General features: G+C 44.4%; 1 protein-coding gene across 1 annotated transcript; it reads left to right on the forward strand.

Annotated features, from left to right (window-relative positions):
- Positions 1–7,938: 7,938 nt before the first annotated feature.
- LOC130298098 (oocyte zinc finger protein XlCOF7.1-like) lies at positions 7,939–99,066 on the forward strand. Its single transcript, XM_056550989.1, has 9 exons — positions 7,939–8,280; positions 8,364–8,428; positions 8,596–9,622; positions 13,757–14,775; positions 90,738–90,911; positions 92,478–92,604; positions 92,688–92,752; positions 92,905–93,385; positions 97,800–99,066. The coding sequence occupies exons 1-9, from the start codon at positions 8,097–8,099 to the stop codon at positions 98,996–98,998; spliced, it is 4,341 nt and encodes a 1,446-aa protein (XP_056406964.1). The 5' UTR covers positions 7,939–8,096; the 3' UTR covers positions 98,999–99,066.
- The last annotated feature ends 17,121 nt before the right edge of the window (positions 99,067–116,187 follow it).

Here is a 116,187-nt window from a genome sequence, read left to right on the forward strand (position 1 = left end):
GAATAGAGGGATTCAATATGACATTGTCCAATGAAGAATAGTGAAATGTGTCCACTAGGGGGCACAATATACATCACAATTACATCAGGATTTTATGTGAATTGTGATATGTCCCCCCGGAAGAACCTGCTATTACCTGCAGCAGAGGCCGAGCATCATATACCGTTACACACGCAGGGTCTGGGCCACCACCGGAGTCAGTGTTTCCCAAGCAGGGTGCCTCCAGCTGTTACAGCAGTTGGCTGTCAGGGCATGCTGGGAGTTGTAGTTTCACAACAGCCGGAGGCACACTGGTTTGGAAACTCTTAAGTAATAATAGGGGCGCAGGAGAAACTTAAAAAACCTGATGCTTACATAGTCCTGTATGGAAGAAGTGGCTGATACCCGGAGAAAAGAGACTGACCAGGTGACAGGATGGGCAGGTAAGTGACCTGATACCTTCACCATCCAGACATCCCCTGGGGGGCAGTATAGGCAGGAAATCAGGAAACAACTGCTGGTCGGCACGGCGCTCCCTAGAGAAACAACCGCACAGCGCCATGTCTAAGCCACGCCCACCTACATTATTTTATTACAAAAATGGGATATAAACCTATTAGGGGAGGGGCTTCTATTACAAACCCTTAATAACGCTCTGCCATAGTGATCAGTGTTATCGGTGCTCGGCTTATACAGGCTGTGGAGGTGTCTGTATACTTAGAGCACCGATCTGAGCACAGAGCACGGTAAGGGGCCCTCCGGCCGTCATCTCAGCTGATCTAGACTCCGCCCCCCAACAACTGCATTTTACTAATTTTAGATCCTGCAATCGACTTTGATAATGGAATCTAAAGGGTTAATGGCGATGAGCGTCATTAGTGGTGAGTCCTGGCTGCTTATAGCTCCTGAGCTCCCCTCAAAGTCCCATATGGGGCACAGAATGTAAATATACATCGTGTCCTTAAGGGTTAATAATAAACATCCCCAATAATCCTGATCTGATGGTGACCACACACACATACCTGTATCTGTAGAGGAGCCGTGTGCTTACAGGACCTGCGATGATGTCACCGTCATGTGATCAGTCACATGGAGGAGGAGTCACAAGATCAGGGGCTGCTGCTCTGAGAGATCTCCACACACAACACAACAGTAGTGACTGCCCCACCAGGAGCTGCTCTTTCCCTTACGTCCTAACCAGTAGCACAGATGGGGTATTCTACCCCCCGCGAACTGGTAGGACAGATGGAATTTTTATTGATTAATAAACTAATTAGCAAACCACACCCACAATACCCTGTATAAAGGAGGGGTCACCCTCTGTCCCCTTGTGTTTTTTTCTGTCCTCCCGGACAGTGGGACAGATGGTGACCCTCCGTGCTTAGGAGGTGTTCTCTCTGCCAGTTACTGGCTCCCCTTGAACAGCCTTCTGCGGCTGTGGGGAATAAATCTATAGTTAGCTCTGCTCACCTTCGGGCAGGCTCTCTCCTTGGCTATCCCTCTGATGCCGACCTGGCTCTGAGGTTCCGCCCACCGGCCCGGCTCTCTATGTGCGGCTAAGCCCCGCATCTCGGGCCGGCGGAAGTGACGTCAGCGGCGTCTTACGTCACTTCCCCTCCTTTTTTTTTCAAAAAAAAAAAAAAAAGAAAAGAAAGGGGGGCATGAGAGAAAAGAACAACTTTTCCTATGTAGAGATTGTTTCCCCAGGCGGGGGGTTTTCTCTCTTCCAGTCACTTTTTTTAGATAATTACATTTTCTTATTAGAATAAACTATTTTCAGGTTGCTCCGCCCTAGTGGGCGGAGCTTCCTTTAGGCGCCAATTTTGAAGGGTATTTAATCCCTTCCAGAGTGCAGCTCAGTCTCTTTGAGTCCAGATGCTTTGGCTTGTCCACGTATCTGTCTTTGAGATTGTGACCTTAGGCCTGTACTGTCCCTGCGGAAAGTACTGTGACTTATTTTTCACTCGCGCTTTTGCTGCTTTTCGGTAGTCTTCTTTGCTTTAGATTTTATGAGTCTTTTTTTCTCTGAGCTTGCTTAATAGTAATATCAATATCTTCCTCAGATTATGTCTACGGAAGGCTCCGCTGACCGTGAAGGTCCTGGAAAAAGGACCTCCAAGCGGAAACACCTCGCTTGCCATGATTGTAGTGTTCCGCTAGAAGATTCTTATGAATTTTCTAGATGTCCACCTTGTAGGGCCAAGACTCTACCCTCCCATCTGGCGGAACCTACTGTGCAAGATATGTATGTGTGGGTTTCCACGAATATGTCTGCTATGCATGCATCCATTGAGGAATTAAAGCAAGCTGTTGCTCAGAAACGTCCCAGACCAGCCTCTCCTCCTAGAATGGATGTATCTATGGGACCGGATAAAGAAGATCCTACATCATCCTCTTCCGATGAGGAAGAGACCATCCCTTATTTTTTTCCGCTGGAAAGAACCCAGCGACTTTTGAGATCCATCAGGTCGGGGGACCAGGATGTTGATCCCGGGGAAGCTTCCTCCTCCGCCTCTAAGGGGCCTAGGGCCTTTAAAGCGGACGAGACCCTATTGTCTGTACTTAAGACAGAATGGAAAAAGCCTGAAAAAGGCCCGGTCTTGTCCAAACGTTTCAAGACCATGTTTCCCATTAGGGAAGATCAGCTGGCCTCATGGGGCTCTGTTCCCAAAGTGGACATTGCTGTTGCTAAAATGTCCAAGAGAACCTTGGTTCCTTCAGAGGATGGGTCTTCCCTCCAGGATCCAATGGACAGAAAAGCTGATTGCGCTTTTAGGCGCTCGTACTCGACAGCAGCTGCCTCAGCTTCAGTCTCTATTGCCAGTTCAGAAGTGGCAAACTTCCTGAAGACTCGCCTCTCCTCCATTCAGGCGGATTTAGACCAGGGGGTCCCTAGAGACGAAATTTTGGCCTCCTTCAAAACGGCCAATCTGGCCATGGATTTTCTTTGCGATGCTGCTATACAGCAGCTAAAACTGGCTTCTAAAACTATGGTGTTGTCTTCCGCCGGACGTCGTCCTCTCTGGTTAAAGCCGTGGAAGGCTGACAACTCCTCCAAGCATACTCTTTGTAGTATGCCCTATGAACCCGGCATTTTGTTTGGTAAAGAGTTGGACCGCATAATGGAGGGCCTGTCTGACAAAAAGGGAAAGTCCCTTCCTCAGCAGTCCTTTCGCGGTCGGGGCAGGCGTTTTGGGGACAGATCAACTGCCCAACCTAGACCCCAGAAGGAGTGGGGTAATCAACGCTGGGGCGGTAAGCGCTCCCGTGGTCCCAAGGAGAGAAGACTCTGACTATGGGCTTCTAGGAAGCTCTGGGTTCCCTGCCGGGTTGACCTCTCCAGTTTCCCATCCTGCCCCCCATATTCCTGTAGGCGGCCGCCTACATCATTTTTTAGATGCTTGGACTCTACTTATTCAGGATCCTTGGGTCCTGAGAATAATTTCAGTTGGTTATTCAATAGATCTTGTATCAATTCCTCCTTCCCGGTATGTGCAAACAAGAGTTCTTCCCCCAGTCAAGCAGTTGGTTCTAGAGTCTTACATTCTGGAGTATATCCAGAAAGGTGCCCTGGAGGAAGTTCCTACACCGGATTTGGGGGCAGGGATCTATTCCCCAGTCTTCCTTGTTCCCAAGCTAACGGGAGACTGGCGGATGATTATAGATCTAAGATTTTTCAATCAGTTTGTAAAGCACAAACGCTTTCGCATGGAAACCATTCAGTCTGGGGTCAACCTTATCTCGCCAGGAGATTACCTGGCCACCCTGGACTTAAAGGATGCTTACCTCCATATCCCTATTCATCCTGCATCCAGGAAGTATTTAAGGATCGCTGTTCAGGTAGGGGGAGTTCTAAAACACCTCCAGTTTGTAGCCCTCCCGTTTGGGATCTCTTCTGCCCCTCACACATTTACCAAGGTTGTGGTGGCTGTGGTAGCTGCTTTAAGGCTCCAGGGGCTCAGCATTGTTCCCTACCTAGACGATTGGCTCCTCAGAGCTCCATCTCAAACGATCCTGTCCCAACATCTCCAGCTAGCCGTATCCTTCCTTCATCAGTTGGGTTGGATAGTCAATTGGGCCAAGTCCAATTTCCTCCCGACAACATCAGTGAGGTTCCTTGGTTTCATAGTCGATACAATCTCAATGACACTCTACCTCACTCCCGAGAGAAAACTCCGGGTTCAAGAATCGGCTCAACATCTTTTAATATCCCGGAAAGTGTCTATTCGCACTCTCATGCGGATGTTGGGACTTATGTCCGCTACCGCAGACGCGGTACCTTGGGCTCTTTGGCATCTTCGCCCTCTCCAAGCAGAGGTTCTTGCCATTTGGAATCACCGGCCATCCGGTCTGAACAGGTGTCTCTCCCTGTCTTGCGCAACCCGTTCTTCTCTGAGGTGGTGGTCTCACCTAGAGGACGGCCGGTCCCTGATCCAACCCTCTTGGATCATACTTACTACCGACGCATCCCTTGTGGGTTGGGGAGCGCATCTTCAGGATCTGACAGTGCAAGGTGCATGGTCTCCTCAGGACAAACTATTAACCTCCAATCTCCTGGAGATTCGTGCAATCAGGCTAGCATTGCTGCACTTTGCTTCTGTCCTCCAAGGGAAAGCTGTCAAGATCCAATCCGACAGCATGACGGCTGTGATGTACATCAACAAGCAGGGAGGCACTCGGTCACAAAACCTCCTCAGAGAGGTGGGTCTGATCTTGGATTGGGCAGAAAGGAACCTCACCCACCTGTCCGCGGTTCATATTCGAGGTTCCCTCAATATGATAGCCGACCGCCTGAGCAGAGGACTCCTAACCGCAGAATGGTCTCTCCACCCAGTCATATTCAGAGAGATAACGCTCAGGTGGGGTGTGCCAGAGATAGACCTCATGGCAACGAGGTTCAACTCCAAGTTGGAGAGGTTCTGTTCCCTTTACAGGGAAGACAACCCGGTGGCAATAGATGCTTTCTCAATCCCGTGGAGGTTCAGGCTGGCCTACATCTACCCTCCAATTTCCTTGATCCCAAGGGTATTGATGAAGATCAGGCAAGACCAAGCATCCGTCATAGCCATAATCCCATTTTGGCCCAAGAGAGCTTGGTTCACCCAACTCTTTCAGATGAGTCGGGGACAATTTTGGAGGCTTCCCCCAGAGCAAGCATTAGTGTCGGGGGACACGCACAGCTGCTCGAATCTTCAGATGTTCAACCTGACAGCCTGGAGGTTGATCAGTCCCTTCCACATTTAGAAGGGCTTTCCAGTGCGGTCTTGAAAACACTCTCACACTCCAGAGCGGAGTCAACCAATAAGACATACAAAAGAATCTGGACAATTTTCCAATCTTGGTGCTCCAAGAAGCAAGTTGGAAGAGATATAGCTGCTCCTACCATTCTCAGCTTTCTCCAGGATGGACTAGACAAGAATTTGTCTCCTTCTACTCTCAAGGTCCAAGTTTCGGCCATTTCGGCTTACATTAATAAGCCTTTATTTCAAGACCCACTGATCAAAACATTCTTGAGAGGGGCCTCAAGGTTGAAACCTACAATTATACAACCAGTTCCCACTTGGGATTTATCAGTCGTACTCAAGGGACTGTCATCTCCTCCCTTTGAGCCTATGGAGGACGTGGACATAAAGTTTGTTACCATTAAAACAACATTTTTACTGGCTATAACATCTGCCAAGAGAATTGGTGAATTACAAGCGCTCTCTGCGTTTGAACCCTATACAAGATTCTTGCCAGATAGGGTACTATTGAGATTTATTCCATCTTTTATCCCTAAAGTACCATCCTTCCAGAACATAAATCAAATAATTTCTCTTCCAGTCCTAGCTCCACGTCCATCCACTGACGAAGAAAGAGGCCTGCATTGCCTCGATATTTCTAGATGTCTCCGGATCTACTTAGAAAGATCTAAGCTGTTTAGGAAGGATGAAAATCTACTAATCCTTTTTGCAGGGGCCCGGAAGGGTCACAAAGCCTCTAAACCTTCCATCAGTAGATGGGTAAAAAATGCCATTTGTGAAGCAATGGTATCTCAGAACATGGAGCCTCCTGAGTTCGTAAGAGCTCATTCTACCAGGTCTGTATCTACTTCCTTTGCGGAAAGGAATTTAGTTACCTTGGAACACATATGCAAGGCTGCATCCTGGAGTTCACTCTCCACCTTTATCACCCACTACAGGCTTGATAGTAGAGTTGCCGATTACTCTTCCTTTGGACGGTCAGTATTATCTGCCGCCAGGCATGGGAGCCCTCCCTCATAGGGTATTCTGCTTGCCATATCCCCATCTGTGCTACTGGTTAGGACGTAAGGGAATCGTTAATTTCTAACGATAATTTGTTTTCCCTTAGTCCTAACAGTAGCACAACTTTCCCTCCCTAGTATTATTATTATTATTATTATTATTATTATTTCTTCTTGTTACAACACAAGGGGACAGAGGGTGACCCCTCCTTTATACAGGGTATTGTGGGTGTGGTTTGCTAATTAGTTTATTAATCAATAAAAATTCCATCTGTCCTACCAGTTCGCGGGGGGTAGAATACCCCATCTGTGCTACTGTTAGGACTAAGGGAAAACAAATTATCGTTAGAAATTAACGAGTATCTGCTACATGCTGGAGGTGTAGGACCTGTGATGATGTCACAATCATGTGACCAGTACATTTAGGGGCAAAGTTTAGCAGTAGAGATGTGACTGTGGATGAAGGACCTGTGGGAGGATCATGTGACAGGAGTGGGCGGAGCTCAGCAGTGCAGGATAGAGGAGATTGTGATTGAAGGACCTGTGACAATGGTCATGTGACAGCAGAGTCCTGCATACACTGAGCAGATGAGCCTAAAGCAGCGGCCCCTGATCACGTGACTCCTCCTCCAAGTGATCACATGACGGTGACATCATCACAGGTCCTGTAAGCACACTGCTCCTGTACAGTCTGCAGGTGGAGGTATGTGTGTGGTCACATATGGAGTACTGTCAGATGTTTTTTGTATTATTAACCCCTTCAGGACCCGGCAGTTTTGAGTTTTAACCCATTAACGACACAGCGATTTCTCATTTTTGTGTTATTTTAACTTTTTTCCTCCTCGCCTTCTAACAGCCTATTATGCTTGTAATTTCCTCTTTACAAACCCATATGAGTCTTGTTGTTGTTGTTGATGTTTTTTTTGCACCACTGATTTGTACTTTAAAATTACATCAATCATTTTAATGTAAAACCTACAACAAGGGCCCAAAAAAATATCATTTGTTGGGTGAAAAAAAAAAGCAATTTTTAAAATTTGGGGTCTTCTGTTTGGATGCAGTGCACATTACGGTAATAATTCTCTTTATTCTGTAGGTCCAAACGATTACAATGATAAATGATTTATATAGGTTTTATTTTAACACTTTTAAAATATAAAAAAATTCTAACTTTCTGTACAATAATGAGTCTGTATCAGATCGTCCTACCTTGTCCCCTATAACTCTCTTATTATTCCGTATACGGGGATGTATGAAAGTCATTTTTTGCGCCGTGATCTGTAATTTTTATCGGAACCACTTTAGTTTTGATGAGACTTTATCGCTTTTATGAATTTTTTTCTGATCGATGAAGTTTACGCCATTGACCATGCAGTTCCACATATGTTTAGAATTTTTTTTGTTTACATTATTATAAAAAAATAATTGGTAAATGGAGAAGATTCAATCGTTTATTAGGGAAGGGGCTTATTCACATTAAGTTAATGTTCTTTTTACCTTATTCACAGTTTTTTAGTCCCTGTAGTAGACTATTACATGGAATCTATAGATTACATACACTGATCAATGCTGTGATGCTGAGGCTGCCTGCAGGATTGGAGCTTCGTTCATACAGCGTGGAGCGAGGATAGGGACCTCCACACGTTCTCTCAGCTGACCAGGACCCCGCTGTTTCACTGTGGGTGTCCTTATCAGCTCCTTACACTCCATGGGACGGGTACTTTGGGTATAATGACCTGAACTGACAGCTGGATCATCAGACTTGCGGTCAGTTGGGGACATGTGACCATAATATAGAGGATCTGCCCCGACAAGTATTCACCTCATCATCCGAGAGCAAGAAGATAAATCATGTGCAGGAATATCCCCTCAAATGTCTCCATATAACATCCTGGAATTGTATAGAATTAAATGTTTATTCACAATACAGGTTCCTATAAGGTGTCAGGACGTGGCGGTCTATTTCTCCATGGAGGAGTGGGAGTATGTAGAAGGACACAAGGATCAGTACAAGGATCAGGTCATGATGGAGGATCAGCAGCCCCTCACATCACCAGGTAATAGACATGACTATATACACACGTCCTCTCATTATTTGTATGTAAAGAATGAATTCAGTCTCTGTATATGTTCCCTACAGTCAGATCCAGTAAGAGAACAGCACCAGAGAGGTGTCCCCGTCCTCTTCTTCCACAGGATGATCAGGTAGATTGAGATATTCCCTATGATCTGTAGAAGGGCTGTGAAGCTCTTGTGGTCAGTCCCCTCACCCTCCATGACTCCTCATCTCCTGCTCATCTATAACATCCCATGTGACTTCTCCTTACTGTCTGATGACTTTTACAATATTTCTTTCACATCTTATGAATCAGGGTGAAGATCTGAACAATATTAAAACTACAGAGACAGATGTGAGCGGTGATAAGCAGTTTAAGGAGAACTTTCCTACAGAGAAAGATCTGATCTATGTTAATGCTACAGACATAAAGGAAGAAGAAGAGACAGATGTGAGCGGTGTTGTGCAGTATAAGGAGGACATTCCTACAGGGGAAGTTCTTATCTATATTAATGCTCCAGAGACAAAAGTGAGCCGTAATAAGCAGTATAAGGAAAACATTCCTACAGGGAAAGATCTGATCTATATTAACGCTACAGACATAAAGGAAGAAGAGGCAGATGTGAGCAGTAATGAGCAGTATAAGGAGGACATACCTATAGGGAAAGATCTGATCTATGTTAATACTACAGACATAAAGGAAGAACAAGAGACAGATTTGAACTGTTATGAGCAGTATAAGGAGGACATTCCTACAGGGAAAGATCTGATCTATATTAATGCTACAGACATAAAGAAAAAAGAAGAGACAGATGTAAGCGGTGATGAACAGTATAAAGAGGACATTCCTACACGGAAAGATCGGATCTATATTAATGCTACAGACATAAAGAAAGAAGAAGAGACAGATTTGAGCAGTGATGAGCAGTATAAGGAGGACATTCCTACAGGGAAACATCTGATTTATATTAATGCTACAGACATAAAGAAAGAAGAGTCAGATGGGAGTGGTAATGAGCAGTATAAGGAGGACAGCCCTACAGGGAAAGATCTGATCTATATTAATGCTACAGACATAAAGGAAGAACAAGAGACAGATGTGAGCAGTGATGATCAGTATAAGGAGGACATTCCTACAGGGAAACATCTGAGCTCTATTAATGCTACAGACATAAAGGACCAACAAGAGACAGATGTAAACAGTGATAAGCAGTATAAGGAGGGCATTTCTACAGGGAGAGATATGATCTATATTAATGCTACAGACATAAAGAAAGAAGAAGAGACAGAGATGAGCAGCGATGAGCAGTATAAGGAGGACATTTCTGCAGGTAACTGCCCAGGTGAGTAGTAACCACTAAATACAGAGAACAGTCACAGAATCTACTCAGCCACTGACTGCAGTAATCACAGAAAATATAATCCTCATATATGTTACTCACTAGGTCATCCAGATACTATACAGATCTGTTTTATTTGTCTTCTGTATTTGGCTCACAAATCCCTCTGTTCTGCTGCTCACCTATTCTGGCATCCACTGTTCAGGAAGGGGAGTGTCTGAGGCAAGCACTGAGCCCGCCCTCACTCACCATTCATTCACTTCCTCCCTGGGTCTGCTGTGCCGGGTTTCTTTATCCAATCACAACAGGCTGCTCTGTAACCCCCTCCTCTCTGCTTTCATGCTGCAGTCTGATAGGACAGGAGTGAGCACAGAGGAGTACTAGTCCTGCCAGGTCTGTGCTTCAGCTGGGACAGAGATGATGCTGCAGCCGGACAGGATTTTGTTTTAGATCAGTGGTTTCAAAGTGTGGCCTTTACTGATACTTAGCATGCATTTATCATTAACCCCTTAAGGACCATGTCCATTTTGGCCTTAAGGACCAGGCCAATTTTATTTTTGCGTTTTAATTTTTTCGTCCTCACCTTCTAATATCCATAACTCTTTTAACCCCTTAAGTCCGCTCCCGTTCTATAACGCTGTGGCCCTGCGTCATAGCGGCTAGGGCCCGGCCGTTGTTTATAGCGGGTCGGGCCCGGCCGTGGCTTATAGCGTGCAGCACTGATCGCGGTTCCGCGCGCTATTAACCCTTTAGCCACAGAGTTAAAAGTTGACTGCCGCGTCTAAAGTGAAAGTAAACTACCCCTGGCTAGCTCAGCGGGCTGTTTGGGATCGCAGCGATTTCACCGCAGCATCCCGAACAGCTGTAGGACAGCAGGAGGGTCCCTTACCTGTCTCCTGGTGTCCGATCGCCAAATGGCTGCTCAGTGCCTGAGATCCAGACATGAGCAGTCAAGCGGAAGAATCATCGATCCTATGAGAAACCATTGATCAGTATAAGAGATCAGTGTGTGCAGTCTTATAGTCTCCTATGGGATAACAATGATCAGTGTAAAAGATCAGTGTGTGCAGTGTTATAATCTCCTATGGGATAACAATGATCAGTGTAATGTCAGTGTGTCCAGTATTATAGTCTCCTATGGGATAACAGTGATCAGTATAAGAGATCAGTGTGTGCAGTGTTATAGTCTCCTATGGGATAACAATGATCAGTGTCGGAGATCAGTGTGTGCAGTATTATAGTCTCCTATGGGATTACAATCATAAGTGTGGGGGCTCACTGTGCATGGGGTAAACGTGGTTACCTGAGTGCTCTGTATTCAGAAAAAATGCATCCAATAGAAAAAAGGGTGTAACACACGTTTCAATTGATGCTTAAGTTTTCTTTATATATATATATATATATATATTCAGAAGATATACAATTTTTCAACATTAGAATATTCACCCATGTGCACAAAGTAATAAATCAGCAGTGTCCAGCAGGAGATATGTATCAGCTCATCAAGTTGTCTTTAGTTGTATAACCTGTATACGGCCATCTCCTACACCAGCAGGTGTGTAAGTCCATGCAACGTTTTGAAGGAAACACCTTCTTTGTCCAGCATAATGTGAAAAACGCCCATCATCAAGTTAAATACGTTTACATTCTCGCGAGATCTTAATTCTACAGCGGAAATACAAAAGTTACAAAAACGTATCAAAAGGAATTAAAATCACATAAAAAACCACATGAAAACAACAGTACAGTTACAGTATACGCTTAGTTATAAAAATACATTGAAATTGCAGATCTCATTAATCCCGTCCGGTTTTAAAGTACCCAGTTTTTGTATCCAGCGCACCTCGTTCCTCAATAGTTTCATTTTTACTTGTTCCTTATTCTCGCCCTCTATGTTTTCAAGTACCTGCCATCTAAGTTCGTTCACATTGTGTCTGTATTCTGAAAAATGCCGAGCTACGCTGGTTTCCGATTTTTCTTTATTTGCCGCATTACCTTCACTCTTGTTCACATTGTCCTGTTCTTTTTTGTACATTCTAGTCTCCTATGGGATAATAATGATCAGTATAAGAGATTAGTGTGTGCAGTGTTATAGTCTCCTATGGGATAACAATGATCAGTGTAAGAGATCAGTGTGTGCAGTGTTATAGTCCCCTATGGGATAACAATGATCAGGATAAGAGATCAGTGTGTGCAGTGTTATAGCCTCCTATGGGATAACAATGATCAGTGTAAGAGATCAGTGTGTACAGTGTTATAGTCTCCTATGGGATAACAATGATCAATGTAAAAGATCAGTGTGTGCAGTGTTATAGCCTCCTATGGGATAACAATGATCAGTGTAAGAGATCAGTGTGTACAGTGTTATAGTCTCCTATGGGATAACAATGATCAATGTAAAAGATCAGTGTGTGCAGTGTTATAGCCTCCTATGGGACCTATAACACTGCAAAAAATAGTTTAAAAATTGTGAATAAAGATCATTTAACCCCTTCCCTAATAAAAGTTTGAATCACCCCCCTTTTCCCATAAAATAAAAAAAAACTGTGTAAATAAAAATAAACATGTGATATCGCCGTGTGCGGAAATGTAAAAATTATAAAGATATATTGTTAATTAAACCGCACGGACAATGGCGTACGCGCAAAAAAAATTCCAAAGTCCAAAATATCGTATTTTTGGTCACTTTTTATATAATGAAAAAATGAATAAAAAGCGATTAAAAAGTCCGATCAATACAAAAAATGGTACCGCTAAAAACTTCAGAACACGGCGCAAAAAAATGAGCATTCATACCGCCCCTTACTTTTGGAAGCCTCCAAAAGTTACAAAATGGCGTTTTTTCTTCAATTTTGTCGCACAATGATTTTTATTTCTATTTCGCCGTAGGTTTTTGGGTAAAATGACTGATGTCATTACAAAGTAGGATTGGTGGTGCAAAAAATAAGCCATAATATGGATTTTTAGGTGCAAAATTGAAAGAGTTATGATTTTTTAAAGGTAAGGAGGAAAAAACAAAAGTGGAAAAATGCTCAGTCCTTAAGGGGTTAAATTTCCATCCACAGACCCATATGAGGACTTGTTTTTTGCGGGACCAATTGTCCTTTGTAATGACATCACTCATTTTACCATAAAGTGTACAGCGAACCCAAATTATTATTTTTTGTGAGGAAATTTTAATGAAAACGCTGCTGGACACTTTACGGTAAAAATGACGTTTTCTTTATTCTGTTGGTCAATGATTAAAATTCTCCCCATGATTACATATTTTTATTTTATTGTCCTGCTTTTTAAAAAATCACAAACCTTTTTTTTTATTTTTTACAAAATCAGTCTCCCTACTTGGACCACCTATAACTTTTTCATTTTTCCGTATACCGGGCGGTATGAGGGCTCATTTTTTGCATCATGACCTGTATTTTTTTTTTATTTCACTTTTGTGTATTTGTGACTTTTTAGTCGCTTTTTTATAAAAAAAAATTAATTTTGAATGTGATGTGACCAAAAAGCAGCAATTTTTTTGTACTTTTTTACGTTTACGCTGTTCACCGCACGGGATCATTAACATTATTTGATCGGATATTTATTCAGGCAGCAACACCAAATATGTTTATATTATCATTTTTTGATGCTTTTTTGAGTAAAATAGGGGAAAATAGTGATTAAAATTTTTATTAGGGTGGGTTTTTCAATTTTTTTAACTTTTATTTTTAACTCCTTATGTCCCCATAGGTGACTATCTATTGCAATCATTAGATTACCAATGCTGTTCAGTGCTATACATAGGCATAGCACTGATCAGTATCATCAGCGATCTTCTGCTCTGGTCTGCTGGAAGGCAGATCAGTGCAGAAGACCCCGGGAGAGCGGTGGAGGCAGGTGAGGGGACCTCTGTGCCACCTACAATCAGATCAGCGATTACAAGCGCCGCACTGCCACAGGTGCCGTGATCTGTATTGATCTACGGGATCTAAGGGGTTAATGGTGGACATCAGCGATATCGCTGATGTCCGCCATTACTGGTGGTTCCCTTGTTGAAAAGGTTCCATGATGTCACATGCTGCACTTACAATGTTGTACTAAAAAGACTATAAATATGGGCGCAATTATTAATATAATCTGTGTTATTCTCTGCAGATTCTTGTAGCAGGAGATCAGAGGAGAATCTTATATCTTCAGATTATAAAGCAGATGATGATATCACACAAGATACATATGAAGAACATTCCATTATCCCAGATACACCCTCAGCCCTTCACAGCCAAGATCTGTCATCTCATCCTTATATACAGGTCCTGTCTTCTCAGTCATCACAGGATATTCAGAAAAATAAGAGTCACAGAAGGAATGATGGACACCAACAAGCTCATACAGGAAAGAAAACATATTCATGTTCAGAATGTGGGAAATGTTTTACTTCTAAATCAGATCTTGTTGTACATCAGAGAACTCACACAGGAGAGAAGCCCTTTTCATGTTCACAATGTGGAAAATGTTTCACTCAGAAATCGCATCTTGTTGGACATCAGAGAACTCACACAGGAGAGAAGCCATTTTCATGTTCAGAATGTGGAAAATATTTTACTTCTAAAACGTGGCTTGTTCAGCATCAGAGAACTCACTCAGGGGAAAAACTGTTTTCATGTTCAGAATGTGGGAAATGTTTTACTTCTAAATCACGGCTTGTTGAACATCACAGAACTCACACAGGTGAGAAGCCATTTCCATGTTCAGAATGTGGGAAATGTTTTACTAAGAAATCAAATCTTGTTGAACATCAAACAGCTCACACAGGAGGGAAGCCATTTTCATGTTCAGAATGTGTAAAATGTTTTACTTCTAAATCACGGCTTGTTAGACATATGAGAATTCACACAGGGGAGAACCCATTTTCATGTTCAGAATGTGGGAAATGTTTTACTTCTAAATCAAATATTATTGAACATCAGAGAACTCACACAGGGGAGAAGCCATTTTCATGTTTAGAATGTGGAAAATGTTTTACTAAGAAATCAAATCTTGTTGAACATCAAATAACTCACACAGGTGAGAAGCCATTTCCATGTTCAGAATGTGGGAAATGTTTTACTCGGAAAGCACATCTTGTTGTACACCTACAGAAATGTCTGTTATACAAAATGCAAACAGAATCCAAATAACACATCTGTATATACGTCACCTGGTACTAGAATATTATACATTAAACCTTGTTACAAATGTTTAATACTGTAATTTCTATTCCAGCGATATTATTCACCTTTTTTTTTCTCCTCACAATTTCAAAAGCCTTTTGTGCTGCTTTGAAAATATGTGAACATAAATTTTTGTGCCACTTTTGTTTTTCTTTGTGGCAAAAAATTTTTTTCTTGTTGCAGCCATATTGGATTTTTTTTTGCGCCAAAATTGGCAATTTTGGAACCAAAATTGCTGATTTTTGCACCAAATTTTATATCCCAGAAAATTCTGTCAGAAACATCTCACAAGAGAACAATAAGGTCCGGCACTAGAGTGGTTGCAGGTAAAGACTGTTTGTTGTTTTATTGAAGATATCGCAGTCTAGACTTCCAGCTTTGTACTGCGATATCTTCAATAAAGCAACAAACAGTCTTTACCTGCAATCACTCTAGTGCCGGACCTTATTGTTCTGTTCGTACAAGCACTTAGCCGGAGGTGGTACCGGTCGGCCCGGGGCACAGGTGGGGAGGTGAGAGCGCTATCGGTGAGCGGCTCACAGTTCAGCTTTTGATATATATATGGTTTTTTTTTTATTACATTTTTCAATAATAATTATTTCTTTTTTTTAATAATTACCTAAATAACACCTTTTCCCAAAAAACTAAGAAAAAAAAACAATAAACCTACAACCAATTCTGTGATATCAAAAAGCTGGAGTGAAATTTTGGATGTAAACTGGACTCTCACCCCAAATATCATGTAAAGCAGACAATATACAGGGACACGCCCACTTTTACAAAACTGACGTGAACAGTGTAAGCCGCAGCACAAAGCACTTTGAAAATGTGGTCGATACTTTTCATGGCAAAATTTTGGCAGAAATTGTTTTTTTTTGCGTAAAATTCTTTGAGAATCTCCCCCAGAGTTCCTTATCGATCTCATGCCTCTGCTTGCGGTACTAGGAGACCATGCGGACTGCATTGCCATCCCCATAGACAGCAATGCATTTCTGATCAGATCTTTCGGCAGATCCGCTTACTCTGTGCGGTCCTAGCGACGCCCGCGGAGATTCTGCAGTGTGAACCCGGCCGTACAGAAGTGAGTTATCTTCTATGTCTGCACCACACGATCACATGGGGGAATAATGATGTGTATGGAAAATGTTCTGATTCTAGAACTTTCATCACTTTCATGCTGCCTGAAACAGGAAGGGGGGGGGGGGTCCTCACAGTTACTCCGCCCCCACCAGCCATGATTGACAGATCGCTCTTTATTCACATATGTTACATATTATGTAATGGGATATTTCTCAATACATGTTCTCATTATCAAGGTTACAGGTTATCACTGAGATACAATGTACAGTGCTGGATGTATATATATAGAATCTAATGACATAGTACAATACTATTTCAGTACAGTGGGAGGATATACCATATATACACATGAAGTATCCAATAAGAAAACACCCACCACCTAATGTATACCATGCCGGCCCACAAGGGAGGAGGATTGGACTCGTAATGAACCAGATATATATATATTAGGATAAACCCCCCTCATGGGGCAGCACTCAGTGGTTTGCACTGTTACCTTGCAGCACAGAAGACAACATCTGCAAAGAGTTTGTATGCTCTTCCATGTTTGTGTGGGTTTCCTCCGGTTTCCTCCCACACTTCAATAACATGTGACCCCAATGGGGACAGGGAGCAATATGAGTGTACAGCGCTGCGGAATCTGTGTGCACTATATAAACCCCCCCCATTTATAATAGACACCCCCCATTTATAATAGACACACTGGCCATTTATAATAAACACACCCTCATTTTTAAATAAGACCCCTTGAATTATAATAGACACACCCTCAATTATAATAGACACACCCACATTTATAATAGACACACCCTCATTTATAAAGGAGACACCTTGAATTATAATAGACACACCCTCAATCATAGACACACCCACATTTATAATAGACACACCCTCATTTATAAAGGAGACACCTTGAATTATAATAGACACACCCTCAATTATAATAGACGCACCCTAAATTATAATAGACACACCCTCAATCATAGGCACACCCACATTTATAATAGACACACCCTCATTTATAAAGGAGACACCTTGAATTATAATAGACACACCCTCAATTATAATAGACGCACCCTAAATTATAATAGACACACCCTCAATCATAGGCACACCCACATTTATAATAGACACCCTCATTTATAAAGGAGACACCTTGAATTATAATAGACACACCCTCAATTATAATAGACGCACCTTCATTTATAAAGGAGACAACCTAAATTATAATAGACACACCCTCCATTATAATAGACACACACTCAATTATAATAGACCCCCCCAATTATAATAGACACACCCTCCATTATAATAGACACACCCATGACTATTACTATAAACTCACACGAGTTCATTATAGAGGAGGGACACGGACGGACAGGAAGGAGAAGAATGGAGGCTGTGAGAAGCTGAGACAGAGGCGGCCATCTTGGAAGGATGAAATCCACCATTTTGGATGAGGTAACCGGCCCTTTGGGAAGAAAGTCCAAGAGGGTGAGATGAGACTAAAGACATTGAAGCCCATATGACTCTTCCTATATGAATAACCTATACTAAGGACGGCCATTATATGGAGATTTATTGTTTATGTAGTGTCGGCCATGTTGTCAGGAAGATTATAATAAAGAGCTCGGAAATCCTCCATGGTGACACCTGAGGACACTTACCTATATGAGGTTTATAACAGGGTATAGTAAGGAATCTATTAACTCCTTCAGGACACTGGCCATAAATGAAGCTGAGCACGCTTCATACCTGGTGGGTCCCGGTTGTTATCAGCAGCCAGGACCCACAACTAATGACGGACATCACTGATTGGTCACATTTCTGACACTAACCTTTTAGATCCTGCAATCATCACGACAAAATTGCAGGGTCCCGATCAGCTGAGAGGACAGGCGGAGGGTCCCTACCGTCTTCCAGCTCATCCGATCAGCGCTCCCTTACAGTAGACAGCCTCAGCAGCCTGTAGTAATAGAGCGCCGATAACACTGTTCTATATGATGGCATTGATCAGTGTCTGCAATCTAGGGATTGACCGATTATCAGTTTTTCCCGATATTATCGGCCGATATTCACGATTTTGGACGTTATCGGTATCGGCAATTACCTTGCCGATAATGCACTGCCCCCTGCACCACGCCGCACCCCCCACCACCGCCCCGGCCAGAGACCGCCGCCGCCCCATTGCCTCCCCCATCCCCGGTTACCTGTTCGCGGAGTCCGCGCTACTTCTGGCTCCTGCGGCATCCTGTGTTACGCTGCGCAATGACGAGTGACGTCCTCAACGCAACGTCACAGTCAGTGCGCACAGTGACAGCTCAGGAGGACGCTGCCGGAGCCAGAAGTAGCGTGGACCCCGGTAATTATAAAATCGGGAATGGGGGAGGCAATGGGGCAGCGGCGGCGGTCTCTGGCCGGGGTAGTGCGGTGGGGGGTGCGGTGGTGGTGGGGCGGTGATAGGACTCAGAAGGACCCCAGGACAGGTAGGGGGAGAGAAGCGGTAGACAGCGGCGGTCTCTAGCACCGCAAAAGCCGCTGCAGTTCATTGATTTAAAGCGCCCGCTTTAAATCAATGATCTGCAGTGGTGTTGCCGGGGTGGGGGGGAGATAAATAACTGATAACTTATACCGATATTCCGGTATAAATTATCGGCTATCGGCCCTAACCTCCACAGATTATCGGTATCGGCCCTAAAAAATCGATATCGGTTGATCCTTACTGTAATCTAAGGTTCACATGCAATAGTTTCCTAAAGGGACTAAACAATCTGAAAAATATACTAAAAAAAAGTGTTAATAAATGTGAATAAGCCCCTCCCCTAGTAAAGTTTGAACCACTTTTCCCATTTTTCAATAAAATAATGTAAACAAAAATAAATAAATATTTTCGGTTGCTTCATATACCAGGAAAAAATTTATAAAAAATGATCTAAATTGTCATCGAAACAAAATGATATAAATAGAAACTACAGATTATGGCACAAAAAAATGACCCTTATATAGTCCTGTATACTGGAATATAAAAGAGTTATAGGGGTCATAAGAGGACAACTTTAACTCTTTAAGGATTCAGGGTTTTTCCATTTTTGCACTTTCATTTTTTCCTCCTCACCTTCTAAAAATCAGAACGCTTTTAGTTTTCCACCTACAGACCCATATGAGGCTTGTTTTATACGCCAACAATTTTACTTTGTAATAACAGCAATTATTTCACCACCACATCTATATCGAAACCAAAAATAAACGTAAACGTACATCACAGTGCGCTACGTACCAGGATACCATGACATTTTCCCCTGTGGATATGGTATTTGGTAAGACATTTCTGGAGTTTGTTCACTTGCCCTCGCTGTCCTCCGATCACCGAGATGCTTTTAATGGGGACTTCACTGAAGACAAAGTTCGGCGGAACATTAAAGGTCTCCATAATGCGAAAGGGCCGGGCCCTGATGGTTTCTCCGGTGAATTTTATAAGGTCTTGATTCATGAAGTGATGCCCCCATTAACATCTTACTTTAACCATCTCCTGCATTCTGGCTCTTGGCCTTTGCACTCAAACACAGCCGTCATTAAGTTCCTTCTAAAGCCCGGCAAGGATCACCTCCTGCCCCAATCCTACCATCCCATATCCCTTATTAACCAAGACCTTAAGCCAGTGTCTAAAATACTTGCTGATCGCTTAAGTGTGTTTCTGCTCTCGTTGATAGGTCCTTCCCAAGTGGGCTTTCGGTCATCAGTGACTAATATCTGCAAATTGTTAACTGTCCTGGATAGGATGCAGCACCGTCCTGAGCCTGGGGAATAACCACTGTAACTGGCACTTGACGCCGAAAAGGCATACGATAATGTCAGGTGGGACTGGCTTGGGATGGTGTTGGACAAGGTAGGCATTACTGGTCATTTCCATACATTTTTAGGGGGTCTCTATGCTTCCCCCCCAGGCACAATTTCACACAGGCATATTGTCTCCCTCCTTTCCTCTTTTTAAAGGGATGTGACAGGGATGTCCCCTGTCCCCTCTCTTATTCAATCTGGAACCTTTAGCCCGTCACCTGGAGGACTCTGATATGTATCAGGGCATTGCAATCCAGCGCAAAACAGTCAAATTAACTCTTTTCGTGGATGATGTTTTGATCTTCCAAGCCAATCTGAGTGCCCATTACACCCCCCTGATGTCCACTTTAGCTCATTTTGGTACCTTCTCTGGGTATAAAATCAATCAACTAAAAAGTGAACTACTCCCGCGGGGACCCTCTTGGTCTTCCTCTTACTGGAATACCCTGGGAATACCCGGGGATCTTGTCAAGCCCCATATCACTTACTTAGGTATAAAAATTGGTAGAGACCCCTCTTCCCTCTACACCTTGAATTATCCCCCTTTGTTCGAGCAGATCCAGGATGAGCTTCGTCGCTGGCATCAATTACCAATCTCCTTCCAAGGCAAATGTCATTTGAAAACGATCAGCTTTCCTCAACTCTTATACCAGTTACAAACCCTGCCTGTTTTATTGAAACATAAGGCTGTGACTACTCTAAACTCAGCCTTCACACACTTTATATGGGCGGGTAAGCGCCCGCGAATTGCCTTACAAAAACTGATGCTTAGCAGGGCTGATGGCGGTGTGGGTTTTCTCAACCTCCGTGGCTATAACCTCTCATGCCTCTCTAGACATGTCATGGACTGGGTCCATGAGTCTAGCTTTCATTCCAACAATTTTTTGGAGGAAGAGCTCACTTCTCCTTAGAATTTGGTTTCCTGCCTCCATACCCGCATCCCATGCCTTCCCACCCATATAATGCGTTCATTAGTAATTAGGGACACTATCTTAACGTGGAAAGCTGTTCATAGGGCCTATGGTCTACCTTTTCTGCTATCTGGGCGTCTTAATCTCTGGGGTCATCTAGAATTTCTCCAGGGCAGAGAGAACAGTTTGTTTGAGGTAGGAAGGGGATAAAAGTGGCAAGACAGTTGATGGATGCCGAGGAAAGACTGTGGCTCCGCCCGCAGGAAATTACTAACTTCTCTCTGCCGCCTTCTCATTTTCTCCAAGTGTCCCAACTTCTCTGTTTTTGCACATCCCGGCTCAGGAACTGTCCTCTGAATTGTCTTCCTCCTCTTTTGAAGACAAGGTAGGTCCACAAACTAGGAAGGCGTCTATTTCGGGTTTGTATAGATACTTTAATGACCGTCTTTTAAAGGTTTCCAAACATACACTTTTTGCTAAATAGGAGTCAATTCTTCAGGATCCTGACGTACGCGAGCGGATAATGTCATCAATGAGCGCTGGCGCAAAACATTTTTTAAGCTTATGCACTTTGGCTACTTGGGCTTTAATATCCCGGCTACCTCTGCATTCCCAGACAGACATACTGCCTGTCCGAAATGCAATACTCCCGACACAGAGTTTTATCATGGCATTTGGTCCTGTTCCAAGTCGCAGAGCTTTTGGGGGGACGTTGTAGACTATATCACTAGGTATTGGACCGTTCGGGTTCCATTGACTCCTCAGGCACTTCTGTTCCAGTCTGTTGATCTTTCTGTTGCAGAGGTGGGTCTACGATTTATTCCAAAATTCCTCCACGTTATTCTCCTGGTGGCCGCGCGCATAATTATGTGTGACTGGATAAAGACTCCCATGCCGGTCATAGCCCATGTGGTAGAAATTAAGACTTTCTTTTAGGTGGACAGACTGGACACAGAAAGACACAGAGAACACAATGCGAGGAAATTCTTTGCAAAGTGGTGTACTTTCCTGTCCGCTCACTATACCACAACCCAATTGATGCCATAGTGTTACCTCTCCGTCACACTGAATGGTACTCCCTGGCGTCCCTTACTAATACCCTTGGTCCTCTTCGTCTTTCAGCTGGTCTGGAGTGAGCTTCCTGGGGTTTCACATGTGTCTGCAGGTCTTCTATCTTTTCCTTTTCTTTGTCTTTCGTGGCCCCCTCCCCTCTTCCCCCTTTTCGTGTGTTGTATTGTTATATTTTGTTCTGCTTGTCTGTTTGTTTGTGTGTCAGCTAATTGGTCTTGTGTTGTCGGTGCACATGGGTGGTTGTATGCTCTGTCCTATTTATGCCGGTATTTGATGCTAGTGGAGAGGTTGATATCAAAGTAATTTATGACCTTGCTATTATGACCTGTTTATTGTGTTTTACAGCATCTTATGTTCAGAAGAGACGATCTTCAAGGGAGACGCGCGGATCCTGTCTGATGCCTTGAATTAAAGTCTCTATAATCATAATGAGAAGGGGGCGGGGACAACACTGACGCGTTACATTCCCTATATACAACGTCAGGGACAATATTACATTTATTATAAGTCCAGTGTGCGGAGATGAATATAAGAATAATAAATCATATAAGAAAGAAAACTTTTCTTAACAATTGGTAACAAGTTTGGAGATGCAGTATATGATATATGTATAAATGTCAGATATCCTATGTACATGGTTAATATATAGATGTGTTATCTGCATCATTTATTGCTCTGAATTGGCTTCTCTCCTGTGTGAATTCTTAGATGTCTAACAAGACTTGATTTATCAGTAAAACATTTCCCACATTCTGAACATGAAAATGGCTTCACGCCTGTGTGAGTTCTTTGATGTTTAACAACATCTGATTGCTGAGCAAAACATTTCCCACACTCTGCACATGAAAATGGCTTTTCCCCTGTGTGAGTTCTTTGATGTTTAACAAGATTTGATTGCTGAGTAAAACATTTCCCACACTCTGCACATGAAAATGGCTTTTCCCCTGTGTGAGTTCTTTCATGTTTAACAAGAGCTGATTGCTGAGTAAAACATTTCCCACATTCTGCACATGAAAATGGCTTCTCCCCTGTATGAGTTCTTCCATGTGTAACAAGATGTGATTGCTGAGTAAAACATTTTCTACATTCTGAGCATGAAAATGGCTTCTCCCCTGTGTGTATTCTCTGATGTTTAACAAGATTTGATTTAGATGTAACACATTTCCCACATTCTGAGCATGAATATGGTTTCTTTCCTGTATGAGCTCGTTGATGTCCAACACCCCTTCTGTGACTTTTATTTTGCTGAACATCCTGTGATGACTGAGAAGACAGGACCTGTATATAAGGATGAGATGACAGATCTTGGCTGTGAAGGGCTGAGGGTGTATCTGGGATAATGGAATGTTCTTCATATGTATCTTGTGTGATATCATCATCTGCTTTATAATCTGAAGATATAAGATTCTCCTCTGATCTCCTGCTACAAGAATCTGCAGAGAATAACACAACCCAGGAAATGTAAGCTTTTGTGTTTTCTTTTTTCCTCCTCTCCTCATAGCCATAACTATTTAAATTTTTCCATCTACATTGCATTTGAGAGCTTGTTTTTTGTGGGACTGATCTTACAGTAAATTCGATTCGTCACAAACTTCTCGGCTCGGCAGTTGATGACTTTTCCTGCATAAATTAGTTCAGCTTTCAGGTGCTCCGATGGGCTGGAAAAGGTGGATACATTCCTAGGAAAGAGTCGCCTAGGACTGTATCCACCTTTTCCAGCCCACCAGAGTACCTGAAAGCTGAACTCATTTGTGCAGGATAAGTCATCAACTGCCGAGCCGAGAAGTTTGTGACGAATCGAATTTACTGTAAGTTCTCTCATCTCTACTTATATCAACAAGCATTAAAATATAAGTCAGGTACATACAATCACAGCGATATCTAATTTGTATAGTTTTGTTATGCTTTACTACACAAAAAACAATTCAAATAAAAATAGCTTTACATTTTTACAACAAAAATGTTAAAAGATTATTGAAGGGGTTCATTTACATTTTTAAAAACATATTTTACACTTTTTGGTCCCTCTATTAGGACTTGTATGAGCAGTCATTGGATTGCTCATACAGATCAGTACATATTTACTGCATTGATCCATTAGAGCCGACCATAGACAGGCTGTATCAATAGCAGAGTCCCGGCAGTGACAGAGTCCTAGCAAGGGCCTCAGGCTGCCATGACGATGGATGCGCCCCCAATGTTCGCTTCGTGAGGAGCCAATCCTTACCACTGCACCCCAATGATTCTCACTAAGGCTGTATAAATGCTGATGTCAGCTTTGACTTTAGCATCTAAGTGGTTAATATCCAGAGCCATAGATTGCTCAGTGTCAACTATTAGCAGCGGCCCATAGCTGAAGAATGCGGCCAAGATCCACCAGGTATAGAGGGGGCCCGAGTCCCGGACCCTCCCCATACACCCTTAATGGCCCCATGAGGTAAATAAACATAATGGGTCACTGAAGGGTTAAACTTTTCATATATTCATAGTTATATCTTGTCCAGAATATTACACAATGGAACAATCTCCTCATCCTACCTTGTGTTCAGTCTCAAACCCAATGATCACTGTGTAGAGGTCAGAACACGGGGCCACCAGAATTTTCACAACAGGGCCCATAATAACTGATTTCTCCTGAGGTGTCCGGCTGCTTTGGAATCATGGTGCACACAGAACAGAGGTAGCCTGAGTATTTTAGGCATAAAACACCTATCACTAGGCTTCTCGGGAGGAGCAGAGCTTAGAGCGGTGAGAATGGGGCCCCCAACAGGCAGGTGACAGTACTACATATAGTGGCTATAATACGGTCAGCAGGTATGACTGGTATGAGACAGGGCATCACCTTTAGGTTATGTTCACACCGCAGAATGTCTGCACGGAATTCAGCAGGAATATTCCACACAGATTTTAGTATATGTGCTGTCGAGGCGACTTCTATAAGATTCTGCTGCACTGTGCACACGACGGAAAGTCCAGATAGACTTGTCTATTCTTCCTGCAGATTCCGATAGGAAATGTATAACAGTCTATGAGACGCAGCATTTCTGAGCCGTCCTATCGGCCATCGGATCATTTAAATCTGCGGAATGTCGCCGGTGTTTTCTGGGTGTTCATTCCGCACATTTTCAGCCATTTGAACCCGGCCTTAGTGTTCTTAGTGCCAAGAAGAAAGGAGACACATAATAAAATGGGGAGAAGAAGAAGAGAGCCCACCTAGCCTGTCCTAGAGATAAACATTTGGCCGCAGGGAGGTAAATGAAGTGTTTGTGATCCATAAGAATTAGAATAGGTCCGGTAGTACCCACAGACAAGTGCGGCCACTCCTTGAGGGACAAATGATGGCCACTGAGGAAAGATTTCTGGTAATAAAGCTATAAGGATAAAATGGTCTCTCTGGGGTAGGAAGGTGAGACACCTATTCTGTCTCAGACGCATCGTATGAACGGGAAAGCTGGGTTGTGGTGACCCAGGATGGGAGCTGTGGTGACGGCAGCTTTCAGGGTGGAAAACGTTTGTGACCTTCGTGGAATTCACATTTCTCCAGTTTGTAATACAGAACAATCTCTCGCAACGTAGCAATGCAGCTAAAGATTACAGCGCCGGAACTCTGCATATACTACACGGGTGTGAGTAAGTGACCCCTCTTTGTAAAGCTGTTTACCCCACTATAACCCCGTATATTGGCTTTAGTGTGGAGAACAAGGGGTCAGATTCTCTATAAGTTACTTTGGATAAGACTGTAATGTGATTGAGGCCCCTGCGATTGATACAGGGCCTCAACTCACCAATCCCAGGGGCCTCAACTCACCAATCCCAGGGGCCTCAACTCACCAATCCCAGGGGCCTCAACTAACCAATCCCAGGGGCCTCAACTCACCAATCCCAGGGGCCTCAACTCACCAATCCCAGGGGCCCCAACTCACCAATCCCAGGGGCCTCAACTCACCAATCCCAGGGGCCTCAACTCACCAATCCCAGGGGCCTCAACTCACCAATCCCAGGGGCCCCAACTCACCAATCCCAGGGGCCCCAACTCCCCAATCCCAGGGGCCTCAACTCCCCAATCCCAGGGGCCTCAACTCCCCAATCCCAGGGGCCTCAACTCCCCAATCCCAGGGGCCTCAACTCACCAATCCCAGGGGCCTCAACTCACCAATCCCAGGTGCCTCAACTCACCAATCCCAGGGGCCTCAACTCACCAATCCCAGGGGCCTCAACTCACCAATCCCAGGGGCCTCAACTCACCAATCCCAGGGGCCTCAACTCACCAATCCCAGGGGCCTCAACTCACCAATCCCAGGGGCCTCAACTCACCAATCCCAGGGGCCTCAACTCACCAATCCCAGGGGCCTCAACTAGATTTATTTATGAACCCCTGGGACAGTCCATCTGTAACATACTCCTCTATGGTTTGGTTCTCTGCCACAAACAGAGGGTAGACTCGGCCCTTTGGGGGTATAGCACCTGGTTGAGGCTCAATGGTACAATCATGGGGTTCTGTGGGGAGGTAGTGCCCCCCGCCTACATCTTATCAAACACATTGCGGTACTCCTGGTATACTTTAGGAAGGAAGATCTTTGTCGTGTACAATTATCCGACAGACCGAGGAGATACAAACCAACCAAACCGATCTATATATACAGGTAGAAGCCAACTGAGGGGACCAAGACAAACCTCAGCTGTGACCCAGTCCAAACGGGGATTATGTCTCTGGAAACAAAGAGAACCGAGCACAACAGGATAATGCCGAGAGATAATCACCTGGAACTAGAGGGTCTCCTGGTAAAGTGCCCCCAACACCACAGACAAGGGAACTGTCTCATGGATAAGGTGAGGGGGCTGTAAGGGTCTTCTATAAATCACTTCCATGGCCAGTGGACCCAGAGCTGGAGTGGGATAGAGTTTTTGGCTACAAACACATCATCAAAATAACCATCAGCACTGGAGACCACGAGGACCTGCGTGACCACAGAGGAAATATACCATGATAGGATAATCCTAATCATAGCTTTGTCTTTGTGGAACTCTGGGGATGAAGAAAGCCCACCCAATATCTGTCCCTAGCAGGACCCCAAGTGTTTCCTCACCAGGTTTGGCATGATCTGAGCAAAGGGCCACAATAAAGACACATCCCCTCCCCCTAATATATTCCTTCTCCTCCACGGAAAGGGGGGTGGTCCTGAGCTGCATTGGTTTCACCATTTCAGATGATCCAGGAGGCCACAATCTCATCTTGTATAATATCGGAGAGTCCACGAGAGAACGTGTCCACCAGCGCTTCCTTATCCCAGCACACTTCTGCTGCTAGAATACAGAACTCTATTGAATTCTTGGCCACAGTTCTCGTCCCCTGTTACATGGACATGAGCTGCTCTGCCGCAGAGGGAGAACGGACAGGGAGATGAAATGTCTCTGTAGTCGTAGATAATACGTTTATCAGTCTCCAAAGAGGATTCACCCGGGATAGAGCGTTATCAGTAAGGAGGGAGATCAGGAATCCTTGTATTCCAACTGAATAAAGGAATATACAGCAGAAAAGACTGACAGGACACAGGGCTTAAAGGGGTACTCTTTTTAACCCCTTAATGACGCAGGACGTATATTTACGTCCTGCGCCGGCTCCCGCGATATGAAGCGGGATCGCGCCGCGATACCGCATCATATCGCGTCGGTCCCGGCGCTCCTCAACGGCCGGGACCCGTGGCTAATACCACACATCGCCGATCGCGGCGATGTGCGGTATTAACCCTTTAGAACGGCGGTCAAAGCTGACCGCCGCTTCTAAAGTGAAAGTGAAAGTGACCCGGCTGCTCAGTCGGGCTGTTCGGGACCGCCGTGGTCAAATCGCGGCGTCCCGAACAGCTGACAGGACACCGGGAGGGCCCTTACCTGCCTCCCCGGTGTCCGATCGGTGAATGACTGCTCCGTGCCCGAGATCCAGGCAGGAGCAGTCAAGCGCCGATAACACTGATCACAGGCGTGTTAATACACGCCTGTGATCTGTGTAGAAGATCAGTGTGAGCAGTGTTATAGGTCCCTATGGGATAACAATGATCAGTGTGTGCAGTGTTATAGGTCCCTATGGGACCTATAACAGTGCAAAAAAAACTTTAAAAAAAAGTGTTAATAAAGGTCATTTAACCCCTTCCCTAATAAAAGTTTGAATCACCCCCCTTTTCCCATAAAAAAAATAAAACAGTGTAAAAATTAAATAAAAATAAACATATGTGGTATCGCCGCGTGCGTAAATGTCTGAACTATAAAAATATATCATTAATTAAACCGCACGGTCAATGGCGTACGCGCAAAAAAATTTCCAAACTCCAAAAAAGCGTATTTTGGTCACTTTTTATACCATTAAAAAATGAATAAAAAGTGATCAAAAAGTCAGATCAAAACAAAAATCATACCAATCAAAATTTCAGATCACGGCGCAAAAAATGAGCCCTCATACCGCCCTGTACGTGGAAAAATAAAAACGTTATAGGGGTCATAAGATGACATTTTTAAACGTATAAATTTTCCTGCATGTAGTGATGATTTTTTCCAGAAGTGCGACAAAATCAAACCTATATAAGTAGGGGATCATTATAATCGTATGGACCTACAGAATACATATCAGGTGTCATTTTTACCGAAATATGTACTGCGTAGAAACAGAAGCCCCCAAAAGTTACAAAATGGCGTTTTTTCTTCGATTTTGTCGCACAATGATTTTTTTTTCCGTTTCGCCGTATATTTTTGGGTAAAATGACTGATGTCACTGCAAAGTAGAATTGGCGACGCAAAAAAATAAGCCATAATATGGATTTTTAGGTGGAAAATTGAAAGGGTTATGATTTTTAAAAGGTAAGGAGGAAAAAACGAAAGTGCAAAAACGGAAAATCCCTGAGCCCTTAAAGAAGATATCCCATGCAGCAAAGAAAAAAATAAATACCAAGCCATTCCATAGTATATTCACCTACCACCTCTCTGACATGTTTGTGATTTTTTTTCCGCCCCCCATTCACCGGCTATTCAGCTCATAAATTCCAGTTACTTCCTGGTTATGGTGGCTCTGCCTGTGATCTCAAAGACTACATTTCCCTGCATGCACTGCTCACATTTCCTGCTCTCAGCTGCCTGAGCAGAGAGCTTGTTACCACCCCTAACTCAGTGCTGCTCAGCCAATCACTGCAGAACAGAGGGAGGACAGTGTGAATATTCATCAGATGGGAGGGGCTAAGGCCGAGCACAGGGAGCTCTCTGCAGCACAGGGGTTTTCTGGGTAATTGTCACGTCACGGCCCCTGGATGCTGCTGATAACAGCCTGAATAGGGGGTCGCAAGTCATGAAAACTTGGAACAGCTGAATTTCCTGTCAGACAGAAGAATGCAGATAAAGCTGGTTTCTAAGCAGCATTGGTAATGGAAGTGATTTACAAACCTATATAACTTTACCTTCAGCACTAAAAGCTGAACAATTGTTCACTGTGAGACTTGTCCTTTAAGGGGTTAAGCAAATGATGCTAGAAAGTTATTCAGAATTGTAAACTACTTCTATTTAAAAATCTTAATCCTTCCAGTACTTATCAGCTGCTGTATGCTCCTGAGGAAGTTGTGTAGTTCTTTTGTGTCTGACCACAGTGCTCTCTGCTGAAACCTCTGTCCATGTCAGGAACTGTCCAGAGTAGGAAAAAAATCTCCATAGCGAACCTATCCTACTCTGGACAGGTTCTGACATGAACAGAGGTGGCAGCAGAGAGCAGTGTGGTCAGACTGAAAAGAACTACACAACTTTCTCTGCAGCATACAGCAGCTGATTAGTATCGGAAGTAGGGATCGACCGATTATCGGTATGGCCGATATTATCGGCCGATAATCACGATTTTGGGCATTATCGGTATCGGCATTTACCTTGCCGATAATGCCACACCCCCACCGCGACCGCCCCCCCGAACCGCAGCACCGCACCGCGTCGCACCCCCCACCGCACCGCCCCCATTGCCTCCCCCATCCCCGGTTTTATAATTACCTGTTCCCGGAGCCCACGCTACTTCTTGCTCCTGCTGCGTCCTGCGTTACGCTATGCGCAATGACGAGTGATGTGACTCAGTGTGCACAGTGACAGTTCAGGAGGACGCCATCGGAGCCAGATGTGGAGTGGACCCAGGTAATTATAAAACTGGAGATTGGGGAGGCAATGGTGTCGGTGCGGTGCGGGGGGTTGGTCGCGGTGCGGCGGGTGAGGGGGGGGGGTGGCGGGTGTGGTGCGGTGGAGGCGGTCGCGGTGGTGGGGGGAGCGGTGGCGGTGATAGGTCTCAGGACCCCCGGACAGGCAGGGGGAGAGAAGCGGGTGGCGGCGGCGGTCTGTGGCACCGCAAAAGCCACTGCAGTGCATTGATTTAAAGCGCCCGCTTTAAATCAATGATCTACAGAGGAGTTGCGGGGGGATAAATAGCCGATAACTTATACCGGAATATCGGTATAAGTTATCGGCTATCGGCCCTAACCTCCACCGATTATCGGTATCGGCCCTAATAAAAACGATATCGGTCGATCCCTAATCGGAAGGCTAAAGATTTTAAAATAGAAGTAATTTAACTTTCTAGCATCAGTTGCTTAAAAAAAATAGTTTTCCATCGGAATACCCCTTTAAAAAAATTCCATTAAAAACTATTAAAGTCGGTGACTAAGCAGAATCTGTGACTGTTCTCTGCATTTCATGGTTATTACTCACCTGGGCGGTTACCTGTAGGAATGTCCTCCATATACTGCTCATCACCGCTCACATCTGTCTCTTTTTTTTCCCTTAAATCTCTAATATTATTATAGATCAGATCGTTCCCTATAGGAATGTCCTCCTTACACTGCTCACTGCTGCTTATATCTGTCTTTTCTTCTTCCTTCATGTCTGTACCGTTAATATAGATGAGATCTTTCTCTGTAGGAATGTTCTCCTTATACTGCTCATCACCGCTCATATCTGTCTCTGGAGCATTAATATTGTTCGGATCTTCACCCTGTTTCATAAGATGTGGAAGAAATTTTGTAAAAGTCATCAGACAGTAGGAGAAGTCACATGGGATGTTATAGATGAGCAGGAGATGAGGAGTCATGGAGGGTGAGGGGACTGACCACAAGAGCTTCACAGCCCTTCTACAGATTATAGGGAATATCTCCATCTACCTGATCATCCTGTGGAAGAAGAGGACGGGGACACCTCTCTGGTGCTGTTCTCTTACTGGATCTGACTGTAGGGAACACATACAGAGACTGAATTCATTCTTTACATACAAATAATGAGAGGACGTGTGTATATAGTCATGTCTATTACCTGGTGATGTGAGGGGCTGCTGATCCTCCATCATGACCTGATCCTTGTACTGATCCTTGTGTCCTTCTACATACTCCCACTCCTCCATGGAGAAATAGACCGCCACGTCCTGACACCTTATAGGAACCTGACACATAATGATACAGTCATCACCCCGACCCCTCCAGTGGTGTTACTGTATAATGTCCCAGCATTCCCAGCAGTGTCACCTCTCCAGTCATCACCAGGCCCCTCCATTACTGTATAATGTCCCAGCATTCCCAGCAGTGTCACCTCTCCAGTCATCACCAGGCCCCTCCATTACTGTATAATGTCCCAGCAGTGTCACCTCTCCAGTCATCACCAGACCCCTCCATTACTGTATAATGTCCCAGCAGTGTCACCTCTCCAGTCATCACCAGACCCCTCCATTACTGTATAATGTCCCAGCAGTGTCACCTCTCCAGTCATCACCAGACCCCTCCATTACTGTATAATGTCCCAGCAGTGTCACCTCTCCAGTCATCACCAGACCCCTCCATTACTGTATAATGTCCCAGCATTCCCAGCAGTGTCACCTCTCCAGTCATCACCAGGCCCCTCCATTACTGTATAATGTCCCAGCAGTGTCACCTCTCCAGTCATCACCAGACCCCTCCATTACTGTATAATGTCCCAGCAGTGTCACCTCTCCAGTCATCACCAGACCCCTCCATTACTGTATAATGTCCCAGCATTCCCAGCAGTGTCACCTCTCCAGTCATCACCAGACCCCTCCATTACTGTATAATGTCCCAGCATTCCCAGCAGTGTCACCTCTCCAGTCATCACCAGACCCCTCCATTACTATATAATGTCCCAGCAGTGTCACCTCTCCAGTCATCACCAGACCCCTCCATTACTGTATAATGTCCCAGCAGTGTCACCTCTCCAGTCATCACCAGACCCCTCCATTACTGTATAATGTCCCAGCAGTGTCACCTCTCCAGTCATCACCAGACCCCTCCATTACTGTATAATGTCCCAGCAGTGTCACCTCTCCAGTCATCACCAGACCCCTCCATTACTGTATAATGTCCCAGCAGTGTCACCTCCCCAGTCATCACCAGACCCCTCCATTACTGTATAATGTCCCAGCAGTGTCACCTCCCCAGTCATCACCAGACCCCTCCATTACTGTATAATGTCCCAGCAGTGTCACCTCTCCAGTCATCACCAGACCCCTCCATTACTATATAATGTCCCAGCAGTGTCACCTCTCCAGTCATCACCAGACCCCTCCATTACTGTATAATGTCCCAGCAGGGTCACCTCTCCAGTCATCACCAGACCCCTCCATTACTGTATAATGTCCCAGCAGTGTCACCTCTCCAGTCATCACCAGACCCCTCCATTACTGTATAATGTCCCAGCAGTGTCACCTCTCCAGTCATCACCAGACCCCTCCATTACTGTATAATGTCCCAGCGGTGTCACCTCTCCAGTCATCACCAGACCCCTCCATTACTGTATAATGTCCCAGCATTCGCAGCAGTGTCACCTCTCCAGTCATCACCAGACCCCTCCATTACTGTATAATGTTCCAGCAGTGTCACCTCTCCAGTCATCACCAGACCCCTCCATTACTGTATAATGTCCCAGCATTCCTAGCAGTGTCACCTCTCCAGTCATCACCAGATCTCTCCATTACTGTATAATGTCCCAGCAGTGTCACCTCTCCAGTCATCACCAGATCCCTCCATTACTGTATAATGTCCCAGCAGTGTCACCTCTCCAGTCATCACCAGACCCCTCCATTACTGTATAATGTCCCAGCAGTGTCACCTCTCCAGTCATCACCAGACCCCTCCATTACTGTATAATATCCCAGCAGTGTCACCTCTCCTGTCATTACCAGACCCCTCCATTACTGTATAATGTCCCAGCAGTGTCACCTCTCCAGTCATCACCAGACCCCTCCATTACTGTATAATGTCCCAGCAGTGTCACCTCTCCAGTCATCACCAGACCCCTCCATTACTGTATAATATCCCAGCAGTGTCACCTCTCCAGTCATCACCAGACCCCTCCATTACTGTATAATGTCCCAGCAGTGTCACCTCTCCAGTCATCACCAGACCCCTCCATTACTGTATAATGTCCCAGCAGTGTCACCTCTCCAGTCATCACCAGACCCCTCCATTACTGTATAATGTCCCAGCAGGGTCACCTCTCCTGTCATTACCAGACCCCTCCATTACTGTATAATGTCCCAGCAGTGTCACCTCTCCAGTCATCACCGGACCCCTCCATTACTGTATAATGTCCCAGCAGTGTCACCTATCCAGTCATCACCGGACCCCTCCATTACTGTATAATGTCCCAGCAGTGTCACCTCTCCAGTCATCACCAGACCCCTCCATTACTGTATAATGTCCCAGCAGTGTCACCTCTCCAGTCATCACCAGACCCCTCCATTACTGTATAATGTCCCAGCAGTGTCACCTCTCCAGTCATCACCAGACCCCTCCATTACTGTATAATGTCCCAGCAGTGTCACCTCTCCAGTCATCACCAGACCCCTCCATTACTGTATAATGTCCCAGCAGTGTCACCTCTCCAGTCATCACCAGACCCCTCCATTACTGTATAATGTCCCAGCATTCCCAGCAGTGTCACCTCTCCAGTCATCACCAGACCCCTCCATTACTGTATAATGTCCCAGCAGTGTCACCTCTCCAGTCATCACCAGACCCCTCCATTACTGTATAATGTCCCAGCAGTGTCACCTCTCCAGTCATCACCAGACCCCTCCATTACTATATAATGTCCCAGCAGGGTCACCTCTCCAGTCATCACCGGACCCCTCCATTACTGTATAATGTCCCAGCAGTGTCACCTATCCAGTCATCACCGGACCCCTCCATTACTGTATAATGTCCCAGCAGTGTCACCTCTCCAGTCATCACCAGACCCCTCCATTACTGTATAATGTCCCAGCAGGGTCACCTCTCCAGTCATCACCAGACCCCTCCATTACTGTATAATGTCCCAGCAGTGTCACCTCTCCAGTCATCACCAGACCACCCCTCCATTACTGTATAATGTCCCAGCAGTGTCACCTCTCCAGTCATCACCAGACCCCTCCATTACTGTATAATGTCCCAGCATTCCCAGCAGTGTCACCTCTCCAGTCATCACCAGACCCCTCCATTACTGTATAATGTCCCAGCATTCCCAGCAGTGTCACCTCTCCAGTCATCACCAGACCCCTCCATTACTGTATAATGTCCCAGCAGTGTCACCTCTCCAGTCATCACCAGACCCCTCCATTACTGTATAATGTCCCAGCAGTGTCACCTCTCCAGTCATCACCAGACCCCTCCATTACTGTATAATGTCCCAGCAGTGTCACCTCTCCAGTCATCACCAGACCCCTCCATTACTGTATAATGTCCCAGCAGGGTCACCTCTCCAGTCATCACCAGACCCCTCCATTACTGTATAATGTCCCAGCAGTGTCACCTCTCCAGTCATCACCAGACCCCTCCATTACTGTATAATGTCCCAGCAGTGTCACCTCTCCAGTCATCTCCAGACCCCTCCATTACTGTAAAATGTCCCAGCAGTGTCACCTCTCCAGTCATCACCAGACCCCTCCATTACTGTATAATGTCCCAGCATTCCCAGCAGTGTCACCTCTCCAGTCATCACCAGACCCCTCCATTACTGTATAATGTCCCAGCAGTGTCACCTCTCCAGTCATCACCAGACCCCTCCATTACTGTATAATGTCCCAGCAGGGTCACCTCTCCAGTCATCACCAGACCCCTCCATTACTGTATAATGTCCCAGCAGTGTCACCTCTCCAGTCATCACCAGACCCCTCCATTACTGTATAATGTCCCAGCAGTGTCACCTCTCCAGTCATCACCAGACCCCTCCATTACTGTATAATGTCCCAGCAGTGTCACCTCTCCAGTCATCACCAGACCCCTCCATTACTGTATAATGTCCCAGCATTCCCAGCAGTGTCACCTCTCCAGTCATCACCAGACCCCTCCATTACTGTATAATGTCCCAGCAGGGTCACCTCTCCAGTCAGCAGCTCCATCATCTTGTTGATGAGTTCTAGGATCTTCTGTTCATCCATTTCCTCATATATCAGGGAGTGAGGTGGGGGCCCCGGGATTGGGCTCAGGGTTCTTCCCCATCCTTCACACACAGGGGCCCGACAGCGCCCACTAGAGGACTTCTTCACTACTGTGTAATCCTGTGTATGGAGAGATACATTAATATCACTACATACATTCCCAGAATCCCTCACCTCTCCAGTCATATCCATCTGTTATTACATAGATAAGAATGAGGTCATGTGACATCACTCCCAGAATCCCTCACCTCTCCGGTCATATCCATCTGTTATTATCGATAAGAATGAGTTCATGTGACATCACTCCCAGAATCCCTCACCTCTCCAGTCATATCCATCTGTTATTACATAGATAAGAATGATGTCATGTGACATCACTCCCAGAATCCCTCACCTCTCCAGTCATATCCATCTGTTATTACATAGATAAGAATGAGGTCATGTGACATCACTCCCAGAATCCCTCACCTCTCCAGTCATATCCATCTGTTGTTACATAGATAAGAATGAGGTCATGTGACATCACTCCCAGAATCCCTCACCTCTCCAGTCATATCCATCTGTTATTACATAGATAAGAATGAGGTCGTGTGACATCACTCCCAGAATCCCTCACCTCTCCAGTCATATCCATCTGTTATTACATCAATAAGAATGAGGTCATGTGACATCACTCCCAGAATCCCTCACCTCTCCAGTCATATCCATCTGTTATTCCATAGATAAGAATGAGGTCATGTGACATCACTCCCAGAATCCCTCACCTCTCCAGTCATATCCATCTGTTATTACATAGATAAGAATGAGCTCATGTGACATCACTTCCAGAATCCCTCACCTCTCCAGTCATATCCATCTGTTATTACATAGATAAGAATGAGCTCATGTGACGTCACTCCCAGAATCCCTCACCTCTCCAGTCATATCCATCTGTGATTACATAGATAAGAATGAGGTCATGTGACATCACTCCCAGAATCCCTCACCTCTCCAGTCATATCCATCTGATATTACATAGATAAGAATGAGGTCATGTGACATCACTCCCAGAATCCTTCACCTCTCCAGTCATATCCATCTGTTATTACATAGATAAGAATGAGGTCATGTGACATCACTCCCAGAATCCCTCACCTCTCCAGTCATATCCATCTGTTATTACATAGATAAGAATGAGGTCATGTGACATCACTCCCAGAATCCCTCACCTCTCCAGTCATATCCATCTGTTATTACATAGATAAGAATGAGCTCATGTGACATCACTTCCAGAATCCCTCACCTCTCCAGTCATATCCATCTGTTATTACATAGATAAGAATGAGGTCATGTGACATCACTCCCAGAATCCCTCACCTCTCCAGTCATATCCATCTGTTATTACATAGATAAGAATGAGGTCATGTGACGTCACTCCCAGAATCCCTCACCTCTCCAGTCATATCCATCTGTGATTACATAGATAAGAATGAGGTCATGTGACATCACTCCCAGAATCCCTCACCTCTCCAGTCATATCCATCTGATATTACATAGATAAGAATGAGGTCATGTGACATCACTCCCAGAATCCTTCACCTCTCCAGTCATATCCATCTGTTATTACATAGATAAGAATGAGGTCATGTGACATCACTCCCAGAATCCCTCACCTCTCCAGTTAGCTGGAAGAGTATCTGTAGGGTGAGGTTTATGATCCTGTCGGCCATCTTGTTCCTGTCTCTCTCCATGGTTGATGGGTCATCCAGGAGAATTCTCTTATATAGAAGATATCAGCAGAGGATCCTGGATTGGAGAAACCTGAAGGGAAGAAGAGGAGACGATGATAAACCGCACCAGATTCTATGGAGAAATAAAATCCATTTCCTGGAGATAATCTGGGGAAACATCTGAGGAGACATTATAGTCACAATGATTTCGGATGAGTTCTCCTCTATGATGACGTCCTCGGAAATTTACCAGAAAATCTTTCAGAATCTTTGGCAGCAAAGAATCAAATACAGAAGAACAAACACCGAGAACATGAAAAGAAAGACAAGAAGGTAAACGTAAAGAAAAGAGAAGGAAAAGGGAGGATAGAGGGTGAAGGGAAACAAGGGGGGGAGGAGCATAAGGCGGGAATGGACGACCAATCACATGACCCAGCAATATAGCAGAGAACACGCTGGAGGACACAACAGGACGGCGACTCCACAGGATCCTGGAATCACATCCACGGGGGCCACGTCTGGTAGAATCTATCATGAGACTCATGGATGGCGACTAATCTATCACCTTGGACACCAGAGCCGGAGGAGATGGGAAGATTTATAGGATGTGGGAGATGAAGGGTTAATGTATCATTTTACTATATTTTATCTATAGATCAATGTCTGTCCCCTCCCCCAGAGAGAGGAGAAGATGTCTGGGGGCGGAATCACCTTTATAGGGGTTCATTGTGTCACATCACAGTCACGCCCCCTCGTGATGTCACAGCCACACACCCTCGTGATGTCACAGCCACACCCCCTAAATGTCACAGCCACACCCCCTCATGATGTCACAGCCACACACCCTCATGATGTCACAGCCACACCCCCTAAATGTCACAGCCACACCCCCTCATGATGTCACAGCCACACCCCCTCATGATGTCACAGCCACACACCCTCATGATGTCACAGCCACACCCCCTCATGATGTCACAGCCACACCCCCTTGTGATGTCACAGCCACACCCCTCGTGACATCACAGCCACACCCCCTCATGACATCACAGCCACAACCCCTCATGACGTCACAGCCACACACCCTCGTGACGTCACAGACACACATCCTCGTGATGTCACAGCAACACCCCTTCGTGATGTCACAGCCACACACCCCTCATGATGTCACAGCCACACACCCCTCATGATGTCACAGCCACACCCCCTTGTGATGTCACAGCCACACCCCCTTCATTCATGTCTATGGGAGGGGGCGTGTCGGCAGAGCCTGGATCCACAGAGGAGTCGGACCAGTTCTCCATAAACCTCCTTCTACAAGATGGCGGCGGCCGGGGAGACATGTGGACACCGCGGGGAGAAAACCAGAAGGAGAAGAAGAACCTGACATATTAGAGGTAAAGACATAACAGGAATAGGGCCACAAGGACAGGAGGGCGGGGCTTCTAGCTGGGGGCCAACTGGGCGGAGATATAGGAAATGAGTAAAGATGGCGGAATAACACAAACAGCAGCAGAAACAAGACAATATATTAACCCTTCTCTCTCCAGGAGCAAAGATAAAATAATATTATAGTAAAAAACACAAAAATACATAAAAATAATCCCCAAAGGAGAAATCACAGGATGAGGGGATCGGCCTCTATATAGGGGAGGGGGTGCGATTAACCCTTGTAAGGTTTTATTGTCAGTACAATGCATGGGTCATACCAGTGTGCGGGGGGAGGAATATACCATCTGTGCTGCTGGAGGGACGTAAGAGAATCCTGACAGGGAGAGAACACACCTACCTGTATCTGTAGAGGAGCCGTGTGCTTACAGGACCTGCGATGTCACCGTCATGTGATCAGTCACATGGAGGAGGAGTCACATGATCAGGGGCTGCTGCTCTAGGCTCATCTGCTCAGTGTATGCAGGACTCTACTGTCACATGACCGTCATCACAGGTCCTTTACCCTCAATCTCTTCTATCCTGCACTGCTGAGCTCCGCCCACTCATGTCACATGATTCTTCCCACAGGTCCTTTAGCCACAGTCACATCTATACTGCTTACTTTGCCCCCAAATGTACTGGTCACATGATTGTGACATCATCACAGGTCCTACACCTCCTGCATGTAGCAGATACAGAGCAGGTCCTGGTGGGGCAATCACTGCTGTTGTGTTGTGTGTGGAGATTTCTCAGAGCAGCAGCCCCTGATCATGTGACTCCTCCTCCATGTGAAAGATCACATGACGGTGACATCATCGCAGGTCCTGTAAGCACACGGCTCCTCTACAGATACAGGTATGTGTGTGCGGTCACCATCAGATCAGGATTATTGGGGATGTTTATTATTAACCCTTAAGGAGACGATGTATATTTACATTCTGTGCCCCATATGGGACTTTGAAGTGAGCTCAGGAGCTATAAGCAGCCAGGACTCACCAGTAATGACGCTCATCGCCATTAACCCTTTAGATTCCATGATCAAAGTCGATTGCAGGATCTAAAATGAGTAAAATTCAGTTGTTGGGGGGCGGAGTCTAGATCAGCTGAGATGACGGCCGGAGGGCGCCTTACCATGCTCTGTGCTCAGATCGGTGCTCTAAGTATACAGACACCTCCACAGCCTGTATAAGCCGAGCACCGATAACACTGATCACTATGGCAGAGCGTTATTCAGGGTTTGTAATAGAAGCCCCTCCCCTAATAAGTTTATATCCCATTTATGTAATAAAATAATGTAGGTGGGCGTGGCTTAGACATGGCGCTGTGCGGTTGTTTCTCTAGGGAGCGCCGTGCTGACCAGCGGTTGTTTGCCTGATTTCCTGCCTATACTGCCCCCCAGGGGATGTCTGGATGGTGAAGGTATCAGGTCACTTACCCGCTCATCCTGTCACCTGGTCAGTCTCTTTTCTCCGGGTATCAGCCACTTCTTCCATACAGGACTATGTAACCATCAGGTTTTTTAAGTTTCTCCCGCGCCCCTATGATTACTATAGACAGTGTTTCCAAACCAGCGTGCCTCCAGCTGTTGTGAAACTACAACTCCCAGCATCCCCTGACAGCCAAATGCTGTAACAGCTGGAGGCACCCTGCTTGGGAAACACTGACTCCGGTGGTGGCCCAGACCCTGCGTGTGTAACGGTATATGATGCTCGGCCTCTGCTGCAGGTAATAGCAGGTTCTTCCGGGGGGACATATCACAATTCACATAAAATCCTGATGTAATTGTGATGTATATTGTGCCCCCTAGTGGACACATTTCAGTATTCTTCATTGGACAATGTCATATTGAATCCCTCTATTCTTCTACCTGCTCTGATGAAGACGTTCTGAATACACCGCAGCCTCAGAAATTAGGAGAAATGGATTCACAACGTCTTCAGCAGAGCAGGGAGAGCGACCTCAGAAGACCTGGAGGACCAGAGCGCCACCACTGGACGGGAGAGGGGAGTGCACTCTAGTCTCTTATTTTACAGCCCTCGGACAATGGATTTTGTTTTATAGAGAAATCTGAAAACTTCTATAATGTCTCCTCAGATGTTTCCCCAGATTATCTCCAGGAAATGGATTTTATTTCTCCATAGAATCTGGTGCGGTTTATGATCGTCTCCTCTTCTTCCCTTCAGGTTTCTCCAATCCAGGATCCTCTGCTGATATCTTCTATATAAGAGAATTCTCCTGGATGACCCATCAACCATGGAGAGACACAGGAACAAGATGGCCGACAGGATCATAAACCTCACCCTACAGATACTCTTCCAGCTAACTGGAGAGGTGAGGGATTCTGGGAGTGATGTCACATGACCTCATTCTTATCTATGTAATAACAGATGATATGACTGGAGAGGTGAGGGATTCTGGGAGTGATGTCACATGACCTCATTCTTATCTATGTAATAACAGATGGATATGACTGGAGAGGTGAGGGATTCTGGGAGTGATGTCACATGACCTCATTCTTATCTATGGAATAACAGATGAATATGACTGGAGAGGTGAGGGATTCTGGGAATGTATTTAGTGATATTAATGTGTCTCTCCATACACAGGATTACACAGTAGTGAAGAAGTCCTCTAGTGGAAGAACCCTGAGCCCAATCCCGGGGCCCCCACCTCACTCCCTGATACATGAGGAAATGGATGAACAGAAGATCCTAGAACTCATCAACAAGATGATGGAGCTGCTGACTGGAGAGGTGACCCTGCTGGACATTATACAGTAATGGAGGGGTCTGGTGATGACTGGAGAGGTGACACTGCTGGGACATTATACAGTAATGGAGGGGTCTGGTGATGACTGGAGAGGTGACACTGCTGGGACATTATACAGTAATGGAGGGGTCTGGTGATGACTGGAGAGGTGACACTGCTGGGACATTATACAGTAATGGAGGGGTCTGGTGATGAATGGAGAGGTGACACTGCTGGGACATTATACAGTAATGGAGGGGTCTGGTAATGACTGGAGAGGTGACACTGCTGGGAATGCTGGGACATTATACAGTAATGGAGGGGTCTGGTGATGACTGGAGAGGTGACACTGCTGGGACATTATACAGTAATGGAGGGGTCTGGTGATGACTGGAGAGGTGACACTGCTGGGAATGCTGGGACATTATTCAGTAATGGAGGGGTCTGGTGATGACTGGAGAGGTGACACTGCTGGGAATGCTGGGACATTATACAATAATGGAGGGGTCTGGTGATGACTGGAGAGGTGACACTGCTGGGGCATTATACAGTAATGGAGGGGTCTGGTGATGACTGGAGAGGTGACACTGCTGGGACATTATACAGTAATGGGGGGGGTCTGGTGATGACTGGAGAGGTGACACTGCTGGGAATGCTGGGACATTATACAGTAATGGAGGGGTCTGGTGATGACTGGAGAGGTGACACTGCTGGGACATTATACAGTAATGGAGGGGTCTGGTGATGACTGGAGAGGTGACACTGCTGGGACATTATACAGTAATGGGGGGGGTCTGGTGATGACTGGAGAGGTGACACTGCTGGGAATGCTGGGACATTATACAGTAATGGAGGGGTCTGGTGATGACTGGAGAGGTGACACTGCTGGGACATTATATAGTAATGGAGGGGTCTGGTGATGATTGGAGAGGTGACACTGCTGGGAATGCTGGGACATTATACAGTAATGGAGGGGTCTGGTGATGACTGGAGAGGTGACACTGCTGGGACATTATACAGTAATGGAGGGGTCTGGTGATGACTGGAGAGGTGACACTGCTGGGACATTATACAGTAATGGTGGGGTCTGGTGATGACTGGAGAGGTGACACTGCTGGGACATTGTACAGTAATGGAGGGGTCTGGTGATGACTGGAAAGGTGACACTGCTGGGACATTATACAGTAATGGAGGAGTCTGGTGATGACTGGAGAGGTGACCCTGCTGGGACATTATACAGTAATGGAGGGGTCTGGTGATGACTGGAGAGGTGACACTGCTGGGACATTATACAGTAATGGAGGGGTCTGGTGATGACTGGAGAGGTGACACTGCTGGGACATTATACAGTAATGGAGGGGTCTGGTGAAGACTGGAGAGGTGACCCTGCTGGGACATTATACAGTAATGGAGAGGTCTGGTGATGACTGGAGAGGTGACACTGCTGGGAATGCTGGGACATTATATAGTAATGGAGGGGTCTGGTGATGACTGGAGAGGTGACACTGCTGGGAATGCTGGGACATTATATAGTAATGGAGGGGTCTGGTGATGACTGGAGAGGTGACACTGCTGGGACATTATACAGTAATGAAGGGGTCTGGTGATGACTGGAGAGGTGACACTGCTGGGACATTATACAGTAATGGAGGGGTCTGGTGATGACTGGAGAGGTGACACTGCTGGGACATTATACAGTAATGGAGGGGTCTGGTGATGACTGGAGAGGTGACACTGCTGGGACATTATACAGTAATGGAGGGGTCTGGTGATGACTGGAGAGGTGACACTGCTGGGACATTATACAGTAATGGAGGGGTCTGGTGATGACTGGAGAGGTGACACTGCTGGGACATTATACAGTAATGAAGGGGTCTGGTGATGACTGGAGAGGTGACACTGCTGGGACATTATACAGTAATGGAGGGGTCTGGTGATGACTGGAGAGGTGACACTGCTGGGACATTATACAGTAATGGAGGGGTCTGGTGATGACTGGAGAGGTGACCCTGCTGGGACATTATACAGTAATGGAGGGGTCTGGTGATGACTGTAGAGGTGACACTGCTGGGAATGCTGGGACATTATACAGTAATGGAGGGGTCTGGTGATGACTGGAGAGGTGACACTGCTGGGACATTATGCAGTAATGGAGGGGTCTGGTGATGACTGGAGAGGTGACACTGCTGGGACATTATACAGTAATGGAGGGGTCTGGTGATGACTGGAGAGGTGACACTGCTGGGACATTATACAGTAATGGAGGGGTCTGGTGATGACTGGAGAGGTGACACTGCTGGGAATGCTGGGACATTATACAGTAATGGAGGGGTCTGGTGATGACTGGAGAGATGACACTGCTGGGACATTATACAGTAATGGAGGGGTCTGGTGATGACTGGAGAGGTGACACTGCTGGGACATTATATAGTAATGGAGGGGTCTGGTGATGACTAGAGAGGTGACACTGCTGGGACATTATACAGTAATGAAGGGGTCTGGTGATGACTGGAGAGGTGACACTGCGGGGACATTATACAGTAATGGAGGGGTCTGGTGATGACTGGAGAGGTGACACTGCTGGGACATTATACAGTAATGAAGGGGTCTGGTGATGACTGGAGAGGTGACACTGCTGGGACATTATACAGTAATGGAGGGGTCTGGTGATGACTGGAGAGGTGACCCTGCTGGGACATTATATAGTAATGGAGGGGTCTGGTGATGACTGGAGAGGTGACACTGCTGGGACATTATACAGTAATGGAGGGGTCTGGTGATGACTGGAGAGGTGACACTGCTGGGACATTATACAGTAATGGAGGGGTCTGGTGATGACTGGAGAGGTGACACTGCGGGGACATTATACAGTAATGGAGGGGTCTGGTGATGATTGGAGAGGTGACACTGCTGGACATACTGGGACATTATACAGTAATGGAGGGGTCTGGTGATGACTGGAGAGGTGACACTGCTGTGAATGCTGGGACATTATACAGTAATGGAGGGGTCTGGTGATGACTGGAGAGGTGACCCTGCTGGGACATTATACATTAATGGAGGGGTCTGGTGATGACTGGAGAGGTGACACTGCTGGGACATTATACAGTAATGGAGGGGTCTGGTGATGTCTGGAGAGGTGACACTGCTGGGACATTATACAGTAATGGAGAGGTCTGGTGATGACTGGAGAGGTGACACTGCTGGGAATGCTGGGACATTATATAGTAATGGAGGGGTCTGGTGATGACTGGAGAGGTGACACTGCTGGGAATGCTGGGACATTATATAGTAATGGAGGGGTCTGGTGATGACTGGAGAGGTGACACTGCTGGGACATTATACAGTAATGAAGGGGTCTGGTGATGACTGGAGAGGTGACACTGCTGGGACATTATACAGTAATGGAGGGGTCTGGTGATGACTGGAGAGGTGACACTGCTGGGACATTATACAGTAATGGAGGGGTCTGGTGATGACTGGAGAGGTGACACTGCTGGGACATTATACAGTAATGGAGGGGTCTGGTGATGACTGGAGAGGTGACACTGCTGGGACATTATACAGTAATGGAGGGGTCTGGTGATGACTGGAGAGGTGACACTGCTGGGACATTATACAGTAATGAAGGGGTCTGGTGATGACTGGAGAGGTGACACTGCTGGGACATTATACAGTAATGGAGGGGTCTGGTGATGACTGGAGAGGTGACACTGCTGGGACATTATACAGTAATGGAGGGGTCTGGTGATGACTGGAGAGGTGACCCTGCTGGGACATTATACAGTAATGGAGGGGTCTGGTGATGACTGTAGAGGTGACACTGCTGGGAATGCTGGGACATTATACAGTAATGGAGGGGTCTGGTGATGACTGGAGAGGTGACACTGCTGGGACATTATGCAGTAATGGAGGGGTCTGGTGATGACTGGAGAGGTGACACTGCTGGGACATTATACAGTAATGGAGGGGTCTGGTGATGACTGGAGAGGTGACACTGCTGGGACATTATACAGTAATGGAGGGGTCTGGTGATGACTGGAGAGGTGACACTGCTGGGAATGCTGGGACATTATACAGTAATGGAGGGGTCTGGTGATGACTGGAGAGATGACACTGCTGGGACATTATACAGTAATGGAGGGGTCTGGTGATGACTGGAGAGGTGACACTGCTGGGACATTATATAGTAATGGAGGGGTCTGGTGATGACTAGAGAGGTGACACTGCTGGGACATTATACAGTAATGAAGGGGTCTGGTGATGACTGGAGAGGTGACACTGCGGGGACATTATACAGTAATGGAGGGGTCTGGTGATGACTGGAGAGGTGACACTGCTGGGACATTATACAGTAATGAAGGGGTCTGGTGATGACTGGAGAGGTGACACTGCTGGGACATTATACAGTAATGGAGGGGTCTGGTGATGACTGGAGAGGTGACCCTGCTGGGACATTATATAGTAATGGAGGGGTCTGGTGATGACTGGAGAGGTGACACTGCTGGGACATTATACAGTAATGGAGGGGTCTGGTGATGACTGGAGAGGTGACACTGCTGGGACATTATACAGTAATGGAGGGGTCTTGTGATGACTGGAGAGGTGACACTGCGGGGACATTATACAGTAATGGAGGGGTCTGGTGATGATTGGAGAGGTGACACTGCTGGACATACTGGGACATTATACAGTAATGGAGGGGTCTGGTGATGACTGGAGAGGTGACACTGCTGTGAATGCTGGGACATTATACAGTAATGGAGGGGTCTGGTGATGACTGGAGAGGTGACCCTGCTGGGACATTATACATTAATGGAGGGGTCTGGTGATGACTGGAGAGGTGACACTGCTGGGACATTATACAGTAATGGAGGGGTCTGGTGATGTCTGGAGAGGTGACACTGCTGGGACATTATACAGTAATGGAGGGGTCTGGAGATGACTGAAGAGGTGACACTGCTGGGACATTATACAGTAATGGAGGGGTCTGGTGATGACTGCAGAGGTGACACTGCTGGGACATCATACAGTAATGGAGGGGTCTGGTGATGACTGGATAGGTGACACTGCTGGGACATTATACAGTAATGAAGGGGTCTGGTGATGACTGGAGAGGTGACACTGCTGGGACATTATACAGTAATGGAGGGGTCTGGTGATGACTGGAGAGGTGACACTGCTGGGACATTATACAGTAATATAAGGGGTCTGGTGATGACTGGAGAGGTGACACTGCGGGGACATTATACAGTAATGGAGGGGTCTGGTGATGATTAGAGAGGTGACACTGCTGGGACATTATACAGTAATGGAGGGGTCTGGTGATGACTGGAGAGGTGACACTGCTGGGACATTATACAGTAATGGAGGGGTCTGGTGATGACTGGATAGGTGACACTGCTGGGACATTATACAGTAATGAAGGGGTCTGGTGATGACTGGAGAGGTGACACTGCTGGGACATTATACAGTAATGGAGGGATCTGGTGATGACTGGAGAGGTGACACTGCTGGGAATGCTGGGACATTATACAGTAATGGAGGGTCTGGTGATGACTGGAGAGGTGACACTGCTGGGACATTATACAGTAATGGAGGGGTCTGGTGATGACTGGAGAGGTGACCCTGCTGGGACATTATACAGTAATGGAGGGGTCTGGTGATGACTGGAGAGGTGACACTGCTGGGAATGCTGGGACATTATACAGTAATGGAGAGGTCTGGTGATGACTGGAGAGGTGACACTGCTGGGAATGCTTGGACATTATACAGTAATGGAGGGTCTGGTGATGACTGGAGAGGTGACACTGCTGGGACATTATACAGTAATGGAGGGGTCTGGTGATGACTGGAGAGGTGACACTGCTGGGACATTATACAGTAATGAAGGGGTCTGGTGATGACTGGAGAGGTGACACTGCTGGGACATTATACAGTAATGGAGGGGTCTGGTGATGACTAGAGAGGTGACACTGCTGGGACATTATACAGTAATGGAGGGGTCTGGTGATGACTGGAGAGGTGACACTGCTGGGACATTATACAGTAATGGAGGGGTCTGGTGATGACTGGAGAGGTGACACTGCTGGGACATTATACAGTAATGGAGGGGTCTGGTGATGACTGGAGAGGTGACACTGCTGGGACATTATACAGTAATGGAGGGGTCTGGTGATGACTGGAGAGGTGACACTGCTGGGACATTATACAGTAATGGAGGGGTCTGGTGATGACTGGAGAGGTGACACTGCTGGGACATTATACAGTAATGGAGGGGTCTGGTGATGACTGGAGAGGTGACACTGCTGGGACATTATACAGTAATGGAGGGGTCTGGTGATGACTGGAGAGGTGACACTGCTGGGACATTATACAGTAATGGAGGGGTCTGGTGATGACTGGAGAGGTGACACTGCTGGGACATTATACAGTAATGGAGGGGTCTGGTGATGACTGGAGAGGTGACACTGCTGGGACATTATACAGTAATGGAGGGGTCTGGTGATGACTGGAGAGGTGACACTGCTGGGATATTATACAGTAATGGAGGGGTCTGGTGATGACTGGAGAGGTGACCCTGCTGGGACATTATATAGTAATGGAGGGGTCTGGTGATGACTGGAGAGGTGACACTGCTGGGAATGCTGGGACATTATACAGTAATGGAGGGGTCTGGTGATGACTGGAGAGGTGACTCTGCTGGGAATGCTGGGACATTATACAGTAATGGAGGGGTCTGGTGATGACTGGAGAGGTGACACTGCTGGGACATTATACAGTAATGGAGGGGTCTGGTGATGACTGGAGAGGTGACACTGCTGGGAATGCTGGGACATTATACAGTAATGGAGGGGTCTGGTGATGACTGGAGAGGTGACTCTGCTGGGAATGCTGGGACATTATACAGTAATGGAGGGGTCTGGTGATGACTGGAGAGGTGACACTGCTGGGAATGCTGGGACATTATACAGTAACACCATGGAGGGGTCGGGGTGATGACTGTATCATTATGTGTCAGGTTCCTATAAGGTGTCAGGACGTGGCGGTCTATTTCTCCATGGAGGAGTGGGAGTATGTAGAAGGACACAAGGATCAGTACAAGGATCAGGTCATGATGGAGGATCAGCAGCCCCTCACATCACCAGGTAATAGACATGACTATATACACACGTCCTCTCATTATTTGTATGTGAAGAATGAATTCAGTCTCTGTATTTGTTCCCTACAGTCAGATCCAGTAAGAGAACAGCACCAGAGAGGTGTCCCCGTCCTCTTCTTCCACAGGATGATCAGGTAGATGGAGATATTCCCTATGATCTGTAGAAGGGCTGTGAAGCTCTTGTGGTCAGTCCCCTCACCCTCCATGACTCCTCATCTATAACATCCCACGTGACTTCTCCTACTGTCTGATGACTTTTACAATATTTCTTCCACATCTTATGAATCAGGGAGAAGATCTGAACAATATTAATGCTCCAGAGACAGATATGGGTGGTGATCAGCAGTATAAGGATAACATTGCTACAGTGAAAGATCTGAACAATATTAATGCTACAGACATAAAGGAAGAAGAAGAGACAGATGTGAGCGGCGATGAGCAGTATAAGGAGAACATTCCTACAGGGAAAGAACTGATCTATATTAATGCTACAGACATAAAGGAAGAAGAAGAGACAGATGTGAGCGGCTATGAGCAGTATAAGGAGAACACTCCTACAGGGAAAGATCTGATCTATATTAATGCTACAGACATAAAAAAAGAAGAAGAGACAGATGTGAGCGGTGATGGGCAGTATAAAGATGACATTCCTACAAGTAACCTCTCAGGTGAGTATTACCTACTAAATGCAGAGAAGAGTCACGACCGGGTGCACAAAGTACCAGTGTGGGGGAGAGGGTGATTGGACCTCTAAACACCAGAAATGCCCAGCAAAACAGTTTAAGTCCTGCGGTCATTAGTAAATGCGGCATTTAAACATTTAAATGAAAACCAGCACCGGAGTGGTGTTCCATGTCGGTCTTTACCGGCAGATCGCTAGCTCCGCCCATACTTCCTCACTCGACCCATGAAGTAAATGTGTGTCGTTGGTCGCGAACGAATTAAGGGAGAACCCAATAGTAGAATTTCAAGAAGAATTGTAATTTATTAGGGAAAGGTGAAGGGTCGGGTGTTATTACCTCAAAACATTGAAAATATTAGAGATTAGAAAAATACCTTTAACCCCTTATAATGCAAAAACAATTTCCGCCTCCTAATTTTCCTCTGTAAACACGAGTACGATTATCAGGACCGACTGGGGAAGGGGGGTTTGACAGGGAGAGTGAGCCCAAAACTGACCCTAAAAAACAAACACTCTCCCTGCCTACTTGCCCATCTATCCTAAACGATGGATCGACAACTGAGCGCTGGTCTCTTCCTGCGCTAAAGTGCAGTGGCGAAAAAACACATAGTAATACACAGTCGGTCACTAGCCAGAAACCTTACGGGAACATAGAACACTATGAATACTGGACTCAGATAACTAACATAAACAGATAAAGTTCAGAGGACACAGATCAGACAGTAAGCACAGAGGACACTATAGACCAATGGTAAAGCACAGAGGAAACACTAATCAAGTGATCATGAACTCTATGATCAGTGCAAATACTAACAAACTCTAAAGATCATATCAACCAAACAGGATATAAATATAGGACACTGTTCACACTGGACACAGATAACCAACAAACAGATTAGGTACAGAACACAAGACTGGGAAACGGATGAGTCTGCACAGACTCCAGGAACAAACAGGAATTATAACTCAATCCCCTAGATAACCTCCAGTAGACACAGGAATGTCTTGATACCAGAACGCAATCTCCCCAAGTCCGCCATGGAGCACGGAGATCTCTTGTCCTAATTCTCAATTCCCCGGATACCCCATGAAAAGGTAACACGGATGTCTTGTTACAAAAACTCAGAAAACGGATACAAGAAAACACACAGTGTGAACAGCTACTTAGCAGAAAGGACATACTAATCCTAAAAAACGACTAATCAAACACAGATTAAAATCTACTATGAGCATGCTACATAACCATGGCTAAAACCCAGAACATCTCAAAGATAAATACAGAGTGCATGCTTTGGCAAAAAATAGTAGATTTAAAGACTCAAACAAAGGGTGTTTCACCAACAGCTTCACAGCAGCATGTCAATCACCAGCCCAGAAGCTAGACAGAGCTGGAGATTTCTAGACACACCGGAGTTCTCATTCATTCAGAGCATTAACCATTCCCTAGCCAGGGAAAATAGAAAACTGCTCTGAACATGCTAGTGTGTGAATACACACCTAAACAGAAAAATACAAAAGCAAATAAACGGACATTACAACAATGTCCTGTAATCGAGACTGTATCCCCGCACATCCATCACTTTTCGGTCATGTGTTAGTGTTTCCACAAAATTTTGTGGCCCAATAAGTTTTTACTACATCCCCCGTTGTTTTCAATTCCACGTTTGTTGACGAGCATTTTACATGGGGCATGTATCTTTAACCTGTACACCCTGCGCCCGCTCCCCTGCTATGACCTGGGCTCACGTGCTGACACGGAGTAAGAGCCGGGTGGTCCTGGCGGCTATCAGACGTGTTTAATGCCGGACATCATCATTCGTGGTAATGCCCAGCATTAACCCCTTAGACGCAGCAATGAAAGTTTATCGCCGCGTCTAAAGTGAAAGTAAAACGTTCCCGGCAGCTCAGACGGGCTGTTCGGGATCGGTGAAATCGCGGCATCCCGAACAGCTGAGAGGACGGGGGAGGGTGCTTACCTGCATCTCTGTCTGATCGGGGATCTGCTGCTCCAAAAAAAAAATATGTAAACAAAAATCAACATAAACATATGTGGTATCACCGCGTGTGTAAATGTCAGAACTATAAAAATACAGTGACCCCCCCGGCCTACGATGGCCCCGACATATGATGAAATCGACATACGATGCTTTTTTATGTCGGGGCCATCGCATTAAGTGCTATCCGGCAGCGCCAAATGCTTAAGCTGCTGCCGGATAGCAGCTTAATGTTCCCTGTGTGGTGCGGTAAGTATTACTTACCCCTCCACGATGCTCCGGGGTGCCCTCCGGGTCCAGCGCTGGTCTTCCGGTGTCTTCTCGGCCCTCTCCGATGACGGCAATACGCTGCTGCACACGTCATCCAATAGAAATGGCGTATGCAGCGGCGTAATGACGTCGCTACCAGGCCCAGTATTGCCTTGCGGAAGACAGAAGAGGACCGGAGAAGACAGAAGAGGACCGGAGAAGACAGAAGAGGACCGGAGAAGACAGCGGAGGACCGGAGAAGACAGCGGAGGACCGGATAAGACAGCGGAGGACCGGATAAGACAGCGGAGAGCCCAGCGGAGGCCAGGGTCACCATCGGGAGTGGTGAGGACACCATCTCGAGCGGCGGGGACAGGTGAGTACAGCTTCCTATACTTTACATTGCACGAATCCCTCAACATACGATGGATTCGACAAACGATGGCTCGTTTGGAACGAATTACCATCGTATGTTGACGGACCACTGTATATTGTTAATTATACTGCATGGTCAATGGCGTGGACGTAAAAAAAAATTCCAAAGTCCAAAATTGCGTATTTTTGGTCATTTTGTATACCCTAAAAAAATTTATAACAAGTAATCAAAAAGTCCCATCAAAACAAAAATGGTACCGATAAAAACTCCAGATGACGGTGCAAAAAATGAGCTCTCATACCGCCCTGTATACAGAAAAATAAAGTGATAGGGGTCAGAAGATGACAATTTTAAACATAAATTTTGGTGCATGTAGTTATGATTTTTTTAAAGAAGTAATAGAAAATAAAACTTACATAAATTAGGTATCCTTGTAACCGTAGGGACCTACAGAATAAATACAGTATAAGGTGTGATTTTTACCGAAAAGTGCACTGCGTTGAAAGGGAAACCGCAAAAAAATTACAAAATGGCATTTTTTTTTCAATTTTGTCCTACAAATAATTTTCTTTTTTGGTCTTGCCGTAGATTTTGTGGTGAAATAATTGATGTCATTACAAAGTAAAATTGGTGGCTTATAAAACAAGCCTCATATGGGTCTGTAGGTGGAAAACTGAAAGCGTTAGGATATTTAGAAGGTGAGGAGGAAAAAAACAAAAGTGGAAAACTGAGTCCTGAAAGAGTTAAGGACCACAGATGTTTTCATTTTTTCCTCCTCACCTGTTTTTATTTATATAGGTTTTATTTTATTTTACTACTTTATAATTATATCCACATGCACAAAAATTGGTATGTTTAAAATTGTCCTCTTCCGACCCCTATAACTTTTTTTATTTTTCCGCATACGGGGCGGTATGAGGGCTTTTTTTTTGCACGGTGATCTGTAGTTTTTATCGGTTCCTTTTTTGTTTTGATGGGACTTTGTGATCTCTTCATAAAACATTTTTTAGGGTATAGAAAATGACCCAAAATAGGCAATTTTGGACTTTGGAATTTTTTTATGTGTGCGCCATTGACCATGCGGTTTAATTAATGTTACATGTTTATAGTTTGGACATTTATACACGCAGCAATACCACATATGTTTATGTTTATTTTTGGTTACATACTTGTTTTTAAATCGGAAAAGAGGGGTGATTCAAACTTTTATTAGGGAAGGGGTTAAATCACATTGTTTTTTTTTGTTTTTTGTTTTTTTTACACAACTTTATTGTCCCCATAGGAGACTATTACATGTAATCTTCTGATTGCAGAAATGTTATCGGTGCTCAATTGCTCCAGCCAATGATTGGACGGCAGGTAAGGGCCCTCCCGCCGTCCTCTAAGCAGGTTTCACCGCGGTGGTCCTGATCGTCTCCGCTGAGCTGCCGGGATAGATTTTTTTTCTATTTTAGACGCCACGAGCAACTTTGATTGCGGCATCTAAAGGGGTAATGCTGGGCATCACCAGGATCAGTGATGTCCGGTATTAGGCAGCAAAAGAATACAAAGGGTGTATACTAGGGATCGACCGATATCGTTTTTTTAGGGCCGATACCGATAATCGGTGGAGGTTAGGGCCGATAACTTATACCGATATTCCGGTATAAGTTATCGGCTATTTATCCCCCCGCGACACCGCCGCAGATCATTGATTTAAAGTGGGCGCTTTAAATCAATGCACTACAGTGGCTTTTGCGGTGCCATAGACCTCCGCCGCCACCCGCTTCTCTCCCCCTACCTGTCAGGGTGGTCCGGGCCATCCATCCTTCCTGTAGTGTCCGGCAGTATTCCGGGTGGAGGGTGAACCGGTCCGGACTGTACTTCTTCTCCAGGGGTCCTCTTCTCCACTCCGGGCAGGCTCCGGCCTAGTAACGCAGCATAGACGCCGCTGGCGTCTATGCAGCGTACTAGGCTGGAGCCTGCCCGGAGTGGAGAAGAGGACCCCTGGAGAAGAAGTACAGTCCGGACCGGTTAACCCTCCACCCGGAATGCCGCCGGACACTACAGGAAGGATGGATGGCCCGGACCACCCCCATTACGGGTAAGTTTATTTTTTTTTTAGTGACTCGGAGGTAGGGGGAGGGGCCCGACCGGTATAGCGGTATGGGCAAAAATCCATACCATGGGAGAAAAAAAAACGGTATCCGGTTCATACCGGTATACCGCCCAGCACTACGGTGGGGGGTGAGACACGGTGCGGTGGGTCGGGGGGGCAGTCGCGGTGCGGGGGGCGGGCATTATCGGCTTATTGGCAAGGTAATTGCCGATACCAATAATGCCCAAAATCGTGATTATTGGCCGATAATATCAGCCATACCGATAATCGTTCGATCCCTAGTGTATACCAGTCCTATAGGGATAGCAGAAAAGAAGACAAGAGGAAAATGGGAAAGGAAAAAAGGCAAGAAAGGGGAAATAAAGTAGTGGAAAGAGGAGGACAAAGAAATGATGTGTAAGGGATAAGGTGAAGAAAATATAATTGTTAATGGAAAATTAATAGAAAATAAATAACAAGGATATGTAAATATAGATAATAATGGAAAATGTTGGATGTGTCAGTCTATGCGCACAACAACCCACCCACCCACACATGGACCTAGCGGATATACGCGTGGACCAGCAGGTATGCGCACAGAGCGAGCACCCACAAATGAAAGAAGAATTAAAAAAAATAAGATAACAACAAACAACCTGAGAATGAACAGTTAAAATAAAAGTTACATTCATTAGACAATAGTAAAATATACCTGGGCAGGGCCCTTGCTCCAGGTATACCAAGAAATAGAAATAATTAGAAATAATAAAAAATTAGCTGATAAAATTAAGAGATAATTAATCCATCATGATAATAAAAATGAAGCTGTCATAAAAATCGATAAGCGCTAAGATCTGTTTCAGAGTTCAATTGAGTTCAATTGTAGCAATAGTGGCAAGAGATGTAGTTGCCGGCTCCAATTTCAACAAAGTTCAACGCAGTTCAATTAAGAGAAGTGGCGGCCAACTTTTCAAGAATTTATCAAAGAGAGGCGCCGCTGATTGAAATTTCCTACAGTGCACTGTGGGATAAACAGTATAGAAACATTTCCAGATGTTACCGTGGTGGAAGCAGTAAGTCTCCCTCAGAGTGGCGTGCTCCGTGGATGTAGGGATCTGTGCTGGTACAGTCCTGCGCCCGACCTTCTCACGGTAGCAGATGTTGCTGATGGTGACAGGTAGTCACAGTGGCTCGGTTCAGCGTCCGGCCTTTAAGGTGTCCATAGTGACAGCGGCAGCCACAGCAGTAAGATCTGGTGACCCGGCAAATAGTCCAGCTGGTATGTGTGTTAGAATGGTTTGAGAGCTGCGCTCCGTGCAGCAGAGGGAGATAAGCGGTCAGTGTCCCTCGTGTGAATTGCGCGCAAGCCGCACAGTGGGCATTCAAGTGCGATGCTCCAGCACTGCCAAGAGTAGATGTAGAGCAAATGAAGATGGATTATCTCAAATAATAATTAGAAATAGAGGCTATACGCATTCCTCAGTAGCCAAAAAATATCCGGTATTAGCCACAGGTCCTGGCGGCTGACAATTTGTGACCCTGCTTCATAGAAGGGCAGCAGAACGTGGGCCCTCGATCCTTAACCCCTTCCCGCTATAGGACGTATGCATACTTCCCAGCTCCCAACACCTTCGCACGCTGGGACATATTCATACGTCCTAGCGATCTCAGGTACTGCCGCGGGCAGCGCAGGAGATTGGCGGCAGGACCCGGCTGTCAATCACAGCCTGAGTCCCACCACAGCTGCCGGGGCCGCTATTGCGCCGGTCCCGGCAGCACTAACCCCATTGAGGCCTTGATCAATCCTGATCACGGCATCTATGGTGTTGACAGGGGGAACGCGCTACAATCGCGGGTCACCGTTGGTTGCTATGGCAGCAGGAGGTCAGATCATGACCTCCTGTCTGCCTGCTACGGAAGCCTGTGAGATCCAGCCATAGACTGTACTGTGTGCAGCTGATCGGGTCATACTGTGCTGCAGTACAAATGTATTCATAGTATAACCTGTAAAAAATGAAATAAAATTCTTCAATAAAAGTAAAGTGTAAAAATAAAATAAAAAAATGCCCCATTCCCAATAAAATCCCTGTATTATCACCAAAAAAGATCAAAAACACAAACCATATACATAATAGATATTGCCATGTCCGTTATGACGTGTACTATAAAACTATAATGTAAATTATCCCGCACGGTGAACGCCGTAAAAAAACCCGCAAAATTTGCCAATTTTGGTACAAATAGCAGAATAAAAAAGATGAAAAGGTAGCACGTATAGCAAAAATGATACCAATAAAAAGTACAGCTCATCCCACAAAAAAATAAGCCCTTACTCAATGGCATCGGACGAAAAATAAAAAAGTTACGGCTGTTGGAAAATGAACGGCAGAAAAAGGATTTTGCTCAGAAAAAGAACATAGCCATATAAAATGGGAATCGCCATAATCGTACCGACCCACAGAATAAATAACATCACTTTTACCGCACAGTGTACACCATAAAAATACACCAGAAATCTTCCAGTTTTTCACAATATTTGAGTTTTTCACAAAAAATGCTGCATGTGTCAACAAAAATGCACCATTTATATAAAGTACAATATGTCACGAAAAAACAATCTCAGTATCGCTCCGCTCAGAAAAAGTGTTCTAAAGTTATTACCATTTAAAGAGATACATGTCAAATAAAAAAATATAGAACCGGTCCTTAAAGGGGACCTCTCATCAAATAAACTTTTGATATATTTTAGATTAATGAATGTTGAATAACTTTCCAATAGCATGTTAATGAAAAATATGCTTCTTTCTATTGTATTTTTCCCGATCAGTCCTGTCAGCAAGCATTTCTTACTCATGCTGGAGTCCTAAACACTCAGAGCTGCCAGCCTGCTTTGTTCACAGCCAAACAGGCTGTGAACAAAGCAGGCTGGCAGCTCTGAGTGTTCTCCTTTGTGAACAAAGCAGACTGGCAGCTCGTAGTGTTTAGGACTCCAGCATGAGTCTGAAATGTTTGCTGCCAGGACTGGTAGGGAGACCCCTAGTGGTCATTTTTCAAAGTGGAAAATTAAATAGAAAGAAGCATATTTTTTAATAACATCCAATTGTAAAGTTATTCTGCATATATTAATCTATAATATATCAAAAGTTTTTTTGATGAGAGGTACCCTTTAAGGTAAAAAATTGGTCTGTCCTTAAGGGGTTAAAGGAAATCTGTCATCAGAATCACCCGCACTAAACCTGTTACACGGGCTTGTAGTGCGGGGGATCCTGATTAAAACGCTTCTTACCTGGTTAAAAATGGTTCAGCGCTTCTTAAAGGGGTAGTCCAGTGGTGAAAAACTTATCCCCTATCCTAAGGATAGGGGATAAGTTTGAGATCGCGGGGGGTCCGACCGCTGGGGCCCCCTGCGATCTCTCTGTACGGGGCCCCGGCTCTCCGCTGATATAGCGGGTGTAGACCCCCGCACGAGGCGGCGGCCGACACGCCCCCTCAATACATCTCAATGGCAGAGCCGGAGATTGCCGAAGGCAGCGCTTCGGCTCTGCCATAGAGTTGTATTGAGGGGGCGTGTCGGCCGCCGCCTCGTGCCGAGGTCGACACGCCCCCTTCCCGCGGGCTGTCGGGGCTCCGTACAGGAGATCGCAGGGGGCCCCAGCGGTCGGACCCCCCGCGATCTGCAACTTATCCCCTATCCTTAGAATAGGGGATAAGTTGTTCACCACTGAGTCACCACTGGACTACTCCTTTAAGATATCTATATTTTTAGTTTTCTGTTATTTCCCTGGCTTGGGACTCAGTGGGAGGAGTTATCATCTGGGACTCGGCCACACGTCATTCTAGCTGGGCGGAGCTGCCACCCGGCTCATGAATATTCATGAACTTATCCACACAAATATATCTATATATATATAACCTGCTTGTTCCTTCAGTTTGTGAATAAATACACAAGTCCCTCCCTTCCTCCCACCCCCGGCTTTTCACTTATGCAGCCCGTCTTCTTACTTGTATAGGGCCGCAGCTTGAGTGAAGCCGGGGGGAGAATGCCGCTTCCGGGTGTACGGAACGCGGCGCAAGGAGTTAGACCAGGAGGATAAGGTCATGAATATTCATGAGCCGGGCGGCAGCTCCGCCCACTTAGAATGACGTGTGGCCGAGTCCCAGATGATAACTCCTCCCACTGAGTCCCGAGCCAGGGAATAACAGAAAACTAAAAATATAGATATCTGAAGAAGCGCTGAACCATTTTTAACCAGGTAAGAAGCGTTTTAATCAGGATCACCCGCACTACAAGCCGGTGTAACAGGTTTAGTGCGGGTGATTCTGATGACAGATTTCCTTTAACCCCTTAAGGACTCTGGGTTTTTCCGTTTTTGCACTTTTGTTTTTTCCTCCTTACCTTTTAAAATTCATAACCCTTTAAATTTTCCACCTAAAAATCCATATTATGGCTTATTTTTTGCATCACCAATTCTACTTTGCAGTGACATTAGTCATTTTACCCAAAAATCTACGGCGAAACGGAAAAAAAAATCATTGTGCGACAAAATCGAAAAAAAAACACCATTTTGTAACAATTGGGGGCTTCCGTTTCTACGCAGTGCATATTTCGGTAAAAATGACACCATATCATTATTCTGTAGGTCCATACGGGTAAAATGATCCCCTACTTATATAGGTTTGATTTTGTCGCACTTCTGGGAAAAATCATAACTACATGCAGGAAAATGTATACGTTTAAAAATGTCATCTTCTGACCCCTATAACTTTTTATTTTTCCACGTACAGGGCGGTATGAGGGCTCATTTTTTGCGCCGTGATCTGAAGTTTTTACCGGTATGATTTTTGTTTTGATCGGACTTTTTAATCACTTTTTATTCATTTTTTAATGGTATAAAAAGTGACCAAAATACGCTTTTTTGGACTTTGGAATTTTTTTGCGCGTACGCCATTGACCGTACGGTTTAATTAATGATATATTTTTAAAGTTCGGACATTTACGCACGCGGCGATACCATATATGTTTATTTATTATTTTTTTACACTGTTATTTTTTTTATGGGAAAAGGAGGGTGATTCAAACTTTTATTAGGGAAGGGGTTAAATGACCTTTATTAACACTTTTTTTAAACATTTTTTTGCAGTGTTATAGGTCCCATAGGGACTTATAACACTGCACACACTGATCTCTTATACTGATCATTGTTATCCCATAGGGACCTATAACACTGCACACACTGATCTCTTATACTGATCATTGTTATCCCATAGGGACCTATAACACTGCACACACTGATCTCTTATACTGATCATTGTTATCCCATAGGGACCTATAACACTGCACACACTGATCTCTTATACTGATCATTGTTATCCCATAGGGACCTATAACACTGCACACACTGATCTCTTATACTGATCATTGTTATCCCATAGGGACCTATAACACTGCACACACTGATCTCTTATACTGATCATTGTTATCCCATAGGGACCTATAACACTGCACACACTGATCTCTTATACTGATCATTGTTATCCCATAGGGACCTATAACACTGCACACACTGATCTCTTATACTGATCATTGTTATCCCATAGGGACCTATAACACTGCACACACTGATCTCCTATGCTGATCACTGGCGTGTATTAACACGCCTGTGATCAGTGTTATCGGCGCTTGACTGCTCCTGCCTGGATCTCAGGCACGGAGCAGTCATTCGCCGATCGGACACCGAGGAGGCAGGTAAGGACCCTCCCGGTGTCCTGCAAGCTGTTCGGGATGCTGCGATTTCACCGCGGCAGTCCCGAACAGCCCGACTGAGCAGCCGGGTCACTTTCACTTTAGAAGCGGCGGTCAGCTTTGACCGCCGCTTCTAAAGGGTTAATACCACACATCGCCGCGATCGGCGATGTGTGGTATTAGCCGCGGGTCCCAGCTGTTGATGAGCGCCGGGACCGACGCGATATGATGCGGGATCGCGGCGCGATCCCGCTTCATATCGCGGGAGCCGGCGCAGGACGTAAATATACGTCCTGCGTCGTTAAAGGGGTACTCCAATAGAAAACTTTTTTTTTGTTTTTTAAATCAACTGGTGTCAGAAAGTTAAACAGATTTGTAAATGACTTCTATTTAAAAATCTTAATCCTTCCAGTACTTATCAACTGCTGTATACTACAGAGGAAGTTGTTGTTCTTTCCAGTCTGACCACAGTGCTCTCTGCTGCCACCTCTGTCCATGACAGGAACTTTCCAGAGCAGGAGCAAACCCCCATAGCAAACCTATTCTTTCTGGACAGTTCCTGATATGGGCAGAGGTGTCAGCAGAGAGCAATGTAATTAGACAGAAAAGAACAACTCAACTTCCTCTGTAGTGTACAGCAGCGGATAAGTACTGGAAGGAATAAGATTTTTTAATGGAAGCAATTTTGAAATTTGTTTAACTTTCTTGAGCCAGTTGATAGGAAAAAAAAATAACATCTTAACAGTATATATATATCTGCAGGGATGTGGAATTTCTATCGCCCGACGCCCCGGACTAGCAGTTTTGGGCGCCGGGCAGGTGAATTTGTCCGGCCCTTAGCCCGGCTTCGGGCAAGCAAGGCCGGACCTGACAAGTGCGGCGGATCTGCAGTCTGTATGGAGCGGGATCCCGACTCCTGCCCGCTCCATACGCTGCAGCCTGTGTCCTCCGAAGCAGAGCAGGGGAGATGAGAAGCTGTGTATTGGTCTTCTCTCCCCTGCTCTGCAGACGTGCGGGGGGAGATGAGGGGGCGTGGCTTATTTCTCCCCGTGCAGACCTCCGTCTTCTGCCTTCGCTCCCCGCACGTCTGCACGGGGAGACTGTATGCGGCGCTCACAGGGGAGTATGGAGCGGGCTCCGGATTCCTGCCCGCTCCATACTCTGCCGCCCCCGGCTGTTCTCAGTAGCCGGGGGCCGCCGCTAATAGCCAGCATGCGGCGATCGCCGCGGCTGGCTATTAACCCTTTAGATCGCCGCTGTCAAAGCTGACAGCGGCGTCTAAAGGGAGATGTGAACGCTCCCTGGTGGGCTAGTGGGGTGGATCGCCCCCCTGCAGCGTGATCGCAGGGGGGCGATCCACTATGGAGGTAGCCGGAGAACTTACCTCTGCTTCCAGCTGTCCCAGCTCTGTCATTGATAGATCCTGGCTGGACCAGGCTCTATCAATGGATCACAGAGCACACAGATCAATGGAGTTCAATAGAATTCTATTCATCTGTCTGAGGAATCTAATGATTCCACATAAGTCTAAAAAAAAAAAAAAAAAAGTTTTAATAAAAGTTTGAAAGACACACATTAACCCAGTGGTCTTCAAACTGTGCCCCTCCAGATGTTACAAAACTACAATTCCCAGCATGCCAGGACAGCCGTTGGCTGTCCGGGCATGCTGGGAGTTGTAGTTTTGCAACATCTGGAGGGCCACAGTTTGAAGACCACTGCATTAACCCCTTCCATGTTAAAAGTTCAAATCACCCCCTTTTCCTATATAAAAACACGTAAACATAATAAAAATAAACATATTTGGTATCGCTTCGTGCGTAATTGTACAACCTATTAAAATATAACATTATGTATCCCGTACGGTAAATGTAAAAAAATACCAAACCACAGATTTCAAATTTTTATAATATCCCAGAAAAAAAAAGTTAAAAAGCGATTAAAAAGTCAGATCGATACCAAAATGGTACCGATACAAAAAACAGATTATGGCGCAAAAAATGAACCCTCATACAGCCTGGTATGCGGAAAAAAATAAAGCTGCAGGGGTTAAAAAATGGCAATTAAAAAAAATTAGAAAAAGTCCAGAATTAGTAAAACATGACGTAAACGATACAAATCTGGTATCGCTGTAATCAGGCGCCTAAAGTATAAAACTAACATGTTACCTCAACCACAAGGTAAATGGCGCAGAAAAGAAAAACCACCAAATCTGCAAAATTATCTTTTACTATTTCAATTTCACTTCCCTTAATATATATTTATATATTTTTTTGGTTCAGAGAATACGTTATTGAAAAATTAAAAGGTGTCATTATAGTAGGTAGTTATCATTATAGTAGGTAGGTATCATTATAGTAGGTAGGTATCATTATAGTAGGTAGGTATCATTATAGTAGGTAGTTATGGCTATTATAGGGTGAGGAGGAAAAAATCAGAGCGTAAAAGCGAAAATTGGCCGGACAAGTGGATCGTCATGAGGGACAAGTAGATTTTGCTCCATTTTAGTCCCGTGGACAAGTAGTTTTTTATAAAATTTCCTCACCCCTGTATCTGGGAAAAGATGAGGCATTCATCATTGTAGGTGTAAGTGAAGCATTTGTGCCAAAATAGCGCCAAATATAGGACAGGAAAAAAAGGGTAAACACAATGATAAACACCGTCCAAAATCCTTCCCCAAAAGAGAAGCGTCCAAAACAGGGACAGTAACAAAAGGCCGACTACATAGGACGAAATAAACTGTAGGGAGGTGGTTTACTGGAGCCTTATATCCCCTATGGGAGCCTCCTATAAAGGGGTACTCCACCCACAGACCTCTTATCCCCTATCCTGTGGATCGGGGGATTCGGCATTCCTAACAGTACGTTTATACCGCTGGGTTATGGCGGCCGGAGACATCACAGTACGGCCCCTCCCATAGACATGAATGGAGGGGGCGTGGTGTGACGAAGGGGCGTGGCGTCTCTGGCCGCCCAGATCCAGTGTTCTGAACATAATGGCCCTCATTTACTATTCTAAACCCGACTTCTTTTGTCAGTTTTTTTTGGCGCATCTTTGTCTGCGACATGTCACAGACATCGTGCGCCAGTCTCCGACACGATGCGACATTTTTTCCCCGACTGACCCGATGTGGATTCTCCCAAACCCGGAAAAGGGGCGTAACCCGACATTTCTGAGCTTTTCCACGTATTTATAAAGGTTTCCAACCCGAATTTGTTGAATTCAGAGGAGGAGTTGGAAACCAAAGGAATTGGAAACCAAAACCAACAAAACCCACGTGCGACATAATAATAAATACCAGGGTAAGAAAGCAACATAGACTTACAACCCGATTCTCTAAGTAAATGAGGGCCAGTGTGTAGAATCCCGGGTGCTGCAGGGGATCCAGCAATGGGACCCCCATGATCAGACATCTTACCCCCGATCCTTTGGATAGAGGATAAGATGTCTGTGGGTGGAGTAACACTTTAATTATTCTAAGGTCCTGCTAGTACACAGGGGCGGAGTTACCCCATCATTGTACTAGGTAATAGGGAACCTATATTATGTGCGCATTAACTATTTATTATTGGGAGGACGGGGAGAAGGTTCCATGATGTCACATGCTGCACTTATAATGTTCTACTAAAAAGACTATAAATATGGGCGCAGTTATTAATAAAATCTGTGTTATTCTCTGCAGATTCTTGTACCAGGAGATCAGAGGAGAATCTTATATCTTCAGATTATAAAGCAGATGATGATATCACACAAGATACATATGAAGAACATTCCATTATCCCAGATACACCCTCAGCCCTTCACAGCCAAGATCTGTCATCTCATCCTTATATACAGGTCCTGTCTTCTCAGTCATCACTGGATGTTCAGCAAAATAAAAGCCACAGAAGGGGTGTTGGACATCAAAGAGATTGTACAAGGGGAAAGCAATATTCATGTTCAGTATGTGGGAAATGTTTTATCTATAAATCATATCTTGTTAAACATCAAAGAACTCACACAGGAGAGAAGCCATTTTCATGTTCAGAATGTGGAAAATGTTATACTCATCAGCCAAGTCTTATTAGGCATCAAAAAATTCACACAGGAGATAAACCATTTGAATGTTCAGAATGTGGAAAATGTTTTACTCAGCAATCAAATCTTTTCAGACATCACAGAACTCACACAGGGGACAAGCCATTTTCATGCCCAGAATGAGGGAATTTTTTTTTTAGTAACTCGCAGGTTGTTGAACACCAGAGAACTCACACAGAAGAGAAGCCTTTTCCGTGTTCAGTATGTGGAAAATGTTTTATGTGGAAATCGGATCTTGTAGAACATCAAAGAACTCACACAGGAAAGAAGCCATTTCCATGTTCAGAATGTGGGAAATGTTTTACTTGGACAGCAGAGCTCACACTGGAAAGTAACCTTCCATCTTGTGAAATAGTACAAATACTTCACCCATTGCAGTCCGAGTCATAAGAGAGAGCAATAAACTAACATTGAAAAAGTATAATTATAAAAAAATACTCACCCAGGTACTAGAATATTTGACCTTAATGTATATAAACTGGTTCCAAACCTTGTTACAAATGTTAAATAAAAATTTGCTTTTGAATATTAGTTTCTTCTCCATCCAATGGTTCTATTCCATGGGGAGCTGCTGCTGATTCCTGAACTCAATAAGGTGGTCATGGCAGTGTGTAAGGCAATGTTTCCCAACAAGGGTGCCTCATAGTGATGGATGTTTACAGTGGGGAATCCACCATGGAGGGGGTGGGGCGTGACGGCACGATAGGGCGTGTAGTTACATCACATCTCCCGCCGCGGGAACCCAGACATATTGTTTAGAATTCCCGGTGCTGCATGGAGATCGGGGGGGGGGGTTCACAGCGGTGGGACCCCCGTGATCAGACATCTTTAAAGGGGTACTCTGCTGCTAGACATCTTATCCCCTATCCAAAGGAGAGGAGATGTCTGATCGGGATGACACGCCACGCTCCTCCATTCATGTCTATGAGAGGGACCGTTCCTGCCGACACGCCCCCTCCCATAGACATGAATGGAAGGGGCGTAGCGTGACATCACAAGGGGGCGTGGCTGTGACATCATGATCATGGCCTCCGAACGTTCTAAAGAAAATGTTCAGAACGCTGGAGTGCCCCTTTAAGAACAGTGACCAACGGCAGCTGCTGTGGGACGGGTCCTGCAACACACCCGTGGACTGCCGCCAACACACTAATGGGTCACGGTACCCAGTTTGGAAGGCCCTGCCCTAGGTTTTGGTGGGGAAATTATGTGGCTCGGGGGGGGGGGGGGGGGGGAAGACTAGGAGGGTTGGTCAATTATGAGGCACAGGGCCTGATAAAGGGGGGAAAATTATGTCACTGGAGGGTTAACAGGGAAGGAACAACGTGGCATTGGAGGGATCAAGAGGGAGAATGAAATGGCACAAGGGGTATGAAATGGTTGAGGGAGGTGATGAAGGGGGGAATGAAAGTGCACAAGGTGGTGAGAAACACATTTATAGCGCTGATACTGGTATCATGTCGTAGGACGCGCAGTTTAAATTGGACATGGGCCTGTCACTTATGTGGAGCCTAAAACTATATGTATGTGGGCACAGAGTGGGCGTAGGACTAGCCCCTCCCTCCTCTAGCACCTCTTTTTTGTGGCTCTGCCCTCAGCCATGGCCTGTGCCCCTGATCTTTTAACTTTTTCAGGACGTAGGGCGTTTGCATACGCCCTGCATACCAAGGCCTTAAGGATGTAGGGCGTATGCATACGCCCGTGGGAATTCCGGTTCCTGCCGCTAGCCGGTGGGGGACCGGAACGGGATGCCTGCTGTAATCATTCAACAAGCATCCCGGCACATTGCTGAGGGGGTCCTGAGACCCCCTCCCCATGTCGGCGATCGTAGAAAATCGCATTTCAATTCAAACATGCGATTTTCTGCTATTCCGGGCTGATGGGGTCTCTGTTACCCGATCACCCGGAAAATAGGGATGATTGGAGCTGTCAGCGACAGCCTCGATTATCCTGAGGGATAGGAGCGAGATTGCAGTGCTGCAATCTCCTATCCCCTGCCATTAGTCAGAAATTAATTCTGACCAATGGCAGCACAAGACAGGGTTGCCATGGAAACCCCCCCCCCCCCACTCTGCCCACCCCTGGATGTTGGGCAGTGCGGGGGGAGAGGATGGCGGTGGGTACCTGAACAGAAGATGCCGTGGGGACCGCCGATCATCGGTGGAGACTGCGGAGATCAGTGGCGCAGGTAGGGAAGCGATGGTGGGGGGGGGGGGGGGGTCGGGGGGAGGATGGGGGCAGTAAAGCGATCTTTACTGCTGCCCTTCTAGTGGTTGCCAAACTGCAACTCACAGCATGCCCGGACAGCCAAAGGCTGTCTAGGCATGCTGGGAGTTGTAGTTTTGCAACATCTGGAGGGTCACAGTTTGGACACCACTATTATAGTGGTGCCCAAACAGTGGCCCTCCAGGTGTTGCCAAACTACAACTCTCAGCATGCCTAGACTGCCCAGGCATTCTGGGAGTTGTAGTTCTGTGACATCTGTCCCTTCAGATTTTGCAATTTTTATGAACATTTTTAAAATTGCTGCTCTACTTTGAAGCCCTCTAATTTTTTCAAAAAGTTAAAATATCTCCATTTTATGATGTCAACACAAAGACATATTGTATTTGTGAATCACTATAGAATTTATTTGGAATATCCATTTTCCTTACAAGCAGAGAGCTTCAAAGTTAGAAAAATGCTACATTTTCATGAAATTTGGGGATTTTTCACCAAAAAATGATGCAAATAACGACGAAAATTTACCACCAAAATTAAGTAGAATATGTCACGAAAAAACACTCAGAATCAGAATAATCGGTAAAAGCGTTCCAGAGTTATTAATGCTTAAAATTACAGTGGTCAGATGAGCAAAAAAAGGGCTCAGTCCTTAAGGTAAAAAAGCGCTCAGTCCTTAAGGGGTTAAAGACCCAACAAGGCCCCTGGTACTGGCGAAGGATGAATGGGTAAATTTACAGACTCATCTTGACAAAACTCTGCTGCCATCTACCGGGATGCTGATAAGACAAGGGCGAGAAGAGGACAACGATCCCAAACACATAGGATACTCTCAAATGGTTCCACAGAACATAAAGCTCTATAAGGGCCGATCACATGACTTATATCCCATAGAAAATGTATGGAAAGAACTGAAGATCGTGATTCATAGAAGTGGCCCGCGGAACCTTCAGGATTTGAAAACAGTTTGTATTAAAGAATGGGACAAAATCCCCCCAGAACAATGCAGGACACTACAGTCTCCATACAGGAAGATGAAGACGTCATCACCAACAAAGGGTCTGTACAAAGGATTACAGAAATATCCGGAAATGTCTTCAATACTTTTCCCTGTATCATTTCACATTATTACACATCATTTCTGATATTATTTATTATTTATAAATCACTTAAATTATTACCAACATCTGCTGAAAATTTCACATCAATAGCAAATTATATATATTTAGAGGAAAATGGTGACGTGTTCAATACTTTCAGTTTCACCCGCTGGACAGCTCAGCTACATGTACATTACACATATACAGCTCTACTATGTACACATACAGCTCAGCTACATGCACATTACACATATACAGCTCTGTGTACACATACAGCTCAGCTACATGCACATTACACATATACAGCTCTACTGTGTACACATACAGCTCAGCTACATGTACATTACATATATACAGCTCTACTGTGTACACATACAGCTCAGCTACATGCACATTACACATATACAGCTCTACTGTGTACACATACAGCTCAGCTACATGTACATTACACATATACAGCTCTACTGTGTACACATACAGCTCAGCTACATGCACATTACACATATACAGCTCTACAGTGTACACATACAGCTCAGCTACATGTACATTACACATATACAGCTCTACTGTGTACACTTACAGCTCAGCTACATGCACATTACACATATACAGCTCTACTGTGTACACATACAGCTCAGCTACATGCACATTACACATATACAGCTCTACTGTGTACACATACAGCTCAGCTACATGTACATTACACATATACAGCTCTACTGTGTACACATACAGCTCAGCTACATGTACATTACACATATACAGCTCTACTGTGTACACATACAGCTCAGCTACATGCACATTACACACATACAGCTCTACTATGTACACATACAGCTCAGCTACATGTACATTACACATATACAGCACTACTGTGTACACATACAGCTCAGCTACATGTACATTACACATATATACAGCTCTACTGTGTACACATACAGCTCAGCTACATGTACATTACACATATACAGCTCTACTGTGTACACATACAGCTCAGCTACATGTACATTACACATATACAGCTCTACTGTGTACACTTACAGCTCAGCTACATGCACATTACACATATACAGCTCTACTGTGTACACATACAGCTCAGCTACATGTACATTACACATATACAGCTCTACTGTGTACACATACAGCTCAGCTACATGTACATTACACATATACAGCTCTACTGTGTACACATACAGCTCAGCTACATGTACATTACACATATACAGCTCTACTGTATACACTTACAGCTCAGCTACATGCACATTACACATATACAGCTCTACTGTGTACACATACAGCTCAGCTACATGTACATTACACATATACAGCTCTACTGTGTACACATACAGCTCAGCTACATGTACATTACACATATACAGCTCTACTGTGTACACATACAGCCCAGCTACATGTACATTACACATATACAGCTCTACTGTGTACACTTACAGCTCAGCTACATGTATATTACACATATACATCTCTACTGTGTACACATACAGCTCAGCTACATGTACATTACACATATACAGCTCTACTGTGTACACATACAGCTCAGCTACATGTACATTACACATATACAGCACTACTGTGTACACATACAGCTCAGCTACATGTACATTACACATAAACAGCTCTACTGTGTACACATACAGCTCAGCTACATGTACATTACACATATACAGCTCTACTGTGTACACATACAGCTCAGCTACATGTACATTACACATATACAGCTCTACTGTGTACACATACAGCTCAGCTACATGTACATTACACATATACAGCACTACTGTGTACACATACAGCTCAGCTACATGTACATTACACATAAACAGCTCTACTGTGTACACATACAGCTCAGCTACATGTACATTACACATATACAGCTCTACTGTGTACACATACAGCTCAGCTACATGTACATTACACATATACAGCTCTACTGTGTACACATACAGCTCAGCTACATGTACATTACACATATACAGCTCTACTGTGTACACTTACAGCTCAGCTACATGCACATTACACATATACAGCTCTACTGTGTACACATACAGCTCAGCTACATGTACATTACACATATACAGCTCTACTGTGTACACATACAGCTCAGCTACATGTACATTACACATATACAGCTCTACTGTGTACAGATACAGCTCAGCTACAAGTACATTACACATATACAGCTCTACTGTGTACACATACAGCTCAGCTACATGTACATTACACATATACAGCTCTACTGTGTACACATACAGCTCAGCTACATGTACATTACACATATACAGCTCTACTGTGCACACATACAGCTCAGCTACATGTACATTACACATATACAGCTCTACTGTGTACACATACAGCTCAGCTACATGCACATTACACATATACAGCTCTACTGTGTACACATACAGCTCAGCCACATGTACATTACACATATACAGCTCTACTGTGTACAAATACAGCTCAGCTACATGTACATTACACATATACAGCTCTACTGTGTACACATATACAGCTCTATTGTGTACACATACAGCTCAGCTACATGTACATAACATTACACATATACAGCTCTACTGTGTACACATACAGCTCAGCTACATGTACATTACACATATACAGATCTACTGTGTACACATACAGCTCAGCTACATGTACATTACACATATACAGCTCTACTGTGTACACATACAGCTCAGCTACATGTACATTACACATATACAGCTCTACTGTATACACTTACAGCTCAGCTACATGCACATTACACATATACAGCTCTACTGTGTACACATACAGCTCAGCTACATGTACATTACACATATACAGCTCTACTGTGTACACATACAGCTCAGCTACATGTACATTACACATATACAGCTCTACTGTGTACACATACAGCCCAGCTACATGTACATTACACATATACAGCTCTACTGTGTACACTTACAGCTCAGCTACATGTATATTACACATATACATCTCTACTGTGTACACATACAGCTCAGCTACATGTACATTACACATATACAGCTCTACTGTGTACACATACAGCTCAGCTACATGTACATTACACATATACAGCACTACTGTGTACACATACAGCTCAGCTACATGTACATTACACATAAACAGCTCTACTGTGTACACATACAGCTCAGCTACATGTACATTACACATATACAGCTCTACTGTGTACACATACAGCTCAGCTACATGTACATTACACATATACAGCTCTACTGTGTACACATACAGCTCAGCTACATGTACATTACACATATACAGCACTACTGTGTACACATACAGCTCAGCTACATGTACATTACACATAAACAGCTCTACTGTGTACACATACAGCTCAGCTACATGTACATTACACATATACAGCTCTACTGTGTACACATACAGCTCAGCTACATGTACATTACACATATACAGCTCTACTGTGTACACATACAGCTCAGCTACATGTACATTACACATATACAGCTCTACTGTGTACACTTACAGCTCAGCTACATGCACATTACACATATACAGCTCTACTGTGTACACATACAGCTCAGCTACATGTACATTACACATATACAGCTCTACTGTGTACACATACAGCTCAGCTACATGTACATTACACATATACAGCTCTACTGTGTACAGATACAGCTCAGCTACAAGTACATTACACATATACAGCTCTGCTGTGTACAGATACAGCTCAGCTACAAGTACATTACACATATACAGCTCTACTGTGTACACATACAGCTCAGCTACATGCACATTACACATATACAGCTCTACTGTGTACACATACAGCTCAGCTACATGTACATTACACATATACAGCACTACTGTGTACACATACAGCTCAGCTACATGTACATTACACATATACAGCTCTACTGTGTACACATACAGCTCAGCTACATGTACATTACACATATACAGCTCTACTGTGTACACATACAGCTCAGCTACATGTACATTACACATATACAGCTCTACTGTGTACACATACAGCTCAGCTACATGTACATTACACATATACAGCTCTACTGTGTACACATACAGCTCAGCTACATGTACATTACACATATACAGCTCTACTGTGCACACATACAGCTCAGCTACATGTACATTACACATATACAGCTCTACTGTGTACACATACAGCTCAGCTACATGCACATTACACATATACAGCTCTACTGTGTACACATACAGCTCAGCCACATGTACATTACACATATACAGCTCTACTGTGTACACATACAGCTCAGCTACATGTACATTACACATATACAGCTCTACTGTGTACACATACAGCTCAGCTACATGTACATTACACATATACAGCTTTACTGTGTACACATACAGCTCAGCTACATGTATATTACACATATACAGCTCTACTGTGTACACATACAGCTCAGCTACATGTACATTACACATATACAGCTCTACTGTGTACACATATACAGCTCTATTGTGTACACATACAGCTCAGCTACATGTACATAACATTACACATATACAGCTCTACTGTGTACACATACAGCTCAGCTACATGTACATTACACATATACAGATCTACTGTGTACACATACAGCTCAGCTACATGTACATTACACATATACAGCTCTACTGTGTACACATATACAGCTCTATTGTGTACACATACAGCTCAGCTACATGTACATAACATTACACATATACAGCTCTACTGTGTACACATACAGCTCAGCTACATGTACATTACACATATACAGATCTACTGTGTACACATACAGCTCAGCTACATGTACATTACACATATACAGCTCTACTGTGTACACATACAGCTCAGCTACATGTACATTACACATATACAGCTCTACTGTGTACACATACAGCTCAGCTACATGTACATTATACATATACAGCTTTACTGTGTACACATACAGCTCAGCTACATGTATATTACACATATACAGCTCTACTGTGTACACATACAGCTCAGCTACATGTACATTACACATATACAGCTCTACTGTGTACACATATACAGCTCTATTGTGTACACATACAGCTCAGCTACATGTACATAACATTACACTTATACAGCTCTACTGTGTACACATACAGCTCAGCTACATGTACATTACACATATACAGCTCTACTGTGTACACATACAGCTCAGCTACATGTACATTACACATATACAGCTCTACTGTGTACACATACAGCTCAGCTACATGTACATTACACATATACAGCTCTACTGTGTACACATACAGCTCAGCTACATGTACATTACACATATACAGCTCTACTGTGTACACATACAGCTCAGCTACATGTACATTACACATATACAGCTCTACTGTGTACACATACAGCTCAGCTACATGCACATTACACATATACAGCACTACTGTGTACACATACAGCTCAGCTACATGTACATTACACATATACAGCTCTACTGTGTACACATACAGCTCAGCTACATGTACATTACACATATACAGCTCTACTGTGTACACATACAGCTCAGCTACATGTACATTACACATATACAGCTCTACTGTGTACACATACAGCTCAGCTACATGTACATTACACATATACAGCACTACTGTGTACATATACAGCTCAGCTACATGTACATAACACATATACAGCTCTCCTGTGTACACATACAGCTCAGCTACATTACACATATACAGCTCTACTGTGTACACATACAGCTCAGCTACATGTACATAACATTACACATATACAGCTCTACTGTGTACACATACAGCTCAGCTACATGTACATAACATTACACATATACAGCTCTACTGTGTACACATACAGCTCAGCTACATGTACATAACATTACACATATACAGCTCTACTGTGTACACATACAGCTCAGCTACATGTACATTACACATATACAGCTCTACTGTGTACACATACAGCCCAGCTACATGTACATTACACATATACAGCTCTACTGTGTACACTTACAGCTCAGCTACATGTATATTACACATATACATCTCTACTGTGTACACATACAGCTCAGCTACATGTACATTACACATATACAGCTCTACTGTGTACACATACAGCTCAGCTACATGTACATTACACATATACAGCACTATTGTGTACACATACAGCTCAGCTACATGTACATTACACATAAACAGCTCTACTGTGTACACATACAGCTCAGCTACATGTACATTACACATATACAGCTCTACTGTGTACACATACAGCTCAGCTACATGTACATTACACATATACAGCTCTACTGTGTACACATACAGCTCAGCTACATGTACATTACACATATACAGCACTACTGTGTACACATACAGCTCAGCTACATGTACATTACACATAAACAGCTCTACTGTGTACACATACAGCTCAGCTACATGTACATTACACATATACAGCTCTACTGTGTACACATACAGCTCAGCTACATGTACATTACACATATACAGCTCTACTGTGTACACATACAGCTCAGCTACATGTACATTACACATATACAGCTCTACTGTGTACACTTACAGCTCAGCTACATGCACATTACACATATACAGCTCTACTGTGTACACATACAGCTCAGCTACATGTACATTACACATATACAGCTCTACTGTGTACACATACAGCTCAGCTACATGTACATTACACATATACAGCTCTACTGTGTACAGATACAGCTCAGCTACAAGTACATTACACATATACAGCTCTACTGTGTACACATACAGCTCAGCTACATGTACATTACACATATACAGCTCTACTGTGTACACATACAGCTCAGCTACATGTACATTACACATATACAGCTCTACTGTGCACACATACAGCTCAGCTACATGTACATTACACATATATAGCTCTACTGTGTACACATACAGCTCAGCTACATGCACATTACACATATACAGCTCTACTGTGTACACATACAGCTCAGCCACATGTACATTACACATATACAGCTCTACTGTGTACACATACAGCTCAGCTACATGTACATTACACATATACAGCTCTACTGTGTACACATACAGCTCAGCTACATGTACATTACACATATACAGCTCTACTGTGTACACATACAGCTCAGCTACATGTACATTACACATATACAGCTCTACTGTGTACACATACAGCTCAGCTACATGTACATTACACATATACAGCACTAGTGTGTACACATACAGCTCAGCTACATGTACATTACACATATACAGCTCTACTGTGTACACATACAGCTCAGCTACATGTATATTACACATATACAGCTCTACTGTGTACACATACAGCTCAGCTACATGTACATTACACATATACAGCTCTACTGTGTACACATATACAGCTCTATTGTGTACACATACAGCTCAGCTACATGTACATAACATTACACATATACAGCTCTACTGTGTACACATACAGCTCAGCTACATGTACATTACACATATACAGCTCTACTGTGTACACATACAGCTCAGCTACATGTACATTACACATATACAGCTCTACTGTGTACACATACAGCTCAGCTACATGCACATTACACATATACAGCACTACTGTGTACACATACAGCTCAGCTACATGTACATTACACATATACAGCTCTACTGTGTACACATACAGCTCAGCTACATGTACATTACACATATACAGCTCTACTGTGTACACATACAGCTCAGCTACATGTACATTACACATATACAGCTCTACTGTGTACATATACAGCTCAGCTACATGTACATTACACATATACAGCTCTCCTGTGTACACATACAGCTCAGCTACATTACACATATACAGCTCTACTGTGTACACATATACAGCTCTACTGTGTACACATACAGCTCAGCTACATGTACATAACATTACACATATACAGCTCTACTGTGTACACATACAGCTCAGCTACATGTACATAACATTACACATATACAGCTCTACTGTGTACACATACAGCTCAGCTACATGTACATTACACATATACAGCTCTACTGTGTACACATACAGCTCAGCTACATGCACATTACACATATACAGCTCTACTCTGTACACTTACAGCTCAGCTACATGTACATAACATTACACATATACAGCTCTACTGTGTACACATACAGCTCAGCTACATGTACATAACATTACACATATACAGCTCTACAGTGTACACATACAGCTCAGCTACATGTACATTACACATATACAGCTCTACTGTGTACACATACAGCTCAGCTACATGTACATTACACATATACAGCTCTACTGTGTACACATACAGCTCAGCTACATTACACATATACAGCTCTACTGTGTACACATACAGCTCAGCTACATGCACATTACACATATACAGCTCTACTGTGTACACATACAGCTCAGCTACATGCGCATTACACATATACAGCTCTACTGTGTAAACATACAGCTCAGCTACATGTACATTACACATATACAGCTCTACTGTGTACACATATACAGCTCAGCTACATGTACATTACACATATACAGCTCTACTGTGTACACATATACAGCTCAGCTACATGTACATTACACATATACAGCTCTACTGTGTACACATACAGCTCAGCTACATGCACATTACACATATATACAGCTCTACTGTGTACACATACAGCTCAGCTACATGTACATTACACATATACAGCTCTACAGTGTACACATACAGCTCAGCTACATGCACATTACACATATATACAGCTCTACTGTGTACACATATACAGCTCAGCTACATGTACATTACACATATACAGCTCTACTGTGTACACATACAGCTCAGCTACATGTACATTACACATATACAGCTCTACTGTGTACACATACAGCTCAGCTACATGTACATTACACATATACAGCTCTACTGTGTACACATACAGCTCAGCTACATGTACATTACACTTATACAGCTCTACTGTGTACACATACAGCTCAGCTACATGTACATTACACATATACAGCTCTACTGTGTACACATACAGCTCAGAAACATGTACATTACACATATACAGCTCTACTGTGTACACATACAGCTCAGCTACATGTACATTACACATATACAGCTCTACTGTGTACACATACAGCTCAGCTACATGTACATTACACATATACAGCTCTACAGTGTACACATACAGCTCAGCTACATGTACATTACACATATACAGCTCTACTGTGTACACATACAGCTCAGCTACATGTACATTACACATATACAGCACTACTGTGTACACATACAGCTCAGCTACATGTACATTACACATAAACAGCTCTACTGTGTACACATACAGCTCAGCTACATGTACATTACACATATACAGCTCTACTGTGTACACATACAGCTCAGCTACATGTACATTACACATATACAGCTCTACTGTGTACACATACAGCTCAGCTACATGTACATTACACATATACAGCTCTACTGTGTACACATACAGCTCAGCTACATGTACATTACACATATACAGCTCTACTGTGTACACATACAGCTCAGCTACATGTACATTACACATATACAGCTCTACTGTGTACACATACAGCTCAGCTACATGTACATTACACATATACAGCTCTACTGTGTACACTTACAGCTCAGCTACATGCACATTACACATATACAGCTCTACTGTGTACACATACAGCTCAGCTACATGCACATTACACATATACAGCTCTACTGTGTACACATACAGCTCAGCTACATGTACATTACACATATACAGCTCTACTGTGTACAGATACAGCTCAGCTACATGTACATTACACATATACAGCTCTACTGTGTACACATACAGCTCAGCTACATGTACATTACACATATACAGCTCTACTGTGTACAGATACAGCTCAGCTACATGTACATTACACATATACAGCTCTACTGTGTACACATACAGCTCAGCTACATGTACATTACACATATACAGCTCTACTGTGCACACATACAGCTCAGCTACATGTACATTACACATATACAGCTCTACTGTGCACACATACAGCTCAGCTACATGTACATTACACATATACAGCTCTACTGTGTACACATACAGCTCAGCTACATGTACATTACACATATATACAGCTCTACTGTGTACACATACAGCTCAGCTACATGTACATTACACATATACAGCTCTACTGTGTACACATACAGCTCAGCTACATGTACATTACACATATACAGCTCTACTGTGTACACATACAGCTCAGCTACATGTACATTACACATATACAGCTCTACTGTGTACACATACAGCTCAGCTACATGTACATTACACATATACAGCTCTACTGTGTACACATACAGCTCAGCTACATGTACATTACACATATACAGCTCTACTGTGTACACATACAGCTCAGCCACATGAACATTACACATATACAGCTCTACTGTGTACACATACAGCTCAGCTACATGAACATTACACATATACAGCTCTACTGTGTAGACATACAGCTCAGCTACATGCACATTACACATATACAGCTCTACTGTGTACACATACAGCTCAGCTACATGTACATTACACATATACAGCTCTACTGTGTACACATACAGCTCAGCTACATGTACATTACACATATACAGCTCTACTGTGTACACATACAGCTCAGATACATGTACATTACACATATACAGCTCTACTGTGTACACATACAGCTCAGCTACATGTATATTACACATATACAGCTCTACTGTGTACACATACAGCTCAGCTACATGTACATTACACATATACAGCTCTACTGTGTACACATACAGCTCAGCTACATGTACATTACACATATACAGCACTACTGTGTACATATACAGCTCAGCTACATGTACATTACACATATACAGCTCTCCTGTGTACACATACAGCTCAGCTACATTACACATATACAGCTCTACTGTGTACACATACAGCTCAGCTACATTACACATATACAGCTCTACTGTGTACACATACAGCTCAGCTACATGTACATAACATTACACATATACAGCTCTACTGTGTACACATACAGCTCAGCTACATGTACATAACATTACACATATACAGCTCTACTGTGTACACATACAGCTCAGCTACATGTACATTACACATATACAGCTCTACTGTGTACACATACAGCTCAGCTACATGCACATTACACATATACAGCTCTACTCTGTACACTTACAGCTCAGCTACATGTACATAACATTACACATATACAGCTCTACTGTGTACACATACAGCTCAGCTACATGTACATAACATTACACATATACAGCTCTACAGTGTACACATACAGCTCAGCTACATGTACATTACACATATACAGCTCTACTGTGTACACATACAGCTCAGCTACATGTACATTACACATATACAGCTCTACTGTGTACACATACAGCTCAGCTACATTACACATATACAGCTCTACTGTGTACACATACAGCTCAGCTACATGCACATTACACATATACAGCTCTACTGTGTACACATACAGCTCAGCTACATGCGCATTACACATATACAGCTCTACTGTGTAAACATACAGCTCAGCTACATGTACATTACACATATACAGCTCTACTGTGTACACATATACAGCTCAGCTACATGTACATTACACATATACAGCTCTACTGTGTACACATATACAGCTCAGCTACATGTACATTACACATATACAGCTCTACTGTGTACACATACAGCTCAGCTACATGCACATTACACATATATACAGCTCTACTGTGTACACATACAGCTCAGCTACATGTACATTACACATATACAGCTCTACAGTGTACACATACAGCTCAGCTACATGCACATTACACATATATACAGCTCTACTGTGTACACATATACAGCTCAGCTACATGTACATTACACATATACAGCTCTACTGTGTACACATACAGCTCAGCTACATGTACATTACACATATACAGCTCTACTGTGTACACATACAGCTCAGCTACATGTACATTACACATACAGCTCTACTGTGTACACATACAGCTCAGCTACATGTACATTACACTTATACAGCTCTACTGTGTACACATACAGCTCAGCTACATGTACATTACACATATACAGCTCTACTGTGTACACATACAGCTCAGAAACATGTACATTACACATATACAGCTCTACTGTGTACACATACAGCTCAGCTACATGTACATTACACATATACAGCTCTACTGTGTACACATACAGCTCAGCTACATGTACATTACACATATACAGCTCTACAGTGTACACATACAGCTCAGCTACATGTACATTACACATATACAGCTCTACTGTGTACACATACAGCTCAGCTACATGTACATTACACATATACAGCACTACTGTGTACACATACAGCTCAGCTACATGTACATTACACATAAACAGCTCTACTGTGTACACATACAGCTCAGCTACATGTACATTACACATATACAGCTCTACTGTGTACACATACAGCTCAGCTACATGTACATTACACATATACAGCTCTACTGTGTACACATACAGCTCAGCTACATGTACATTACACATATACAGCTCTACTGTGTACACATACAGCTCAGCCACATGAACATTACACATATACAGCTCTACTGTGTACACATACAGCTCAGCTACATGAACATTACACATATACAGCTCTACTGTGTAGACATACAGCTCAGCTACATGCACATTACACATATACAGCTCTACTGTGTACACATACAGCTCAGCTACATGTACATTACACATATACAGCTCTACTGTGTACACATACAGCTCAGCTACATGCACATTACACATATACAGCTCTACTGTGTACACATACAGCTCAGCTACATGCACATTACACATATACAGCTCTACTGTGTACACATACAGCTCAGCTACATGTACATTACACATATACAGCTCTACTGTGTACACATACAGCTCAGCTACATGTACATTACACATATACAGCACTACTGTGTACATATACAGCTCAGCTACATGTACATTACACATATACAGCTCTCCTGTGTACACATACAGCTCAGCTACATTACACATATACAGCTCTACTGTGTACACATACAGCTCAGCTACATTACACATATACAGCTCTACTGTGTACACATACAGCTCAGCTACATGTACATAACATTACACATATACAGCTCTACTGTGTACACATACAGCTCAGCTACATGTACATAACATTACACATATACAGCTCTACTGTGTACACATACAGCTCAGCTACATGCACATTACACATATACAGCTCTACTCTGTACACTTACAGCTCAGCTACATGTACATAACATTACACGTATACAGCTCTACTGTGTACACATACAGCTCAGCTACATGTACATTACACATATACAGCTCTACAGTGTACACATACAGCTCAGCTACATGTACATTACACATATATACAGCTCTACTGTGTACACATACAGCTCAGCTACACGTACATTACACATATACAGCTCTACTGTGTACACATACAGCTCAGCTACATGTACATTACACATATACAGCTCTCCTGTGTACACATACAGCTCAGCTACATTACACATATACAGCTCTACTGTGTACACATACAGCTCAGCTACATTACACATATACAGCTCTACTGTGTACACATACAGCTCAGCTACATGTACATAACATTACACATATACAGCTCTACTGTGTACACATACAGCTCAGCTACATGTACATAACATTACACATATACAGCTCTACTGTGTACACATACAGCTCAGCTACATGTACATTACACATATACAGCTCTACTGTGTACACATACAGCTCAGCTACATGCACATTACACATATACAGCTCTACTCTGTACACTTACAGCTCAGCTACATGTACATAACATTACACATATACAGCTCTACTGTGTACACATACAGCTCAGCTACATGTACATTACACATATACAGCTCTACAGTGTACACATACAGCTCAGCTACATGTACATTACACATATATACAGCTCTACTGTGTACACATACAGCTCAGCTACACGTACATTACACATATACAGCTCTACTGTGTACACATACAGCTCAGCTACATGCACATTACACATATACAGCTCTACTGTGTACACATACAGCTCAGCTACATGCACATTACACATATACAGCACTACTGTGTACACATACAGCTCAGCTACATGTACATTACACATATACAGCTCTACTGTGTACACATACAGCTCAGCTACATGTACATTACACATATACAGCTCTACTGTGTACACATACAGCTCAGCTACATGTACATTACACATATACAGCTCTACTGTGTACACATACAGCTCAGCTACATGTACATTACACATATACAGCTCTACTGTGTACACATACAGCTCAGCTACATGTACATTACACATATATACAGCTCTACTGTGTACACATACAGCTCAGCTACATGTACATTACACATATACAGCTCTACTGTGTACACATACAGCTCAGCTACATGCACATTACACATATACAGCTCTACTGTGTACACATACAGCTCAGCTACATGTACATTACACATATACAGCTCTACTGTGTACACATACAGCTCAGCTACATGTACATTACACATATACAGCTCTACTGTGTACACATACAGCTCAGCTACATGTACATTACACATATACAGCTCTACTGTGTACACATACAGCTCAGCTACATGTACATTACACATATACAGCTCTACTGTGTACACATACAGCTCAGCTACATTACACATATACAGCTCTACTGTGTACACATACAGCTCAGCTACATGCACATTACACATATACAGCTCTACTGTGTACACATACAGCTCAGCTACATGCGCATTACACATATACAGCTCTACTGTGTACACATACAGCTCAGCTACATGCACATTACACATATACAGCTCTACTGTGTAAACATACAGCTCAGCTACATGTACATTACACATATACAGCTCTACTGTGTACACATATACAGCTCAGCTACATGTACATTACACATATACAGATCTACTGTGTACACATATACAGCTCAGCTACATGTACATTACACATATACAGCTCTACTGTGTACACATACAGCTCAGCTACATGCACATTACACATATATACAGCTCTACTGTGTACACATACAGCTCAGCTACATGTACATTACACATATACAGCTCTACTGTGTACAGATACAGCTCAGCTACATGTACATTACACATATACAGCTCTACTGTGTACACATACAGCTCAGCTACAAGTACATTACACATATACAGCTCTACTGTGTACACATACAGCTCAGCTACATGTACATTACACATATACAGCTCTACTGTGTACACATACAGCTCAGCTACATGTACATTACAAATATACAGCTCTACTGTGCACACATACAGCTCAGCTACATGTACATTACACATATACAGCTCTACTGTGCACACATACAGCTCAGCTACATGTACATTACACATATACAGCTCTACTGTGTACACATACAGCTCAGCTACATGTACATTACACATATATACAGCTCTACTGTGTACACATACAGCTCAGCTACATGTACATTACACATATACAGCTCTACTGTGTACACATACAGCTCAGCTACATGTACATTACACATATACAGCTCTACTGTGTACACATACAGCTCAGCTACATGTACATTACACATATACAGCTCTACTGTGTACACATACAGCTCAGCTACATGTACATTACACATATACAGCTCTACTGTGTACACATACAGCTCAGCTACATGTACATTACACATATACAGCTCTACTGTGTACACATACAGCTCAGCCACATGAACATTACACATATACAGCTCTACTGTGTACACATACAGCTCAGCTACATGAACATTACACATATACAGCTCTACTGTGTACACATACAGCTCAGCTACATGTACATTACACATATACAGCTCTACTGTGTACATATACAGCTCAGCTACATGCACATTACACATATACAGCACTACTGTGTACATATACAGCTCAGCTACATGTACATTACACATATACAGCTCTCCTGTGTACACATACAGCTCAGCTACATTACACATATACAGCTCTACTGTGTACACATACAGCTCAGCTACATTACACATATACAGCTCTACTGTGTACACATACAGCTCAGCTACATGTACATAACATTACACATATACAGCTCTACTGTGTACACATACAGCTCAGCTACATGTACATAACATTACACATATACAGCTCTACTGTGTACACATACAGCTCAGCTACATGTACATTACACATATACAGCTCTACTGTGTACACATACAGCTCAGCTACATGCACATTACACATATACAGCTCTACTCTGTACACTTACAGCTCAGCTACATGTACATAACATTACACATATACAGCTCTACTGTGTACACATACAGCTCAGCTACATGTACATAACATTACACATATACAGCTCTACAGTGTACACATACAGCTCAGCTACATGTACATTACACATATACAGCTCTACTGTGTACACATACAGCTCAGCTACATGTACATTACACATATACAGCTCTACTGTGTACACATACAGCTCAGCTACATTACACATATACAGCTCTACTGTGTACACATACAGCTCAGCTACATGCACATTACACATATACAGCTCTACTGTGTACACATACAGCTCAGCTACATGCGCATTACACATATACAGCTCTACTGTGTAAACATACAGCTCAGCTACATGTACATTACACATATACAGCTCTACTGTGTACACATATACAGCTCAGCTACATGTACATTACACATATACAGCTCTACTGTGTACACATATACAGCTCAGCTACATGTACATTACACATATACAGCTCTACTGTGTACACATACAGCTCAGCTACATGCACATTACACATATATACAGCTCTACTGTGTACACATACAGCTCAGCTACATGTACATTACACATATACAGCTCTACAGTGTACACATACAGCTCAGCTACATGCACATTACACATATATACAGCTCTACTGTGTACACATATACAGCTCAGCTACATGTACATTACACATATACAGCTCTACTGTGTACACATACAGCTCAGCTACATGTACATTACACATATACAGCTCTACTGTGTACACATACAGCTCAGCTACATGTACATTACACATATACAGCTCTACTGTGTACACATACAGCTCAGCTACATGTACATTACACTTATACAGCTCTACTGTGTACACATACAGCTCAGCTACATGTACATTACACATATACAGCTCTACTGTGTACACATACAGCTCAGAAACATGTACATTACACATATACAGCTCTACTGTGTACACATACAGCTCAGCTACATGTACATTACACATATACAGCTCTACTGTGTACACATACAGCTCAGCTACATGTACATTACACATATACAGCTCTACTGTGTACACATACAGCTCAGCTACATGTACATTACACATATACAGCACTACTGTGTACACATACAGCTCAGCTACATGTACATTACACATAAACAGCTCTACTGTGTACACATACAGCTCAGCTACATGTACATTACACATATACAGCTCTACTGTGTACACATACAGCTCAGCTACATGTACATTACACATATACAGCTCTACTGTGTACACATACAGCTCAGCTACATGTACATTACACATATACAGCACTACTGTGTACACATACAGCTCAGCTACATGTACATTACACATATACAGCTCTACTGTGTACACATACAGCTCAGCTACATGCACATTACACATATACAGCTCTACTGTGTACACATACAGCTCAGCTACATGCACATTACACATATACAGCTCTACTGTGTACACATACAGCTCAGCTACATGTACATTACACATATACAGCTCTACTGTGTACACTTACAGCTCAGCTACATGCACATTACACATATACAGCTCTACTGTGTACACTTACAGCTCAGCTACATGCACATTACACATATACAGCTCTACTGTGTACACATACAGCTCAGCTACATGTACATTACACATATACAGCTCTACTGTGTACACATACAGCTCAGCTACATGTACATTACACATATAAGGCTCTACTGTGTACAGATACAGCTCAGCTACATGTACATTACACATATACAGCTCTACTGTGTACACATACAGCTCAGCTACAAGTACATTACACATATACAGCTCTACTGTGTACACATACAGCTCAGCTACATGTACATTACACATATACAGCTCTACTGTGTACACATACAGCTCAGCTACATGTACATTACACATATACAGCTCTACTGTGCACACATACAGCTCAGCTACATGTACATTACACATATACAGCTCTACTGTGCACACATACAGCTCAGCTACATGTACATTACACATATACAGCTCTACTGTGTACACATACAGCTCAGCTACATGTACATTACACATATACAGCTCTACTGTGTACACATACAGCTCAGCTACATGTACATTACACATATACAGCTCTACTGTGTACACATACAGCTCAGCTACATGTACATTACACATATACAGCTCTACTGTGTACACATACAGCTCAGCCACATGAACATTACACATATACAGCTCTACTGTGTACACATACAGCTCAGCTACATGAACATTACACATATACAGCTCTACTGTGTAGACATACAGCTCAGCTACATGCACATTACACATATACAGCTCTACTGTGTACACATACAGCTCATCTACATGTACATTACACATATACAGCTCTACTGTGTACACATACAGCTCAGCTACATGCACATTACACATATACAGCTCTACTGTGTACACATACAGCTCAGCTACATGCACATTACACATATACAGCTCTACTGTGTACACATACAGCTCAGCTACATGTACATTACACATATACAGATCTACTGTGTACACATACAGCTCAGCTACATGTACATTACACATATACAGCTCTACTGTGTACACATACAGCTCAGCTACATGTACATTACACATATACAGCTCTACTGTGTACACATACAGCTCAGCTACATGTACATTACACATATACAGCTCTACTGTGCACACATACAGCTCAGCTACATGTACATTACACATATACAGCTCTACTGTGTACACATACAGCTCAGCTACATGCACATTACACATATACAGCACTACTGTGTACACATACAGCTCAGCTACATGTACATTACACATATACAGCTCTACTGTGTACACATACAGCTCAGCTACATGTACATTACACATATACAGCTCTACTGTGTACACATACAGCTCAGCTACATGTACATTACACATATACAGCACTACTGTGTACATATACAGCTCAGCTACATGTACATTACACATATACAGCTCTCCTGTGTACACATACAGCTCAGCTACATTACACATATACAGCTCTACTGTGTACACATACAGCTCAGCTACATTACACATATACAGCTCTACTGTGTACACATACAGCTCAGCTACATGTACATAACATTACACATATACAGCTCTACTGTGTACACATACAGCTCAGCTACATGTACATAACATTACACATATACAGCTCTACTGTGTACACATACAGCTCAGCTACATGTACATTACACATATACAGCTCTACTGTGTACACATACAGCTCAGCTACATGCACATTACACATATACAGCTCTACTCTGTACACTTACAGCTCAGCTACATGTACATAACATTACACATATACAGCTCTACTGTGTACACATACAGCTCAGCTACATGTACATTACACATATACAGCTCTACAGTGTACACATACAGCTCAGCTACATGTACATTACACATATATACAGCTCTACTGTGTACACATACAGCTCAGCTACATGCACATTACACATATACAGCACTACTGTGTACACATACAGCTCAGCTACATGTACATTACACATATACAGCTCTACTGTGTACACATACAGCTCAGCTACATGTACATTACACATATACAGCTCTACTGTGTACACATACAGCTCAGCTACATGTACATTACACATATACAGCTCTACTGTGTACACATACAGCTCAGCTACATGTACATTACACATATACAGCTCTACTGTGTACACATACAGCTCAGCTACATGTACATTACACATATATACAGCTCTACTGTGTACACATACAGCTCAGCTACATGTACATTACACATATACAGCTCTACTGTGTACACATACAGCTCAGCTACATGCACATTACACATATACAGCTCTACTGTGTACACATACAGCTCAGCTACATGTACATTACACATATACAGCTCTACTGTGTACACATACAGCTCAGCTACATGTACATTACACATATACAGCTCTACTGTGTACACATACAGCTCAGCTACATTACACATATACAGCTCTACTGTGTACACATACAGCTCAGCTACATGCACATTACACATATACAGCTCTACTGTGTACACATACAGCTCAGCTACATGCGCATTACACATATACAGCTCTACTGTGTACACATACAGCTCAGCTACATGCACATTACACATATACAGCTCTACTGTGTAAACATACAGCTCAGCTACATGTACATTACACATATACAGCTCTACTGTGTACACATACAGCTCAGCTACATGTACATTACACACATACAGCTCTACTGTACACATACAGCTCAGCTACATGTACATTACACATATACAGCTCTACTGTGTACACATATACAGCTCAGCTACATGTACATTACACATATACAGCTCTACTGTGTACACATACAGCTCAGCTACATGCACATTACACATATATACAGCTCTACTGTGTACACATACAGCTCAGCTACATGTACATTACACATATACAGCTCTACAGTGTACACATACAGCTCAGCTACATGCACATTACACATATATACAGCTCTACTGTGTACACATATACAGCTCAGCTACATGTACATTACACATATACAGCTCTACTGTGTACACATACAGCTCAGCTACATGTACATAACATTACACATATTCAGCTCTACTGTGTACACATACAGCTCAGCTACATGTACATTACACTTATACAGCTCTACTGTGTACACATACAGCTCAGCTACATGTACATTACACATATACAGCTCTACTGTGTACACATACAGCTCAGCTACATGTACATTACACATATACAGCTCTACTGTGTACACGTACAGCTCAGCTACATGCACATTACACATATACAGCTCTACTGTGTACAAATACAGCTCAGCTACATGTACAGTACACATATACAGCTCTACTGTGTACACATACAGCTCAGCTACATGTACATTACACATATACAGCTCTACTGTGTACACATACAGCTCAGCTCCATGTACATTACACATATACAGCTCTACTGTGTACACATACAGCTCAGCTACATGTACATTACACATATACAGCTCTACTGTGTACACATACAGCTCAGCTACATGCACATTACACATATACAGCTCTACTGTGTACACATACAGCTCAGCTACATGCACATTACACATATACAGCTCTACTGTGTACACATACAGCTCAGCTACATGTACATTACACATATACAGCTCTACTGTGTACACATACAGCTCAGCTACATGTACATTACACATATACAGCTCTACTGTGTACACATACAGCTCAGCTACATGCACATTACACATATACAGCTCTACTGTGTACACATACAGCTCAGCTACATGCACATTAGACATATACAGCTCAGCTACATGTACATTACACATATACAGCTCTACTGTGTACACATACAGCTCAGCTACATGTACATTACACATATACAGCTCCACTGTGTACACATACAGCTCAGCTACATGTACATTACACATATACAGCTCTACTGTGTACACATACAGCTCAGCTACATGTACATTACACATATACAGCTCTACTGTGCACACATACAGCTCAGCTACATGTACATTACACATATACAGCTCTACTGTGTACACATACAGCTCAGCTACATGTACAGTACACATATACAGCTCTACTGTGTACACATACAGCTCAGCTACATGTACATTACACATATACAGCTCTACTGTGTATACAGCTCAGCTATATGCACATTACACATATACAGCACTACTGTGTACACATACAGCTCAGCTACATGTACATTACACATATACAGCTCTACTGTGTACACATACAGCTCAGCTACATGCACATTACACATATACAGCTCTACTGTGTACACATACAGCTCTACTGTGTACACATACAGCTCAGCTACATGTACATTACACATATACAGCTCTACTGTGTACACATACAGCTCAGCTACATGTACATTACACATATACAGCTCTACTGTGTACACATACAGCTCAGCTACATGTACATTACACATATATAGCTCTACTGTGTACACATACAGCTCAGCTACATGTACATTACACATATACAGCTCAGCTACATGTACATTACACATATACAGCTCTACTGTGTACACATACAGCTCAGCTACATGTACATTACACATATACAGCTCTACTGTGTACACATACAGCTCAGCTACATGCACATTACACATATACAGCACTACTGTGTACACATACAGCTCAGCTACATGTACATTACACATATACAGCTCTACTGTGTACACATACAGCTCAGCTACATGCACATTACACACAGCTCTGCTGCAGACATATATAACACACACATACACAGCTCTGCACCACGCACATCACACACACACAGCTCTGCTGCATACACATAACTTCAGCTCATCCAGCAGCGATCACAACCAGCACAGCAGAGTCCTGCATACACTGAGCAGATGAGCCTAGAGCAGCAGCCCCTGATCATGTGACTCCTCCTCCTCCATGTGACTGATCACATGACGGTGACATCATCGCAGGTCCTGTAAGCACACGGCTCCTGTACAGTCTGCAGGTGGAGGTATATACGGTTGTGGTGACATCAGGAGCGCTGGGGGAGGGGACATTACTATTAACCCCTTCAGGTCCACAAGGTCTTATGACTTAAGGAAGAAGATCACAAGATCCAGAACTTTCTGTGTATTTGTCTCTTTCTTTCTCTGTTGTTGTTTCTATTAGCAGCCTCCATTTCTCATCGTCTCCTCTTCTTCCCTTCAGGTTTCTCCAATCCAGGATCCTCTGCTGATATCTTCTATATAAGAGAATTCTCCTGGATGACCCATCAACCATGGAGAGAGACAGGAACAAGATGGCCGACAGGATCATAAACCTCACCCTACAGATACTCTTCCGGCTTACTGGAGAGGTGAGGGATTCTGGGAGTGATGTCACATGACCTCATTCTTATCTATGTAATAACAGATGGATCTGACTTGAGAGGTGAGGGATTCTGGGAGTGATGTCACATGACCTCATTCTTATCTATGTAATAACAGATGGATATGACTGGAGAGGTGAGGGATTCTGGGAGTGATGTCACATGACCTCATTCTTATCTATGTAATAACAGATGGATATGACTGGAGAGGTGAGGGATTCTGGGAGTGATGTCACATGACCTCATTCTTATCTATGTAATAACAGATGGATATGACTGGAGAGGTGAGGGATTCTGGGAGTGATGTCACATGACCTCATTCTTATCTATGTAATAACAGATGGATATGACTGGAGAGGTGAGGGATTCTGGGAGTTATGTCACATGACCTCATTCTTATCTATGTAATAACAGATGGATATGACTGGAGAGGTGAGGGATTCTGGGAGTGATGTCACATGACCTCATTCTTATCTATGCAATAACAGATGGATATGACTGGAGAGGTGAGGGATTCTGGGAGTGATGTCACATGACCTCATTCTTATCTATGTAATAACAGATGGATATGACTGGAGAGGTGAGGGATTCTGGGAGTGATGTCACATGACCTCATTCTTATCTATATAATAACAGATGGATATGACTGGAGAGGTGAGGGATTCTGGGAATGTATGTAGTGATAATAATGTGTCTCTCCATACACAGGATTACACAGTAGTGAGGAAGTCCTCTAGTGGGCGCTGTCGGGCCCCTGTGTGTGAAGGATGGAGAGGAACCCTGAGCCCAATCCCAGGGCCCCCACCTCACTCCCTGATACAGGAGGAAATGGATGAACAGAAGATCCGAGAACTAATCAACAAGATGATGGAGCTGCTGACTGGAGAGGTGACCCTGCTGGGACATTATACAGTAATGGAGGGGTCTGGTGATGACTGGAGAGGTGACACTGCTGGGACATTATACAGTAATGGAGGGGTCTGGTGATGACTGGAGAGGTGACACTGCTGGGACATTATACAGTAATGGAGGGGTCTGGTGATGACTGGAGAGGTGACACTGCTGGGACATTATACAGTAATGGAGGGGTCTGGTGATGACTGGAGAGGTGACACTGCTGGGACATTATACAGTAATGGAGGAGTCTGGTGCTGACTGGAGAGGTGACCCTGCTGGGACATTATACAGTAATGGAGGGGTCTGGTGATGACTGGAGAGGTGACACTGCTGGGACATTATACAGTAATGGAGGGGTCTGGTGATGACTGGAGAGGTGACACTGCTGGGAATGCTGTGACATTATACAGTAATGGAGGGATCTGGTGATGACTGGAGAGGTGACACTGCTGGGACATTATACAGTAATGGAGGGGTCTGGTGATGACTGGAGAGGTGACACTGCTGGGACATTATACAGTAATGGAGGGGTCTGGTGATGACTGGAGAGGTGACACTGCTGGGACATTATACAGTAATGGAGGGGTCCGGTGATGACTGGAGAGGTGACACTGCTGGGACATTATACAGTAATGGAGGGGTCTGGTGATGACTGGAGAGGTGACACTGCTGGGACATTATACAGTAATGGAGGGGTCTGGTGATGACTGGAGAGGTGACACTGCTGGGAATGCTGGGACATTATACAGTAATGGAGGGGTCTGGTGATGACTGGAGAGGTGACACTGCTGGGACATTATACAGTAATGGAGGGATCTGGTGATGACTGGAGAGGTGACACTGCTGGGACATTATACAGTAATGGAGGGGTCTGGTGATGACTGGAGAGGTGACACTGCTGGGAATGCTGGGACATTATACAGTAATGGAGGGGTCTGGTGATGACTGGAGAGGTGACACTGCTGGGACATTATACAGTAATGGAGGGGTCTGGTGATGACTGGAGAGGTGACACTGCTGGAACATTATACAGTAATGGAGGGGTCTGGTGATGACTGGAGAGGTGACACTGCTGGGAATGCTGGGACATTATACAGTAATGGAGGGGTCTGGTGATGACTGGAGAGGTGACACTGCTGGGACATTATACAGTAATGGAGGCGTCTGGTGATGACTGGAGAGGTGACACTGCTGGGACATTATACAGTAATGGAGGGGTCTGGTGATGACTGGAGAGGTGACACTGCTGGGACATTATACAGTAATGGAGGGGTCTGGTGATGACTGGAGAGGTGACACTGCTGGGAATGCTGGGACATTATACAGTAATGGAGGGGTCTGGTGATGACTGGAGAGGTGACACTGCTGGGACATTATACAGTAATGGAGGGGTCTGGTGATGACTGGAGAGGTGACACTGCTGGGAATGCTGGGACATTATACAGTAATGGAGGGGTCTGGTGATGACTGGAGAGGTGACACTGCTGGGAATGCTGGGACATTATACAGTAACACCACTGGAGGGGTCGGGGTGATGACTGTATCATTGTGTGTCAGGTTCCTATAAGGTGTCAGGACGTGGCGGTCTATTTCTCCATGGAGGAGTGGGAGTATGTAGAAGGACACAAGGATCAGTACAAGGATCAGGTCATGATGGAGGATCAGCAGCCCCTCACATCACCAGGTAATAGACATGACTATATACACACGTCCTCTCATTATTTGTATGTAAAGAATGAATTCAGTCTCTGTATGTGTTCCCTACAGTCAGATCCAGTAAGAGAACAGCACCAGAGAGGTGTCCCCGTTCTCTTCTTCCACAGGATGATCAGGTAGATGGAGATATTCCCTATGATCTGTAGAAGGGCTGTGAAGCTCTTGTGGTCAGTCCCCTCACCCTCCATCACTCCTCATCTATAACATCCCACGTGACTTCTACGGTCTGATGACTTTTACAATATTCCTTCCACATCTTATGAATCAGGGTGAAGATCCGAACAATATTAATGCTCCAGAGACAGATGTCAGCGATGATGAGCAATATAAGGAGGATATTCCTACAGGGAAAGATCTGATCTATATTAATGCTACAAACATAAACGAAGAAGAAGAGACAGATGTGAGCAGTGATGAGCAGTATAAGGAGGACATTCCTACAGAGAAAGATCTGATCTATAGTAATACCACAGACTTAAGGGAAGAAGAAGAGACAGATGTGAGCAGTGATGAGCAGTATGAGAAGGACATTCCTACAGAGAAAGATCTGATCTATAGTAATAAGACAGACTTAAGGGAAGAAGAAGAAAAGACAGATGTGAGCAGTGATGAGCAGTATCAGAAGGACATTCCTACAGAGAAAGATCTGATCTATAGTAATACCACAGACTTAAGGGAAGAAGAAGAAGAGACAAATATGAGCAGTGATGAGCAGTATAAGGAGGACATTCCTACAGGTAACCACCCAGGTGAGTAGTAGCCACTAATTGCAGAGAACAGTCACAGATTCTGCTCAGTCACCGACTGTAATAATTTTTTATGGAATTTTTTAAAGGGGTACTCCGATGAATAACAATTCTTTTTAGTAGCAAACGTATAAATTTTATTGTAAAATCGAAAGATTGCATAAAAAGGAAACAGTTCGGGACGCAACCCGAATAAAATAGAAAGTAATAAAACTCTGTAACAAACAGTGGGCATGCAATGTCAGCTTACATATAGAGCAGCACATATACAAGAGAACAAAATTGTCAGTGCGTAGAGAACTAATACAGAGTAAAGGTATACCTAACATCAGGACAATAGGACGAAGAAATAGGAAGGAGATTTCCTATTTCCCGCCACGTGGATTCTAGCAGCTATAAGAATAAATTGAGCTAAGCGTAACAATTTATGGGGCACGACTAAGAAGGCAGAAGGTTGGATGAAGCGGGCAAGCAAATCCAGTGACTTCCCTGAGAACAGAGATCACGGATGACCAAAATCTCCTAATCAATGGACATGACCACCAGGTATGATGCATAGTACCAAGGTGGGAGCAGCCTCGGAAGCACAGTGGCGAGGAAGGAGGAAAGATCCTATTCAGTCTTGTAGGGACATAATAGGCTCGATGTAGAATTTTGAGAGATGTCTCCGTAAGAGACCTGCCAACTACCCCTACTGAGGGAGGTACAGCATGAGTGCCATACAGTGAGCGGTAGGGATGTGCGAAAGGCAGCTTCCCATTGTAACATAAATGTCAACTAAACATAAGACGGAGGTGCATTCATGTGGCTATAGAGCACCGAGAGTAACCCTTTACGGGTGGGAGAGTACAGCACTAAGCGTTCAAATCTAGAAAGAGAAGAGGAGGGGTGCAGAGAGGGTAAGAAGAGAAGAAAAGAGAAGACCTGATGTATCCTGAGGCATTCTGACTCCGGAGGATGGTAGCGAGACCGAAATTCGTCCAGTGTCAGAAGGCGACCCCTGAGGAGGAAGGCATAATAAGTCAACCGTTTCTGAGATGACCACCAGGAAAAGTTAGAGGAGCTAAGCCCAGGAGAGAAGGACGGGTTCCCCAATAAAGGAGTTAAAGGTGAAGAGAGATACGAAAGTGGAAATGGACCAATCACCACAGAGAAAGAGAATACAAAGTGAGAAGAGCAGAGGAGGGAACGTAGTGGGAGAGAGGACCACAGGAGTGCAGGAAAGGTATGAGGCAGGAGCAGAGTGGATTCCAGGTGAACCCATATGGGAGTATCAGAGGGTGCAAAAAAACAGGCCAGCTGGCTCAGTCGGGCAGCATAGTAATATTTAAGAAAGTTAGGGACAGAAAGACCACCTAGGCTCTTGTGGTAATGCATAATAGTGGAAGGAATCCTTGGACGTTTCTGTCGCCAAATGAAGGAGGAGACTTCAGATTACAGTTTCCTGAGCTCGGCAGATGGGACCGGGATCGGCAGGGTCCGAAACAAATAAAGGAGTTTCGGCAAAATAACCATTTTAACAGTAGATACCCTGCTGACCAAGGACAGATAAGGGACATCCCAGGAGCACATATCCGAACGGAGAGAACGGTACATTGGCAGGTAGTTAGCAGAATAGAGTTGGGAGATAGAAGGAGTAAGGGACAGGCCACGATAAGAAAGGGTGGGGGCAGGGGCAGGCAAGTCGAAGTTGAGACAGATCAGCTTCTGAGTGTGTGAATGTTGCAGAAAAGGGTTTCAGAATCGAGGCATTGACCATCAGTCCAGAAAAGTGAGAGAAATCAGAGAGTAGACGGAAAAGGTTATGGAGGGAGGTTAGAGGGCGGGTAAGAGAGAGAAGGACGTCATCAGCAAAAAGGCACGCCTTGTAGTTCGAGGAGCCAATCGCAGCACCAGTAACATCAGGGGAAGAGCGGATGAGAGTCGCCAGGGGCTCCATGGCTAAAGCAAACAAGGCAGGTGACAAGGAATAACAATTCTTTTTAATCAACTGGTGCTAGAAAGTTATTCAGAATTGTAAATTACTTCTATTTACAAATCTTAACCCTTCCAGTACTTACCGTGTTTCTCTTATATTAATTTTAGTCACAAAAAACACACTAGGGTTTATTTTCAGGGTAGGGCTTATGTATTTACGGTATGTACCTTGAACAACATGGGGGGCTGTAGCAGTGTGGAGGATGGGGGGCTGTAGCAGTGTGGAGGATGGGGGGCTGCAGGAGTGTGGAGGATGGGGTGCTGTAGCAGTGTAGAGGATGGGGGGCTGTAGCAGTGTGGAGGATGGGGGGGGGGCTGCAGGAGTGTGGAGGATGGGGGGCTGTAGCAGTGTGGAGGATGGGGGGCTGTAGCAGTGTGGAGGATGGGGGGCTGTAGCAGTGTGGAGGATGGGGGGCTGTAGCAGTGTGGAGGATGGGGGGCTGTAGCAGTGTGGAGGATGGGGGGCTGTAGCAGTGTGGAGGATGGGGGGCTGTAGCAGTGTGGAGGATGGGGGGCTGTAGCAGTGTGGAGGATGGGGGGCTGTAGCAGTGTGGAGGATGGGGGAGGGGCTGCAGGAGTGTGGAGGATGGGGGGCTGTAGCAGTGTGGAGGATGGGGGGCTGTAGCAGTGTGGAGGATGGGGGGCTGTAGCAGTGTGGAGGATGGGTGGCTGTAGCAGTGTGGAGGATGCTGCACCCCCCCCCATCTTCCACATTCCTGCAGCCCCCCCATCCTCCACACTCCTGCAGCACCCCATCCTCCACACTCCTGCAGCACCCCATCCTCCACACTCCTGCAGCCCCCCCCATCTTCCACACTCATGCAGCCCCCAATCCTCCACACTGCTACAGCACCCCATCCTCCACACTCCTGCAGCCCCCCATCCTCCACAATGCTACAGCACCCCATCCTCCACACTCCTACAGCCCCCCATCCTCCCTTTCCTCCGTCGTCCTCCACACTCCTACGGGGCCCCCCACCCCTCTGCCATTATAAAGTACAGTACACATTTTATCCCCAGCGGAGACCAGAACTTACCCACCTTCATACGGTAGAGTCCGCAACTTGTACTGTAAGGAAGCTGCAGCTCTCGGCGGCGGGATCTCCTTCTGTTGCTTAGCAGCAGGGGGCAGGGACACGTCCGTGACGGCGGCCGTGCATATGCGCGGACGTTTTAAAGCGACAGCGTCCCTGCCCCAGCTCAATTACGGTAACTTGCCGCGGGACCAGCCAAATGAGGGGGGGGGGGGTCTGCGGGCATTACTGGCGGCCGCGGTCTGGATCTAGACCGCGGTCCGCCAGTTGATTACCCCTGGCCACGGTATCAGCTGCTGTATGCTCCACAGTGAGTTGTGTAGTTCTTTTCAGTCTCACCACACTGCTCTGCTGACACCTCTGTCCATGTCAGGAACTGTCCGGATCAGGATTGGTTTGCTATGGGGAATTGCTCCTGCTCAGGAAAGTTCCTGACACTGACAGAGATATTAGCAGAGAGCACTGTGGTCAGACTGCAAAGAACAACACAACAAAAAGAACATACAGCAGCTATCGGCGATGTCCGGTATTAGCCTCAGGTCCTGGTTGCTGACAGAAACCGAGACCCACCGGGAATGAAGCGCGCTCAACTCCTGAGTGCACTTCACATAACTGAAGCCGACAATGGACGTAAATATATGTCTATTGTGGTTAAGGTTCCCGGTTTAGGTTGTATTGTGTCTGTAGTCAGTGACTGTGTTATGCAGCTGTCCTCACTCTGTATACATCATGCTGTGCTGAATGGGATTTTGTCGTAGACTTCCATGGTCTGTACTTACACTGTACGTCTCTTTACTCACTTTTTAGTAAAATAAGTTTAAATAAAAAATAAAATAAAAAACGGAGTAAAAGATAACGCTATGTTATACATACCGATCGTACCAACCTGATCTATGAGGAGAACAAGTCAATTTTACAGCACATAACATGATTGCTAGGACTCTGTCACTGCCGGGACTCTGCTATTGATACAGCCTGTCTATGGTTGTCTCTAATGGATCAATGCAGTAAATACTGTACTGATCTGTATGAGCAATCCAATGACTGCTCATACAAGTCCTATAGAGGGACCAAACATTTCAAAGATGTTTTTAAAAATGTAAACTAACCCCTTTCAATAATTTTAATATTTTTGTTGTAATTTTTTTTTTAAAGTAGTAAAGTGTAACAAAAACTATACACATTAGATATCGCTGTGATTGTATGGACCGGACTTATATATTAATGCACAGTTAATACAATATAAGATCGGTCCCACAAAAAAAAAGCTCTTAAACCCAGTGTAGAAGGAAAAATAAGAGTTATGGCTATGAGGAGAGGAGGGGAAAAAGAAAACACGATAGCTTAAATTTTTTGGGTTGTTAAGGGGTTAATACTGATAATAAAATCTGTGTTATTCTCTGCAGATTCTTGTAGCAGGAGATCAGAGGAGAATCTTATATCTTCAGATTATAAAGCAGATGATGATATCACACAAGATACATATGAAGAACATTCCATTATCCCAGATACACCCTCAGCCCTTCACAGCCAAGATCTGTCATCTCATCCTTATATACAGGTCCTGTCTTCTCAGTCATCACAGGATGTTCAGCAAAATAAAGGTCACAGAAGGGGTGTTGGACATCAACGAGCTCATACAGGAAAGAAACCATATTCATGCTCAGAATGTGGAAAATGTTTTACTCAGAAATCAAGTCTTGTAGTACATCAGAGAACTCACACAGGAGAGAAGCCATTTTCATGTTCAGAATGTGGAAAGTGTTTTACTGAGAAATCAAGTCTTGTTAAACATAAACGAGCTCATACAGGGGAGAAACCATATTTATGTGCAGAATGTGGGAAATGTTTTACTGAGAAATCAAAGCTTGTTCGACATCAAAGAACTCACACAGGAGTAAAGCCATTTTCATGCTCAGAATGTAGAAAATGTTTTACTCAGCATTCACATCTTGTTACACATCAAAGAACTCACAGAGATGAGAAGCCATTTTCATGTTCAGAATGTGGAAAATGTTATAATAAGAAATCAGGTCTTGTTCAGCATCAAAGAACTCACACAGGGGAGATGCCATTTTCATGCTCAGAATGTAGAAAATGTTTTACTGGCAAATCAAATCTTTTTACACATCAAAGAACTCACACAGGGGAGAAACCATATTCATGTTCAAAATGTGGGAAATGTTTTACTGAGAAATGCCGTCTTGTTAAACATAAACAAATTCACACAGGGGAGAAACCACATTCATGTTCAGAATGTGGGAAATGTTTTACTGAGAGATCCAGTCTTGTTAAACATAAACGAACTCACACAGGGGAGAAACCATATTCATGTTCAGAATGTGGGAAATATTTTTCTGACAAAACAAATCTTGTTCAACATCAAAGAACTCACACAGGGGAGAAGCCATTTTCATGCTCAGAGTGTGGGAAATGTTTTACTCAGCAATCACATCTTGTTACACATCAAAGAACTCACACAGGAGAGAAGCCATTTTGCTGTGCTGAGTGTGGAAAATGTTTTACTGTGAAATCAAGTCTTGTTAGACATCAAAGAACTCACACAGGGGAGAAGCCAATTCAGAGCAGTAAATTATGCAGATAACACATCTATATATTCACCATGTACATAGGATATCTGACATTTATATATATATATCATATACTGCATCTCCAAACTTGTTACCAAATGTTAATAAAAGTTTTCTTTCTTATATTATTTATTATTCTTATATTCATCTCCGCACACTGGACTTATAATAAATGTAATAATGTCCCTGACGGGGGCGTGGTCTGCATGGCTGCCTGAGCGGACGTGCCTTGAGGGAGCTCCTGCCATCCTGGATTAATATCCTTAAATTTCGTCAATATCCTGCTGCAATAGGGGCTCTGGCCCCTCTCTCGCACCCCCCTGCACCTGGGGACACCTGACGGGAGCATCCTTCCCCCCCCCTCTCTGCAAATAGAGGGTAGTGGATCCTGCGGGGAGTAGGCCGCAAGGCCGCGTGCTTACCTGGCTGCTGCTGACCGGGGGAGGAGATCCATGGACGCTGCTGGAGGTCTGTTGCTGAAGGACGCTGCTGGAGGACCGTATCCCTGCATACCGCCGCTGGTGGTGAGGACTACGTCGCCTGCCCGTGTTGCAGCAGTGTGGCGCAGAGAACATAGCTGCTGTGGCCTGTAGTGTGCGCCCGCCATCTTGAGCGCACGGAGCCTGTGTTCCGCCTCTCTGTGGGGCGTTGAGCAGTTGGCGGGACGCCTGGGACACGATCCTGTCTGACCGCCGGTGCATGAGGGAGCTGGAGTGGCGGTGAGAGTGAGCCGCGGAACGGGGGTGACGGAGGCTGCCTTGAAACGGTACTGTGCTGTCCCCACCTGGAGTGCCTGGTTGTGGGTGGTCCTGGCCGTTGAGGAGACTGCTGGGGAATAAGAGGTGCCTGGGGAGATTGCTTGTTCCTGGGTCCCCTGGCTTTGAAACTTCCCTAACTTGCTGGAGCCTTGCCTGCACTGTGGCTGGGGAACATTAACCCTCAGCTGACTACCTCTATGGGACCTCCTGTGTGAATCCTATTACATCTGCTGTGTGCCTGCTATAAACCTCATACCAGGCTGTATGGACTGAGCATATTTGACTTCATACCCTGCTAGTTCTACTGTGGGACTGTGTAGCTGCATACTTTCTTCTGTTCATCATATTCTGTTGGGCTCCCTGTCTACTGGAACACATGGCTACTAATAAATGGAAAAGTAAATATAAAGACGGGTATGGCCCTTCTCAGCAGGGACCCAAGGTGTCTGTCGGCCAAAGGAATAACTTGACACTAAAGCAGGAAGTAGAGGCTAGATTAGAGAAATTCGCACTGCTGCCTCCCTCGCCTGATTCTCCTGACAAGAGGAGTTCTCTACTCCCCATGGAAGTGATCACAGATCACCTGGAGGACTATGATGCTCTTTTACATAACTCTGGGCCGGCCTTGCTGGTGTCCTTGCCCGGGACTCCCCCTGCCCTGACAGTTGCGGCGGCTGCCACTTCGCCTGCTCCCCCTGCTGAACCTACTCTGGCTGTTGTTCTGGCTGAGATTCAAAGGTGCAATTTAACGCTGGTCCAATTAACTACACAGGTGGGAACGGTACAATCGGACATTTCACTCATCCGTCATGATTTGCAGAAGGTGGCGGATCGCACTTCCGCAGTGGAGGGCCGTGTAAGTGATGTGGAGGATGCGGTGGTCCCCTTAGTGCGAGACTTCACTAGACATGATCAGGACATTACATTTCTAAAAGCTAAGACTGATAACTTGGAGAATAGGCTGCGCAGAAATAACGTGAGAATTGTGGGACTTCCTGAAAAATGTGAGGGGCGTTCTCCTACTGAGTATGTGGAATCTTGGCTAAAGGAAGTTTTTGGGGCAGATGGTTTGACCCCGCTGTTTGCAGTGGAACGTGCCCACCGAGTTCCTACTAGACCCTTCCCGCCGAGAGGTCCGCCAAGATCTATGCTGGTGAAGCTGCTGCATTATAGAGACCGTGACATTATCTTGAGACTTGCCAGGGAAAGGCAACCTATCACTGTGGATGGATGTGTCCTCTCATTTTTTCCCGATTTCTCAGCGGAGGTGCAAAAAAAGCGTGCCTCCTTTCTAGATGTTAAAAAACGGCTGCGTGTGTTGGATGTTCAATACTCTATGCTGTATCCGGCAAGGCTACGAGTGGTGGCTATGGGCTCCACCCATTTCTTTGAGAGTGTGGAGATGGCTGTTCACTTGCTCGACTCCCATGAGTCACAGTTGCACCAACGGGCCCGTAGAGGCTCACCGGGGCCTGCTCCTGATTGAACTGCATGACCTCCTCTGAACTGTTCTTTCCTACCTGAATTGGATCACTGTTGATTGTTCATTGTTCTATTTGCATAATTGATACTTAATTTTTCTATTTAGGTAGTGCACTGAACTGTGGGTTATGTGGGTTATGATGCTTGTTCTTCCTAATATGGGTGCTATTACATTAGGGGTGGGGGGGGGGGGTACCTGTTATCCTTGGGGGGGTTAAACCCCCTGTTGCTTATATTAAGATTGTCTTTTTACTGTTTTATTGCAGGATTGCTCTCACTGTTACTGGGTTATGTTTGGCGGGCAGTTGGCTTTCTTGCTGTATATTCTCACTCTAGTCTGTATACATGATGTCAGTGTACCATGGGGTGTGAGTTGCTGTGGCGTGGTCGGGAGTGTGTTGCCGACTGGAGTGGATGTATTAGCGCCCCCTGATGCCGCATGCCGCGGTGTTGTGTGTGTTTGCGCTGTTTTGTTGTATGGTTCTGGGTGTTTGTTTTGTTTGTTGTCCGTCTCTTCTTCCCATTTGCTGCATTTTTTACTTTACTTTGTGATGGGTGTGTGTCGGCCTCCTCTGGGCCTTTTTGATTCCCTATGTTCTGATATTTTGTTTCTGATATGATGGCAGTAGTTAATGTTATATGTTGGAATGTACGTGGCCTTGGTGATGTGACTAAAAGGTGTGCTGTTTTCAATTCAGTGAGACGGTTTCAGCCTGCCATATTGTGCCTTACTGAGACCCATCTGACTACGGGCACTACTGCGGTCCTCCATAGAGCTTGGGTCGGTCACTCTCTGCATTTTAGATATTCTTCCCATGCTAGGGGGGTCAGTGTTCTGATTCACAGATCGCTTCCCTTCCGGGATGTTTCCTCAGTTGTGGATCCGGATGGGCGGTTTGTATGTTTGGTTTGTGAGATGTCCCATTGCATGTTAATTATAGTATGTGTGTATATTCCCCCACCGTATGATGGTGCGGTTTTGCAGCTTATTTTATTAATAGTGTCAGGGTTCCCTGTGGCCCCCATATTGATGTGTGGGGATTTTAACAAGTAATGGATGTCTCCTTAGACAGATTTTGGGGTGCGAGTCCTTCCCCTCAGTCTAGGCCAACTAGTCTAGCTAGAATGCTAAGTGAAGTTGCCCTGTTAGATTTGTGGAGACATCGGAATCCTAGTGTTCATCAGTACTCTTGTTATTTGGCTACCCACGGCACTCTTTCTAGAATAGATATGGCTATTGGCAGTGAGGACATAGTGGGTATGGTGGGAGAGGTGGAATACCTGGTGAGGGGTTTGTCGGATCATTCTCCTATTAGATTACAATTACTGATGCATGGAGGGTTGGGAGGTGAGCGCCCACTGTGGAGGCTGAATCCTTTCTGGTTACAAGTGTTAACTACGGAGGAGATTATATGTGCAGAACTAAGGAGTTTTCTTGAACTCAATTCCGGAACGACCGCGGCCTCCATAGTATGGGACTCCCTTAAGGCGTTCTTACGGGGGCTTTTTATCAGAGATATTAGTACTCACAAGTCCTTTACTAGAGATAAGGGAAATAAGTTGGGTGCAGCGGTTGTTACAGCCGAAGCTGCTTATATCTTGACCCCTACTCTGGAACTTCAGGAGGATTGGTTACAGGCTCAGACTGCTTACAATGACTATTTAGTGGAGACTGCAGAGCATAAAAGATTCTTTACTAAACAGAGGTACTTTGAATGTGGTGAGGGAACAGGTAAACTGCTGGCATCTATAGCTCGTGCACAGCAAGGTGCTACATTTATTGGATGCCTGAGAGACGGTCGGGGGAGGGAGGTCACGGAAGATAGGGACATATTGCGGGTAATGGTGGATTTTAATAAGGATGCATATTCGTCCAGGACTACTTGCTCCGCAGAGGCCTTGGGGGAATATGTTAGCCAGGTACGAGTGCCCTCACTTTCTCCGGAGCAGAGGGATGGATTAGATTCGCCCCTCTCTCTGGAGGAATTGGAACTCGCATTGAAAGATGCGGCTAATGAGAAATCCCCGGGCCCTGATGGTCTGCCGAGTGAGGTGTACAAACGTTTCCAGGGTGTACTTCTACCTCAGCTGTTGCGGGTATTCGAGTCAGCGGTGGAGGAGGGTGCTTTGCCCAGCTCCATGATGGAGGCAATTGTTGTGCTCCTTCCTAAACCTGGAAAGGACCTATTGAATGCCGGGTCTTATAGACCTATATCTCTTTTATGTACTGATGTGAAACTGCTGGCCCGGGTGCTTGCTAACAGATTGGCTGGGGTGGTTTTATCGCTAATACACGGGGATCAGACGGGCTTCATGCTGGGTAAGTCTACTGTGGATAATATACGACGGGTCTACCTTAATCTACAGATGACGCAGGAGGGGACTGGGGCTAGGTCACTGGTCTCATTGGACGCTGCCAAAGTGTTTGACAGTTTGGAATGGGATTACTTGTGGACAGTCATGGAGAGGATGGGATTTGGTCCAAGATTCCTGTCTTATGTTAAATTGTTATATCGATGTCCAGTTGCTAGATTGAGAGTCAATGGTCACTTGTCTGACTCCTTCCCACTGCAGCGGGGTACGCGACAGGGGTGCCCCTTGTCTCATCCGAACTGCATCAAATGTGAGTGGATTTAAGTATGGCTCTATGGAGGAGCGGATAGCCTTGTATGCGGATGACATGTTGCTATTTTTGGGTGATACTGCCCCATCATTGGCCCCGGTTATGTCTATTATTTCTCAATTTGGCTCTCACTCCGGTTTGCTAATTAATTGGGATAAATCTGTCTTAATGCCCCTGGACCCTTTGCCGGATATCCCGCAGATCTCTATCTCTCAGTTGCAGGTAGTGACTAGTTTCAAATATCTTGGTGTATATATTACTCCGTTTCTGCATGATTATATTCCTAGGAACCTGATCCCTATTCTGGACAGGAGCTCTCAGAAGGTAACCGTTTGGTGTAAGTTACCGGTTTCAGTGGTCGGTAGAACTAATCTGGCTAAGATGATACTGATGCCGCAGTTACTTTATATTTTGCAAAACTCCCCCGTGTGGATTCCGATGTCATACTTCATACGTATACGAGATTATTTAGGCGGCTAGTGTGGGGAGGGAGTTCGGCTAGGATTAGGCTGGAGACACTACAAAGAGGTAAGACTTCAGGTGGATTGGCTCTGCCTAATCCATGGTTGTATTTTATAGCTTCTCAATTGCATCAAATTAGGGGATGGGCGGGTTTGGATACGCTGGGACCTACTGGGCGACTATTTATGGCCAAACATGGGGGGCGAGCTCCTATTCATTTGCTGGAGATTGGAGCCCTAACTAGACCTCCTGACTCCTCTCCCACTACTGTCTTATTGTGCAAGCTTTGGGGCCGCACGCGTAAATTGCTTGGCATTACTGGATGCACTAAATATACCCCGTTGTGGCAAAACCCTGGCTTGTCTGTATTTTTCTCTTTTTCGGACGCCAGTTTTTGAGAGAGGAAGGGATTGTGTAGTCTGGACCATTTGGTTACTCAGGAAGGGGTTAGATCTTTTGGGGACCTACAGGAGAAGTTTTCATTGCCGCACTCTGCATTTTATAGGTATCTACAACTCAGACATGTTTATGAAACGCAAGGTAGATCCCGCTCCATGGTGATCCACTCTAATAATGTCTTAGACTCGGTTGTATTGAAAAGAGATTCGTCTGGGGTCATTTCCCGGATATATATAGTGAATTGTTAAGCTTTCATCTTGAACACTTTCCCCTGACTGTTCGAGGTAGGTGGGAGAGAGATCTTGGGGAGTTGACAGACGAAGAGTGGTCTACTGCTCTGGCGCTTACCCCTTGTATATCTTTGTCTGAATCTAATAGGCTTTCTCAGCTTTTTCTCTTACATAGAGTTTATAAAACTCCAGTTTTCCTTCACAAGATAGGGGTGAGACCTGACTCTACGTGCCCACGGTGTGGTGCACTGGAGGCACACTTGTGCATATGATTTGGGAATGTCCTCGGTTGGAAATATACTGGAGAGAGGTTCTCGGTCTAATCCGAACGGCGTATGGTGTGACCCTTGACTTCCTTCCTAAAGTATGTGTGCTGGGTCTGATAGGGTGCGACCAGAAACCATCACTGATTGAGATGGGGATATTACGTGTCTTATATCAGGCTAGGAAAATTATTGCGCAGTTCTGGATTAGACCGACTCCTCCTGTAGTGGCGGACCTGATAGCTAGAGTTCATTATATTGTTCGCTTGGAAAAAGGGATCTACCTAAAAAGGCAAGTGGAAAGGAAGTTTGATGGAGTGTGGGGCCCGTGGGTGAGACACTTCAACCCCCCTGATGATGAGCAGTGATAGACGGTTCTGATACCTTCTGGAGGTTGTGGGAGTGTGAAACGGGTGGGCTTTTGGGGCTAATGTCTTGGTCTGGTTCATGATGGATTGAAGGATGGTTATGTGCTGCTGTTCTTTGTGCTGTCCCGTATTCTGTCTTCTACTTGATTACCTGATTCCTGCTCTGGGGGGGCCTGGCACGACCTACATTTATGTGTTAGTCTATGCTGTGTGGGTGGGAGAGGGAGGCGGACTGTTTGTTGGTTTGAGGGGTGGGAGGAGGGGTGGTGGGTTGTGTGCATGTAAGTTGTTACTTTTTTGTTTGTTTGTTAAAAAACTGTAAAAGTTTAATAAAAACATCTGATTCAAAAAAATAATAATGTCCCTGACGTTGTATATAGGGAATGTAACGCGTCAGTGTTGTCCCCGCCCCCTTCTCATTATGATTATAGAGACTTTAATTCAAGGCATCAGACAGGATCCGCGCGTCTCCCTTGAAGATCGTCTCTTCTGAACATAAGACGCTGCAGATACTTTTATTTATCACAAACCCTAGACCAGCGTTTCCCGTCTTGACGTCTATTTTCAGTCTCAGATCATAAAATCCATTTTTCTATATGAGAAGTCGTCAATATCTCGGCGTCCCCCGGGTTCAGTAAACATCGGTGTAATTCTTTTCCTTTTCTTTGTCCTCCCCGGGGTATAAAATCCCTAGAGATCTGATCACATCTGGTACAAGATCTCTTTACTTCACACTTTGCGCCATTATTACACGGATTGAAGACCCAGTTACACGCTCGTAAATTCCCATATATGTCGTGGATTGGAAGGAAAAAGGTTCTTAAATCTTATATTTACCAATAATATTTTATATTTTTACAGTCCGTCCCTATCATAGTACGGAATTGTTATTTTTCTTCTATCCGATGGTTATTTAGTAATTTTGTTATGATTCAGAAGAGACCACGTGTCCCGTATAGACGCTCACCCTGAAGACATTAGATGGCGGTTTTGTGTTTCCGGATTTACACACTTATTATAAAGCTTTTCCTTCGTCTGGATTATTAGAGCTCGTTCGCTCTTCTTTTTCTCATCCTCCCCTTTATATTCCTCCTCATGTGGATATGGAATTCTCCTCAGTCCCTCCTTCTATAGGGCCCATTTTGTGGCCCCCACACTCCTCCTTGGCCTCTCTAGTTCTTTCCTCTTTTATATATAACTTTGTCGGTATTACGAGACTGCTCTACGACTGATTCTGATTTCCCTTCTCCCCTAACCCCACTTTCTTTACTCCCTATGGTTATTACTAAACACATTGGGAGACATTCATCAATGTTGGTGTAGTAGGTAGATGTTTTTTTGTAGATCGTTTTGATTGGTCTAAATTTGGTGCAATTGCACCAAATTTTACATACTTGTGCAAGCCACATGATAAATTTTGTGCAAAGTTCTAAATCTACACACAGTTCTATCTGTACACCTGAGCTGCACCTCACAGGAAAAGTGGACACAGGGATTTTTTTTCTATTGCTTTGAGGCCAGGATTCCATTAAGCTTTTTGTCCACCAGCAAAATGACTGTTTCCACACATCAGCAAAAACACAAGAAAAACTGCCAAAATACAGGAAAAAGCTGTGACGCCACAAAAACTGTCACAGCTTTTTCCTGTGTTTTGGCAGTTTTTCTTGTGTTTTTGCTGATGTGTAGAAACAGTCATTTTTGTACCCTGTGGCAATTTTTCACTGCCTTCAGGTATCACTCCATGGGTTGGATGTTGAGCACCCGGTCCACAGAGTTTAAGGAGTGATGTATAGTATACACATATACAGGGTGCAGAGCATCAATACTTACCTCCGCTGACTGTATAGTATACAGGGGTGCATAGTGTACCCATGTATACTATACAGGAGCCTAGCAAGGAAAGTGTTAACCCGTGCTGCTGAGCAGTTATGGGTTAAGTCTTTGTGCGCTATCCTGTATATAAAACAATCTATAAATGACTGTATGTTATGATTCGGCTAGCTGGATGTGGATCCTCTGTGTCAGCGAGGGATTGGCGTGGACCGTGTCGGTGGACCGGTTCTAGGGTTGCTACTGGTTTTCACCAGAGCCCGCCGCAAAGCGGGATGGTCTTGCTGCGGCAGTAGCAACCAGGTCGTATCCACCGGCAACGGCTCAACCTCGCTAACTGCTGAGAAGGCGTGGGACAGAAGGACTAGGCAGAAGCAAGGTCAGACGTAGCAGAAGGTCGGGGCAGGCGGCAAGGTTCGTAGTCAATAGTAATAGCAGGAGGTCAGGAACACAGTTATGGTAAACACAGTAGTAGCTTTCTCTAGGCACAAAGGCAACAAGATCCGGCAAGGAAGTGCAGGGGAAGTGAGGTTATATGGACAGGGAGCAGGTGGAAGCTAATCAGACTGATTGGGCCAGGCACCAATCACTGGTGCACTGGCCCTTTAAATCTTAGAGAGCTGGCGCGCACGAGCCCTAGAGAGCGGAGCCGCGCGTGCCAGAACATGATAGCCGGGTCCGGGACGGGTAAGTGGCTTGGGATGCGATTCGCGAGCCGGGTGCGTCCCGCTATGCGAATCGCATCCCCATCGTGAATGTCAGTGCAGCGCTCCCGGTCAGTGGGTCCGACCGGGGCGCTGCATAGAGGAGAACGCCGCGAGCGCTCCGGGGAGGAGCAGGGACCCGAAGCGCTCGGCGTAACACTGTATATACAAGATACAGTAGGCACACGTCAACAAATGGAGGCTCCCAGGGCAGAACGCCAAAAATGTACTAACCTTTTTTTTGTATTTTTTCTTTTCTTCTCATTTCAGATACTTAAATACGGAGGACTACGTCAGATTTGGTGGATTGCAACGATGACCAGTGTTTTTTTTTTTTAAATTTTCAATGTGTTGTGTTTTTATAATTTTCAGGCTTAGTAGTAGAAGCCATCTTATAGACGGAATCCATTACTAATCTGGGGCTTAGCGTTAGCCACAAAAAACAGCTAGTTGTAACCTCCAATTATAACCCCACCGGGCCAGGGGTGCTGGAAAGAGCAGGTACCAACAGGCCTGGAGCATCAAAAATGGTGCTCCTGGGCATAGGCGGTAACAGGATGGCATTATTTAGGCAGGGGAGGGCCAGTAACAGTGGTCCTCGCCCACCCTGGTAACATCAGGCTGTTGCTGTTTGGTTGGTATCTGGCTGATACTGAAAATATGGGGAACCACACACGTTCTTTATTTATGTATATAAAAAAAATCGCATAGGGTTCCCCCCATTTTCAACAAATAATATTAATTGCAGCAGTGCTCATGCCCCTCATGACATCACGCAAGACTTTAGCGGTGGCCGCCATAACATAACTGGCGCTGCACGCCATGCTGGACTTCTCAATCACTTGTAATTCCGCCATCTTGCTGCTCTCTCTAACTTCCGGAGGTCTGAAGAGGTCTGGCTGTGTGCTGCTTCTTATAATGGGCTGCGGCAAGATGGCTGCCGGCCGGAAACACGTCAGCACTGCACCCTCTTCATTCGCCCCCTGGGCAACAGGGGGCTGGCCCTTTAGGTTCCACCTCAGATTCGGCACAGAGTCCTGGCTTACACGTCCAGCGGCAAGATGCAGACTTTCGCGGGCATTCTTCGCAGGCTTTTCTCCAACTCCAATAACCCGTGCAGGTACCGGGCATTTTGTATAAGGCAGCATGGCTTCTGTTCGCACTTTGCACATGACGGACACAGAGTTTGGACTTTCACAGTGGCAGACAATACACTTTTCTCCTACCCCTCTATTTCACAAGTGTTTTCACAAACAGAGACCCGCACAATACTGGCGCAATTTTTGTCGCAAGGACGTGTGTTTTTTTGCCAGCAAATTGAGCACAGTTCAGACGGGGGGGGTTCTTGCGTAAGGCACACACCTGTATCCTGTTCATGACCCCAAAAGTTGTGGTGTCAGACAGGTTAATGTATAATTAATCGTTTCGTGACTCCAGGGTGTGGTTGAGCTATACATCACCCGAGATAGGCCAGCTTCACCTGTGACAGGCACGTTTTTTTTTGACAAATGCGCCAAGTGTAATCCCGTGCTAAATGAACGTTTTCACAATAGCTTGGAACAGGGTGCAGGCTGTGCTATATATTTGCGTAGTCGTGGCGTACAGCGTGTGCCACATTTATGTGGTGGCTTTCCACTGGCATATATGGCTTTCCAAAGGATAGGGGAAAAGATGTCTGATCCTGGAAGTCCTACCGCTGGGACCCCCGCGATCTCTGTGCAGCTGGGTTGTTACGGCGCGGTTGTGACGTCACCCCACACCCCCTCTATTCATGTCTATGGGAGGTGGTGTGACGTCACAACCCCCACCACAGGAACCCAGCACTCTAAACATACTGTTTAGAACGACGAGTACTGCATTGAGATTGCTGGGGTGATCAGACATCTTATTCCCTATCCTTTAGATAGGGGATAGGATGTCTAGGGGCAGAGTACCCCTTTAAGGGCCAGTGCACATACCCAAAAGTTAATCCTTTGCAACCGTATGACCCCTAGCAATTTCTCTGCATGAGTTCCATTCATCAGAAAAAGGCTCGTGCACGGATGTTGCTGGGTGTCCTACGGTTGACTCGGCAACTCTACCACCCAGCATCAGCTGCTTCTCTCCGCTCCGCATTGTGCAGATCGCGCAGAAGAGCAGCTTTAGAAACTTAAAATAAAAAAAACTGATGTCATCCATTTTGCTAACACATTTTTTCACACACAGAAATAAAATAATTGAGTCAAAGAACAGTTTAAAAAAAAAAAAAAGGGGGGAACTTTATTTATAATTTATGAAAATATTTGTGCAGGTTTTTTTTTTTTGTAACCTCCGATCACTCACAAAGAGCGTACAGTAACACTCAGGACAGGAAAAACCTCCAGAGGGGAGGAAACCTGTAGGGAATCCATGGCTACTGCATTGCCCTTCTTCTGGGCTTACTAAAGGAGGTTACTTCTAGAATTTAGGCAAATGTGTCTGTGTATGTGCACGATTCCTGGGGCTTCGCCTTCATCCAACTTCTTGCTGTAGGGCCGGAAATGCGACTCCACATCCAGGAAATACTGCATCTAAGATGGGAAAACAAAATATAGAGTATCTACAGGTTCATTATAGAAATGCACATGGAACTGCACTAAAGACCTTTTGGACACAACAATGTGACACTTACCAGTCACAGTCATGTGTATAATTCTGCATTCCCGGGTCCCTACATTTTCCAGCATCGGGCCCCTCTCTGATGAAGGATGAGCAGTGTTATTTCTGCTCAGTGCTGCTCTCTGGTGGGTGGACAATGGTTATGACATTGCGTTATTGATACACTGCTACCTCCTGGGAGTTCTATTTCAGTAGTGCTGCTCTCTGACTGGCTGAAAAAAAAAACTTTTTAACATATTCTGCATGACTTATCTAAGGGATTTTTGTAAACTTTTATTAAAATGGCGCTACTCCCCGTGGGTGTGTTATATTTGTTTCTCCTAACCAGACACTCAGTATTTGTAATATCATTTGGTGGCCCCAACAGCCGGGGCCCATAGGTTTCTTACACAGATCAGTGCGGCTCCGGGAGGCCCAATGAGCATCACTGGCTGCCGGGACGTCTGACGACTGCTCAATAAAATGCACCCACAGGGAGTTGCGCCATTTTAATAAAAAGTGACAAAAATCCCTTAGATAAGTTATCCAGAATGTTAAAAGCTGAACTAATTTATGCAGACTAAAGTAATCAACAGCCGAGCTGCGAGGTTCGCTACGAGCCAATTTACTGTTAGTTCACTGAACTCTACCTATAGGCATAATGTCAAGATCCTGAGAAGATAAAGTCCCCAAACCGGACAATAGTAGAGTAGATGAATGGATCTGGCACTGTTCACATGGGATAGGTTTGGGTGGGATAGCATGCACACTGACTACAGATATGGGGGGGCTCACTCTAACAAGGCACTTCATATATGACACAAATCCAGAGGAAAGAAGAGGAGAACTCACCCACTGTAGTGCAATCGTAGTTTATTTACATATCATAGCAGCGGGGATATACAGGTAGGAATTCATCTACATTTCTACCCCCTATTATTCCAGGTATCTCTATAGATCTTTTTGGTGGTTACTAAAGATGTAAAATCTATATTATATCCCAACACTACCAGTAATGTTACCGATAAAGAAAAGAGGACTCTCTAATGGTTATCCAGCCGTAGGGATCGTACTATCTACAGATAAAGGGGGGGGGGGGGAACGCTAGTTTTATCCACTAAGTATTATGAAGTAGAAGCTAAGCGTCTATTGGGTGACAGTACAGTGTATGATCCCTTACCATCTAATCCTATCCCTAAGATTCAACATAAATTAACATCATTTTTAAGAATACAAACTGAAAAAGGTCTAATACCTAAAACACTGGCGAAAAACTGTATCCTGAATTTCCTGTGTTTTGTAAATGGTATTTTATTCCTAAAATCCATCAATCGGAAACTCAACCCCCGGGACGGCCCATAGTCGCGGGAAACGGCTCCGTTATGGAACCATTATCTCAGTATACAGATTGGTTGTTACGTCCTTTATTGTCATCTACACCGAATTATCTTAGAGATACAGGAGATCTCGAGTCATTTCTCTGATCTCATATGGAATGATACTGATCACGTGACTTCTATAGATGTCGCATCCCTCATGATACGGGATACAGGCTATAAAAGACATCGTGGATTCTACTGACAAGTCCACTAACTGCAAACTATTCATTTGTGATTCCCTACACATGGTACTTACCAGCAACGTCTTCAAACATGGCGAGGAATGGTACAGGCAGACGTACGGTACGGCTATGGGGACGCCTGTCTCCTGTACGTGTGCAAATATATTCCTCGCCATGTTTGAACGGAAATAAATTTTTTCTGAAACTAACCCGTCTGAATGAAAATAATACTGAGAACATGTACTCATGTATGGGGAGATAAAGAATTGGATTTTAGATGTTAAAATAAAAATAGAAAATAATAACATAATTACCCAAAGTTATTGTAAAATCACTGCTACTTTATTACATTTAACAGCTCTTACCCATACCCTGTCCGGAAAGGAATTCCTTACTCCCAATTTCTTAGAATAAAAACAATCAACAAACAATTGCCCAGAAAATTATTTAAAACCAGCTGAAGAATTAAAAAAACAACCAGTTTGAGAGAAAGAAATGACCCTAAAACTTTGATCGATGATAGTTTTTTACGAGCAGAAAAGGTTCCCAGAGAAAAACTTCTACAGACTAAAAGAAAAACAAAAAACGCTTAATAGTAATATGAATAATGCCGTATCTAAAGCTATTAGAAGACATTGGTACATGCTAGAATCTGATGTTGATTTACATACTATTGCTATTGAAAAACCTATTATCAAACATAGACAGAGCAGTACTATTGGAGACAAACGAAAAAATAATAATCAACAACACAAAACTACTTGGCTATCAAAATATTCTTTAAAAGGGAATGATGCCTGTGGATCCATAAATATTAACAGCAATAATAATTACTCTCACCATGTCTCCTCTCATAACCTGTAGTACTACATATGTAGTGTATGCCATTATATGCCCATGCGGCTTTTATTATATTGGCAAAACAATAAGACCACTACAAATACGCATAAGGGAACACCTACACTCATTAAAAACTGGATGGGTGCACCAAGAATGATAGAACATATTAATACGGTCCATAATAATAACACTGAAACTTTACAGTTTGCAGGTCTAGAAAGGGTTAAAGGGGTACTCCACCCCTGGCATCTTATCCCCTATCCAAAGAATAGGGGATAAGATGTTAGATCGCCACGATCCCGCTGCTGGGGACCCCGGGGATCACCGCTGCGGCACCCCGCCATCATTACTGCACAGAGCGATACAGGGGCCGGAGCAGCGTGACGTCATGGCTCAGCTCCTCATGACATCACGGCCCGTCCCCTTAATGCAAGTCTATGGCAGGGGGCGTGACGACCACCACGCCCCCTCCCATAGACTTGTATTGACGGGGGCGGGCCGTGACATCACGAGGGGCAGAGCCATGATGTAAAAATGCTCCGGCCCCTGTATCGCCCGTCATTACATGCAGAGCGATCTCGCTCTGCGCAGTAATGATAGCGGGGTGCTGCAGCAGCGGGACCCCGGCGATCTGACATCTTATCCCCTATCCTTTGGATAGGGGATAAGATGTCTAGGAGCGGAGTACCCCTTTAAAGAGGACCTGTCACCAAACTAAACTTTTAATATATTGATCCTTATGTAATTATAAGACACTTTGCTATTTACTTGCTGTTAAAATTCTCAACCTTTATATGTTTTTAATGTGATTGAAAAAATGGCCACTAGGTGGATATTTTCTGTTCCCAGTTAGTTTAGTCTCCACTCGGACTTGCAGAAGTCCAAACTCAGGAAGTGCATGCGGGGCATGGCGAGGCACAGCTCTTGCAGGCTTCAGTGATGTTGCCCCTGCTGGGGAACGCCCACTTTCTCCTGCCGGGAGCTCACACAATGTGAACAAGGGGAAATGTATGATACACAGCTTTTTAAAGCTCAGAATTTTTTTTTAGGGGAGGGAAAGTGTTAGGAGTAGTTTGTGAATATAATCTGAGTTAGTTTAGAAAATTTGGTTTGATGACAGGCTTTAACATCTCGTATTCAGGAGGTGAAAGACATAAAAAAAATGACTCCAATGTGATTCCCAATGGATTTTGAAAGTTAATGCCTTGGGTCCTGTTGGACTCAATGATAGAGTGAAAATGAGCTTGTTTTTGTGATTTTTTTTTCCTTTGCTGTTATGATGTTTGTATATTCACCTACTCACAGGAGCTTATGACGTCCTTAATGGACTGAATAGGTAAATACGCACCTTTGCATAGTGAAGTCTTGAGAAAGGACGTCGTAGCATATGAAACAGCTGTCATCTGATTGCAGCTCCCCTACCCACACGCTGTATATCCCTGCTGCTATGATTTTTACGCACAATTGCACTACTGTGGTTGAGTCGCCCTCTCCTATCCTCTGGATTTGTTTCATATATGAACTGCCTTGTTAGAGTGAACACCCGGATAGGTTGGAGGTTTGGGCTGAGAAGTGGCAGATGAGGTTCAACACTGATAAATGTAAGGTAATGCACATGGGGAAGAAAAATCCGGGCTGGGTTATATATTAAATGGGAGAACACTTGGGACGACTGACATGGAAAAGGATTTAGGAGTCTTAGTTAACAGTAAATTTAGCTGTAGTGACCAGTGTCAGGCAGCTGCAGCCAAGGCTAATAAAATCATGGGGTGCACCAATAGGGGCATAGATGCCCACAACAAGGAAATAATTCTACCGCTGTACAAATCACTAGTCAGACCACACATAGAATACTGTGTACAGTACTGGTCAGACCACACATAGAATACTGTGTACAGTACTGGTCAGACCACACATAGAATACTGTGTACAATACTGGTCAGACCACACATAGAATACTGTGTACAGTACTGGTCAGACCACACATAGAATACTGTGTACAGTACTGGTCAGACCACACATAGAATACTGTGTACAGTACTGGTCAGACCACACATAGAATACTGTGTACAGTACTGGTTAGACCACACATAGAATACTGTGTACAGTACTAGTCAGACCACACATAGAATACTGTGTACAGTACTGGTCAGACCACACATAGAATACTGTGTACAGTACTAGTCAGACCACACATAGAATACTGTGTACAGTACTAGTCAGACCACACATAGAATACTGTGTACAGTACTAGTCAGACCACACATAGAATACTGTGTACAGTACTGGTCAGACCACACATAGAATACTGTGTACAGTACTAGTCAGATCACACATAGAATACTGTGTACAGTACTGTTCAGACCACACATGGAATACTGTGTACAGTACTGGTCAGACCACACATAGAATACTGTTTACAGTACTGGTCAGACCACACATAGAATACTGTGTACAGTACTGGTCAGACCACACATGGAATACTGTGTACAGTACTGGTCAGACCACACATAGAATACTGTGTACAGTACTGGTCAGACCACACATGGAATACTGTGTACAGTACTGGTCAGACCATACATAGAATACTGTGCACAGTACTGGTCAGACCACACATAGAATACTGTGTACAGTACTGGTCAGACCACACATAGAATACTGTGTACAGTACTGGTCAGACCACACATAGAATACTGTGTACAGTACTGGTCAGACCACACATAGAATACTGTGTACAGTACTGGTCAGACCACACATAGAATACTGTGTACAGTACTGGTCAGACCACACATAGAATACTGTGTACAGTACTGGTCAGACCACACATAGAATACTGTGTACAGTACTGGTCAGACCACACATAGAATACTGTGTACAGTACTAGTCAGACCACACATAGAATACTGTGTACAGTACTGGTCAGACCACACATAGAATACTGTGTACAGTACTGGTCAGACCACACATAGAATACTGTGTACAGTACTGGTCAGATCACACATAGAATACTGTGCACAGTACTGGTCAGACCACACATAGAATACTGTGTACAGTACTGGTCAGATCA

Source organism: Hyla sarda (assembly GCF_029499605.1).
Source record: "Hyla sarda isolate aHylSar1 chromosome 1 unlocalized genomic scaffold, aHylSar1.hap1 SUPER_1_unloc_20, whole genome shotgun sequence".
Lineage (NCBI taxonomy): Eukaryota > Metazoa > Chordata > Amphibia > Anura > Hylidae > Hyla > Hyla sarda.

Coding starts and splice junctions, on each gene's coding strand:
- LOC130298098 (XM_056550989.1), top strand. CDS start 8,097: ATGTCTCCATATAACATCCTGGAATTGTATAGAATTAAATGTTTATTC. Junction 9,623..13,756: donor TTCTGCAGGTAACTGCCCAG/GTGAGTAGTAAC, acceptor TATTCTCTGCAG/ATTCTTGTAGCAGGAGATCA. Junction 93,386..97,799: donor TCCTACAGGTAACCACCCAG/GTGAGTAGTAGC, acceptor TATTCTCTGCAG/ATTCTTGTAGCAGGAGATCA.